This window comes from Euprymna scolopes, chromosome 19 (assembly GCF_053919585.1).
Source record: "Euprymna scolopes isolate OS-2025 chromosome 19, ASM5391958v1, whole genome shotgun sequence".
Taxonomy (NCBI): Eukaryota; Metazoa; Mollusca; class Cephalopoda; order Sepiida; family Sepiolidae; genus Euprymna; species Euprymna scolopes.
This window is the reverse complement of record NC_136500.1, coordinates 15,828,213-15,933,097: the sequence shown is the minus strand read 5'-3', so window position 1 is coordinate 15,933,097 and position 104,885 is coordinate 15,828,213. Positions and strand designations below refer to the sequence as shown.

Sequence of the window (104,885 nt, the reverse complement as noted above, 5' to 3'; positions counted from 1 at the left end):
GATTAAATGAGGGTGGTAGTCAGTCCTGGAAATGACTGAAACTGTTTTCAATCTCAAAATTACTTTATTTCCTGTATATTTTTAATTGTGTTTTTTTGTAGTGGCAGGATATGAAGTCAGTTCTGAAAATGGCTAGAACAGTTTATGATCACAAAATTACTTTATATATATTGTTGGTATTCTTTGAAGGTGAACTAGGCCAGTTTCTGTAGCGGATGATACATATTTTTTTGAATGTTCAATGTTATCCAGGAATGACGTCACGATTGTAGTGGTGTGTAGAAATAAGCATGATTATGTTGCTTTTAAATGGGCTCTGGAGTTCTCTATGGATTATCAAACTTTCTCTTTTGGGCTGCGGCTGGATGGAGTAATGTCCGATTTGGGGGTCACAAAGCAATCTCCCACAATGTCATATTTCAAAAATATAGAATACCTGTGGCAACATCTTCCGGAAATTACATCATTTCTCTTACTATTATGTTGTCCGTGGTCAGAAGAGAAGCACTATATTAATATTGAAATTCATGGTAAAGTAAAAGTTGCCTAATCACCATCCATGTCAATGCATTTATGTAATTATTTGGAAAACCTGCTGAGTTATGTTCAAGAAATGATATCATTTCACTAAAAATAATGGTGTCGGTAGTTGGGAAGAAAAGGACACAGTAATGTGGAATTTTATAGTGAAACAAAGGTTACCTAATCACCAAGCTTCTCAACATATTTATGCATTTATTTGTAAAACCTACTGAGCAATCTTCTGAAAATGACATCTTTTTTTCCAAAAAAATTTTGATGTTGGTAGAGGGGAAAGAAAATGAAAAACAGTAATGTGGAATTTTATAATGAATCAAGGGTTGTCTAATCACTTATTGTCAATGTATTTATGCATTAATTTGAAAATCCTGCTGAGACATCTTCAAAAAATGACATAATTTTTCTTAAAATTATAGTGCCGATAGTGCAGAAGGAAAGAAATCCAGTAATGTTGAAATTTAATGTCAAGCGAGCATTGCCTAATTATTAACCAAGACAATGTATTTATGTATTAATTTGGAAATCCTAATGATCCATCTTCTAAAAATGATTTCAATTTTTTGAAATTATTGTAACCTTGGTGGGAAGAGAAATTATTTCATATATGTTGTACAATACCTGCCGAGGATATGTTAAATTGTTTCATATGTGTATTTACATTAACCGGCTGAGGGTAGGTAAAATTAGTTTAAATAAGTGTTGTATATTACCCGTCCTAGCACAGGTAAAATTGCTTCATATATGTGCTGTAAATTACCTATCCTAGGGAAAGTGTAATTATTTCATACATGTGTAATACCCGTCCTAGGTTAGGTAAAGTATTCTTTTGCTTAAGATAGCAATTGATACATAGAATTCCTAAGAATAATAGGGGTGTTCAAAAGTAACTTGATTTTTCTCATTGTTTTATATGGTCCCGAGCGATGCTGAGTAGCCCTGCTATAAAAGGCAAAATGTGTGTGTGTGTTTGTATGTCTCGCAAAACTTTCCACAGAGGCGACGGATCCTGATGAAATCAGTATCGTTTTAAAGCTCTATCCTACGGACGACAAATATAAAAAAATTGGCCAAAAACATTAATTAACACAGCCGTTTTTTTTTACAATGTATAAACATTTTGACTCCTCCCTTTACTTAAAAATTTTGACTCCTCCCTTTACTTAAAAATTCACCAAAAATCAGGAAAATAACCAATTTTAATGAAAAAAAATCAGTATTTATCAAATAAGGATCACAGAATATAATGAACTCATTTTTATTTGAATCTTAGTGGAAATGTATTATTTTGTTTAAACAAAAAACACTTTTACTAAACTTATGGTTTTCAGTAGTAAAAAAGAAAATGAATAAATTTATTTTTGCTTATTTTTATGAAAATAGCGCATTATAAATTGTAACAATAAAAAAAAAAAATTTTTTCAGGAACATTACGAAAAAAGCCCCTAAAGTCTGTTTTAATGAATTCGACATAACTCTAAGAAAAATTAATTTCTCAAACTACTGATATTATCATTAAATTAAGCATTGTTTATTTAATACTGACGGGGGTGTTTGGAGGTGTGTGTTGAGAAAAAAAAGTGCTAATAGGCAGACAGGCTTGATATGAAGGTGGAAAAGAAAGTGAAAGGCGGAAAGAAAGTGAAATAAAATCTGACGTCTTACCGCTACGCTATGACGCCACAGGAATTGAAAAGCGTTCAAATTTAGCGATGTCAATCAAAAAGTTGTCAACTCAATGATAATTAAGTTGAGAATCATAGGAGTCGGCGCAGAAATAAAAGTGACTTTTAAACCTGGCCTGGGGCCAGTGAAGCTTTCCGCTTTCTCTTGTGGTATTTATTTGCTTCCCCTCGAGGTCATTCCCCTGAAAAAATGGGGAAGTCTGGCAGCATCGAAATGAATAGCAATTATCTGATATGAAGGGTTTCCCTGACATTGAGCAAAGCTAATTACTTTCAAGACATCCCGGCACGAAAGGCCAGGTGCTGTACCTTTGCTCCGATTAGGTTCGCTTTATTTATATGAAAAAGACAAACAAACATGCGAAAAGACGGAATAGAGGGAATTTTTTTTAAATAGATGTAAATAAATGTAGATACGACGTCTGTTCGCAAATTGTAGATATTATAATCTAGGGAGCATATAAAAAGTTCTAAAAAATAGTAACATGGTAAAGAGTCCCCCCCCCCGAAAAAAGCCTTTCTTGGACATACAAAAACGCGCGCACCACTTTTACCTTTTATATATATACTAGCGGGGGGGGGGGTACCCAGTATTGCCCGAGTGTTTGGAAGTGTGTGTGGTAGGGGGTGAGGGGGTGTTAATGAAACCTAACAATAAGCGAAGTAAAAAAAGGTGGGGGGGGCAATCAAAACAAAAAACACAAAAAAAAACTAACGTAAGGCAGACGAACGATGTTAAATGTAAAAATCTAAAAAACAAAAGCAGAAAAGAAAACAGAAAAACTTCTGAAAAATACCCCCCCCAAAAAAAAACACGTGAAAAATGGCTTAAATAAGCCTGTCTCAATATTAAAATTTAAAAAATCGGTGGGTACCCGGGTGTTTTTGGGTGTGTGTGGTCGTCGGGGGTGGGGGTTTAATGAAAACCTAAAAATAAGCTAAGTAAAAAAAAACCCCAGAAAAACAAAGATTACGTGAAAAATGGCCTAAATAACCCTGCTTCAATATTAAAATTTAAAAAATCGAAAAAAAAAGGACATCTTACACCACAATTCGAACCCAAAATGTTTAGATAATGACCCAACGCTCTAACCAACTGACCTAACACGACATACATGAAATTGTGTCAGTTCTTCAAATATTTAAACTAAATCAGGGTATGACGTCATCTAACGCATGCGTAGAACTGATCTCGTCATGAGAGGACGATTTTTGCTGACCCCCCCCTCCTGTAGAAAAGTGTTGATTTCACGGTGAAAAACTTAATGTTTTTGGCCAATTTTTCGATATTTGTTAGGCGAAGGATGGGGCTTTCATATGAGACCTAGTTTGTCAATTTTTATTCAGTCTGTCGAAAGTTTTTAGCAGACACACAAACATACACACATACATACATACATACATACACACATTTTCGCTTTTATATATATAGACTAGCGGGGGTACCCGGTGTTGCCCGGGTGTTTGTAGCTGTGTGTGTTGGGAGTAAAGCAGAACAAAAAGGAAACTTAACCCTGTTTAAATATTAAAAAAAACGATGTTAAAAAAACAGCAATTTTCAAAATGGAAAAAAAAATCTTTTGTAGGTGTAAAAGAAAAAAAAGGGGATGGTGGCAGGTAGGCTCGAACCCGGAGCCTTAAGGCCAATAGACTGACAACATTCAGCGACATAAGCAATATAAGACATTTAATTTGAGTATTAAAAAGTGAATGAGTTCAAATTGAGGTCAAACATCACACTATTCCGCAGTTAACAATTTCTACAAGACAGTTTTTAAATGCGCATTTAATGAGGTCAAATCCACACTTAATTTTATTGCAGGATCTTTTAAGTTTTGTTTTTTTTACCCAAATTTGTCTGGTTTTGTTGGGGAAAACCAGCTTCCCTGTTTATTAGGGGAGTGTCCAAATGAAAGCAATTGTCTGATATGACAGTAAAACCGACACTGACCAAACGTTCATTGCCTTCTGGACTTTCCCGGCCTATAGGCCGAGAACCGCACATCAGTTTCGCTTTTATATGAAAAAGCTCAAGCAACACGTGAGAAGCCGAAATAGCAAGAATTATGTAAAACTCAACATAAATAAATCTAGCCACAACTCGCATTTGCAATTCATACATATTATGATCTACAGGGTATATAAGAAGTTCTAAGCGATGATAACCTCCCCCGGGAACCCCGGCGAAAAAAGCCTTTCTTGGACATACAAAAACTTGTGCACCTGTTTTGCCTTTTATATATATAGATATACTAGCGGAGGTGCCCGGATGTTTGGAGGTGTAAAAGAAAAAAAAAGTTTTGGTAGGTAGGTAGGTAGGTAGGCTCAAACCCGAACCCTTGAGATTAATATGCTGATGACTTACCACCACGCTATGCTGGCAGAAAACTGAAAATATATGAAATGAAACAATTAAAAAGTCAAATAATTAAAAAGTGATGTGACAGGTGCATGAATTAAATGAGGCCAATCATCATGCCATGGGGAATGAAACGCAATTAACTTTGGTGCAAGCCAGTTTCTGCGTATGTTGTTTGTTTCCTGCAAGATGTTTTGGAAAATCAGCTCTCCATTTAAAGGGGAGAGTCGTAATGAATAGCAATTGTCTGATATGACGAATTTTGGCTGCATTGATCAAACTTTGTTGCTTTCTGGGCATCCTGAACATGAGTGCCAAGGAGGCTAATTTTGTTATGGTTCAGTTTCGCTTATATACGACAAAGCCAAACAAACACGCGGAGTAAAAAATATTGCGAAAATAGCGTGTAAAAGTCACCCAAATAAAAGATACACACCACTCCCTTTTATAAATCGTACATATTATAATCTAGGTAGCATATAAAAGCTTTTAAGAAAGAGTGACCACCTCGAGTGCCCCCCCCTCCAAAAGCCTTTGCTGGACATACACAAAAAATGCACACACACACACACACACACACACACACACACACTAACACACATTTTGCCTTTTATATATATAGATAAACTAAAGATAAAACTTTGGCCGAAGATGGATGCACTATAGATGCGATTACACATTGACTATGCAGCTCCGTTGAATAGACATTACTTCTTAGTCGTTGTTGACAGCTTTACAAAATGTCCAGAAGTGTTTAAGTGTAAACATCCGACATCGACTAGTACTATAGATGCATTAAGACATCTCTTCAGTGATTTTGGAGTACCTAAAACTATTGTCAGTGACAACGGCACCCAATTTACCAGCAAAGAGTTTTAAGAATTCTGCAAGGGCCTATCCATTGAACATTTAACAACTGCATTATACCATCCAAGGTCAAATGGCTTTGCAGAGAGATTTGTTGACACATTTAAAAGAGCTTTAAGGAAACACCAAGGTATGGACACTGATCTGTCACTCAGCTGTTGAAAGCCCAAGCCACCTAATGTCTGGATGCAAGATCCTTCTAGCCGATGGTCATTACACTGCTCGCCATAACAAAGTATGTAGATACTTACATTGGAAGATCTGTGGAGAGATGCAACTAGATAGGTCGTCGAACATCTGGGAACATGAACCACCACTGATAACATCAAATGGAAAAGTGACAGTGTTCTACGACATACAGGCGGGTAGATACATAAAAGAAAAGGCCATCAAGCCAGATATTGTTTTCTGGAACAAGCCCGAAACAACTGCACTCATTATCGACGTCAGTTCCGAACGACTTTGACCTTACTAGAGCAGAACGAGGAAAGATAACAAAATATCAGGACCTAAAAAATGATCTAAAAACATGGTCTCTGAAAGAAATAAACATACCAGTTGTGACGGGAACAACTGGCCTAATGAAAAAAAGAACCTTCAGAAATACTTAGAAGTAATCTATGGAAAACCAAGCTGTAAGGAAATACAGATAGCAGCCATAAAGGGAACAGTATCTATTCTTAAGAGCTCTCGAATATAAATTTAAATTATAATATAATCATGTTAGCCCCAGGAAGGAGCCCCTTGATCTCTTCAAACTAACTAAAGTAAAATAAAATAAAAAAATGAGAAGAGGCTTGAAATTTTTTGTCTGTATACAGGATCACTCCTAACTCAAACACGAATGCTGGTTTGTCACCAGCAATGAGAGAAAATCATTCGACAAGGTTTTATAAACCTGGTTACAAAATATTTTTCTTGAATTATAGGACTAGAAAAAGCTTTTGAGAGGAGGGGATGATTATGAAAAGAATTGGGCACATGCTATATTTGGTAAGAAGTAGTAAATTTGACTGTCGCAGGCATATGAATCAGTTAAGACCTCGACACACTGATGACTACAAACAGGCAGAAGATAATGAACTACTCTTAGAGGTATTGTATGACTCTTTATATATTCCTCTACCCATAGCGCAACCTACTCCGAGAGTAGTATCTTCTACTTCCGGTCAGAGAATACCAGTTTCACCACCAGCAAACGGTGTTGAGAAGAAAAAGCACAAGGGTGAAAAGAAAAGTTAACTGACTGAACCCCAGACCTAAAAACAAACGGTATTAAGAAAAATTTTCCAAGGAGAAATTGGCTTACGGGAAAGATGTTATGTGGAGATAGGTAACTAACTCGGAACATTCTACATAAGGAACCAAGTCACCGGATTCACTGGGCCTTTTGAACAGAGACTTCTCCCTGAACATTAATATGCTGTATTTGTCTCTATGTAAATACGTAAATAAACTTCTCTTTCAGTATTCAAACCACAGTGTATATTTATTTATTCCTTTCATGGAATACTTTATCTTTGACTGTCCGTATAATAGCCACCTTAGGACATATCAAATTTATAGATGATCAACAAATAAAGAAACAACATTCATTAACTTGCATAACTTACAAACCGTGTGAATTTATTACAGGCAACACATATACAAGACATGTATAAGAAAGTGGAAGAGTGTGGTCTTAACATGTCTGTTCAGGACAGCATTCCAGGTGCAACAGACAGCTTTGAAAAATACTGAAATTACGAGAAAATGCATTGAAATGCAGAAATTAGGAACTCGTGATTTCTGGAAAATCTACAACAGTGTAGTAAATAATGGGCAATCAATAATTCTCCCATTATCCAACAATCATGAAGTTGTTTGCACGGCAACCGAGAAAGCTAACATGCTTGCCCATCAGTTTGCCTCAAACTCCACTTTGGACACAGCAAACCACTCCCTTTGCGGACAGAAACCACACTGCATGATTTGAAAATCACCCCTTCTCAAGTACATGATATAATAAAAAACGTAGACACTTCCAAAGCATGTGGACTTGATTTCATCCTGGCTGTACTATTAAAAAAATTTCTGATTAGGTTGCTAGTTCTTTCCAAACTCTTCAATAAATGCCTTAATGAATCATGCTTTCTTGACTGCTGGAAAACTGCTTCTGTGGTACCAGTGTACAAGAATTCTGGCGAAAGAACTGTCCCATTAAATTATCACCCCATTAGCCTTCTCCCCCTTTTTGGCAAAATATCTAAGTCCATAATTAATCAAGCTCTAGTTCACCACCTTACAGTTGCTAAACTTCTATCCCACCATCAATATGGATTTAGGCAAGCCTGTTCTACTGCAGATATTCTAACATATATACTATGCACTGGATAAGCCAGGGGAGAGGAGGGCAGTAGCCTAGATATATCCAAGGCTTTTGACAGGGTATGCCACAATTGTCTTCTCAGGAAAATCAGATCCTATGGTATTACTGGACAAATACTTAACATAATAAAATCCTTTTTAAGTAAGAGAAGAATCCAAGTTGTCCTCGATGGTCGTACATCTAAACAATATGAAACAATGCGGGTGTAACTTTTATTATTCCTGATATTCATAAATGACCACCCTGATAAAATAATCTCTGAGACGGGTATATTTGCTGACGACACCACACTCTATTACAGGTACGAAGGGAAAACAAATGAACATGTATCCAAGGCAATGGCGGAAACCCTAGAGGAAGACCTCCAGTCTCTAGTGGAATGGGAACAAAAATGAATTATAACGTTCAATGCTACCAAGACTAAGATCTTTAATAATTACAAAAACCTTCTCAACCACGATAGCTATGACTAAAGATACATTAATTGAAAGTACTTCATTCAAACTCCTTGGCTTAACGTTCCCAGGGAACATGAGTTGGAACAGATACATTGAGAGCATTGCCAAGGCTGCTACCAAGAAGGTGGGCTCTCTACCATGCTAGAAAGTTAGTTATGCCTGAAAGTATCCTATACCTCTACAAGGCCACCATTTGCCCATGTATGGAGTATTGTCACATTTAGGCTGGTACACCTGCTACTAGTCTCACTCCTGGATAGGATTAAAAGGAGAGTCGCCAACCTGATAGGTCCTAAACTGTCATCTAAGCTTCAACCTCTGTCCCTCTGCCTGTTTTATAAGTATTTTAATGGTAGAAGCTCTGATGATCTAAAAGCCTTTGTACCCCCTTGACATAAATACCCTAGACAAACAGCAAAATCCCACCCCTACACAGTAGAGATCCCTAGATGTAAGAAAGCCTTCTACTTCAATAGTTTCTTTCCTGGAACTGCTAGACTTTGGAATTCCTTTCTGGTTTCCTGCTTCCCCAACTGTACTGATATGTAAAAATTCAAGTGTAATGTGAACAGATATCTTGCTGCTCAACTCCCTACATACTATCTCTTCAACTTATGTCCATGATAGTAGCTCTCTACATTAAAGTGGCACTGTTCCTTGTTTGGGGTGAAAATGTAATTTAAAAAAACAGAGAGAGAGAGAGAGAGAGAGAGAGAGAGAGAGAGAGAGAGGGGAAAAAAGGAAAAGGAAATCGATATCACCACAAAAAAAAAGTGTTTACAAAGTGCATGCGCACACTCATGCAGCCATTTTTCCATGTACTGAAATGAATTGAATTTTACGAGTTAAATGTTTTTCAATTTTTTCAATTTAAAAATCTATCAAAATTATTCTATTAGTTCAATTTTTACGATATTTGCAGGTTTAATGTGAAATTTTATGCTCTTTCCAATAAACTGAATATAATATAATCTAGACAAAGTTTTTTTTTTTTTAACCCCCCCCCCTATTTTAAAATATCTATTAAAATAAAAATAATTAATTTTCTCACCTAAGGTGTATACATCACAAATTGAAGATAAAAGATCAATAAATAAAATAATCTAATTTAAAACAAAAACAAAGGAATAGTTATGTGCAAATTTACCTGTAAAGTCAAAAGTTTTTTTAAAAAACCGCATTGATTTTTTTTTTTTTAAAGTGGAACCTCATATTTTGAAAATATTGTCCAGTAAATATTGGATACTTACTATAATTTTTTCTATTTCATTCAATGTTGTTTTATTTTAGATATTTAAAAAAAAATTTCATTCCATAAAGAAGAAATAAAATATTTGAAATCAAAAACTCATGTATTTCTTTAAGAGAATAAAAAAAAGATGGAAAATTTTTCGAGGGGTTTGTTCATAAAAGCAAACTTACTTATGAGTGAATGTGATCATTTTTCAAGTACAGTGACCCATATTGACTAAATTTTGTTGACAGCAAACACATGTCAGAAATAGAAAGGGGAGATTAATTATGGTGCTTTTAGGCCACCGTAGTTCTCAACTGGAAGAAAGAGAGACAAACTCGCTCTGTGATATCTGATATGACAATTTAAAATTGCGGTATTTTTGAATCCTTGCATAAAAAAATTCTTTTATTTAAAAAGTACATGGAATATAAAATATAAATATGGATAAATTCTTAACAATGAAGAATGGAAGTACCCATTGATTAGTATTTTTTATAGGTAAGTGATCTTTTGGAATTTATATATATTATTATATTCGAAGTAAGTTAAAATTCGTTGATTTTCTTGAAATCGTTTTTAAAGAAAACCGATTTAAAAAAACAAATATTGCATATTTTGCTATTAAACCTGTTATTATTTTTAAATTTGGTCTTTGCTCCTTTTATTGAAAAAAAAAATTAGAGTTTAAATTACATTTTTAAGCTTCGAAAGATAGTAAGTCTAATTATTCAAGTTTTTATCACGCATTTTTAATGGCAACTGTTAGCAGCACCTGTAAGGATAGTTTCTTTTATAATAAAAACTTATCTCCCCTTGATTGACTCGGCTTTGCAAATAGACGGCGCCACTTGTGTAAACTAATGTTTTCTCCACATCGACCTTAAAAGGCGCCATTACTTTTTACAGTTTTATTTAACGTAGAAAAAACGATATTGTTGAGTGTAAGTAAATCATTTTCTCCTTTTTGTGTTATTCGTTCGATTTATAGAAATTATTCTTGTTATTTGAACTACAACAAAACGACTCGTTGATTGACTTTGGTTATGGAAAGGCAGCGTTTATTCTTTTGCTGAAAATTGCTTCATAATCAAATCTCTTCATTTCTTCTTTGTGTCAATTTTTTTTTTTTTTTTTACATTTTCGATTAATTTTTCTTTCATTTTCTCGAATTCCGAATAATTTTGCGAATTAATTTTGAAATTCCGATTAAAAATTTATCTGTTAAAATCTATAATCTAGTAGTTTTCATGCTCCTCTAAAAACAAAAGAAAAAAAATGAGGCAGTGTGAAGAATTTCTATATAAGCCATGCGGTTGACAAACGAAACTTTGGGCGGAAAGTGAGGGATCAATCTAAGGTGGATCTTTCTTCAACAACGGGACCCCTATTTTATGATCATGATATAAAAAAAATAAATAAATAAATAAAAGGGCCAACTACGATTTCTCCCATTTTTATTTTGTACCCTAAGATTTAATTTAAGCGCTTGACATCTAAACTTACGAAAAGAAAAAAAAAAAAAAACAAATTAATATTCGTTTTAAAAACTCATTTTGTTTAGTTTTCTGACGATTTAAATTATATTTAATATCCTATTAATAAAATTGTCTACTTTCTCGCATCAACGGTACTTATGCGTTTTTACTATTAATATTATTTTTTTAATTGTTAAGTTACAGAAGTTTCCCCTTGTAAAAAAATGGCTGGTGAAACCTTACACCACAACAGAACACCGATCACTCTAATTTGGGTTTTTAGGGGTATTCGAGGTCGCTGACAACGAATCTGATAATCAAACCCGCCGTAAATTTACCGTTTGCATGGTATGAACCCCTTAGGACTATTTTGTGCCATTTCACCGCCTTCGGTAGTGTTTTTCTTACAATAATACGTTCGCGTGCGAACGGGCGTAGTGGGGTGTCGTATCACATCGCGTAGGAATCTTAAAAAAAGTTTAAAAAAAATGTGTTTTTTTTTTAATTTATCAAAAAATAAAGTTTTCACGAGCGGTTGGTACTTGTGCATTTAACGAACCAGACGTAACTCAGCATTTGCTCGGCTTTGTCCGACGCATGACGTCAACAGCCGGATAAAACCGAGAGTTGGCGATAAAATAAAAACAACGCTACAACAAAATAACTGTACAATGAAATTGTAAAATGTAGAAACAAAAAAAAATAAGTAAAAAGCAAAAACCTACCGTTCATTTGTTTTTTTTTATTATTATTGTTTGAAATTGTCTTCTGTTTTCAAAATGAATACATATAAAACAAGTTTTTTTGTTAAATAATAGGAAACTTTTTTGTCTGAACTGTTTTTTTTTTTTTTTTTTTCAATTTTTAACAAAAAAAACATTGTCTATGTCTTAAACACGTAAAAGTTAATATATATATATATTTTTTTTTGCAACTCTATGTCAAATAAATAAATTTTGTCGGCTTTGTCCGACGCATGACGTCAACAGCCGGATAAAACCGAGAGTTGCCGATTAAGCAGACGAGAATTTCGCTATCAATTGGAAGAGTGTCACAACTCAAGAAACGCTTATTTGAAGAGTTAAAAAAATTTTTGTTTTAAAAAGATCAGCTCCAGACCCCAGAGGCTGCACTAAACTTTTGCCAGCAACGGAAATTGTTGGCAGAAGAGAAAAGGTGTTTATTTTGGCCAGGATTGTGTACGTGCAAAGAGAACAAGCCTTTCCGACGGTTACGGTTGGAGGTGTGTAACATGTCGTCGATGGACCTCCATTAGGATTGGGACCTTCTTCTCAAAATCCTGACTAACCATCGCATGTATAATAAAAATAATGGTACTAGTGCATGAGCTGGCCTGGGCGTGGCTTATCACTCGCTCGGATTTCTCCGTAAAATGACGTCACATGCTGCCATCTGACGAAGAAAATGGACGAGGGGTGGGGAGCTTACAGAGAGAGAAAACGCGAAAAAATAAATGGCCGGGTGGGTGGGGGGCTAGCAGCGCCAAATACAAGTTTCCAGAATATTTCAACACGAAACTGCTTGAAAAATTAATTATAGCATTTTTTTTAATTACTATAAAATTAATATAGTGGTAAAATTATTTAAAAAAAAAAAAAAAGAAAACAGAAGCCAAACCATTTCAAAAAAGGTCAAATTCACGAAATTAGCCATTAAAAGAATAATAAATGGTAACATTATCAATAAAAGTTACTTTCCAACTTATCTGCATCATTCGCTGGTATTTTTAAGTAGTTTTAAGTGCTTTTTATTTCATATCGAATGTTAGAGCGGTTTCCGCTAACCTTGCCAAGTTCTAAAATGCCGTAAAACATACCGTTTTTTTTTTTTTAATAATTACTACTTTTTTAAATAGAAAAATGAATGATGCAGGTAAGTTGCAAAGTAATTTTTATTGTCAAATAATAACAGAAAAACTTACCGTAATTAATTTTTACATGCATGGGAGTCAAATAGAAGAAAACTTGTCGTAATGTTTTCAAGGAAAAAAGCGAAACAAAAAAAAAAATGGACGACTGGGGGGGGGGGGCTAGCAGCAGCAGCGCCAAATACAAGTTTCCAGAATATTTCAACATGCAACTGCTTGAAAAATTAATTAACGAATAACACCGACCACTCTAATTTTTTTTTTTTTTTTTTATAGGTAATTGAGGTTGCTGACAACGAATCTGATAGTCAAACTTGGGGCAAATTTACCGTTTGCATGGTATTTACCCCTGAACCCACGAACTACTTTTGACCATTTTGCAGCTTCCGTTTATGCTACGCGCATGCACGCTGTAGCATAAACGACGGCATCACCAAGCAAACTACGTTGGGGGGGGTCGTTTATGCTACAGCGTGCATGTGCGTAGCATAAACGGAAGCTGCAAAATGGTCAAAAGTAGTTCGTGGGTTCAGGGGTAAATACCATGCAAACGGTAAATTTGCCCCAAGTTTGACTATCAGATTCGTTGTCAGCAACCTCAATTACCTATAAAAAAAAAAAAAAAAAAAAAAAATTAGAGTGGTCGGTGTTATTCGTTAATTAATTTTTCAAGCAGTTGCATGTTGAAATATTCTGGAAACTTGTATTTGGCGCTGCTGCTGCTAGCCCCCCCCCCTCAGTCGTCCATTTTTTTTTTTTGTTTCGCTTTTTTCCTTGAAAACATTACGACAAGTTTTCTTCTATTTGACTCCCATGCATGTAAAAAATAATTACGGTAAGTTTTTCTGTTATTATTTGATAATAAAAATTACTTTGCAACTTACCTGCATCATTCATTTTTCTATTTAAAAAAGTAGTAATTATTAAAAAAAAAAAAAACGGTATGTTTTACGGCATTTTAGAACTTGGCAAGGTTAGCGGAAACCGCTCTAACATTCGATATGAAATAAAAAGCACTTAAAACTACTTAAAATACCAACGAATGATGCAGATAAGTTGGAAAGTAACTTTTATTGATAATGTTACCATTTATTATTCTTTTAATGGCTAATTTCGTGAATTTGACCTTTTTTGAAATGGTTTGGCTTCTGTTTTCTTTTTTTTTTTTTTTAAATAATTTTACCACTATATTAATTTTATAGTAATTAAAAAAAATGCTATAATTAATTTTTCAAGCAGTTTTGTGTTGAAATATTCTGGAAACTTGTATTTGGCGCTGCTAGCCCCCCACCCACCCGGCCATTTATTTTTTCGCGTTTTCTCTCTCTGTAAGCTCCCCACCCCCACCCCTCGTCCATTTTCTTCGTCAGATGGCAGCATGTGACGTCATTTTATGGAGAAATCCGAGCGAGTGATAAGCCACGCCCAGGCCAGCTCATGCACTAGTACCAAAATAATATACTTATGGGCGTTCGAGATAGCATCTACAAAAAATCTCCATCGCGAATGTGGGTTACGTTCTCGCCACACAATTGTGGATTGGAAAAATTTCCTGCGTGATATATGCAGGGACTATTTTCTTAGGACTCTTCGGCAGATTGGAGGCCCAGGCCATAGAAATCGACGAGTCCGTTTTTAACCGCAGAAAACACAACGTCGGCAGACTTCTGACACCGGTGTGGATAAGACCCCGCCGAAAAGGAGGGTTTCTTGGTCACTGTACCAAATAGGAACGCCGAAACCCTCCTTTCACTAATAAATAAAAAGAAATCCTTGTTTCTGGCGAAAAAAAAATGTACAAATAATCCTTGTTCCCCCCCCCCCATTGCTTTTTATTGCCCTTTTTTTTTAGACTTTTTCCATTTATTTGACATAGTTGCAAAAAAAAAAAAAAAATATTAACTTTTACGTGTTTAAGACATAGACCATGTTTTTTTATGTTAAAAATTGAAAAAAAAAAAAAAAAAACCAGTTCAGACAAAAAAGTTTCCTATTATTTAACAAAACTTGTTTTATATGTATTTATTTTGAAAACAGAAGACAATTTCAAACAATAATAATAAAAAAAAAACAAATGAACGGTAGGTTTTTGCTTTTTACTTATTTTTTTTTGTTTTTACATTTTACAATTTCATTGTACAGTTATTTTGTTGTAGCGTTGTTTTTATTTTATCGCCAACGCTCGGTTTTATATGGCTGTTGACGTCATGCGCCGGACAAAGCCGAGCAAATGCTGAATTACGTCTGGTTTGTTAAATGCACAAGTACCTGTCAAGTACAAGGTCGCTGACAACGAATCTGATAATCAAACCCGCCGCAAATTTACCGTTTGCATGGTATGAACCCCTAGACCTTTAGGACTATTTTGTGCCATTTCACCGCCTTCGGTAATGTTTTTCTTACATAATACGTTCGCGTGCGAACGGACGTAGTGGGGTGTTGTCACATCGCGTAGGAATCTTCCTTATTTGAAAGTTAAAAAAGTGTTTTTTTAATTTATCAAAAAAAGTTTTCACGGGCGGTTTGCCAAAACATAAACAGCAAACATATTTTCATGTTTTTCGTTCTTTTTAGGAGTGGAGGTATCCATTAACAGGTGCTTCAGCAGTTTAATTAACCGTTTTTCCGTAAGTAATGTGCCGACATTTACCATTTTACAAAAATTCTGTTTACATTGGAGAGGGGGTGGTGGTGGTGCTGGGCCGTGATTATCAGATTCGTTGTCAGCGAGCTCGAATACCCCTTAACAAACAAATTAGAGTGGTCAGTGTTCTGTTGTGGCGTCAGGTAACATTTACCAAAAGTTTTTTCATCGCACGAAAATAATGAAATTGCGAGACAAAAATCTTGTTTACATAATTGACGCTTTAAAATAACGTTCCCATGTAGTAGACATTCCGAACGTGAAAACAACCCGTGTTTAATAAATCGGTGCTAATGCACTAGGTGTGTCAGAAATTTCGTGAAAAATATTGAATAATTCCACCCCGTCTTTCTAAGCTTATAACTCCACGAAAAATGTAATTCAAGCCCTAATTTTTTTTTTTTCAATTAAAGGAGCAAGGACCAAGGTTTCATAAAAAAACAAAAAAAAACAAACAACGTGGTTTAAAAAAAAGGTTTTAAACTTCGAACTTTACAGGTAAATTTCTAAACACTACTTTTTTTTTTTTTTTTTTAAATTTGAATATACTATTTATTGACCTTTTCTCTTCAATTTGTGATATATAAAACTGGTGAGTAAATTATTTACTTTTTAATAGACATTTCAAAATGGAAGGCGTGAATTATTCGACCCCCCTGTCTTTTCAAGCTTATAACTACTCGAAAAATGTAATTCAAACCCTAATTTTTTTTTTTTTCAATTAAAGGAGCAAAGACCAAGGTTTCATTAAAAAAAAAACAAAAGAAAAAACAAAACGTGGTTTAAAAAAAAAAAAGGTTTTAAACTTCGAACTTTACAGGTAAATTTCTAAAAAGCACTACTTTTTTTTTGTTTTAAATTTGAATATATTTTTTATTGACCTTTTCTCTTTAATTTGTGATATATAAAACTTTGAGTAAATTAATTACTTACTTTTTAATAGACACTTGAAAATGGGGGGAGGCGTGAATTTAAAAAAAAAAAGAACGTTTGTCTAAAATATTATATTCTGTTTATTGGAAAGAGCATAAAATTTCACATTGACCCTGAAAATATCGTAAAAATAGAATCGATAGAAAAATTTTGATAGATTTTTAAAGTTTAAAAATTGAAAAATATTGTTCGTAAAATTCATTACTGTTTAAAAAAAAAAAAAAAATTTCTATTACTTTTAAAACAACTTTAATAGTTTATTTTGGAAGTATAATCCATAAAGAAAATAAACAACCCACTTTTAAAAGAGAAATTACGTGTTTTTTATATTTTATTCGCAGTTTCGTGTTAGGGGTGTCAAAAATTCAGTTATCCTGACGCTCCGCACTCCTTTGTTTACCTCGGAAGTGACGTCACACAAATCTTATAATACGGATGAGACTACAATTGTAAAAATAATGTTTTATTTTTCTTTCATTTTGAGCTCCTTTTTTCTCCCGTTTTTGTTTTCTACAATTAATAAACCAGTTTACAAGTAAAATTAACCGTTTTAACATAAGTAACGTGCTGACATTAATCAAGCAGAAGAACTGTTTATTATTTTACACCGCTTCCCACCAAATGTAAACAGGTAATTTTAAAGAATTTTCCGATGGTAGAAAGAAAGCCCCCCCCCCCCCAAATTATGGCCATAAAGTGAGTGATTATTTTACGTTAAATTATTATAGAAAAGTGATCCCCCACTTTTTAAAACTAACATTTCTTCATATCTTGGAAACTACTTGTTTGCCGTAATTTTAAACGTTATTTTCGTTTTCAGCGACCCCGAAAACCTTTAAGAGTGGTAATTTTAAAGTAATTTTCGAGGGTGTAGTAATTCTTCATATTTACCTTTTTTTTTTTAATTGAATTGTTAGGTGAAAGTACAGAATAGTTACAATACACCCTCCCTTCCCCATGTTAAATAATAGGTTTCTAAATAATAGCGTTAAAAAATAATAAGTAAAAATTGGTAAGATTAGGATTGATTAATTTCACTTAGCTTAATTTCTTTGGCCATCTACATTTGACGTGTCTGCCAGCGAGCGTAACCATGTTCTAGGTGAGAGGGTAGGTGGGGGCTTCACTTCCTTTCCCGGATTTTGTATCTATTTATAGAGAGCGCACATGTGTATGATAATTTTACTTTTTTTTTTTTTTTTTTTTTTTTTTTTTTAGGTTATAGTTCTGTCTTCTAAAGTAAAAAAAAAAAAGAAATCCTCGCTCTGTTCGGTATTCTTGCCTAGACTATTCGTTTTTCGAGTCGAGTTCTAACCACAAACGGCTCGCATAGAAGTAAAGAGTTAAAGACAATTTATACGCATATGTAATTAAAATGCACGAAATAAATAAATTTGAAGAGAAGGTATAAACAGTTGGTAAAAAGCTAAAAAAAAAAAATAAATAAATAAATGAGGCCACAATCCTAATTGGAGAAAGGTCAGCTGATGGTCTACTTGTGATGCATGTCTGATGCTCTGCATAACATCTTGTTTAGCTCCGCCTTACCTAAACCGAAACTCTTTAAAAAAAAAATATGACGACAGTACAATCTAAAAATAAGCTTAAACCAGGCTTAGGGACAAACAAATTCAACTTGCCTCCTCCCTTGAGGCTTGCATTCACAAATATCCGTGGGCTTAGAACTAATTTAGCTTATGTTGAAGCATTTCTGTTAACAAATACCCCGGATATCTTAGCACTAAGTGAGACTAACCTACACTCCTCCATCCCCTCTAACCACTTTAACATACCTGGATATTTCCCACTCTGCCGTAAGGACTCTGACAGACACATGCACGGACTTGGAGTTTACATTCGTAATACTCTTCCCCTGACTAGAGAAACAAACCTAGAAACAGATGATCAAGCCTTTATGTGCTTTAGACTAAACATGCAACACAACAAAGCTCTTTTTCCGATCCAGCGTTACCTTTTATAGGTACTCCTGCAATCCTGCACTTTACGACCCGAGCTTATTTTATTTTTTTACATCTTCACCCCAAACAAGGCAAATTGCCACTTTGGTGTAGGGGGCTACTATCAGGGGCAACAACTACTGGGGTACTATGTAGGGATTTGGGCAGCAAGATGTCGGTTCACGTTACACTTGAACTTCTGCACGTCAAAATAAAAAACAACAATGTCTTTCCGACATTACCCCCCCCCCCTCACTTGGAGTGCTTTTCTTCTTTTTCATATAATTTTAATTTTAAATGTTCCACAAAAAAAATTTGTACGCCATGTGAAAAGGCAGCCTTCTACGTGAAGGCACACTCAACTATCATTGTTTATGTTACCGCGCGTAGCGTAATTGGAAGCTGTAAAATGGCGGAAAATAGTCACTGGGTTCAGGGGTTAATACCATACAAACGGTAGATTTATGATAGGTTTGATTATCAGATTCGTTGTCAGCGACCTCGATTACCCCTAAAAAACCCCAATAAGGTAGAAAATTATTTATGAAAATAGTGGGTTTATATTACAATACACAGCCGTACGAAACAGTGGTAGAAAAATATAAGTGTTATCAAAGGCAAGATAAGTTACTCTTCTACCTATCTGGAAAAGATCTTTAGTGGTTTTACTCACTTTAAAATGTATAATCGGTTCGAGATTATACAGTGTGTGAAAAAAAAATTACTTTTTTCAAACAAAAGAACTGATGACTGCTTAGTCGAGAAAAGGAAGCAATGTGCACCTACCTTAGGTTGCGGAAGAATTGGTACTTCCGCGATGTGACAGTTTAACGTGTCCTGCCAGCTACAAAGTCATAGATAAAGAAGTAACTTCCTGATGTTGGAGAACACAGCTGGTATCCAAGGAGGGAGAAAAAGAAAAAAAATCTAAAGGAGTGAGATTACCTCCTCTTTATTATAAGTAAAAGATTGTGATTAACCATCACATGATCTAGAAAAAAAAAATTAAAACTGTTGACAAGGCTACAATATCTTCTGTTTGTAAGCAAGGTAAGTGCACACAGATCTCCCTCTCTTTTGAGCAGTCATTAACATATTTCTTCACACAATCCCCGAGAAAAAGAAAATGAAGGAAAACAAAATATAAAGGTATGCATTTAAGGCAGTTAACATGTTAGTATATATATTTTTTTATTTATTTATTTTTTGTATTGGGCCCATAACTATTCTGGAAGGAGGCTAGGCCTGCATCACCGCCATTTCTTTGGTGCACAATCCAGACAATACCACTTTTGTCTTTCAGGGGGCAGAGATTAAATTCCCACATGCCTGGGGTGACACCAGTTGTCACAATCAATTATGTCCTGGTCACTCTGTGGGGAGCCGCCATATGGGACAAAGCCAAATGACTTCTTCATTCAAAGTTAATTGAAGAGGGATAACACCAAGACCCTCAGCAGGCCCATCAACTGATGCAGGTACAGATTGAGCTTGATCTGTTCTCCTTAGAAATAACTCAAGAGAGATTAGGTTCTTTAATAAATAAATATGCACTGCATTCCCCCCTTGCTTGACCTGCCTACACCATCCTCTCTGCAAAACGTTTCTAAAGATGATCCTGAGAACCCAAAAGAGCCTAGACTTAAGGGAACTCCTGACCAATACCACATTTCCAACCTTCAGTCTGTTTCAGAATGGCACTCTAGAATGTCTCTAGAGTTTCTCTCCGAGGCTCAACAGGTATTCATTATACCATAGAGTTCGGAATTTCTTCAGTCATTGGTTTCTAAACTGCATGATCTTGTGAAGTGTATATTGGCTGGGAGGGAGGTGTGAGGAAAAATCCTCATTATTCAGATTCAAGAGCAGCCCGGGATTCTCATTAGGCCTCAAAAATGTGTTAAGAGTTACTGCCTCTAACTCCATCTCTGCCGATTCTCAATAAATTAGAGGGCAGTTGTTAATAGCTCGTTGTATATCAGATACAATGTTAAGTGAAATAATCCATCTCCTCTCTACTAACCACCTTGTAAAGTCAATTCTTGATTGTCTGGATACTTCTCTTCTAGACAACTCCAACCCAGGGTGAGAACAGAGCAATGGGGTAGAACTTGATTGAACAGGAGCCAAACTGGTTGTAATGCATGGCTCAACATTAACCTTTTTAAATAACCAATCATCTCTCAGAAATGTTTTTGCATTGTCACAAACACCGGTCAGAATGCCATTCAGGTTCGTAAACTGCATCAATGCCTGCAAAAAGGCCAACACACTCATATCCGGTACCACCTCAACATGTACAGTTTTGACACTAAGGCAAATGAAGATAAGCAGGTACATCTTCACCTCCTTACCATCTTCCCAATCTAGTAGGAAATCCAGTTCCTTAGCATACACTTAGCATTGCATTATCTTCATGAGTAGAATGGTTGCCAGCTTTTCATTGTCAACCTCCAACCGACGCAACTGATAGATGAATTTGAGGACCAAGCATGCCACTCTCAAGAGCTTTGTAAAGGACTAGAATCTTTTCAGGAAAGAGCAGTAGGAGATTCCTCGTCGTGGAGGATAGTAGCATTCCAAGAAGAATGGGCTATCCTTTAGCTGTGTTGGCTGAGGCAAGGCAACTTCTGTGTAGCTCATGGAGTGTTGCCACTACTCAACCAACCTGGACCATTGCACCAGAATGGGAAGCAGGTTTTGAACCTTTTCCAAAGTCATGCAAGGTTCTCGGCTGTTGGAACATACCGAAATGAGGGAGACAAGCCAAATGTGGATTTCAGCTCAACACTCATCTGCTGAATGTCCTTTAATCTATTCTGGGCAAACACGATGGTCCCAGAGATGGTGCCAAGAGAAGACTACCTGCGAATTGGTGGCCACATGAATCCTAGAAGGTGTAAAGCCTTCAAAGTTCCCTAAAATAGTGGGCAAGCACCTAAGTGCCAAGAACACTGCCATCAGTTCAAGAATAGGAAGCATTTTCCTTTTCAAGGGAGTCACAAACAAGATTTGCAATTTTGCAAACACATATGCAGCAAAACCATAGGCGTCTGGAGATGTGTAAAAAAAGTTGCGAGGGGGAGGAGCTTTTCTGCCTATGTATGCTCATATGTGTTTATGTATGTGGTCATGTCACCTCTAGGGTGTGCATATGTATTGCGATAAAACCATGCCTTTTTTTTTCTGTTTCTTGGTTTTTGGGGATGCATTTCTTGCCGTCACTGTTTGATGCTGAAAGGAACATTCGATGAAAAAACGTAGCACCAATGTTCTGGCATGGCTTCTTTATTTGTCTAATGAATGAACAGGAGGAAGCATCACATTGCCAATCACTGAAACTTTTTTACATTTCTTCTTTTTCCAAACCGTTCTGAGTTGTCCGAAGTTGGAAGGCAAACTCTCGCATCTGTCTTGCCCAAAATCAGAAAATGGACTCTTTCATGCAAACAAAAACATGTCTTTTCTCTCTCTTTTTCATGCATCGTTTTTCTTTCATACGAACTCAATCACCTTGGTTGTCATCACTAACTCAAGCTACCACGTTTGACATACATCAACCATAAGCACTTGAACTGTTTTTGCACTAATCAACTTGCCAGCATCACAATTTCCAATATGCCGGCGTAACCCAGATATATTATATATCACTCCTCCCTCTCTCAATTAAGAATGTCTCTTTGTAGAAGCACAAGGATTGCATTTAACAGGAGCCACATAAAGTGTCCGAGAGAGGACAGTATTGATACCCAAGCACCTTTACTGAATCGTGACCATGATTACTCAGTGTACCATGCTCTTTCATATTTTTTTTTTTTATTTTTTTTTTTTAATCTCTACATGATCCGAATAGAAAGACTGCAGTTCGAAGCCTCCCTGAAGTAATCATTCCTGGGAGCAAGTGTACAACCTGCACAGTTCATTTGGATTATCACTTGACATGACAAGATTTTCCATATAAAACAGATTCTCCATCATATATCTACAATTATCCATGGGATATTGAGCAGCATGGTACCGGATGACATAATTTAATATAAAGGGACTAGAAGCAAACCCTAAAATAATAGTGTTGTATCTAAAACAGTGTAGACAACCTCTATCCTTTAAGATTAAAACAAAATCCGCTCTCGTCAGATTCTAGTTTTAGGCGATCAACAAGAAGACCTTATTAATGTCTGCCAATATGACATGATTATTTTCATGAAAAATGAGCAGTAAATCGAAAAGGTCACTTGTGAGATTCACTCCTTGATATGTTGCTTTGTTAAGGGATGAAGAGTCCCCAATCTTGAAGCTACAGTTAAACGCTGACCAAATTTTAGTGGTAGCGGTAGGGTCAGATTTTAAGACGAGTCTGTGTGGAATCCAAGTGAATTCCTTAAATCATTGTGGAGGCACAAAAATTTCTTCTATGATACCCTCACATTCCTACTGCTGAAAAACTTTCAAGTATTCCTAGTAAAGGTGCTTCTTCTTTAATTTTTGTGCTATTTGCTCTAATATGCACAAGGCCACCACATGTTTGGAAGGTATCTGAGATAGTTTGTCATCTTCCCAGGGTAACTGCACATATTATTTGTTATTTTCGAATGAGATTGCTTGTTGAAAGAAAGCAATCTTGTTTGTCACAGTTGGTCTGTTTTTCTTCACTAATGCCCAAAGTCTCCATATTGAACATTTTCTCCAACCTCCTTTACATGTCACTGTCCAGGGTGGAAAAAATCACTTATAGGATCCTCATATGTACTCTGAGACTCTAGTACAAAACACAGGTGAGATAGGTTGACTTCAGCAGTTGACATAAAGACTGTATTGAAGGCAAGGCACTCTGGTCTCTTGGTCCAGAGAAAGCTCTAAGGAAAGGAACTGCTGCACCTCACCAAAGGGAACGAGTCCTATTGGAGTTGAAAAAGCTTGCCCGTGCAAACAAGGAACCAGTTGGAGGGTCCCTAAATGCTGGATAAAATCCAGGCCAACTATTCCATGTATCAGAATAAAACGTGCCTCAATCGAACCTACCAGTTAAGGGGCAGTTAAGCAATTGGAACTCCTCTAAAAGTAAATCCAGGTCCTCAATACGTACTGAAATATCGATGTTATCATTCACTAATACCGGAAGAGAAAGTGAATAATGAGATCCAATGCTAGTTTCCAACACTACCTCCCTAAAGTGGCTGTCACAATCTCCAAGGATGGTAGTTAGTTAAATCTTGCAATCCAGTCCTATAGACTCTAAAGGACCAAGAGGATCTAATACCTTACTTGCCAGTATCCAACGAACAGTTGGCAGAAACATGATTACCGCCCTTACCAAAACTAACACAAAACAGGAGGCAGACTAGAGAAATTTCCACAGTAAGTGCGACAGGCAGTTAACCTGAAGAGAAATATCCCAGGGCTTTGATCTAGACTAGATCCCCCAAGTAACCCTGACCAGTGTTAAGGGTTGAGCCAGTAACTTCATCCCCTTTGATAAGACATTTGATAGCCTCCTTTGTATTTTAATAGATGACAAGGTGGGGATTCTCTTATCAGAAATTTGAATTCTCCTCTCACCTCTCTGGGAAACTTGGAGAAGAGAATCTTAGCCATAAGGTGAGCCCCAGAAGAATAATCATTAGAAAAGGAACAGTTAAAGGAATCCTCCAACTCTGCCAGAAGTAAGGCCGCTTAAGGTAGCAAAGGATCTGTCCTATTTATTGGAGACTAGCCTGGGTCCCTGGCGTTGCCCAGGTGTTTGGAGGTGTGTTTTGAGCAACAAAAAAAATAGTGGTAATAGCCAGGTAGGCCCGAACCCGTACTACAAAAGAGGAAAAGAACATGTAAAAAACCTCCAAAAACGTGATGTCTTTGCTATTGCGTCCATCGCCAAACTGGAAATGGCAAAGTCAATCGAAAAGAGGGGATGACTTTTCGAAAATATCGTCGAAAAAATAAACAAAAAGTGATCCCTCCCTGTAGAAAAGTGCCCAGTTGAGGGTGAAGAATTTTTTGATATTTGTCATCTGAAGGGCCGAGCTTCAAAACGATACCGATCACTAATTCTTAGAACTTTTTATATACTCCCTAAATTATAATATCTATGATTTACGAAAGGAGGTTGTGTTACAAAATTCGCGCTGTGATTTCATTTCTCTATGACGTGATGTTTGACCTAGAAAAGCAGACGTTGACGTTCGTTTAAGCACCTGCTTTTTAAACCGTTTAATTTCAACCATTCTCACTTCTCTGCCCGCTTCGCGTTGCGGTAATGTGTCACACTTTCTTTTTTGCCTTCGCCTCAAGGCTTCAGATTCGAGCCTACCTGCCTACCAAAACTTTTTTTTTCTTTTCCACCTCCAAACACCCAAGCAACACCATGCACGCCCGCTAGTCTATAATATAAAAGACAAAATGTGTGTGTGCGTATTTGTATGTCTGCCAAAAACTTTCAACACACATGACGCATCCTGAAAGATCAGTATCGTTTTGAAGCTTTATGTCTCAGGCGACAAATATCGAAAAATTGGCCAAAAACATTAATTCCTTCACCCTCCACTGGACAGTTTTCTACAAGGAGGGTTTGTATTTTTTTTCGTCTATATTTTCACAAATCATCGTCTCCTTTTGATTGACTACCCTATTCTAACGTGCGTGACTTCTGGTTTCACGATGAACGCATCAACTAAGATGTTATGTATTTTTTTTCATCTTTTTTCCTCCTTTGCATTATGGGTCTGAGCCTGCCTCCTACCACTTTTTTTTTTTTTTTTTTTAATACTTCTCTCCACTGGAACTGTTTACTGCCACTACTGACTAGTCATCTCCAAAATCAGATTTTGGTCCATAGAAGAGAAATTCTCTTGCACAATTCTGCTGTGCTATTCTCCATGTTAAAGAGTTTCTTCTGCAAATACATGAAAAAAAAATCTTTCTCAAACAAAAGAATTGATGACTACTCGGTCAAGAAAAAGAAATAATGTACACCTACTTTAGGTTGTGGAAGAATTGCCCCTTCCAAGACGTGACAGTCTGTTAATGTGTCTCGCTAGGCAAGAAGTTGGAGAACACAACTGGTATTCAAGAAGAAAAAAATCTAAAGGAGTGAGATTACCTCCTCTATAAGTAAAAGGTCATGTGATTAACCGTCACATAATCTAGAAAAAAAAAATTTTAAACTGCTGATAAGGCAATAATTATTTTTTTGTTAGTAAGCAAGGTAAATGCACACAGATCTCCCTCTCTTTTGAGCAATAATTTCTTCACAAGAGTTTATCTGTACATGTGAAAAAGACGAATGCGGCTAGCTCTCTGTTAAATATGTTAAGTTTGGGAAAATGAGTTAAAACTGAAAAATTATACAAAATACTGTTAGAAACCCACCGAATATATGTCAGCCTATGTCACAGTAACATATATTGAGTGGGTTTCTAACAGTATTTTGTATAATTTTTTAGTTTTTAACTTATTTTCCCATACTTAATGTATTTAACAGAGAGCTAGCGGCCATTTGTCTTTTTCACATGTACCGATAAACATTGTATGATTTTAAAACCACTAAAACTTTTCCAGAAAGGTAGGAGAGTAATTTATCTTGCCTTTGATAACATTTATTTGTTATATATTTAAAATTTTTGACCATTTTGTTTGTATGTCTGTAGATTGTAATACAAACCCAAAATAGTATTCGAAGGTAATTAGAGAAAATTTAGTTTTGCAAAAAAAAAAAAAAATTCTAAAAAATAAAAGCGAGGTAAATATTTTCTGAAATTTAATTTAGCAAAACTTATTAATTTTCGCTGTCTTCAAAAACTTTTCATTAATAATTAATTTTCGTTTTTCATAATTTTTGGATATTTTAATTACTGCGACATGACAATTCAGTAGATACAGTTGATTTCAATTCAAATTTAATATTTCAAATTTCACTACAATCACGAAAAAAACAAACGTATTAATTAATGATTAAAGAATATAATGAACTCATTATTTTTTTTTTTAAATCTTAGCGAAAATATATGTGTAAACAAAAAACACCTTTGCTAAAGTTAGTTTTAAGTACTAGAAAAAACGCATGTATTTAATTTTGCTTTTTATGGAAAAGCATCGTAGATGTTAACTTAAAAATAATTTAATATTTCAGTAATAATTTAATATTTTAGTTTGTATTAACGAAATCAATATAACTTGAAGAAAAATTAATTTCTCAAACTAACCATATTATCATTGAATTAAGCATTATTTATTCAATATTTTTGTCAAAATATAATTGCATTATATATTACATATGATTTTAATAAGAATTCTCACAAAATTTCAAATGTAATATTTTCCGTATATGCATGGTGTAAATCTCAGCATAAAAATTTTTTACAATCTTGAAAAATAAAAATTTTTTAAAAATTGTGATTCAGGGTCACTAAGAAAAAAAAAATAATTAAAAAAATATTTTTAACAACCATTGATTTAGACAAATACAGATAGGCAACATTGTAAAAACTAAAACGGACAGGATTTGCATTCCACCCACCATATTCTATTTAATTATTAATAATTTTTTAGCTTAATTTTTCAATGAATAAATTGTCAGTGTAATCAGTGATTTTAATTGACTTTTTTTTCCACACTTAAAAACAATTAATTTATCATTACAACACATTTGAGAATAAATAGTCATCATGTAAAATAAATATTCTAATTAAACAACCGCTTCGGTTTTATCATTACAAAATAGGATTACTTAAATTGTTTATAATCTTCAAAAATACAAAAATGAAGCTATGTTTCAATTTCTCTTTCAGTTTAAAAAATAAAAATTGACATTTTGTGCAAGGCTACATCTATTACTAAGCTCACACTTTTGGGGCTATTTAAAAATTAAAAAAAAAAAGAAAAGTTTTTTAATTTATTTAATATCCTAAGACTTTACTAATTATCTTTCAATAGTCCCAGAAAACTAATATTTATCTTTCTAAGGACTTTTACAATGAATTTATTTAACTTTCAAATTTAGCTGAACTTTTGAGGTTTTTTGAAGTTGCCATAAAAAATTTTCATATTTAACTTTCTTTTCACACATAAAAAAAATTAAAAATTTAAATTTATTTATGAGATTAATCTTTCAAACACAAGAAGTAATCGGAAACTTATAAAAAAAAAAAAAAAAAATAAGCCTGCTTTCAAGACCAAAGGCCCCATCAATTTTCACCATTAAATTGCACATACCTATAAAATTCTTATAAAAGCTCTAAGGATGGATTGTTATACTTGTTTTTTTTTCCTCTGGTAATTCTAATGAACACCTAGAGGATTTTAGTTTTTTGGGGGGGTCCATCTCAAAAATTTTCCAAGCAGCTTATGATTTAAAAGCAATATTTTTGGCACATCTTCATTATTAGAGTGAAAATTGAAATATTGAATTTAATTAAAAATCAATGGTATCTACTTAATTGACATGTCGGAATTAGTAACATATCCCAAAATTATGAAAAACGATAAGTAGAAAATTAATTATTAATGAAAATAGTTTTTGAGAAAAATTTGTCATATAGCATGAAATCCGGGGGAAATAGTTGCAGTCTGTCTTGTAATATAGTGGATATCACTGAATCATGGAACTGTCAAAGTACATGCTTGATGTAATAATGCAGTAATATTCAATTAATTGGGACATAATTAAGTAGATAACATCGCTTTTAGTTGAAATTGACACAGGGCTTTACGTTGCAAGTGATTTTTTTTTTTTAACTTATGACTAGAAATAATAAAATGCTTATCTTTGGTGATTGTGTGTTTTTCTTTTTACCAACAATCTTCCAAAGCTTTTCAATCTTTCGTTTTTTTTTTTAAAAACGAGCAAAGTCAAATTATTTAAACAATAAAAGTTAAAAGTTTTTTTCTTAACAAAAGCTGTTTTTAAAAAAACATCTGAAGAAATTTAAATGTTTGTTTTCAAATCTCAACATAAAATTTGCTGCATATTTAGAATTACACTTATTTAAAAATGCAAAAACAATCTTTATGATGTACGTACTGGTCCCGAAATGAAGATGTCATAGTCCAAAAATCATGTCGATTTGGCTAGTAAACAAAAATATTTAGTTGTCAAAGGTCAATTAAAGATAAATTTGTCTCTAGACCTCTGGTATATACCATTGGATTTTAATGAAAATTCATTTTAAAAAATTATAGAAAATACTGTCAGAAACCGACCCAATATATGTAATGGTAACATATATTAGGTAGGTTTTTAACAGTATTTTCTATGTTTTGATTTTTAAGTCATTATCAAAACTTTAAATATTTAGGTTTCAATTTGCAGCAATTTTTGTCCTCACATAACGCTTGACACTACATTTTTTTTTTTTTTTTTAACCAAATACTCATTTTAAAATGAGTAAAATCATTGAAAACTTTTCCAGATATGTAGAAGAGTAACTTAATTTGCTTTGATAACATTTATTTATTTTAATTTTTGACCACTTTTGGAATCTGTGGATTGTAAAACAAACCCAAAATTTAATTTGATTTTATTTAACAATTTATCTTGTTTTACTACAGAAATAATAGTAAAACAATTATTAACAATATTAATTAGATAGTCAAAATCGAGCTGCCAAGTTGGCGACTCAGATGTAGTATATAGGCTGAGAGCTGCCAACAACTGATCTAGACCAAGGCTATGGTTTGTAGGATATATTTGAACTTTGTTTAGTCATTAAAAAGTGACTATTTGTTTATATGGTTGAATGAATTGTTTTTATTTTTCAGTTGGACATTTTGCCAATGTGTGACCCAAATGAGGCACGTCATCCACTGCCTCCTCAGCCGTCTTCATACCTAAACAGTGGAGCAACTGGTGGAGGTAATGGAGTCGGTGGTCCACCTCTTCCACTTCAAGAGGGAGGAGTAGGTGCTGGAGTTTATGATGACTATCGGGGAGGCGGTGGCAGCAACACTGGTTATCGCAGCGATTATGACGATGGTTATCGACCAGAATATGGTAGTCCGAATTGTCCATCTGGTCCACAGACTGGCGGCCCACAAAGTGGTGGACCACCAATAGGTGGTGGAAATGATGGTGGAGGTAGCCACAGTGGTGGTGGAAGCAATGCTCCCACTTCAGGTGGAGGTTCTGGTTACGACACGCCATACTATGATCATGACTATAATGATGAATATGGATATGAAGAAAGAGATGCCTACAGAAAAGATCCTGGTTACCGGGAAAGAGATCGTGACCGGTAAATATTTTTTATCCATTATATTAATAAACATTTTTGTGTGTGTTATTTTCACAATTGAAATGAATTGCAAATTATCGCTAATTGATTTTACTAAGGAATAACTAAGTATGTATATTTTTTTATTTTTTTATACCTGATGCTTATCAATACCCAAAAGCTACTTGAGGATATGGCTTAATGAGGTTGTCAGAAGTGAAACAATATGATGATTAGCAATAATGCTTGAGACTGTTTGCATCAGTCTCCGGTGATTATCTTGACCTCACTTTGACTCCAATCTCTATCACCAGGGAGTGGGGGGGGGGGTCTCCAAACTGTCAACCCTCGGCTATTCCTCTCAAACTAATTCAAAATTTCTAAATATATTTAGGATCGGAAATCTTATGTTTGGATATTTTGTCTTACTCTGCCACTCCAGCTGACGACTCATCACATTTCTAATATGCATGCTACTGCCTTTTTATATTTCTAATCATTCTCATGTTTTTTTATTTGCTACAACTTTTTCCTTTTGTATTTCTTTTTTTTCTTTTTTTTTTTTATTGAATCACTTAATTCTTGGGAAGAGGGAGGGTATCTATACTATTACAGTGTGGAGTCCCCTGTTAATTACCACTAAAGATTGTACTTGAGGCACCCTAAAATCAACAAAAGTACACATTTTGTCTTAACACCTGTTTTTAAAACTTTTGAGTATTGGTGCACCTTATGGACTGGATTTTTTTTTTTTTTTAATTAACAATGTATGTATAACAAAATTTGCTTGCAAATAATTGTATTATTAGTAAAACTTTTAATGAATAAAATTTTATTTTTAATAAAATAATATACAAATACAAGTGTTCATACTGTTTTATAATTCAGACAAAAGTGTGTGTGTGAGAGGGGGTAGAAAAAAGGTGTTCTTTTAATTTTTACTCATCTCTGGGATGCCTCAAGTGTAATTGATCCACCATTACTCACAGATTCACTTTGTATCAGAGTTAGTATACTTCATCTGTGGAGAGGAAGCTGACTCTACCCATACTAAGTTGAATGTTGTGACAAGTACAAATTAATATTTATTCAGAAAACTCATCTTTAACTTTTAATATTTTAGCTCTTGCACACTCCACCTTCTAGAATATTTTTGGTAATTGAACTAAACTTTTAATAAACCTGTTTTATGTGAGTTTCCTCTTTTTTTTTTTTTTTTTTTCTTAATTTAAAAAAAAAAAATTTTTTTTTCTTTTATAGATCCCATCGAGCAGATCGCAGAATTCATGAGAGGCGACGTGGACGACCTATGGACAGACCCCGAAGAGACCGTGATCGAGACAGAGACCGAGGCTTTAATCGAGATCGTGATCGGAGCCGAAGTAGAGATGGCAGGGATCGGAAAGATCGAAACCCTCGAGACAGGAATGATCGCAACGAAGAAGGATTTGACTGTGATGTGAGCAGCATTCTAGAAGTTTGTTTTTTTTATATATATATATATATATATATACTCCGTTCCTCCCATACTTCCACTTCATTGCAGTATTTTTATCTGTTTGTCAACTGTTTCATGACTGCGCAAATCATGAACGTTCATATGACAATTTTCTTATGTTAATAAGGTTTGAAAACACTTTTTTAAAGATCATGACAAGCTGGCCTAATGGTTATCATACTTGACTCACTGTTAGGTTTTGATTTCTCAGCTTGAGTATTTTTTTTTTTTTATTTTTTTACTTGCAAGTGAACAGTTTAGAAAAAACATAATACTCGCATGCACATGTCTCAGTTTCTTTCCAGATTTTTTTTTTGTTTAAAGGAATTTAACATTATGTTTAATACCTACGGTATTTCTATTTGTAATAAATAAGAATTCTGCATTAATTAAAATATAATATTTATGCATATTTTGCAACTAGGCAATGATGGGCGACCTGCCATTTAATAAAATTAGCAATTTATTTAAAAAAAAAAAAGGATAGCATTTTAAAAACTTTATTTCATTTTAAAGGGAGATAATTTACATAAAAAATTAAGATATTGGTAAAATATTTGAATACAGGTACACTTTGATTATGGCCAATAATTTTTGTAATTAGAGATACCTTTTAAATGAATTTAAAAAAAAACCTTTTAATTAAAATATCTTTTAAGGGGTTGTATATAAGACCATCTTATCAGGAATTACCTCTTCCTTGTGTAAAGGGGATGGAATCCTCCCAGGTATTATATCCTCCTCTGGAAAGGATGTAATATATTAACTTTTCTGTTGTTATGAGGCCATATTCCCAGATCCTACCTTTTTTCTCCAGTGAGTGAAGTAGTTAGTATCTGAGTAGTAGCTAACGTACTTCCTAACTTCCGGTGTGTCTGCTACCAGGAGCGGTGACAAGGCAAATCAGTTCCTTTTTTTTGTCTCACGCCTATCTTCCCTGTGCATGTATTTTTTTTTTTTTACGTTTTTCTGATTGTTCTGTTTTATTTAATAGTTTTGTCTTATTTTAATTAAAAATTATTGAAAAACACATTTAAAAATTTTAATTAAGAATTATTGAAAACACTTTCTGCGCTCTTTAATTTTTTATTTGTCTTTTTAAGAATTATTGAAAACATGTTTTAAAATTTTAATTGTTTAAAAACATTTTTATCGTATGTTTTTTCAATGTCCGTTTCTTAGTTTATTTCAATAAATCACTTCACAATAATAATACTGAAAAACAAACGTGAAGGAACTGATTTGCCTTGTCACTGCTTCTGGTAGCAGACACCCCGGAAATTAGGAAGTATGTTAGAACAGATACTGTTTATAGTTAGCTATCGTCATGATATACTTCTTCCAGACATTACCTCTTTTTTTGAGAGTTGGTAATGTGTTATTTATTATAACATCCTAACAGGCATTATCTCCTCTTTTGGGGTTAATTATATTTTCATTTGTCCTGATAAATTCTTTTTGGATGGGGGGCAGTTTAGTATATGTTCATTACTCCTGATGCTATCCTTCTATGATTACTCTCTCTTTTTGTAGTATATGTTCTATTTACATATTATCCTATTCTCAGGCATTAATTTCTCAGTTTTGGGAGGGGGATAGGTATATGTTCGTTTGTCTTTAAATTATCCTATCCTTCATTACTGCCTCCTTAGGGAATTTGTGCAGCTTATATTTGTTCATAATGATACTATACTATCCTCCCAGACTAAAAAAGATGTAAACAAATAAAGTGGTCACAAAATTATATTGTTTAATTTATTTTATATTAAACCTGTTTTTTTTTTTTTTTCCTTTTTAACCATAAAGAGTTCAAGCCGTGACAGTGGAGAGAGTTTTCGGGACCGAGATAGCCGAGACAATTGTGGTGACAGAGCTGGTGAAAGGTGGATGACAGACACCCCAACACATACGATTCTTCTGAGGGGTCTACGTTATCATATAGAGGAAAAAGATGTAAGTAGCTGGGAACGTTTCTTAATAGTCTCTCTTTTTTTTTTTTTTTTTTTTTTTTTTTTCTTACATGCTTCTAAAAAATACTGAGTACCATAGAAACATTTTCCAGCTAAATATTGCCTACTATGTAGATTTTGTATATGCAGATATGTATATGGGAGAGGGTGGATGTGAAAATTAAGGTGTGTTATTATCTAATATGTCACATCTACATTAATAAAGTTCTTGAACCTACCTTTTCTTCATGCAGAGTGAACGGCATCATCCTTTAAAATAGATGTGGCAATAATTGATGATGTCATCCATCTAACTTGAGACAAACTGTAGAGATGGTTGTGGTTAGGTCCTGTAAGATGTCAACAAGACTAATTGCCTAGACTTGGTAAAGGTGGGAACTGAGTATAGTAGTAGTTTTCTGCAAGTATGCCATTTTTTTTCTCTCTACATACTTTGGACAGTCCACCTGCTCCACTGTTTTCTACTTTTGGATGTGGCATCAAAGGTGAGAAAGGTGGAATAAGCGAGTACAATATAAAGCAAATGAGTCTGATTGAAATGCTAGTGTGTCGTGGCAAAGACAATGAATACCTTTTGTTAGTTAAACCTTATTCCTCTCCCATCATGTTTTGCTGGATTTCTACAATAATGTAAGCTTGTAAACTTTTTAAATCCTCAAAATAGTTTCTAAATCTAAAAGCTTTTCTGGAGGCAATAATTTTTTAATTTTTTCTTTTATTATCTTAAATCATGTATGGCAAAAAAAAAAAAAAAAAAAAAAAAAGAATTGAGGGTTTTAAGTCTTTATTTCCTTACTACTAACCTTAAGTCCGAGTGGCAATAATTTGTGGTTGCTTGTTGAGAGAAATGTTTTCTTCATTTAAATTTTCATACAGAAAGGGAGAAAGTGAGCACATTTATTAGTGATATCATAGCTACACATACTCTAATCAGATCTCATTATCATTTCCCGTTTTACAACGTTGCATTTACAAAAAAAATTTTTTTAACTAAAGTTTTTTTTTTTTTTTTTTTTTTTTTTTTTCTCAGATTTTAGCTGAACTAATGAGCATTGGATTGAGTGTGAAAGATGTTAGACTTATGAGAAAAAGTTCTGGTAAGTTTCTCCCCAATTTTACAAACCTTTGCAAAAATTTCATGCAATTCTGCTCACTGAGGGTCTTGAAAACTGAGAAACTTACAATGTCTCCCCCATCCCCCATGTTTTTGAGATCCACTTAAAATTGCAGAGGGAACAAACCTCAGATACATGTTTTGTTAGATTTTTGTCCTCGTCTTACCTTTTGTTGAGTCTTACCAACTTTAGAATCACTCCTCTTTTTTTTTTCTTTTCTTTTTTTGGGCTTTTTGAACAGATAGCTTAAAATTTCCTTTTCAAAATAATCGGTCAATAGATTTTTCTAGAATTTTTTAAATATCTTCAAGACTCAATTTCTAAAATGTGAATTGTTTTAAACTAAAAGTCTTAATGCTTTAAGAGTGAATTCTTCAACTCTGCACTATTCTTTATTTTATTAATTTTTTCTTAGATGTATTTGTGTATTGCTATAATAAATTCAGTTAGACAGCCTGTTGCACCTAAATTTGAATTAGTATTAAACTTTGTTTGAAACAATATTTTCATTGTTAAATGTGCACATTGAATGGATACGTCTTAAGAATGGATCTATATTTGTTTTTATTTATTTTTCTGGATTATTCCAAGCAAACGTTTTCTTTAAATAGAATAAGTCCGGTTTATAATAAGTCCTGTTATTTTGAAAAGTAATGCATTCTTAATTTCTAGTTATTTATTTTATTTTTTTTTTTTTTCGATTTTGGTTGGTTATACTTTTGACCTTTCTCATTATGCACTTATTTTTTTGAACTCTGACCTATTATGTGCATAAGGAAGAATGAAACGGAAAGTATGGTATATGTTACAACAGATACAATTTTCACACTTTTGTGTATTTGCTTTTTGTTCACTCATGGCTACTCGAAGGATACTGATCTGGTTGTGTTGCTGTGATAATTTTTAAGAATTGTTTTTTTATATATCTATTAGACGGTCGTTCTGTCTGTCACACGTTAGTTTGAAAATAAACTTTCATTGTTAAACATCTTCAAAGATGCTTTCTTATGGCTATTCATTCTTGTTTTTTATTACTGCTTGAAAATGAATTTTAATAAGTTTTTTTTTAATAAAATTGTTTTCCTATTGTTTTATTTCTCCAGAAGAATATAGTTATCCCCCTCCTCTTCAACTTAGGATCAAGGCGTGTATTTTTATAAGGGCTTTTAATGAAAGTTATCATTTTTGTGGATCCTAAAAATTAGTTTTAATTTACAGAATTTTGTTTTGCTAAATTTAAAAAACTTGAAATTTTGTTTATTTTTATTATTTGATGCTGAAAATGTGACTGATTTTTTAATCGGTTTTAAATTATGATTGCTTTTTTATTTTTTATTTCTTGTGCAGTTTCCCTGGTGACCAATGATGTTGTTTTTTTTTTTGTTGTTTTTTTTTATTTTTATTTTATGGAAATGTTTGGTATAAATGAATTTTAAACATTTGTCATTTCAAATTAAGTTGAAAGGTTTGAAAATTTAAAAATGAATTTTTTTATTTTTTTCACATAATTATCTATCTAATAATAAGGATTGATAATTTATGTTATTTGAATTATTCGAATGACTAAGTTTGACAGAAAAATTCCCAAATTCGACGAACACCTGAAGGTCAGGGATATATCAGTCAAAATGTGAAAATAACACTCAAGATAAAAACAGTATAATTTATTATATAAAGTGTAGTTGTATGTGTGTTTGTCTAGTTGAAACTACAAAGCTGGTATATTGATCATCATTGCCCTGAATAATATTCCTTAGTTAGAGGTCAACTGGGCCATATTTTGTTGGGGAAGCGGGGCAGGGGATTATATATTAATTTGAAAAATGAAAATGCTAATCTATTGTATAAAGGAGAGTTGTGTGTGTATCCAGCTAAAGAGGAATAGGTTGGGTGGAGGGGAAAAAAGGGGGTGGGGGAGAGAAAAATTGAGAGCGTAGAAAGTTTTGAGAGAAATAGATTACTTTTACTATAGGCAACTAAGTAACCCTACTAGTGTATAATATGATCAATACCTGCATGATTCTTTCTTTCTCTTTTCGTGTTCTAAGTTTATTGTTTTTTTTAAACATATTCCTTCATTGAATTACCATCTGTTTTGATATTACATTTCATCTTTTCTGTCCTCAGTCAGTGAAGGAGAAATTCTTCTAAACTTGGACAACTTAAATCCTTCTAGACTTGGACAACAGCATATTAATAATTAGTGGTGGAAATGGATTATTTAGGAGGGCAGGTCAACAAGAACTTGTTTACATTGGACTTGGAGACAACCATATTGTAATCAGATGGAAAGCAGACTTGCAGAACAGAGTTCCACAGGTGTGCAGTTCTAGGAAAGAAGCTTTGTTTATGGAATTTGTGTTTGGATTTAAGCAGTGAGTGGGGGAAACTGTTGATAGTTGTTGTACCTAGATGAGTGTTTTTTTGTGAAAGTTTGGTGGGGGGGGGGGGTCAAATGTTTTTAATGTAAGGAGGTCCAGAAAAGATGTAGCATCAGAGCAGATCCTATACTTGGCTTTTGACCAAATTGTCTTTCAAGAGACATTCTATTGTCAACTAAAATATTACTCCATGAAGATATTTTTGTGCTCTGTCACTTTTACTTGAGGATCAGTTTCTGTACACTTTTTTTACCCAAGTTAACTAACTGTCAGTAATCAAATGAGAAACTAAAAGAAATAGATATCTAAGTGCTTATTTTAGCTTCGTCTGTACTTTTTAACCTACGAGTAAGTAAAACATTGTAGAACAAAATTTTCTTTTCTCTCAATGGACCAATTATGTTCTGATTTGTTTTGTGATCTTTGCTTGGTTTTGCTGGATTCCAGGACCAGAGTTCATCTGTTCTGGTGGAGTTAAGAATCTGTTCATAAATTAAAGAGTAAGCGCAGTGATTTCTAATTAAGAATAGGATAGACCAACAACTTTTCCCATTTTTTATGGTTGTGTGCCAAATTTGTTAAAATGTATTTCGTCTTTTTGTATATAAATAATTTAAAATGTAGTCTTACTTAGACCAGACCAAGAAAAATCCTTGACTTCTGGAAAAAATATTTTTTTATTCAGAGTACCCCTCTTTGGGGAGCTAGATATCCTACATGTAAAAAAAGATTGGAAAATAAAATTCAAGTAAGGGAGATAACTACTGATTATTACCTCTCCTGTGTACTCGAAGTACATGAAACAAAAAAAAATAGAATTAAGATCTTCCCATTTGCAGAAACTCGGACATTTTTAATGTGCTTGAAAATGACTAGAGAAGAAAGACACTTTATAAAATTCTGTATATATTTTTCCATGAAACTTGTTTCTTCCCAATGGCAAAATATCAATTGGTAAATGTAAAAATTAAGTTAGGAAAATGCACGGAACTTATCAGATATATAAATTTTTTTTTATATGAAACTTGTCAACTATTTAAAAAAAAATTTCTTTTTTTATATACATATTTCCAATTTTAATAAACTTGTGTACAAAAAAAATCATCTACAACAAAAAAGGAAAAGCAGCAAAAATCTCAAATTTGAATGATACAAGTCGTACTTTATTCTTTCTTTGAGAGAGTCTATGTTATTGAAATCCAACTCTGTGCAACAACATTATGGTAAATGGTTATCTCTTTTAATTTATTTTTTATTTAAATTGTTAATATCCAAATCTTTAACCCACAGCATTTGATAGAAATCCAATTTTTGCTGGTAAGTAATTGAATCATTTGGTTTCTTTCTTACAATTTCTGTATTTTTTTGTAAACCTATTTTTTCCCTTTCAGCTTTGAAACTTTGGAATTTCCCATCTTAAGACTTAAATTCTACATTGATTTGTATTGGCAAGAGATGTATAAGTATTTAATGTTTGACGCAGGTTGCAAAAGTACCAGAATCGTTATTTGACTTTCTAATTTCTAATAATTAAAATACGAAACAGTGTTTTCAAAACACCAGCATTTTTCTTAATCCATACCACACAATCATAAGACATTTAAACCAACCGTGATTAACACCTCGACAGACTACTATTCACAAGGGATTTTATATCTTGGATGGGAAAGATGATTTACAAAAAAAAAAAATTTCAGAACCTGATGATTTTTTTTTTTAAAATTGAAAGCTTGTTTATTCTTTAAAATAATTTAATTTTGAGAAAAAACAAAAATATACATTGTTATTTGGCTTTTTAATTTATATAATGTCAGAATTTAGCTTTATCTTTTTCATATCTATACAGTCGGCATATCTGGTTGATTAGCATTTCTGCATTAAATGGACATAATGTTTCTTTGCTCTTAGGAAATGCTACGGTTATTTTCTATATCAATAAAAATGCAAGAACGAAATAGTGTAAAATTTTTTTACTCGATTTCATTCAAAGTATCAAAAGGTGTGCATGCAATCTAGTGAAATAAAAAATAATTTCCATTCAACTTAGGCATTATGCTGTTTGATTTTAAAGGATTTTGGTGGAGAAGGTCAAGTGTCATTCTTTTTGACAACAAAAACTTTGTGCTTACTCTTAGCTAGATTCTTTCACCAAAAATATTACATTCATTTCATGGCTCTAAACCTACTTAAAAGATCGCCAATGGTTTTGATGAAATTTTATTTAAAAATGAATATGTACATGAGTTATAATGGAGAGTGGGAACATCTACAAACACCCAAAAAGAATGAAAGATAAAGAACCAAACAAAATGCTAATGGAGCACGTTAGTTAGGTCCTCCCAAGTCTTTGTTTAGAGTCAAACCGCCCATCAAAAGCAGGTCAGTCTCTAAATGGGCGTAGGAGCTATGTAGAACAATCAAAAATGGGGATGGATGGTGTCCTCCAAGATAACATTTGGGGTTAGTCAAGAGTAAAATAAATATAGGGAGTGGGCATCTTTTGGAGGTTCTCTAGTAAAAAAATAAAATAAATACAACCAAACCAGGACTCATTTATTTCACTAGCTTAGTCTTTTAGCCAATAAAGTCTATTTCAAGAGATTTTGCACAAAGGTCTGTTAAACAATCTATAGAAAAAAAACATAATTTTGTTATGGGTTTTAATCATCATATATAATTCCATAATCACATTTAAGTCATTTAAAAAAATTTTTTTTTAATTTAAGCAATTACTGAAAATAAAGCAAATATATATTTGTTAATATATTTTTGTATTAAACATGAAACCTGAGACAATAAAAAGTCATTCTTTAATGTAAGAGTTTAATGTGTTCAAGTACATACAAATATATATTTTTGTTTTAGCTGATAGAAAATAACCAAGACGTTTTAGTAGTTTGAAAGAACTTTATTTGTGGTTGATTAAAAAAAAACAACAATCATTTTAATATTATCTTAATTTCTTTTTACAATATATGGAGGAAAATTCCATTGGAGGTGTCTCCTTGCCAGTTGCATGAAGGAGTTTTTGTGTTCATGTTTTTTTATTCTATTTTTTATTTTTGTATTCTATCTTGTAACATTGCAGCCATCTTTACTTAAATGATTTTTTAAAAAATTGTTATATTGTGCATTTCATGATGTATTATCTTTTCCAAGCAATTTGAGGAAGCCAATGTGCTCTGCTCATTTGAAGATGTTCTACAAAAGTTAAAATGTATTTATTTTTTTCTCTTTGTCATTTTAAATGTCATTCTTGAAAGTTTCTTGGTTGACCCTCAGTGAGTGTTTTTATTTTTTGCTTCCCTTGGGTTTCACGTGTTCTGGTTGGTTTCAGATCATAACCATCCAAATTTTTAGCAATTAGTTCCACTAATGCGGGACATTCTGAATACTTACGCAGGTGCATCCCGTGGGTTTGCTTTTGTGGAGTTTCAGAACGTAGCAGATGCCCAGCGCTGGATGGAACAGAATCAGGTCTTAAACAATTATCCTAAGACTTTTTGTACCGGTACAGTAGACACACACTACACAAACACCATATTATACACACAGACATGCTCACACATACATACATGACTTGCAGTAAATGTTCAAACAAATACACATGTGTCTTCAAGCAGTGGTGTCTTTTTTTTTTTATCACTGCTGCTGACAAATCTACAGAATGGGTTTTTTTTTAAATTTCTTTTTTATGCCATTCTCTTTTCTTGTTATTTGTTGTTTCTTTGTGTCTATATATCCCCCAAGAATTCTCTTGAATCTCCCCTTCCCTTCCCACTTTGTATTTAATAACTGTACTTGTTGACCTACAATAATAAGAGCCCTCAAATTTCTTATTGAAGAAAATGTTAAAAAAAAAATAAATAAATAAAGTGTACCAAATCACTGCCATTATGAGAGATTTGCCAGGGGTGGGGAAGTTAGAAATGCTTTCATAAAGATCTTGTCAGAAATAAATTAGTTTAGAAGTCAATTTCTAAAAAGCTGCCCAGCATATATCAGCATGTAAAACAATATAATGAACTAACTCTATGGAATAAACCATGATGCTAAAGTAAGAAAGATTGTCACTCATCTATCTAGAGAGGTGGAGATTGTGAACATGATACTGACTTGGTATTCTGTGTTCAGATTCAAACCATATTAAAATTTACTTTGTTTAAAATTCATATTTTTTTTTAATCTTGGTTTTGATATAAAGAAAAATTAAAAAGAATTTTTTTAATGTAACTAATATAGCCATAAACAATATATATTGATAAATATCCTAATCATCCAACTATTTTCAAATTCATACTTCAATAGACTGTAGAATACAAATTTTGCTTGCTATAGCTTTCATCTCTCTACAGAGAGGTTAAATAGTATTATTGCTTGTATTTCCTTTTTTATAATAATTCCAAAGAATTCTTTCTGTTTCCTGCTTCCTTGACTGTACTAACATGCAGAAGTTTAAATGTGATGTGAACAGACATCTCGCTGCTCAACTCCTCACAATTATCTGTTAGACATGATCCGAAATAGTAACCACTAGCATTGAAGTGGCAATATGCCTTGTTTGGAGTGAAAGAGTAAAAATAAACAAAAACACTTCTTGCAATTATGGAAGTAAGAAAAAGTTTTAATCCATAATGACTACATGCAATCCAAAGATAAATCCAATCAGCACATTTTGCGGAGACGAATTGATATGATGTATGATATGACTTTAAAAAAAAAAAAATTTTGCAATGAAAGTTTAAAAAATTCTAGAAATTTTAAATATAGAGAAAATCTGGCAGCCATTCTCAATTGCTTCCTATGGCGAGAATTAAAATGAAAGTGACCTGAGAACGCTAAAGAAATATATTAAGATACATTTGATGAGGTAGGACGAAAAAGTGAAATTAAAATTAAGTTTTTTTTTTTTTTTTTTTCTTTTTTTCGAGGTGCATTTCCTCTGAGGCATTAGTTTGCAGAGTGGTGCCAGAATTGAACCTCTAATAATAAATACGAAATCTGCAAAAATTAAAATATCATATTTAAGCGTATTTTACAACCGAGCAATATTGGGTTGCCAGCTTGTAGAACACGTGTACATAAATTATGAGTACAAAGCCTATCTAGGTCTAAAGGGAGGAGATTTAGGAAACTTGCATTGAAAAACTGGAATGTACTGGCAAATAGAATGTGCCTTTCAAAATGTTTCATTATAAATGAGTGATCTCTCCATTTGGATTGAGGGATTTCCATTATTTCCAACTAGACCAAAAATTTAAAATTATGCGTATTTTCTCATGATTCGTTTTTCTGCCCACCTCTTTGCCTTACATTTTCCCCACCCTCAACAAAGGCAACATGTTTGGTATTGATTTGGTACGACGTCATGTTTTTAAAAGAAGCATGTGTTCAGTTCTCCAATATCCATAACTCAATAAAGCATGCCTCCCCCTTATCCTCTTTAGATTTATATAATGTTTGCCATCTAACTTTGTTTTCAGTCTTTTCACTTTGTCCCCCTCCTCATTCTATTCCAATCGCTTGTTTGTTTGTGTGCGCGTGTTTAAATCTATCATTATACATGTGTTGTGTATGTGTGGCTTTCTTTCGTTTTATTTCTTTGCTACATAACTCTTAAGTGTGCTGCATATGGTTTCACGTGATATTGGATTTGTAGGGATAATGTCAATCTGATCACAAGGTCCACATATAGCAGGAATGTGAGTTCCTCACTAATTGTCACAAATAGTCTTTTGTTTTCTTAAACAATTTCTGCATATATATTATTTAAATATATATATTTTAAAGCACTTCCTAAAATCAATTAGTTCAGCTTTCATTTTGCTTAACACAGTTACTTACATTCCTCTCTCTCTCTCTCTCTCTATATATATATATATATATATATATATATATATATATATATATATATATATTAGTAGTAGTATGAAACTGACAATTAAACTACATATAAGTGTTTCTTTTATTTTTGGAAAATCATCATGCTAATTATGTATGTGTAGCTTACTTGCCATAAATATATTTACATACTACTACTAAGCTCTGCTCATGTAAATACTGAAAATATATATGCATGATGTATAATTTTATAAGGTGTATATATATATATATATATATATATATATATATAATTTAAAAAGCCTTATCTTAGGACTTGACTACTGTGAGGTATTAATATAAGTTCCTTTTTGATAATTTATATAAAGAATATAGACTTTTGTGCATGCTAGATCTATTTTGGATCTGTTCCCATTGAGATAGGCATGTAAATAGTATAAAATATACTTATGGCATGCGAGTATTGCATGGACAAAAATTTTAAATGTGTAAACTTTTAGACGATCTGTATAGGTTTTGAAAATTGTATAAAATTTACTAAATCATAGAAATAAAATAACCACAAAACTGAATAAACTTTATTTTACAATATGATAGTAAACCAGTTAAAAAAAAAATAAAGTACATCTAAAGTTTTAGTAAAATCTAAAAAGAAGAGACGTAATTAGCAATTAAAGTGACTTTACAATAAAGCTTAAAATAAGGATGGTTTTATACAATTTAAATGTATATTTTAGTGTATATATGTTGACAGAAATTAGATAATATTCCACAAAGAGGTCATGTGATTGCATTTACTAAGCCAACACTGTTAAACCAATTTTAGTTGCTATGAATGTCTTTTATCTATTTAAAAATAAGATATCTTAATTGAAATATTTACTCTATGAATGAATAAAAAGGGAGATGTGATTAGTTCTATAGGCAATAAAATGGATAGCTTTAATTGATAGAGAATTAATTTGCTTTTAGAATAAATCTTATTAATCTCATAGATAACCTGACAAACCTCTTGCATAGCTTGCTTGCCATAAGTATAGTCATACTTGGCCCTACTCTTGTATTGTGCATTAAAGTAAATATTGAAACTCGTACATATATATTTGTAATCATTACTATTACAATTATTTTAAAAGAAATACAGTTTGAGTAGTCAAAAACTGTTTCGTTCAGTTTATCTACTCATTTGTGGCATTAAAAAATATTAAATATAAGTTAAAACCCTTTTAAAGCTTGTGTGAATCCCAATTCTGAGCAAATTATCTTTGTTTAGTCACTTGTGTTAAACAAGATGGCTACTATTCTAAGAAGCCTAATGTGAACTTAAAGCCTATAACATTGTTTAAATTAATTGAACAAAAATGTTATATGCACGTTTTCGCTGATATAATCTATGACCTTCATCAGGTGTGAAAGTTGCCATGTTTTTTATTGACAAAGGTCAAAGGTTACATCGATCAAAACGTGCAGATAACCCTCGATGAGAACAATTGTCTGATTAATCTAAATACAAACATTCATACCTCATCTCAAATTCAGAACCCCTATAAGTTATATTATTTTTTGTACGCAAGTTAAAAATGACTAGATCATGCAAAATAAATGGTTTTTGATAAAATTCTCAACTGTATTTCCTTTTAAATTGTTAGTAATAGTAATGGTTAAAATATATATTAAATGCTTTTTTATTTAATAATTTTTATTTTTTATTTTTAAAGTTTTTTAAATCCTAATTCTAAAATAGTATGCTATAGTAAAGTTTGTTATTTTAAGATCTGAAAGTGTTTTAGTATTCTCAACTATCATGGTCCTGTATATGACCTTAAATTATATCCGATGATGAGGCCCCAGCTTGCGAGCTTTGGGGAGTGTGGAGCCACCCTTTAGTTGCCATTGCTCCCAGGTCCACTCTGACCCAGAGTGGTAGTAACTGTTAGGATCCCAACTATGGGTTAAATAGAAACCAACTTGGAAAAAACAAACAGATTCTATTAAAATATTCTTCAAAATCACTGGATTTAGCATTAAATAACCTGGAAAGGGTTGATATGCCATAAAACAAAACCAACCAACCAAATCAACTATCGTATATTGTCTATTTAAAATATTTGTAAGTACTTGCTATGAATAAATTGTTAATCCAATTAAAAAGAAGAAAAAAAATTTTTTCAATCTTCGACCCCAGTTTGTCATTTGCAGCATGGTTAGGTTTTTCTCTAGGGTGTATCTGGTGTTTCAAAACATTTATTACGTTTTTAAGGATAATAAAAATACAAACACCACATTAAATGTAATTAAGTAAAACAACATTTGTACATAAGTGACACTCTTATTTAATAATTTAATTCAATGAAATCTCCCTCTGCTTCAATGACAGCTTCTATTCAAGACCTAAACCTATGGCAGGCGCATATTACCATTCTTAAGTGGTTTAAGCCTTATGTGATGTTGCAGAGTCTTGATGACGAATATAGGGCCTTCCATTTCTTACTCTATCAATCCATGGCTTAACAGGACATCAATGTAAGGAGCAGTATTGACTCTCAGTCCTTGTGGAAAGAAATGTGGTGACCTAACTATGTCCTTCATAGTTAACAACCCCTAAAACGATAACAGTTGTAGGAAATTTTGTGTGCATGACTCTTGAAATTTCAGAGGGTGTCAGCACATAGCCATCTATCATTTCTTCTCTTTACCTTTTGGTCCTGATCAAAGTTCTTTTCATCTGGAAAAAAAACCCCAAAGCATGTCTTGTTGAGCAGGATGTTTCAGTTTGTTTAAAAGTCTCTTGGATCTTACTAAAATGGTTTCCTTTGGTGGGTTCAACATAAACTGGTCTCTCCATTACAGAGGACTTGTATCGAAGATTATTGTGGGCAGTTCTTCAAATTGTGGCTTTAGAGACATCAAGACCTTTTACAATTAAATTCATTGACTTCTGGGGGCTCTCGTCAATGATATTCTGAACTTGTGTGTTCTAATGCTGTCAGTGTTGCTGGCGCTTTTTACATTTAACAATAGGAGAAACTTGGCCATCATTATATTCTAAGTCTTTGCAAAATTTAAAAACAAAAGATCTGGTAACTTTAAGAAATTGTGCCACTTGCAAATTGCTATGTTCTGCCATTATTGCAACTATTACTTTTCATTTCATGTGTTAATTATCTCTCATGATTGATTTTCTGAAAAAAAAAAAAAAAAAAAAAAAAATCCAAAAGTTAATATACTGGAAAGGATTGGTAAAATAAATAATGTTCTCAAACACCAGACACACCCTGTATTTTGCTACCATTTTGAATGAATTCCAAACTTCTGCACAATTATGGGAACCTCCTCCTTGTTTACCCTATCACCCCACCAAAATAAAACTACTCTGCTTTTACACTTATATTAAACTGCTTTTTTGTTTTTCCTCCTCTTTTTTTTTACTAACTTTTCTTTCTTCCTTTTCCTGTCCCCTCTTTTCCCCTTCCCCCCCTTCGTTTTTTCCTTCTTTTTCCCCCTTTTTCTCTCCATATTTCCCCATTCCCCCTTTTCTTACCACTTCCTTTCTTTCCTCCTTATTGCTTAAAAAAGATCTCTACTGCTTGCTTTTTTTTTCTATGTATCTGAAAAGATACGACTACCATTGCCACCCTCTTTATGAAAGAAACTCAAAATGCCTTTTTAGCCCTTGTCTTACTTTGTCTCACATCTTAATAACTAATTACATGCATTTGTATTTGCCAAAAAAAAAAACTCTATAAAACCATGATTATTCAACTCAATCTGAATCTGTAACTTTTACAAGTGAATTTGTTGGATAAAAAATTTTTTTTTGTTTTTCTTAATGTTAGAAACAATTTTGGTTTTGTTATGGATTGAAACATTGCTCCTTCCCCTCCATTCTTTCAACTTGACACCATATTTGGTATTTTTTTTTATTTTATTTTATTTTTTTTCAGACTTTGGAATTGTTTTCTTGCCATTTCTTTCACCTTTTCTCAAAAAAAAAAAAAAAAAGCATGAAAACTAATTTTTGTCTCTTGTAGTCTTCTGGTGCATGGGTCTGTAATGTGTTCAATAGAGTTGTAGTGTGCCAAAACACATCTTTGCAGAGAGTTGTCCCCCTTGTTTATGTTAGGTTCTGCTTTTTATAGAGCTGTACTAATTTTCATATGATCAGACACCTGGAATGGAAGAGATTTTATGAATGCTGCCTTCTGCTAGCATTTTGGCAACTACTGTAAGTAGGAATGTAAATAAGCTTAAGCAGTTTGCGAGATTCAAAAGGAGCTGACTATTTATTTACTCTTTTTTGAACAAATATTTGCTTTGTATTGATAGTATTTGACCTTTTTTAAAAACATCTATCCACAGATGTCTCTTTTATCCCTATTTCATTATTATGATCAGAGTATGAAATTGACTTTGCAATCTGGTAAGAGATTTCAGCCTCGTTCACTCAGAAGCGATGTTGATGAATCTAATTGTTTTAGTTCGGGTTTGCCCATTCATTCATAACCTTGTTCCTCATATCAGATCAGTCAGATTGAGCTAGATTCTTTCCTGCCCTCTATCAATTCCCAAATCATGGCGTTCTTGAGCAAGATTGCATGAGATGGCTAACCAGTCGCGATTCCACCATGGAAGGTCGACCACCTCCTTCACAACTGTTCTCCACCGATATACTTGTGCCATATCAGCAGAGAGGTAGAGAGGATTACATCACAGATTAACTTTCCCTCTGGGTGAAAAACTATCAGTTCAATTTAACTGCGTCTTTGGCTTTTTTATTTGTTCGTATAGAATACAACTATTTTCTTGTGGGGAGTTTGTTTTCTACTTGTATTTTCTTATGTTTGCTAATGTATAGAAATCCTCTGTTCACAGCTTTAAAACTGCACAAAATCCTCTGTTTCGTTAATATTTTAATTTTTATCAAATAGCTGTTATGCTTCAGCACTGTAAAATTTATCAGTTCTTATTGCTGCTAAAATTCTACACTTTTAAGGTCATCATATTCTATGATTTTATGTTTGTAGCATCAGACAAATCTTCAATTAATCTCTGGATTAATTTGTCTTCACTGTATATTTCTTCAGAGTCTAGCTTTTCAATTTTCAATTTTTATATTTCTTTCAACTTGTGTAGATATTGCATTATAGTGTCATTGCGGTTTTGTTTGCATCTGAAAATTTTCTCCTTTCTCATGCAACTGACTTTTTTGACAGCGTATTTCTTTTTATTGTGTTCAAAATTTCAACAAAGCTTAAATCTTCTGATTCTTTAGAGTATGAATGTTTTTGTTTCATTTATTTTTTAAAATTTTATAGTGGCTTCATATCTTGCTTGGTGATGGAGGGGGGAGTCTTACTTGCTTCTGTTTCTAACTCTAGGCAGCATAGAAAAAAAAAAGCTTCTATATCTTCTGAAGTAATCCTTGTTTTTAGGCATCTTATTGACAATGTCATTATGTTCAGTTGAATTTTCTAGTTCCAATCAGGTCCTGGTTTGAAGATATGTAGCACATAATCTTCTGTTTTGTTGATATTTTAATTTTTATCACTTATGTTCTGCTCTTTTATAGAGTGTACACACATTAGTACAGAGACTTTCTTTGCATAACACTGAATTGCTATTCGTCTTATTTAAAAAAAAAAAAAAAAAAAAAAAATTATTCAGTTAGTTATAATGTCAAGGGGTTGAAATATTCCGATCTATTGGAAGGGGCTATTTCTTTCTTTTAAGATTCAGTCATGCATTAATTAAAAGTTTTGTCTCTTAAGTTTGAAATAGGATTCAAAATGATATCAACGAAACAATTTAAAAAAATTTTTTTCAAGTGTTTGTCCAGAATTCACTCTATATTAAAAAACAAAAATACAGAAAAATCTGTATGATCTACGTACCCATGATAGTAAGAAAATATATTCCAAAAATAACATAAATTGATAAAATAGTTTACTTTTTATAAAAATTATCATTTTTAAGCAAATTTTAGCTTTTCCACCCCCCCCCCTCCACGTTAAGAATTGCTTTCTAAAATCTAAAGTTGAAATTATTTGGAGTTATTTCCCTTTTCAAGATGTGGCTATATCATCAGTTTGGCCACAAGATTTTTTTTTTTTTTAATTAATTTATTTTTTATTGCATTTTCATCCCAAACAAGGCACATTGCCACTTTGTTGTAGGGGGCTACTATCAGGGACATAAGCATCAGGGGTACTGTGTAGGGAGTTGGGCAGCAAGATATCGGTTCAGGTTTCACTTGAACTTCTGCATGTCAGTACAGTTAGGGAAGCAGGGACTCGGAAGGGAATTCCAAAGTCTAGCAGTTCTGGGGAAGAAACTATTGGAGTAAAAGGCTCTCTTACACCTAGGGATCTCTACCATGAAGCGGTGTGATTTTGCTGCTTGTCGAGTTTGTCGGGGTATTTACGTTGTGGGGGCACAATTCGTCAGCGCATTCACCGTTAAAGTACTTGTAGTACAGGCAGAAGAGGGATGCAACATTTCGTCGATGGGACAGAAGCTGACGTTTAGATGACAGTTCAGGACCTATCAGATTGGTGACTCTATTTTGAACCTTTTCTAGGAGCGAGAGACTAGTAGCAGATGCACCAGCCCAAATATGACAACAATACTCCACACATGGGTGAATGGTGGCCTTATAGAGGTATAGGATACTTTCGGGTGTTAATAACTTTTTAGCACGGTAGAAAGAACTCACCTTCTTCGCAGCGGTCCTGGCAATGTTCTCAATGTAATTGTTCCAACTCCTGTTTCCTGTGAACGTTATGCCGAAGAGTTTAAAAGATGTACTCTCAGAAAAAATTTGACTTTCCTGTTTTAAAATAAAACTACTTGATATATATACATAATTTTTGGTATATGATATTTTCTTTCTGCCACATACAGATTTTTCTTATTTTTTCTTTTTTATTAAAGGTGGAATTCTGGATAAATATGCTTTTTTTTTTTTTTTTTTTTCCTAAAATCGAATAGAAAGTGTAATAAATGACCCCCCCCCCCCGAGATTATTCATACACATGTTTTATTTATTCTTAAATTTTTTTCTTCCCTTGCAATCAACTTTTGGAATCGCTATTGTCTGGCCAACTACGTAGATCTTCTACTTCCAATTATTAGAACCAACATAAGTGTGCAGTCATTGAGATGCATTGGCGAGAATGGGGAGAAAATGGCTCCTCAGATTTATTTAATTTTTAAAGTTTCGGGTAGTTTCTTTGCTTTGTTTCTCTGCTTGGCCATAAATTGTTGTACACTTATCATAAAAGACTAAAGTTGTCTCTTGATTAGAACATTCAGATTGCCGTCGCTTTTCATAGAAATGCATGCAAATGAAATTTTTATTTTGTTTGATAAAAAAAATTGAACGTATGAAATTAAATAGTAAAATGTTGACAATTAGTTCCGCAAGAAAATTTATTATATTTGCATTTCTTATAGACTGCGTAATTACAAACAGCATGTATGTCTCCCCACATAACATTCTTTATGAAATCTTGTCATGAACTCTGAACCATCCTTCTTACCTAGTAACACTCCCCATCCACCTTTTTTTTATTTTATTTTTTTTAATCTGAAAATTAGAGCCCTTTTCACTTTGCACCTCTTAACATCTTCATTTTCTACCTCCCTCTTGTTTGCTTTTTTCATTGTTTTTCTACCCTCCTCTTAAATTTTGACCACCCATCGTTGTTATATTAAATAAAACATGGTAGTCCATAAAGAATGTAGAGATGGAAAACAACAAAGATCTTTTATTAAAAAAAAAAAAAAAAAAAAAAAATCTTTCGTGTGTGTGTGTGTGTGTGTGTTTTTAAAAATTTTTTAAATTTTTTTTTTTTTTTTTTTTTTTTTATGGTATGGTTGGTTGGTTGGGGGAGGTTTTTATCTTATTTTTAAATTACTTTAAGAAATACAAAACATTTTGATTTACACCCCTATCCCTGCCCAAGTTCTTTATGATCACATTCTCATGAAGAAAGCGTCTTATATTTCTTAAATAATCCCATATTTTCTGTGAGTATGTATTCAGTAGGTATGAAACTCTTAGACTCTCAATACATTTAGATAAGAAATAGTTCTTATTTTAAATTAATGATAGCATTATTTGTGAATAAAAGAAAAAAAATGACCTATTTATAAATAAGCTGGTGGTTTTTAATTTCATAATCAAATTATTTTGTGAAATAGAAATTTTTAAAAAAGCTTGTTTTGGTAGTCGATACTAATTGATTAATAATACAAAAATTTTTTAAAAATGATGCATTCATTGTTTTTGCATATTGTTATCTCCTCATAGTTTTTGTTGTTTCATCATTTTTTGGCCAATTTCTCCTCTGGTAATCCTTCAGGGCCCATGGATAGAGGCGTTGAGTCTCTATGGTTCTAGGAGAGCATTGCCTGAAGATAGCGGTTTCATTTTTACCCAAGTAGACTAGACGATTAGTTGGCTAAAACATGGTGAGACAACAACTATGGAAGGCAGTAATTACTGGGGATGAATTACAAGATCCAGCATTCCTATCCTGTCGGGGTTAATCACCTGAAGAAGGCCAGAGGATGAGTTGGCCAAAATGTGGTGAAACAACTATGAAGATGAGGATAACAGTCCGCAAAAAAATTAAATATACAAATTATGAAGCTTCATCTCTTCATATTCCAAAATAATAAAAAAAATGATGTACAATTAAAGTGGAGGTGAGTAACAGACAAGCGAAGGTTCGTAGTTTAATGTGTTTATTTTTGAAAAACTAAAGAACTCTCTTACAATAACTTACTTTTAAGCTGTTTCATTAAGGAAACATTTTTTTTGCTTTAACAGTTTTCTTAGCCAGAATAAGTATTTTCAGAAAATAACTAAAGTGAAATAAAATACATTTGTGCGAATAACCAAGCAAAAGGGAGAAAAAAAAGGCTAATCTGAATCAAATGTCGAATTTAAACAGATTACTATTTGTATCTAACTTTCAAAATCTGAGATGAATTTATATGCTAGATTTTATTTGCTACTAGCGGGGGTACCCGGCGTTGCCCGAGTGTTTGTTTCCGGGGGGGGGGGGGGAGTTTTAAAAAATGTTATGGTAGGTAAGTAGGAAGGATCAAACCCGGAGTCATGAGTAAAAGTAGGAAAATAAAGTGTAAAAAAAAAAAACAAAAAAAAAAACATCTGCAACGTTAACAGTTCGGCCACCAAGAAAAGTCAATTCCAGTTGTTTAGGGGGAAAAAAAAAACAAAACAAAAAAAAACGACTACGGTAGGTCGGCGTGAACGTGAAAATATAATGTGAATTGTCCAGCACGCTAACCACTACGCCACAGAGCACTGCAGCTTAGTTTAGTGATTTTAAATAACTTCACATGAAAGAACTACGAAGCCAAACCGGTGTTCTCTTCTGAACTGTTCCTTGTGAACGATCCCCAAACGGTGTTAAGTGGTGGCAGGGAGAGGAGGAATTTATTAGAGAGAAAATATTTTACCACTTCCATTGATCTTAACCGATTTTGGCCGTGACTTCTCAGCAGAAAAAGTATAGAAATCTAAGATTATCGAGGAATTTGAGAAATAATAAGCCTATAACACACCTCAGATATTGTTCTGCCGTTTGTGCATATTATATTTGCATGAAATATCTTGATTTTTAATCCTATTAATGTCAAAATCAGACGGGGGGAAAAAATGAGTTCATTTTATTTATATAGAGATGAGGATATGATTATAGGTTTTCAACCATGTTGAGACTGCAGTGATACAAGAATCGATAAGTTTTTTTTTTTTTTATCAGGCAATAACAATTAGATTCATATTTAGTCATGGCTGTTGAAATGAGAAAAATCTACCTGTGTTTTGTTTGACAAGATGCACCTGAAGAAGGTTGGAGGTTATATTGGCTGAAATGTCATTAAAATAACATACAAAATGAGAACAGTAGTCCAGAATAATCCAAATTATTAATCTTCCTCCTTTAAAAAAAAAGAAAAAAAGTCAACTTTGAAACTTCAAAATCTCTTAGTAGTGACAGTTGGTTTATGTACATAGGTCAAGATCATGTAGTTAATAAAGATTTAAAAACAAACTTATTGAAATGCTTTCACATTCTAAGATTTTATGACAGTACATGAAAATAAAATTTTTTTTTCCTGGTAAAAGATTAAATAAAATTTGTATTACCTGTGGCCACACTAGACAATTTGGCATTTCAGAACCCAAATTAAAATGTATTTGTTTTGCTAAGTCTCGGAAAACTAATGTCCCTGGTATTACTTTTTCTTTTAAAAGTGGGAGGTAGGGTGGGGGGGGGTAGTTGGTTTACCGCCAGATATGTTCTTACCCAGAAATACTGCACCCATCCAGTGTCCTGTTTATGGGAGAGCTACAGTCTGACAACAAACTAACCTTGTGTCTAACTATGTCTCTGTAGGAAGCAGGTGAACAAATTTTGAGGCTTGTATTTAACTTTGGTTGTGATGATTTGGGTTCAATTCAATACTGCTGTAGCTGTTATAATTTTTTTTTCTTTTAGAGCAAGTCTAAATGTTTAGGCAGTAAAGTAAAAAAAAAAAATCAAAAACATGGGAAAGGGTCTCATGAATGACTCACTTTATAAAGTATTTATAATTTAATAATTTAATAATGTACAAATCGGTTAAATAGAATCATAGAATTAAATTTATTTGAATGACAACAATCTTCTCTAATCGTCAACCTCCCCCCTCCCACAAAGCCTGTGTATTTTATTTTTTTATTTTTGTTTAACTGAACCAAATCAGAAAGTTTTAATAGAAAAGAATCGCATTCATGCCCACTTGGTCAAGCCCAGGAAATAGTCTTATTTTTTTATTTTTTTTCATTTAAAAACTTTTTTTTAAAAAAAATCTAATTTCATCCAATTTTGCCACCCAAATTCTTTGTGAATGTTTTTTCTTCTTTTTTTAATTAAAAAAAAAAAAAAAAAAAAATTGCGTATGAATCTTTTTCTTCTCAATTCTGGTTTACATTCTTCTTTCATATGATTGCACACAAAACAAAATTTGCATTGTTTATTTTGCAATGCTTGGTTAGATTTTTTATCTTTTTAAATGAATTTTCTTCTGTAAATAAAGATATATAAATAAATTATTGTTTCATTAAAAAGCCAAAAAAATCTTTATAATTATACTAAATGGAGTTTTAGGAAAATTTTATTTCTCTGTATCTACTTTTGAATATGCCTTCCTCCTCTTCCTCCTTTCTCATGTATGTAGTCTCTTATTATTACTACTAGTAGTAGTAGTAGGCGTCAAGTTGACCTGATGCTCTTGCTGCAGACGCACGCACACACATGCTCATTGTTGTGTGTACTGAATCTAAACCATGGCATTGGCAAATGGATAAAATGTGTTTTCCCCCCTTTTCAAACGTTGGTCTTTATGCCTTCCTTGTCTCCTCTTTTTCAGGGTACACTTTATCTGCAGGATTTGTTTTCTGTAACAATGCACTACAGTCAGCCAAAAATTGGACCTGAAAAGGCCCAGAAAAGTGATTGGGTTTGTAGTAAGGTGAGCATGTCTCTCTTATTTATTTACTTATATTCTGTTGCTGTAAACTTGAATTCTTTTTTATTAGTTTTTGAAAATTTATTTTTTTGTTAAATTTTACTTTTTTTTTTTTTTTTTTTTGGTCATCATATTCACCAGTGTGGAGCTCACAATTTTAAGCGGAGAGATTTATGCTTCAAGTGCAGTGTTTCCAGAGAAGGTTGGTTACCCCCCTTCCCCAACTTTTCTTTTTTTCATTAACCCTGAAAGTAAAAATTTATACCCCTACCCCTAACAAAAGTGTCACATTTATTTTTAATTAGCTTATAATTTCTGAATTGTTTCTCACTCTTTTTTTTTTTTTTTCCTTTCAAAATCTTTGCTCGAAAGGATTTGTAATTCTATATCCATATATATATTGTCATTCTATATCCATTTTGAATTGTTTGACAATTTTACAATAGCAAATATAATTGAAAAAACACTCATTTAAAAATTTCATAATTTAAAATTTTTGACATAAAAATTTTAAAATTAATAAATTTTATGGCTTAAATTATTGAACTTTTTCTTTTTTTTTTTTTAAGCTAGAAATTATAAACTTTAGGTTAAATCTACTTTTTAGTTTGATCAAATAAATTTAAAAGAAAAATGATTAATGAAAATTATGTAATTTCTATCTTTTTTTATCCTTTATTCATCTGTAAAAGCTTGAATTAAGTTTTATAGGTGTTAAATAAAATTCTTATTGACTTTTTCGTTATTTTGGCAACAATGAATTATGTGAGACTAAAAGATAAAATTGTGCAACACGTTTTTGTAGTTTTAAGATTTTTGTATCTACTTGTAATTGCAATCTGGTCAATTGAAATCTTAACATGTTTTTAATCTCATTAAAGAGTTGTGAATGTTTTTTTACATTGAAATGTTTTACTAATAAACTTTGATATAACCAAACTGTAACTTTAAATAACAGATTCAAATTATTTTAACATGTTTTAAAATTTAATTCAATCGTTTCTAGTTTCATCTGCCTTGTTTCCAGAATCCGAACGTGCCAAAGCAGGAGACGGCTTTGATCAGGTTGGAACAAATCCTTGTAACAGTAAGTCATCTTTTTTCTCGCGCCATTTAATTTGTAATGTTTGTGTTTAATAGGAGAACATTGCATTTAAAGAGGAGACATTTTTCTATCAGACTATCTGTATATGTATAGAACTATGCAATATCATGCACACCAAATTCGAAAATATAACTTTTTTTTTTCTTTTTTTTTTTTACATAAAAATAAATCGCCTGTCACTGAAAGTAGTAACCTAAAAAAAATAAAGTGGTGGGAAGGGAAAGAATTGTATGCAAAGATAGGCTCACAACTTTCTGTAAGAAAGAGGTTGCAGGGAAGAGAAAAGGGCATCACATATTAGGTTTTGAAGCTGGTTGTGAACTCTGTCAGAGTGCTCCAAGCAGCTCCTGCCCAGTTGAACTGTATTTACTCGTAATGGGATGATTCCAATACAATTCCCAATTTCATACTTTCTGATTCCGATACAATTACAGATTCTGATTCTTTATAAATCTAAATATTTAACTATAAAGTTGCTATTTTTTTTTCCAATTATCATCAGAAACACAATAATGTACAGTTTGTCAGACGTAAAATACACTTGTAGAGATGATGTATACTGGGAGTTTAAAATCAATAAATATTTTATCATTATTACCAGCAGTGGAAGATTTTTCTTTTAAATAAAATCAAATAAAAAAGAATTAAAAGAATTGTTCTTGGCATTGGAAAATAAATACAAATATTTCTGATTCCAATACTCCTAAAAGTTCCAATTTTCCAGTTCCCAATTCTGATTAATCATCCCAACACAAATATTTACCCATGTTCACATTCTGAACTAGGCTAGTTTGTTATATCTATTTGAAATGAAGAATTGCAGTAATCTCTCTTCGGATCAGAAAGCTTAAATTTGTTTTATCAAAAATCTTTTCTTTGCTCGACACACTACATGTAAAGAGAGAATATATTTATCTCTTTGAAGCTATTAAAGAAAATTTATTATGTTGACACAAACAGTTGATAGAATTTTATTATTTTATCCTCTACATTTGCAGCTTTAATATTCCGTGGTCTTGATGCACTTACAACAGAAGAAACTCTATCGCAGGCTCTCAGCCAGCAGACGTCCGTCACAGCCAAAAACATAAAGATTATCCGTGATGAACTTACCAACACTTCCAGAGGTTATGGCTTTGCTGAAATGAGTACAATTTTAGAATCCACACAAGTCTTAGAGCATTTACAACAAACTAATCCACCTTTTGAGGTTGATGGTAAACTCATATTAGTTGCATTTGCAAAAAATACCTTCTCCACAGTGTAAGTCTTTTTCTCCATGCATTTCTTGATCTGTGTGTATGTGTTGTTTTTGTTTTTTTTTGTTTTTTTTTATACAAATCTAAACGTGATGGGTCAATAAAAATGCATATCATTACTAAGGTAGCTTTTTAACTTAATAATACCCAAGTTAAAAGTTTTCACCTAAGTCTAAAGGATTTTTAAGGAAATTTAAAGAAATAACGTAAAAACATAACATTTTTTTTTTTTAAATAAAGTGAAAATTATTTTAATCTTCAAAAACAAAAAATATATTCAACATGAGTTTAAAGCAAATATTTTTATTTCAAACCAATTTCTAAGTTAATAAAACAAAGTAAATTACATTCATTATAGTTACTCTTATTACTTGTGTAAGTGGCATATTTTTTTTTTCTAAATTTTACTAATATTTTTCTTGTACTAACTAAAAAGTGGTAAAAGCTTGGTAAAAATGGAAATTGGCACACCCAGGTATTGTACCAACATTGTTCAAGGAGTAGGTATAAACTAGTTTGAAATTATTGTAAACCCTATTTAGTTTTAAATGTTATTTATACTGAAAATTCTTTTTAATTTAAAATTTATTTTATTTTTTAATTTAAAACTTTTTCTAAATCCTTAATTTTTTTTCCCTTGCTTTGTTTCAGATTTGAAAATATGCCTTTGTGACAATTTTTATCCGTTTAGAAAAAACATTTAAATATTAAATTTTCTTAAAACTTTTTTCCTTTCAAAATTTGTAAAAAAATTGGAAGTTTAATACAATTGTTGATGTTTCATCTTGCAATTCTTTATAATTATAGAAAGTACCATTCTAATTTAGGTTGTGTAGTAGACTTATTGTGTAGAAAGGTAATATTTCAAGTGAACAAAAACTTTTTGATTAAAAAAAAACAAAAAAAAACTTTTCTTTTTTTTTAAATGTTTAACTGCTATTTTGAAAATAGTCTTGTTAGTTATCTTTTCTTTTCAGTTAATACTTACATTTTATATTGGTATATTTAAAAATTGTAGTCATTTACAAAATTTTTTCTCTTGAAGAATAACTTTAAAAATTTTTTATATTAGAAGTATTAAAAATTTAGAGCATTTTTACACTATAAAAAGCATAACATAAAAATGTTTAATTCTGTTTATTCCTATTACCAAGCATTGTTGTCTCAGGAAGCATTAAAACATCTTGGTTTCTTTTTGGTAGATATAATGAATGCAGAAATTGTTGAATTAGGATTTGTTTTAAATTATTTAAAATTGCAATATGAATTTTCCTTTTAGGATGACAACCCTTAGTAACCGACCAAATGCTTATGCGGGTAATCAAATGGTAAGTTTAGCTGTTTGTGTTTCCTTATGTCAGCTAAAGTGTTTGAGATTTCTCTATCGAATAAGGGTAAATTTTGTTTGGCATTTGTACGCAGTGTGACGATGTATAGAAGTAAAACCTGGTCAGTGAGGGTTGAGTGCATCTATACAAATAATATGAAATTGATATTATGAATGTATAATTAGTCTAAAAAGACTGGCTTTGTTTCATCTTGGAGGAAAATTCAATCCAGTCTAAGATGTGTACAGAACTGTAAATGTCCATATTATGGGCATGCTGAAAGAATGGAGTTCTGGTGATTAGACCTAGAACAGTTAAGCTTACATGGTCAGTTCATGGGTAAGGTCATGGAAAATACAAGAGGAAGTGATGGAAATGGATTTGAAGGATAAATGAAGACCTGGCCAGAGATGGGTTAGTTTGGAAATCCATTTCTTAAAGTTGTCCAATGCATGCTAACATATAAAACATGTTAGTTAAATCAAATGTAATGACAAAGGAATAAAAACTAAAACAACTTTAAAATTCTCAGATTCTCTTGAATGCATTTGGATAAATTTCAGGTATAAATTGGGTAGGAAACAAATATAGATAATAGTGGGAATATCTTCACCTCCCAAATTTATAGAGAAAGGTTTCATTTGAAAAAAAAATCCAAGATTTTGTTGTACATTTGAATTTATTGGTGATACTGAGGTGCTTTATTTAAATTTCACTGAGAAAATATAAAAATAGTCAATTTAAAGTAAATATTCCTATTGACAAAGTCTCTTTGCTGAGAGTCCCAAATGGACTTGATCTGATTGGAGAAGTTCAGCAGCCAAACTCTCTGGTAGCTCTTCCCAGAACCAACTAGTCCTTCTTCAATATTCAACTCCTTCTCTTCCTCCTTGTCTTCTGGGGATACTGGTTATAACAGTCTCTCTTTCTATTTACTTGGGATCTCTGCATCCTTAGCTAGTTTTGGTCTTTTGTTAGTAGTCACTATTGATTTGATCTGATGTTGTCTGCTGCAGACATCTACTGAAAGAAACATCTTAGAGTGTCTTCATTCCTGGCAAATAACTTTAAGAGATAAGTTAAAGGGAAAGATTGAAAAAATAAGGGTTAATTACCAGGTTTTGCACAGGCTTGAAAAGGCCTTGAATTTTGAACTTTGTTTTGAAAAGACCTTATTTCGATTATGTTGAAAAGATAAAAAATTTCTTATAAAGGCCTTGAAAATAGTATTTATGCCCAGTAAAACTTTGTATTGGAATATTAAAAATAAAATTGAAATAAATACATTTTTCTGAAATTGCATTATATTATTATTTACGATATTGTTTGTACAAGAGTTACGTCTTTTCCAGTGTGACTAGAAGTGTGTGGGCCCGACAGATCGCCGACTCCCAATGTTGTGGTGTGAATTTTTCGTTCAACTATTCTTCTTATGGCCTGATTGTCGTTTTTCTCGCTGGTGACTGTCACTGAGAACACACATGGGTCCACAAGAATAAATATTAAAACAAAATAAACATGAAAAACACAACACCAATGTCTCAATATTTAACAGTTGGACTTGGGAGTGTGTGTGTCTCCTTCCCGTTCTATCAATATTACATTCGTCTGTCAGTCGCAATTTGTCTCTATTTCTGTTTCACAGTCAACTCTAAAAACTGTTCAACCGTTGTCGTTATCAGCTCCCATCTGCCACAAACGGCATCTAGTTGTCAACTGGCTGTCTTCTCTGTGTCGGTCTCTGAAGCTTCCCCAGCCACCCGGAAGCTGTCATTCCCTTGTAGGCTTGTATTGTCATTGTCAAATCTAAAAGGGTCAATGTAAAAATACCTAAAGATTCATTGTTTGCTACTTCCCATCTCTTTGTTTATTGTCAGACACTTCCTATATTCCTTTGTCTATTGCCCCCCCCCATCTTTCAGCACTAAGTGACTGAAGTCCACTTAATAGTATCACACCAGAAAGTCAGCCTAAAAAAAAACTGAACTGGCTAAGCTCAAAGATAACCTTCAAACTGAACAAGAACTGAAAATGATTCAAAATCACTGAATGTCAAAGTAGACAGTAGTGTAGAGGTGAGCTTAAGCTGTAAATGATTGAATAGTTTTGTTGCATATTACGATAGAGAACTTCTTTGACCTTCAAAAATACTTGATAAAATAGAGATAAATGAGTGTCAATTACTAATGTTTTGATTTATTATATCTTAGTTTATCAAATCTTGTTTTGAAAACTTGAATTTTGTCTGGAGAAGGTCTTGGAAAATTCTTGAAAATTTGTATGAATTCTAATGAAAGAAAAATGAGAAATGATTTGAAACATTGAAAAATGTGTCTTAACGTTATCAGATTTAGGATAGCAATAGCATTGAACATTTTTAGATGGAACTAGCAGGCTGCCTAGCATTGCCCGGTCGTAAAATACGCTTAACTATGATATTTTGATTAATGCAGATCTTGTATTTATTATTATATTTTATTGGACCCAATATATTGTAATGATTTAAAAAAAAAAAAACTAAAAAAAAAAAACTTGTGTGCCATCAATTGAAACCAAAAGATTTAGCTTACGATTTACTTTTTCCTTTGACATGAATGCCTGAGCTATGAAGACATGTTTGCTGCAAGGTTACAAATTAAAACATGAACCAATAGCTATTATTTTACACATGCATATTTTTAATGTTGGTCAACCTTCACCTAGCAGATTCAATTTTTTTTTTTTTTTTTCAATTTTTACACTTTTGCACCAATTTTCCCCAGCTAAAACCAAATATAAAATTATGCATGGGTTCGATTTAAACAAATATATATACGCATACATAAATATATATAGAAAGAGGTTTGTGTTTACTATAACCTTTTACATAAATATTATGCAAGTATAAATTATGTAGAATATCTGCATGAATATAATAGTTAACTAAAAATGATCATCCCATAAGAAAACCAAAAAAAGTAATAGGGAATTAAAATGAATGTTTAACAGAATATGCCAATTAGCTAGATCTTTTTCAGATGAACGCAATTCCATGACCCATATATAACAAAGTTGTATTTTCTTTTTAAATAAATATAAAAAAGGGTTTTTAATATGATTATCAATACACACACACACACACACACAAAATTATTGGAGTATAGATAAGGTGAACTTGATGATAGTAAAACAAAAGATTGAAGTATTTTTGAGTAACTATCAGAAAATATAGTGTAAATCTTTTATGCTTAGTTTCTATTTTATCTTCATAGTTAGATTGAGAAGGACCCCCCCTCCATATATATATATATATATATATATATATATATATATATATATATGCCACTTTGCAATCCTTACTGCAATGTTGCACTTGTCCAAGTTTCAGTTATGAACACTGCAAGATTTTTGTGTTATCACCACTCAATGATGTGTGGAGCACTTTGGTGATAGTCTCATTGGTAGGAAGAAAATCTTGAATGGCTTTTCAATCACTGGGTCATAACTCCCAAGATTTTTTTTTTTATCTGTGGAGCTATCTCGAAGATAATATCTGTCATAAACAATCTCCAGACTATTTCCCTGAAAGTCTTAGTGCATAAAATGATATGTTTATAAAACTTTCAATTTTATTTTTTGGTTAAATGATTTTCTAAAAAAAATTTTTTTTTTTTTTTTTTTTAACTTATTTGTTTTTCTGCAGCAGCAGCAACAACAACAGCAGCAGCAGCAACAACAACGGTCATGGAATTATGACCAACAGACTGGCGATTATTATTATAATCAATCTGGGTATGAACATTCTACCTATTATGACCAGAATAGTCCATATTATGGACAAACGGCGTCAAATTATGACTCCAACTACTACAGCAATAACCAAAACTTTTCTCAACAAGGTGAGATTAAACAACCAAATCTTTCTGTGTTGGTTATTTTTTTTTATTATTTGACATCTCTACTGTTCAGCACTCCATGACATTTGTCTCTTGATATGAGGTCTCTAAAAGAATACAGTACAAAGCACCATATATAGGAAAACAAATTAATGCCGTATGATTCTGGAAGCTTCATATTTTCAATACTTTGCAAGTTTTAAGTTTCCTGATATTTAGAACTTTGATGTCTAGATTGTTACCATTATCTTTTATAAATAAATTTTTATGTTGGCTTAAAATTATCTAAGTTATTTACTTTAGTGTGCTATCAGTTATCGGTTCTTGTCCATAATTCCTGCTATATTAAAAATTAAACATAAATAATAATCTGTATAATGTATGAAATGATGAATGAAATTATTGTATATCACAAATCACGCAAATTTGTCAAGTAGTTTTATTTTTATAAAGAAAATCTTTTTTAAATGGATTTGAGTTTTCCCAATGCTATCCCACCTTTCTCATGTGAAAAATGGCTTTTTAAAATCTTCCAAGTTTGAATGATTTGGAGTTATCTCCCTTTCTTCAGCCCGTTTTCAAAATTGTGTCACAAGATCATCTTTTGTAGTTTACCAGAGAGTGTGACTTGGTTCGTCTGGAACGGTTGTTACGTTCTGGCACTACAACCAGCTCCTCGTTTGGTAAACATGATAAAACAATAGGCACATCCCCTTTAGATCAAGGGTTTTATATGTTTGCTTGACAGATCTTGTATGGCGTTTTCAGCATCATTACTGGCAGGAGTTTTCCATAGAATTAATTTTCTCTCGAAAATTATCTGGACTTGGAATTAAATACTTGTTTTTATAAAAATGTTCTTTTGTTTTAATATCGAAGTTCGAACTGATCAACAAGTCTTTTGTGGTGACAAAAACTAAATGAGAGAGACATGCATACATATTAAAAATAAAGAGACCAAGATATTGTTATTTCATGAGCTTCAGGTGACAAGTTTGCTGGGCTTGCTGCACTTAGATCATCTTTGCCTTCTAGTTTATAATATAGACATTTCTCGGTGCCAAGTAAATCTACTTTGACAGCATGTTTTTAGTAACACATTTTAAAATATACCATCCAAGTACAAGGAAGGTTGGGTATAGAGCTTTTAAATGTAAAAGAGCTCCAATTCCTCGACAAAAAGGGTTCTTAATCCCATTATATTTGTGCTCATGCTCTGGGCTTTCCTTTGGCACCCTGGTGCTACCAGATCAGGCTGCCTATTGGCTTTCTGAGACGAAATCCACCTACATCGATTTCTGTTTTTGTTTTCTATTCTCTTTTGTAAAACTTAATTATGTTCTATAAAAACAAAATCAACAGCCCCTCTCCCTTCTCCCCTCGTTTTTCCTTCCCTACTTCCCGGTCCTAGATATAACCTTAAACTATATCTGATGGTGAGGCCCCAGTTTGCGGGCTTTGGGGAGCGTGGAGCCACCCTTTAATTGCCATTGCTCTCAGGTCCACTCTGACCCGGAGTGGTAGTACCTGTTAGGGTCCCAACTATGGGTTAAATAAAAAAAATAAATAAAATAAATAAATAATAAATATATTCTATTAAAAAATTATTCTTCAAAATTTTATCAGATTCCACTGGACCCTGTCGGCGGGGCATCAGAATGTGCCGACTACCCCCCCCACCCCACCCCACCCCTCCTGCAGAGAGTAGAAGTCCCTCAATGGAGCTACCTGTTGGCCGTAGGTATCGACCCGTAATACGCTTAGGACGGGATCCTGGTGGTTGAGAGATTTGGAGGTCAGGATTTAGTACCCCCACTTCCCAACACACCACTTTGGCCCTCACTGGGCTAGACGGGCGGTCGGAGGTGCCCGATCTGACCAATCAGCTGGTCACGTCAAGCCCCACCATATATCGCCTACCCCATAAACCTATCAACACAATATGCCTATCCCTTCCCCACAAATAACATCTACTCCCTAATATATGATGGAAAGCGGTGGCTGAGGGTCAATCGACGAAGTGAAATATCTATGACATGGCTGCAAACCCTTTAAATTACTTTGTATCCCAAAGTAACATCAAAGGAAAACAGGTGCTCATAAATGATATCACATAAATCGAGTATATCACCTTTGTATCCTTGTTGAGCCTGGGCGAATGGGTTTCCTCCCAGGCACTTCCCATATAGGGCTCCGAGGTGGGTGGGGAGCAAAGATAATGAAAAAAAACAACCTTTTTGATTAGTTTTTTTTTTACCCCTAAAAAAAACTTCTCTGATGTTTCCGACATCTCAAGTTCAGAGGACGAACAGAGTTGCTTAATCAATGAAAACACAATATTTTTAGTAATGGAAACACTTGAAAAAAATGAAATAAATAAAATTTCACCTTTTACAATGGAAAAAATTTTCTCTCAAAAAATAAAACCCAAAATGATAAAAAGATTGCAAAATAACAACATACTTATCGAATTGAAACAAAAAACACAAGCTAAAGAAATTCTCAAATCGCAAACCTTTAACAATATCAAAATTAAAACTTATCCCCACCCATACCTAAACTCCTCAGAAGGAGTCATTAGATGCAGCGAACTATCAAATTGCTCGACTGAGGAAATTTTATCTAATCTAGCATCCCAAAGTGTTACAGATGTAAAAAGAATAAGAATAAAACGAAATGCAGAAACTATATTGACAAATACATATATACTCTCCTTTGACTCCACAAATCCCCCAAGTGAGATTAAAATCGGATACCTAAAAGTGAACGTTGAAAAATACATCCCAAACCCTCTAAGGTGCTACAATTATCAACAATTTGGACATCACCAATCCAAATGTACCAAATCACCAATATGTATAAGATGTGGTGAAAACTAAAACATAGTGACTGCAAAAAAGACCCCAAATGCTCAAACTGTAAGGAAAACCATTTAGCTGACTTCAAAGGATGCAAAACATGGCTAAAAGAAAAAGAAATAACAACAATAAAGTACACAAAAAATATAACCTTCTCAGAAGCCAGGAAAATTATGAACGCAAGATACTCAGAAGTAACCAAGAATGGTAAAATACACACAAATCAAAGTTGTCAAAGTTATACAAAAAATCCTCCAGAAATAAAAACTGAAGAAATATCTCAATTGATAAAAGAGATGAAAGACCTAATGAAAGAAATTAAAAGGGATTCAAATATTTATACCTGTTTCTCTGCATAAGTGACTACAAAGGTTGACATGCCATAAAATGAAATCACACAAATTGCTATTTATCTGAAATATGCCATTTTTAAGCATTTCTGTTAAAAATAGCAAGGTATAAAAACTTGGAACTTTTAGCAATAAATTTTTTTGTACATAAAATGTTTTGATAAAAGTTAATGTGTTACCATTTGAAAGGCCTTAATGATTGAATATGCTTTGGCGTTTTGTAATTATGGAAACAAAAAAAAAAAATTCTGTCTAATTTCAGGAGACTCTACTAATGCTGCTGCTGCAGTTGCTCAAGCAGCAATCCAACAAGCACAAGCGGCGAAACAATATCAAAAACACTATCAGAAACAAGTAAGTTTTTATTTTTGTCTCCTTTTCTTTTTCCTCTTTTTTCTCTCTTTCCTTCTTGCTTTCTCTTTTTTTTCTTTTTTTTTTTAACTTTATTAATTTTTTCCTCTTTTGCTCTTTTCTCCTTTTTCTCTCTCCAATTTTCTTCTTCTCTCTCCAGTTATCTTCTTCTCTCTCCAGTTATCTTCTTCTCTCTCCAGTTATCTTCTTCTGTCAAATTTTCCTCATCCATATTTTATCCTTTCTTCTCTCTGTAACTGGTTGCAGTTAATCATAACTGAAGATGCAGGAAACATGGCTATAATAAATGTAATAGCACAATTCATTTACAATTATACTTGAATTTTGAACTTATGGCAGCATTCGCCCTAGATTGATTGCACCTGCTTTTTCCACTGAATTCTCAGCATGTCGAGCATAGGCCAACAATTGAAAACATTGAAACGAGTGACAGCTGATCTGGATTGGCAAACACTATAATCAATTATCCACCTGTTTCACCATTTTTGCTTGGCCACCACACAGTTTCTTTTTGCAGTAGTGATCAATCTCTAGTCTTTGAAGGTCTGCATCTCTCATCAGCCAGGACTCTTACTAAAGAGGAAGATATGAACTCAGATTTTTGTAGCTAGCTTAATTTCTTAACTGGGCTTAACATATTAAAGATTGTAGATGACAGAAAGAAAGGTTGACATTTATATCCTTCTCCTCCTGTTGGCCTGTTGTAGTGATAATTAATCCAAGGTATTTGAAGTGGCTAACCTCAAGACAAGCCAAAACAAATACACCACTATAGAGTACAAGAGGCTTAGTTATATACTAAGTCAATTTTTCTTTGTATGTGCGTTATCACCCATTAACCTTATTTTTTGAAAAATAGAATCCCCCAATCGCTGAAGATTTATTTAAAGAATATTTAGCTGATAATTATTTTCATAGTAAAAAGAGAGTATTTATTTTGAAATGAGTTAAACTGTGATAAATATATGTATTGCAGTTTATGTCAAAGAAAACATTTGAAACAATGTTTTTATGGCAAGAGAATATTTTAAAGATATAAATTGTTGGAATTTTCAATATAAAAACAAACAACCATTCATTTTTTTATTTTTTTTTAAAGAATATTTAATGAACAATAATTATTTTTACGAAAGAGCAGACATTTTTCTGTTTAAACCTTACATAACATAATAATTATGATAGAGCAAAAAAAAAAATGGTCCTTTTTCGTATTTCAGCAATTGTGAATACAGTCAGTGATGCAAACAAATGTCCAGATACAAAAATGAAAGACATTTAAATGTAATGTGAACAGATAACCAACCTATCTCCTCACATCGGTACCCCTTTACATTCAATTAGCAACATTGTTGGATTGAACAACAAGAGTAAAATTAACTTGAATTATGTTGGGGAATTCCCTTTTTCTCACAAAAAAATGAATCCCATAATTTAGTTTGATATTACAATTGAAAGTTTTTAATCATTTATCCAAATGACCAAATTTTAAAGAGGCTAATTTTAACTTGAAAATGTTCACTTTTTGAGCGAGGGAGAGGGCAATGTTTACTTTTCTTCATGAAAAAGATGAGTCCTTAAAAAAAAAAGTTTGGCGATGTCTATGCCTAACAAGAATGTGTTTGAAATTTGGCTTTTGTCCCAGAGATTCTTGTATAAGTTATCCAAAATCACATTCAAAGAATATTTGCTTCTTTATCACAGAATACATCTCAACAAAACAGCCTACTTTTTCTTTCCAGACTCCGCAGTCTTCCACAGCAACTGTTAGTGCGTCAGCAGTTACAGTTGGTGCTCCTGCAACTATCGAGAGTCAAACTGATATCACAAGGACCGCATCGGCTACCTCATCGGCAACGTCGGCAACATCTACCACAGCAACAGATAGCAAAAAGGGTTCTTGTGTCTCTAAACAAACGATTATGCAACAACAAACATTTCAAACTCCAACTGGAATGCCTATTAATGATGAATATCCAAAATATCGTGAGTTTTTTATATCTCTTTTTATTGTCATTTATGTTACTTTTTTTTATAATCTTTTTCCTTTGTTCTTTTAAATACATGAATGTAGGAAGTTATCCCATCCACTTCCAGCTTCAGCCTATGTCTCTTTGTCAGAATTTAGTGTTTAGAAAAATAAATAACCAAAATTTTTATTGTTAGTCTTACTTTATGGCAAAGATCTGAAAAGAAGTTTAATTGGATTGAAAGTTGAACATTCATCTATGTAATGACAGGAATTTATGCAGGGAGCTAACTAGTGTTGTAAATGAAGATTTAAAACAAACCTCTTTCCAAGGCTTTATTGAACAAAATTCATAGGTACTAAAGCAAGAGAAAAAGAACTGTCTTTTAAAGAAAAAGGAACGCGTGCAAAATCATGTGGCGAGAAACTGAATTTGCATATCTTTTTTTTTTCTTTTTTTTTTTTTTAGTAAGAACAAAACAATTAAAATGAAAATATTTTAAACAGTAAGAACCAAATAATTTAAATGAAAATATAACCATCTCCCCCACTTGTAAAAGAGATTGTAAATAGTTTTTATGTTTTATAAATTCAGTCGCTGGCTGGTCTGCGAATTCTGTTAGATCGACGTGGAGGTAGTTCGCTATTTGAAGGACCAGTGGTCCTCTAGGAAGGTTGGTTCTCAGGGTTCTGACTATTATAGTCAAATTCATCTTCTGTATTAGGTGTAGTACTAACAGGACTTATTTCGGTCAACTGGGTCGGGCCTGCATTTGCAATGTTGGGTTAAACACTTTTAACAGGATTTTGAGGTCTATCAGAGCATGGAAAGCGAGCTAGATGTCTCAGCCCTACTGAATCTTCCCGGCCATTATTATGTCGTATTCTTGCATGTGTAGGTTAGCTTCGAGGAGTTCCACTACCTTGACAATCGGGTCATATTTGCTCCTGTTACCAAACCGTTTTAATAATACCTCCCCAGGGTCACAGAACCAAACAGGTAAAGCAGTACCAGTAGAAGAGCACCTTTCAAAGTTGAACATGCATTCGTGAAGAGTTGAATTTGTAGTAGTGCACAGCAGGGAGCGAATAGCATTTAAAACATCCTGTAGAACATTTTGATAAGCGCTAAGGGGTAATCGTCTAGATTCCAGAGCTAATAAGTGTTCCAAATAATGCCGTTGTAGCGTATGCATTGACTGTTGCCTATTGGGTTGTATGCAGTAGTGTTGCTGGATTCAATTCCAAGTCGCGTCAAAAAATTTAAAAAAATTTTCTAACATGAACGAAGTTCTTTGATTGGAATGGATAAATGAGGGGTGTCCGAATATGGAGAAAATATTTGTCAGGCACTGGATTGCAGTTCGCGATTTGCGAAGAACAATCGCGACAAGGGAAAGCAAAAGGAAATCGACTGTATTCATCGACGACAGTAAATATGCAACAATATCCCGTCGAAGATACTGGGACAGGTCCTTTGTAGTCTATGGAGAGACGCTGAAAGGGAGCAGTAGAACAGATCAGTGTATTATTAGTAGAATCGAAGAATTGAGGTTTTATTTTGACACAAGTCGTACATTCAGATGTCACCCGCCGGACTTCATCAATTGAATATGGCATATTTCATGATCTTACAAAATGCCAAAAGCGCTGTTCTCCAGGATGTATTAATGAATCGTGTAGTGACTTTAGTTCCTCCAAGGAAGAAGCAGCAGTACCACATACTCTCGATAATGCATCGGCAATAATGTTTTCACTTCCGGGACAGTGTTTTATGTCATATGACAACGGGAGAAGTTCCATTTTCCACTGTATAATTTTATCATTTTTAATTTTTCCTCGGTTAGCAGGTTTAAACATAAAAGATACGGCTTGCTGGTCTGTTACCATAGTAAAGTGCTTCCCAGCGAGGAGATCCCTCCATTTTCGGATGCACTCGACTATGGCATAAGCCTCTTTCTCGACTACGTAAAGTCGTATTTCAGATGAGTTTAGCGATCGAGAAAAGAACGCTACAGGCCTCTCAGCCTGTAGGAGAGTGCCTCCAATAGCCTTTTCTGAGGCATCAGTTTCAATAGTAAATGGTAATTCATCATCAATAACTTTTACAGACGATTCAGCAACGTCCTTAAGTTTTTCAAATGAATTGATAACTATAGGAGGCATGGGAAATTGTTTTCAACCAGTGGACGAATTTGGTAGGAATACTTAGGTATCCATTTAGCATAGTACAAAAACATTCCAAGACACCTCTTTAATGAATCTGAATTGGAAGTAGGAGGCATTTGTAAAAGAGGTTTCAAATGCTCAGGATCTGGTTGCATAGTCCCGTTACAAATTTGGTACCCAAGCTAATTGATGGAATGAAGTGAAAACTTTGATTTTTCTCAGTTTATTTCGAGGTTATATGTCGAGGCAGCCTTTAAAAAACATTCCAAATTAACATTATGTTCCTCCTGAGTTTTACCGCAAATAGTAATATCATCTATATATGAGCAAGTTCCAGATAATTTGTTGTCAGAAATGAAAAAAATTCATAAACCGCTGAAAAGCAGAAACCCCATTAGTGACACTCATGAGTATTCGTTTGAATTGGTACAAACAATTTCCAGCTTGAAAGGCCGTGTAGGGCTGATCTTCGGGACAAATTTCAATCTAGTAGTATGCTTTGGATAAGTCAATTGTACTAAATATACAATATTGGGCTATTTGGTTCACAAGATCCTCAATCCGAGGCTAAGGGTATGCATCAAGTAAAGTGAAACGGTTAATAATTTGGGAGAAATCAACTACTAATCGTTTCTTTTTATTAGGCAACGAAGTCACAACAATCTGAGCACGCCATGGTGAATAACTTGTTTCAATTACATCATCCTCAAGCAGTTGTAGAATTTCCTTTTCAATGAATCTAGCATCCTCTGCACAGTAATTTCGGGATTTAGTAGCAATAGGTTTGAAGTCAGGGGTTAAGTTTTGAAACAATTTCACAGGGCCACAACTGATCTTGGTTAGGGTGCAGATTTTTAGAATATCCTGAGATCCACCAAAAGAAATAGTGATATCCTGATGTAGTTTTAAAAAGGCACTCCGAGTATAATATCCACACAGGAATCAGGAAGAACTGTGAAGTCAATTTCTTTATACTCGCAACCATTGAAGGAAATGTTCTCCATGCAATATTCCGATAGTTTTAGGGAAACAGCGGATGATGCCATGGAAATTACGGAATTACGTTTTGAAGTAGACAGCTTCATTGTTTTAACAATACAAGCACTGATAAAGTTATCAGAACTGCCGGTGTCTATGAGGGCAGTTAATTCTTTTTCCTTTTAATTCAACAATTTTAATAATGGGAGGGCACCTATCACCTTTAGCATGGGATACCATAATAGCAGAAGTTGAACGTGAAGGTGTCTGTATAGTAGAATGGCAAACTTTGGAGAAATGACCGAGTTTACCACAGTTTCGATATACCTTATCCTGGGCAGGATAATGACGCCGATCATCCTTAAAGTGACGTCTCCCTCCACAGTTGTAACACTTGCCATGAGCATCAAGGGCAGCAGAAAATTGTACCAATCACGAGAACCAGTAGAATCAGCAATTTTAGTAATAGTGACCTCCTCGGCAGGATAAGTAGACACATTGTTACTTCTAATAGAAGTGGTAGTAGCAGTAGCAGTGGTTGCTCCAATCGGGGAAGCATATGATTCAGCACGAAAGTGAGCTTGTTCTAAAGCCCTACTACATTGAGTAGCCTCTTTGAGAGTATCAGTTTTAAGTAGTCTAGTACGTATTACTGAGGACCGGAGACCACGTATAAATGCATCACGGAGAGATTCGTCCCTGTAAGTAGTAGCAGTAACGTCAGTGGCAATTCGATTCAAGACCTGAAGATATTGGTCGACAGACTCGTTTTCTTGTTGTAGTAATACACACGGACGAAAAAACGCTTTGGATAATCACAGATTTCAAGGTAGTTCTACTAAAATAGCCATATTTTTTAAACCAAAGCACTTCAAGTCTTCAAATTACTACTGTTTTGTTCGGAAATGAATATACTTTCAAATGAATTAATAAATATGAATGTACATTATATATTTTAAGAGTTTTAAGCAAATAAAGTGATAAAACTGTAAACGTCATAAAATGGCGTTTTCGGTAAGGTTTTGTAATGACCCTCCCTGTTTTCTAAAGGTCCGTACCGTGATTGTGTGAAGAATTTCGTCATGAAATTTGGGAACCAATCAGTAGAGGTGTTAATCTTAATACTGTCAAGTGTCCGAAATATTTTTGACCATTTCTTTTTTTGTCGTGTTAAAAATAAGACTTTAATATGACGAGTATCGAACATTTTGAAAAAAAAATTCTTCGGACACCCAGTAGTAAGTAAATCAATCTTTTTACTATCTTTATCAATTAAAAATATTATTTTATGTTGAGTAGGACCGCGGTAATTGATAATTTAAAAGGACCTACCCGAAAAAAAAAAATTGTTTCTATTTCTCGAATTTGGTCAAATGAAGTTAGTATTACTAGAAGCAGCAGCAGCTCCAGCCTGTAGAATCAGCGATAGCACAGTGTAAACACGCGTTCTTTAATTTTTATTCAAGAACGAATTAAGAAAAACATGAAAATATGAATATAAATGTTCTTATGTTTAATTAGAGCTATTTTGTTATCAGAATAACATTAGTTTAGAACTATTCGGTTTTCAGAATGTATAATAACAACAATCCCAACCAATTCGGCATTATGAATCTGTTACAATTTCTCACATTTCTCGTCAAATTTAAAAACATGGTTAAAAAACAAAATAAACTTTTGTAGATATATAGCTTGCATGCACTTTTATTCTTTAAATTAGTTTTGAACAGCGAATTAAAACAATGTTTTACTGCGAACAGCCACAAATGTTTTTTTTTCAAAATCAAAATAAGTATCAAAATCTCGTTTATACATAGATTCGAAAAAGTTCTCAAAAAACAAATATATAACAAATAAATGTTATCAAAGGCAAGATAAGTTACTTTTCTACCTAACTGGATAATTTTCTAGTGTTTTTATTTAATGTAACATGTTTATTCAGCTCGAAAAACGTACAGTGTTTACCGATGTATTGGAAAATTAAAAATGGCGCCCGGCCCGACTCTCTTTGACACAGTAAGTTTGAGAAAAGGAGTTAAAAATAAAAAAAAAAAACTATACAAAATACTGTTAAAAACTCACCGAATATATGTCAGCCTATGTCACGGTAACATATATTGAGCGAGTTTCTAGCAGTATTTTGTCTACTTTTTTATTTTTAACTCTTTTCCCCAAACTTACCATTTCAAGAGTTGGGCGCCATTTTAAATTTTCCAAAACATCGGTAAACACTGTTTTCAAGCTGAATAAACATGTTACATTAAATAAAAACACTAAAAAATTATCCAGTTAGGTAGAAAAGTAACTTGCTTTTGATAACATTTATTTGTTATATATTTGTTTTTTTGACAACTTTTTCGAATCTATGTGTATAGTAATACAAACCCTCAAAATCTATATCAATATTCTTGAAATTTTAAAACAAAACACATCAAACTACAATTAGGAAGCTTTTTATTTCGCTATTTTTTTTTCTACTTATTAAGCGAAAGATATTTTTACAACCTGCTCCAGCGTAGTATAAACGACCTATGGAATTAACACCTTCAACCTCGAAAATAGAAATCAACAAATTTATGCAATTTTCTTTGAAATTTCGCAACGCAGTTTCTTATTAAATTAAAACTAAATATAACATTTGCTGACTTATTTACCTGTCGAATACACACACACACATATATATATATATATAACTTTCTGTAAAATATTTATTTGAAATGGAAACGGCATTTTGCAGTTAGGACAACAAAACAAAAATGAAGTAACGGTTCGTATTCCTAAAACACTCTTTAACCCTAACAATAACACTAAGTTCGAGTGGCAAGCCCCCCCCCCCCAACAAAATACCTCTGTAAGCCACATACAAGCATCTAAAACAAACAAACAAAAAATAGATCCTTCCTTAAAGAAAAATACACATAAAAATAAATTGGTTAACTGTCCTAAAATGCTAGAATGGCCAGGAAATGGTGAATTATTTTACATTAAATTTTTGTGAAACTAACCGCTCCCCCCCCTCTAATATTGTTTTTGTTAGCTTTGTCTCTGTCAAGTTTTCAGTATGTTCACACATAATTTTCCTTAGCCCCTACAATTAATTCAAAGTCCGAATGGCAACCCTCCCCATATTCTCATTGCATAGAAACCCTCTTAAAACTACACATAATCATCTTAAAAAAAAAAAAAAAAAGCATGCATATTTTCCCATAGAAAAAAACCAGTTAACTGCCCTAAAATGCTAGAATGACCTATATTTGGAAATTATTTTACATTCAATTCTAAAATAATTTTATCTTTCATTGAAGTTTTTCATGGCATTTTATACATAATTTCCTAAAAAGGTAGAATCACATTTTTGAGGGGTGGTCAGAAGGAGTTGAGTGGGGTTAAACAGAAGGTGTTAATCTACAATAATAACAAAGAAATATTGCAATATATTCATTTTTAAATGGTCTTATGTTTAGATTTAAGTTTTTTGTACATAAAGCACATTACAATTCAACTTCTTTTCTGTTTATGGATACATGGCATTTTTAAGGAATTGCTGCATATTTATGCACATTTACTGCAGATTATTTGGAAACCATAAACTTTGGGAGATTTTCAGTTGCATATTCTGATTCCTTGTACAAAAATACACTTATATGGTAAATTTCATTTCTTAGTCTTGTGTTTTAACAAAGATATGACTTTTTACTGAAAAAGTAGTGTAAAAAATGTGACGAAACACATATGGTCTTAAAGAGGGAAAAATATCCAAACGTGTGAGGCACAAAAATAGCCATAACTTCCTTAATTTTAATCAGATTTTAAAAATTTAAAAAGATTCTTTCTTAGCTCATCAAGCTCTTTCTATGCATGATAATATTGAAATATTTCAAGCTATTTTAATTTTTTCATGTGTATTGCTACTTGTTGCAGACGCGTGGAAAGCAAATGTCTAGCATGAGTAACACTTGGAGACTTGTCGTAAACACCTTTCAGTAATTCGACAGCGTGTTCAAATCCTGAACAACCCTCGATAACGTCAGTAACGGTGGGACTGATGTTTAAATAAAGAACTTTAAGTTTATCAGGGTTGAACGAAGCAATAGTTGATAAATAGTAATTTAAGGTACGGCACCACAATTTCCAAAGTTTGCTAGCCTGAGGGTCTGCCGAGGATACGTCAAATTTGTCTGGACAAATGATCTTCTCCATGAGGGAAATAAATTTTTGTTCAATAAACTGTAGTGTTGTAAATGAATGAAGATGTAAAACAAAACCTCTTTCCAAGGCTTTATTGAACAAAATTCATAGCTATTAAAGCAAGAGAGAAAGGACTCGGTCTTTTAATGAACAGTACACATCTCAGTATGAGTGTCAGTTGAAGATGAATGGGCATCCAGAAGTGTTATATTAATCACGTCTAGCGATGGAAAAAAAAAAGCAACCGGGTAGTAACTTTGGTTAATTCTCGTGCACCATCCAACTGTCAATGACTCACTTGCTCAACTCATTTGCTACACGTGGACGATAAAGATATACCATTAGATTTTTATATATTAGTGTTTATCGTCATTCTCTTGAGCACTGCATCAATGTTAAACTTGGAAATGAAAGAAAAGATAAAAATACGATCGGTTTTAAATCTTAACTTAAAAGGGTCATATGGGGTAGATTTTGTATCTACCTGAAGCTAAAATTACTCTTACCATATTGTAGTGCTCAGTTCAGTTTACTATACTATTCCAAACGTGTGTCTGGTGCTACCAGATCAGGCTCTCTATTGGCTTCCTGAGATGAAATGCACCTACATCGATTTTCTGTTTTTGTATTCTATTCTCTTTTGTAAAACTTAATTATGTTCTACAAAAACAACCACCCCCTTCCCCTCTCCTTTCCTTTTCCTTCCCTACTTACCCCCCCCCCCCCCATTATTTATTTATTTTTTTTTTGCCCTGTTGGTAGGCCACTAGAATAAACCGACTGCCCCCCATGCAGAGGGTAAAAATCCCTCAATGGGGCAACCAGTTAGCCGTGGGTTGCTACCCATAATGCCTTAGGACGTGATCCTGGTGATTGAGCTAACCTAGACCTGGATGCATAAAAGTCTAGGCATTGCAACACATTACTTCGGCTAGACGGGCGGTCGGAGAAGCCCGATCCGACCAATCGGCCAGTCACACCAAGCCCTAGCACTTACACTCAAAGTACCAACTACCACAACAAAGAACAAAACTTAAAGGTACTCCTATCTTTTTTTTTAAATTTTTTTTTAATTATTTTTCTTCCCCCACGACAAAAAATAGGCAAACCAAGTAAGTGCTAGAAGGCGGTGGCAAGGGTCAATCAATTGGAAAGACCAGAACTCAACACTCCATCTGAGCAAATGTATTTTTGAGGATATATTGAACAGAAAATATAGTGCTTGAGAACTCCTTACCAAAAGAGTATATCCTCCACGTAGCCCCGACATGGTCAAGGCGGATGGGTTTCCCCCTTACTATGCCCCAATTTTGGACTCCGAGGTGGGTAGGGAGCGTGGTTGATGAAAAATAAATCCCAAAATCCATGGCTGATAAAAACAAATGCATCCCCCTCAAAACCCTTAAAAGAAACCATTCCTCTGACTCTGACCTCTCAAGCTCAGATGAAGAACAAAAATTAAAAACTAGAAAAACCGCTCCAACTATAGACGAAGGAAACTTCCCACGATTCTTGGTTATTGAATTAATAGAAAATAAAAAAATTGGAAATTTATCACCTTTCCTAATAGTTTTTTCTATTAGGAAAGGTGATAAATTTCCAATTTTTTTATTATTATTATTTTATTATTATCCACAAAAAGTAAACCAAAAATGATCAAAAGAACAAAAGATGGAAATCTACTAGTTGAGATAACCAATCTTAGAGATGTTCAATCTCTACTCAAAATGAAGAACTTCCATGAGTACAAGTGCAAAGTCTTTCCCCATAAAACACTAAACACTCCGAAAGGAGTAATTCAAAGTTATGAACTATCGCTAGCAACTGAAGAAATAAAAACCGAATTAGAAAAACAAGGAGTAATCAACCACATCCGCATAAACATAAAAAAAAACAATAAAATAACCACCAACAACACATACATACTAACGTTTAACAAATAAAAATTGGCTACTTAAATATAAAAGTGGACCAATATATCCCAGCCCCATTAAGATGTTTCCATTGCCAAAAATATGGACATCATAAAGAAACCTGTAAAGGAATAAAAATATTTGGAAAATGTGGCAACAAAGAGCCTGACCACACGAAGAAAAATGCATAAATGAGGTGAAATGCGCTAACTGCAAAGAAGATCACCCGGTCTTCTCTAAAATATGCAAAGCATATAAAAAAGAAAGAGAAATTATAGAAGTAAAGTACAAAAAAAAACACAACCTTTCCAGAAGCCAGAAAAATAATTGAGACGTACATGAAAGATAACACATATGCTGAGACAACAAAAAAGACAACTAAACCATACCAACATAATGAAATACATGATCAATATAGGGAACTGATAAACAAACTGATTACATTAAACATTAAAGAATGGCCAGAATTTCAAAATAGCCTAAAAGAAAAATACTCAAATCTGGGAAACAAAATAGAAATAACAAATCCAAACAAAGAAAATAATATTCCATCCACAACAGAACCATTAAAAAAATTATCACAGAAACCAAGAAAACAATCACCAGAAATTAATAAAAACATAAGCAATGATAAAACAGCAAATAAAGAATGTTCCAGAAAAGAAGAAAACCAAACAATAGACACTCAAAATTGATTCCAAATTCTAGTAAAAATGGAAACCGAAAACACCCTAGATAAAAAAAAAAAAACTAAACACAAGTAATCAAGAGGGGAAAAAATGAACAAGAAGCCAAAACAGCAACATCTCAAGCAAGATCCAGATCAACGTCCAGATCGAAACAAAAAAAAGAAAAAACCCAGCAAAACACTTCACCAAAGACACAAACTCCAACAAAAGATAAACCTTCTACTTCTAAAGAGATGGAAATAGAGGAAAACTAAACATCCTCATGGATAGAAATAAAACACAACAAATTATCCAGTGGAATTGTGGAATAAGATCTAACTATAATGAACTTATCTCAATCTTCAACCCAGCCATTGTTTGCTTACAAGAAACCTTCCTACAAAACAATAACCATCTCAAAACACCAAACTATGAACAATACAACTATTTCCATAACACAGGCCTTTGTGCTAATGGAGGCACCTCAATTCTTGTAAGGAATAACATACCTCAAAGCAATTTTTCTGTCAAAACAAATCTCCAAGCAATTACAACTCAAGTCACATTACACAAAACAATCACAATCTGCTCAATATACTTCCCTCCTCATGAACCAATAAATGAAAATGAACTAGAAAATTTAATAAAACAACCACCTCCACCATTCATTCTTCTAGGAGACTTTAACTGCCACAGTATGTTATGGGATGTGAAGTCACAAACTCAAAATGAAACAAAATTGAACAATTAGTTAACAAAAATAACTTGTGTCTTCTCAATCAAAAAAATCCCACATACTTAAATCCAACAAACGGATCAACTAGTGCCAGTGATCCATCCAGCTTCTTGGATTATACATGGAGCACTTACGAAGAACCCTGTGGAAGTGATCACTTCCCTTTTATAATCAATTACAGTAACTCCATCCAAAACCACATACCCAGGTGGAACCGAAACAAAGCCAACTGGGCCGAATTTAAAGAACTTTGTTCACTAAAACTAACAGAACATCAAATCCAAACAATAGAAAAATTTACGGAAGTACTCATAACAATAGCCAAAAAATGCATACCCAGGAATTCTCCTCCTGGCCCCCCCCCCCCAAAAAAAAACATGGTTCAATCCAGAATGTAAAACGGCCATTAGACAGAGAAAGGCAGCCTTAAGAAAATTTAAAAAACAACCCACAACGAACAACTTAATAAAATACAAACACCAAAGAGCTAAAACTCAAAAAATAATTAAAGAATGCAAAAGATCCTGCTGGCAACAATTTGTTAACAAAATCAACATCACCACTAAACCCAAAACCGTCTGGGAAATGATTAGGAAAATAACTGGAAAATATAATCCAAATCCAATCAAACACCTTCTCACAAATAAACAGAAAATAACTGATAAAAAAGATATTGCTAACACACTAGCTATAACCTTTGCCGAAAACTCATCATCAAAACATTACAATAGACAATTCCAAATACTTAAGAAACATGAAGAAAAGTACAAAATAAACTTTAACTCCAAAAACCAAGAGCCTTACAATGAAATCTTCTCACTCAATGGACTAGAAACCGCCATAGAAAAATCCCATAACTCAGCTGTAGGACCAGATGAAGTGCACTACAGCTTCCTTAAAGAAATTCCACCAGAATCATTTAAAACTCCTTCTCAAAATTTATAATAAAATATGGGAAACAAAAGATTTCCCAACTTCATGGAAAAATGCAACAATAATACCAATACCCAAACTGGGAAAAGATACATCAAACCCAGAAAACTACAGGCCAATAGCTCTCACAGGCTGCCTATGCAAAATGTTCGAAAGAATGATTAACTACTGTCTTCTATGGTATCTAGATGACAACAAAATAATTTCTGAAGTCCAGTGTGGATACCAAAAAAATCGAGGATGTATAGACCACATCACTAACCTCGAAAATTATATCAGAGAAGCTTTTATCAAGGAACACGTAACATCTGTTTTTTTTTTGATCTTGAGAAAGCATATGAAACTACCTGGAAACACGGTATCATAAAAGATCTCCACAACATCGGACTAAGAGGCAGATTACCTGAATTCATAAAAAAACTTCCTAACAGACAGATCTTTCCAAGTTCGCATAGACTCCACTTTATCAGACCCACAAAATCAAGGAGTGCCCCAAGGCAGCATATTATCAACAACTATCTTTAACATGAAACTCAATAACATTATAAAAGAGCTCTCTCCTGATATACATAGCTCCTTATATGTAGATGACTGCTCAATGTTACAGATCTAAATACATTCACACTATTGAAAGAAAACTACAACATAACATAAATAAAATTAATAAATGGGCAACTAAAAATGGTTTCAAATTCTCCAAAACTAAAACAAAATGCATCCATTTCTGTAATCAACGCAAACTCCACTCTGACCCAACCTTACAGATTGAAGGTGAAAAAATTCCATTCGTAAATGAACACAAGCACCTGGGAATCATTTTTGACAAAAAACTAAATTTCATTCCATACATCAATCACATCAAAACCAAATGTAATAAAGCATTACAACTCCTACGAGTCATCGCCCATACAGATTGGGGAGCTGACAAGAACACACTACTCAAACTATATATAGAGCATTAATTAGATCAAAAATAGATTATGGTAGCTTCATATATTAATCGACCAGAAAGTCGTATCTAAAAACCCTCAACACAATATGCCACTTCAGACTAAGTCTAGCACTAGGAGCATTTCCAACCTCCCCTGTAGAAAGCCTGTATGCAGAAGCACATGAAACTCCTCCAATGCTGAAAAATCAAAATCTTGGTCTAAAATAATACACAAAACTTACAGCCAACCCCACAAACCCAGCACACTTTAATAGCACTTTAAATCCAAACCGTAAACACCTTTTCGACCAAAGAGAAAATGCAATCAAAACCTTTGGATTTAGAATAAAATCGATTTCCAAAGAAGCAAGTCTACCCATAACTAAAATTCACAAAACTGTCCTACTCAAAACCCCTCCCTAGAAAATCGTATCCCCCTAACATTGACCTAAGTTAAAGTAAATATGAAAAGAAACATACTCATCCAATAACTTATGATGATCTCGATAAAATCGAAGAAAAGTATCCAGACCACACACACATCTATACAGATGGGTCTAAACAAAATAACGCAACAGCCAGTGCAGCAATACTCAATAAATCAATCAAAAAAACAATCAAACCTCCCAAAAGAAACCTCAATCTTCAGTGCTGAAATACATGCTCTAATCCTAGCTCTCAAACTCGCCTCCAATAACAAAAAAAAACAAATTTATAATCCTTTCAGACTCCCAATTTACTCTAAAAGCGCTTAAAAATAAAAAGATGGACAACCCCCTAATCGCAATAATTACTCCAAAAATTAACTGAACTAAACAGTAAAAAAAGAAATCATTTTCTGCTGGATACCGAGCCATTCCGGTATTAAAGGTAATGAATTAGCAGATTCAGCAGCAAGAAACGCCTTAAATCTCCCAATCAATGCAAATTTTCAAATTCCATACAGAGATCTAAAAAGATGTATCAGCACATATACAACGGAGAAATGGCAAACCTACTGGAATGAACACCCTAACAATAAACTTCACGAAATCATGCCAAAAATCAAAAAACAAGAACAAAATACGAAACTAAACACAAAAGAAGTCAAACTAACAAGAATAAAAATAGGCCATACTCACTTAACCCACTCATATCTCCTAAAGAAAAAGAAAGCCAACCCATCTGTATACCTTGTCAAACACCAATCACAATCAAACACATATTAATTGAATGAACTGATTTTGTAACAGTAAGAAATCTATTCTACAAAGAAAACATTAAAGAAAATATTAAAGAGTTATTTGATAAATACAATCCCTATACCATACTCTCATATCTTAAAAAAATTGGCCTTTATAAAAAAATTTAAAAAGAACCCTTTATACAAAGGTCCTGGATATTACCTAAAACTATATCTGATGGTGAGGCCCCACCTTGCGGGCCTTGGGGAGTGTGGAGCCACCCTTTAATTGCCATTGCTCCCAGGTCCACTCTGACCAAATCGTTCCTTAAAATAACTAGATTCGACATTAAATAACCTGAAAAAGGTTGATATGCCGTAAAACAAAAACAACCAACCAAACAAGTGTACCATCTTTCGATGCTCAACATAGTGGGTAGAGAGTAGTGTAGTATCACTTCTTTTGTTATGATACCATCTTCCCAGGTATGTAATTATCTCCCCCGTATTTTTTTGTAATGTTGTATCTGTTTTCTCCCAGTCAGTGACTTCTCTTTTAAGAGGATAGAGTAGTATCTATTTTGTTGCCATGGTACCCCCTCCTCCAGCAGGCATTACTTCCTCCTCTCCTATTTCAATATGGTGTGTTAGTTTAGTATGTTTGTCTACTGTATATATTAGCAAAAATTTGCAATCGGAAAGAGTATAATTTTTGCTTGTTGTAATTTATTTTATTTTAAACAGTAATGTAAGTTCTGTTTAATTTATAACTTTTATTCTAAGTATTCTTGTATTATTTTTCAGCTTCTCCTGATGTCTGCACATATCAATACGATGAGAGTTCTGGTTACTATTATGATCCGTCTACAGGTCTTTATTATGATGCCACCTCCCAGGTAGGTTGTAGAACACTTTCTTACTTGGCTTTTTATTTCCTATTATAATGTCAATTTCTTACAATAGAATGTTGAACTTGTGGTTTTATCATATTTTTTTTCTAGAGTTTTCATAAATCATTGAATCTTTATTTACTTTTATTTTTTCTGCAAAGCAAACTATTTTTTCCTTTTCCTGCCATTATCATAATACTTTTACTCCCTTTTCTTCTCTGTGTAGTATTATTACAATGCAACATCTTGCAAATTCTTGTATTGGGATGCTGAGAAGTCTACATATCTGCTTGCACCTACCCATGCGCAGGGTCAGACAGACGATCTGAAAGATAACGGAGATCAGAAAGGAAAACGGAAAGAAGACAAAAAGGAAAAAGTTAAAATTGCTAAGAAGATTGCAAAGGTAATTGAAATAAGTTTGTTTAATAGATGAAATACTTGGTAAAATTCAGTTGTAAGTGATCTTCTGAGAGTTGATGGTTCAATTTTCAGTATGGGCGATACTCAGAATACAAATTGTTAATTGAAACTTCTACCGGCTCTTAGCTGATGGAATGAGAGTATGCTACCTCAGTCGATTAAACAATGGTTTCTGTTCGAAATTCTATGCAGATTCTGAGTTTGACAGAAAGATTCTTGACTTTGACAATATACACCTAAAGAAGGTCTGAGGTTACATTGGCTGAAGCATTGTGTTTATCACACTCAAGATGAGAACAATAGTCTGATTAATACAAGTCATACTAGACCTGACAGTATATACTAAATCCAATATACTCACCCCTCAGACTAAAGAGAAAAACTAAACAACATTCTGGATTCTTACCCAAATTGGATACACATTTACACGGATGGTTCCAAAGATCAAAACAAAGTGGGATGTGTCACTATTTCAGAAAACACTATTCAGCAGAAAATGATTACCAAATAACTTCTCAGTCTATAATGCAGAAATTACAGCCATAAACTTGGCTCTAGATATTATCACAAACCAAAATTCTAAGAAATTTGTAATATTTGTAGATTCATTATCAGTACTTGAATCATTAAAAAAATCAAAAATTAAACAATCCCTTACTAATCAAACTGCTACAAAGAACCCATTCTATCATACAACACAAAACTTTCTTCTGTTGGATTTCTAGTCACTATGGTTTCCGTGGAAATGTAAAAGCTGATATGGCGGCCAAAAATTCCCTAAAACTCTAAATAAGTGACACAAAGGTCCCATACACGGACTACAAATTTTCAATAAACAATTTTCTTATTAATGGAAAGAAATGGCAAGGAAACTGGAACAATTGCCAAAACAACAAATTTTTCCAAATTCGCCTATATTTAAAAACAAACAAACTTACTAGATCTCAGAAAATCACATAAAGAAGTAGTCTTATCACGTATCCGGAGAGGACCCACATACGTAACGCGCTCCTTTATACTAAAAAGTGAAGAACCATGTCACAAACCTTATACAGTGAAATACTTTTTATTTGACTGCTATGACCTTACATTAATTCGTCAACACTACTACAAGACCATAAACTTAAAAGAACTCTTTGGTAAAAGAAACCCTAAAACTATTCTAAGCTTCTTAAAAAAAAGAGCAAATCTTTACCATAAAATATAAATATCAGCAAATAAACTATACCAAAACATTATTTGAATATATCCAGCAAAAATCAACTCTGAAAGCATCTAAAAATTTAAATTTTATATACAGCATAAAATGACCCAAAGAAGGTTGATTTGCTGGTTAAACAAACAAAAAAGTCTTAGAAGAACCTGCTTTCATTTTTTAATGTCTTGATTAAACTACCCAAAATATTATATTTAAGCAGTTTATGATGGAGCAACATTGGGTGGCCTGCTAGTATAATATTATAATTCTGAGGACCTTGTATGTTTATGAAAATACCTTATTCAAGAGTTAATCTCAATATCCAGAAAAATAATCTCCCATTTATCTATAGTTCGTTGCTTGAATTGAATGAATGTTGATTTTTAATTATTTATTTTCAAATTAAAAAAAAATTATAAAATTTTCATATAAAAAATTGACTTTTCAATACTCCATTGATAATTTTGAAAAATGTAATGTCTGTCCTTCACTATTGGCAGAAGGGTACTGTTTTATTTATAAATTGAAAATTATCGAAATTAAAAAAAAAATAAAGAAATCCAATCCTCATTCTCAGGTAGGTTTTCTAGTTGCTTCTCATGAGTTTTAAATGCAAAAGTTGACCAAGAATAACTTGAAATTTTATAATCGTCAAGTGAATGCAGATGTACTGTTTAGAATCAAAAAGGCTGCATCAGTATGTCATGTGCTCCACTATTGTGACATGCATTCTTTAACGAATTCAAAATTTCATGCAAACATTTAATGAAAGAACTTGTTTCATAGACTCAACACTGTTTACAAAAGTATAATGGTGCTTCTATTAAACATAAATGAATTGCTGAAAAACATTGCTGTTGTGTAAAGGACTGGTGTGCTAATACATGTTAATTCAATTAAGGTAATTACAAACTTGGGTGTATGTTCAGAATGAGAATGAAAAAAAGAAACTCGCACATTGAATTTTCATTAAAGCCTACTGTTATCTAATTATGTCAATTGCAATTAAAAGTTATGTTATCTGCTGAATTGTCATGTTGCAATTAGTAACGTATTACTACATTATTATATAAAACCTGTACTTTCATGATTTTGCGATCTATTAATCAGCCATTATTATTTTTGAAATGTAACTTAAACAAGGGAATTAAGTTTAGAATCTGTTTAAGTGTAACTTGCAATTTACTTTGAAAACTGCTTTTATTAATAATTAATCATTTTTCGTAATTTCTGGATATCTTACTAAATTCTATATGAAAAGTACATATTGGTTTCAATAGAAATTCAATACTTTGATTTTCATTCTTATTCTTAACTAGTGGCAACATTTTTTTGCCCACTAAAAATCGTTTCCTCTTTAAAAGATGTTTGAGTTATTTGAAGTTAGTTTTCAAGTGGAAATAATGTTAAAAATAACTTTTTTTTTTTTTAAATTTCTAGAAAACAAAATTGTTAAATTTAAAAAAATAATAAAAAAAACAAAAACAATTCTGCCATATTTGTCTTTTCTACTTGATTGATTTTAAGACCTGTTTTTGAGATTGATTTATTTTTTCATTTGTGGATGACTGGTATATTTTTTGTATGTTCTCTTGAAGGACATGGAGAAATGGGCAAAAACATTAAATGCTCAAAAGGAGGCAATTAAAGAAGGTTATAAGAAGGTGGTGGTCACTGTGGGTGGTGTGATGACCCCTGTCAAAAGAACTGGAGAGGAACGAGAATCTGCTACAGCTGATGCAGGATATGCAATCTTAGAAAAAACAGTAAGTAAAGTTTGTTTAATTCTTTTTTTTTTTTTTTGTTTCCTTTCCTACCTCTCCTCTTTCTTTCTCCTCTAAAAACCTGTTTTTATTCTTTTAGAGAGTTGGAAATAATAGATATTTATCTTTTTTTACAGTCAAGTGGCCGAGGCTTAGAAGACAAAAGATTGATGCCACCACCATCGCCAATGGTAAAGAATCTTGACATATTTTTTTTTTTTTTTTTTAATTCTTCAAACATTTCAATGCTTACTTTTTTTTTTTTTTTTTTTTTAACATAGTGTTGGCATGTATAATCAGTAAAACAGTTTTTTTTTTTTTTAAATTTTTTTAACCCAATCCAGTAGAAAATGAAAAAAATAAAAGAATTGCCAGGGCTGATAGTTCTTAAAGTTAAATGTGTATCCATTGTTTTTAAAGAAAACAGCTGATACATAATGATATTCAGATGTTGTTTAACTGCGGAAAACAAAGAAACATCTGAAGATGTCTTTCTAGATAGACAAAACCTGCTGTGAAACTGAAGTAATCTAATTTTAAATGTAATGTAGTCAAGGAATAAATGTCCTTTATATGCAAGTCTTTTATCATCACCTTTTTATGTGACTTTCGCATTTCATTTATTGTTTTCCAACTCATATTTTTTTAATCGTCAGTGACAAACTTATTGTTATAGATCTAATGTATGAATTACTTTGCTTTCATTGTTACTGTTGTTGTTTCGTCTAGTGATTGCTTTTTCCTCTTTTTGCTTGGCCATGATCTGTCTTCAGCAGTGCTAGACAATTAAAACTTCTCTTCATACAGAAAGGAGGGTGCTTATTAAGATTTAGTATATCATTTTAAACAAAAACAAATTTATGCACTTAATTGTGATATCAAAAATAGTAATATATCCAGAAATTATGAAAATTTGAGTAGAATAACTGCTATTGTATTTTTAGTTAAAAAACAGTCTATCTGTATAAACAACAAATATTGAAACCCTGAAGAAGTAATCCAAAATATTCATTTTGGAGTTAGGTCCCCTGTGTGTAGACTCCCACTATCTACTTTATAACAATTAAGAAAAATGCGATTTTACCCAATTTTTCATGAAAATTTTAATTATAAATAACTTTTTACTCAATGATTATTTTCATATTATTTAGATATATTACTATTTTCAACGTGACAATTAAGTACATAATATTGTTTTTGCTTAAAACAATATATTTAAAAAAAGTCAATCTGTAAACTCTATCTTAACAAGTACCAAAAGAAGATAAATGGTTACTGAGAGTTTATAAATGTTTGATTTCTGGAGAGAATTGACTCGAATTAGGGAGAAATTAACGTTTGCTAATTAATTAACTTAATAAGTGGAGGTCTGAGAGGAGACATTCTGTTGGCGATTTCAAAGTTTCAGTATAGCATTAGGAGAAATGTCTCCTATGCAGATTCTCTCAACTCGACAAACGTGACGTCATGCTTTGCATTAACTGACATCTCCCCTATCTGAACTGGCCTATCTGATTCCCTCATAGAAACTATCCCATCACTTAAGCCCCATGTCAGCTTGATCTGCACCCAATGCAACCCTTGTCAAAATCCACACTGTTTATATAGGGCCAGCCTATAGTGTAATGCAAGATTTGTTTGAATCCTCAAAGGTGGACAGACACACTTGCGCGCGCACACATACAGAGTTAGAAACTGTCCTGTTACAACCCCCTCCCCTTTCTTTGTATGTAAAATTTTTTTTGAGTATTCTAATGGTGGTGGTGGTATTTGTGTTTTTCACAATAATATTATGCCTGTATTTACGCCAAGCATCCATAACTAGAATATTTTATTTACAACTTGAAAAATTGAAGGAAAAAAAGGGTAACATTGGGTAGCAATATTCTTTCCCACGTAATGCTGTGTGTGTGTGTGTGTGTGAAAACCTTGTCAGTTTTTCTGAAGAAATGAGATAAAATTATAATCGTGATGAAAGTGTTCTGGGTTTTCAGATTTTTGCGTATGGGAAATATAAATCAAAGGCTTTGAATCGTAAGCGAAAGGCAGAAGAAAACAGCACACTTAAAGATCAAGGAAATCGCCACAAAGTCAACTAAAATTCACCAACAAGTCCAAAGATTTTTTTTTTTTAATGAAGAAGCAAAAACGAAAACTGTAGTATACTTAACTGTAGAAGTTTAAAAATTAAATGTGTATAGAGTGAACTAAGTTTGCCAAAAATAAAGTTAAAATTTTTTTTTTAATATTTTATTTTTGATCTTTTTGAAATTATAATTTCTGTCTAGATCATATTATAATGATTTTCATTTTTTACTTATATATATAATAATTTCCAAAAATATGTTTATTACTAAACAAAATTGTTTTTCCAGTTAAAATTCATGTGAAATTTGATGCTCAAATATCACCAGAATCTACCACAGCCTTTTAGAGAATTTTACTATAAAGACAAAATATTTTTAGGGTATTTTGAAAGTTGTTATATTCTATGTATAATTGATTTTTGTAATATTTTGTATTTAAACGTTTTTATTTTTCTTTGCAATTTTTTTTTTTTTTTTTTGTAAGACTGTTGAGAAATCTGGAACTCTTGCAAGTTCAACAGCCATAACTACAACAACAACAACAACAGCTGCTGCTGCTGCAGCAGCAGCAGCTGCTGCTGCCTCCAACACTGCTCTTGTGGCATCTTATGGAGGTGACAGTGACTCTGATGATGAACAATTTGAACAATCTCCCCAACCTGGAGTCTCACAACGAACTGGCATGTTAGATGAAGCAAAACTGACAGACTGGTCCAAATTGGCCTGTTTGCTTTGTAAGCGCCAATTCCCCAGCAAAGAAGCCCTCACTCGGCATACCCAGCTTTCAGACCTCCACAAGGTATGATAATTCTTGTAATTCTTATTATCGTTAATTTTATTCCTCTTTTTTTATCGGATTAGAACTTCTCGCTTCATGTTTGGATCAACTGAAAGTTAACTTTTATTGATAGTACACACATGAAATTCTCGTCCCCCTTCGAAGTAATCTCTGGCTGCAATGCACTTGTTGTATTGTTACAACTTCTGGAAGGTCCCATAGAAGTCCTCTTGTGTGAGTGTATCAATGACCTCTGTTATGGCCTCTTTCATCTCCTCAGTTGTCTAATAATGACAATCTCTTTCCTTGAATTTAGGGAATAACCAAAAGTTACGGAGCAAGGTCTGAACTATAGGGAGGGTGAGGAACTGTCTTGATACCCATCCTGGTCAAATAGTCTATGATAAGGATGGAGCACCCTTGGGACAAACTTTGCGCAAATCTTCCGCATCTTAAGTTCCTTGCAAATAATTGTATGTACAGTTCTCAGACTGACATCAAACTGGATACTTATTGTCTCTATAGACACAAATCCTTATCCATGAACTTCTTTATTTGGCCAATCAACTCTGGTATTCTGACTTCCTTACTCTGCCAACACCTCTCCATCATCTGTCTTCCTTGAATCTCTTATGCCACTCAAAAACTGATGCTCAATTCATGCAAGATGGTCCAAAAGGAGTCTGAAGCATTCCATATGTTTCTGTAGCATGTTTTCCAAGTTTTAAACAGAATTTTATTGCATATCGTTTTTCTAAAGTGTCCTCATGTCCAGATTGTATTTTTGAAATTCACCATCTGTGACAATCAGGCTTTAGTAGGGTGTATTCCAATTCCTTCTGTAGCTGTTTATTTGAATCATAAGTCATCTCAATATGTATAGCAATAACATATTGAATTTTCAAGAGTCTACGACAATTTTAGATTCCCGGAAACTTATTAAAGGTACCTCATACATTATCGCACTATCATCTCTGGTTGACGTCTTTTTCTGCACCCTTCCCCAATTCATTCTAGATATACTTTAATCACAAATTTTTATGTCTGTACAGTCCAAGAACCTCCCATTAACTACAGATTTGGATAAGTTTCACCTTTACTAAAAGCTTAGTTATTCTAACATTATCGATTAATTTCATGTTACTCTCATATCCTTTTGAAAAGCAATTCTTCCATCATTCTGCAAAACCATAAAGCACTACTTGTAGTAATGTTAACAATGTGACTTTCATCAGGTATGATATGCACTTGAACATTAGCAGTATTATTAGAATTAAAGGCACTCACCCATACCGACATGAAAAGCCAAAGAAAAATTTTTACGATGTATGTAACTGTAACAAAGAAAATATGTGGACCAAAAATTATATCAGTTGATCAAATGGTTTTCTTTTCATAAAGAAAATCATTTTTAAGTGATTTCGTTTTTTTGCAATAACTCCACTTTCTCGTGAAGAATAGCTTTCTAAAAATCTTGCAAAAATTGGAATGATTTGTTATTATCTCCCTTGTCCTACAAAAATGTTTAGATTTTTAATCATTTAGCCATGAAATTTAATTCTTTTATAAAAAAATTTTTAAAAATAAAACTACTTGATCAATTTATGTGATTTTTTTTTTTTTTTTGGTGTATATTTTTTGTCATCGGTATGTACACAATAGGATTTTTTTTTTCATCATGGGGGTGTGGGGTGTTATGAACTTGTACCAAATTAAATACACAACTAATAGACAGCCTTTGGATCGTTCAGGCATAAAATATGTATGCAGGTTTTAAGTTAAGATAGTGCTATCCTCTTCAAAAAAAAAAAAACAAGAAAAGATTTCATCTTCATCAAAAAAAGAAAGTCATTAGCATTCACCACTTCTAAAAAAAAAAAAAAATAGAAATGTCTTTGCAGTTCATTCTAGAAGGTTGCACCAGAGTCCGATGTGTCTCCATACAGTGCACTAGATACCTGTTGTAAAAGAATGGACTTGGATGGATGTTAGGTACTTAACACCTAACCATCTGTGTTAACTGAGGACTGTTGTCCTTTATTAGTAACTCTTTTAACTGTCATATCTCGATAAGATGCACACTCCTGACATTATGCAGGACATCCATCTGTAAAATCCTGCTTAAATTCTGACTATGACTATGCCGAATTTCTCTTTGATAACGGTTGAATGTATTATTCCCAGTAGAGCTAAACCTGGACAAGTCAGATTGTCATCATGTGAATCCGCTTAGTGTTTCCGAATACATTAACTACATGATTGAACTCTTAAAATTCATAAAAAAATACTTGTTACTATTTTTAGTCACAATCATAATTATCCAGTGGTGACTGGAAGTCTTTTATTTTACCACATTTTTTTAATAGGATTTTCAAAGTTAAATTAAAGTATTACACAGTAATCATGAAATTGTTATAAATGTTTACTAATTATTATAGTAGTTGTTTTACTTTATAAAATTATTGATTGCAATAACTTCCAAATTTCTCAATACATGAAAATTTCTAAGAATTTTGAAGCCAGAAAAGATTTTATATTTGACAGTTGAAAATTTCCTCTACAAGGAATGAAAGTGTCACAAAGTAATTTATTTTTACATGTCCATCATTAACAAAAAATTAAAACGATTAATTTGTTTCTGGAGAAACTGAAATGCATTATTTTGTAATAAAGTTATTTTTAATAGAATGCCTTGCACTTTTGATTTTCAATAAATATTTTATTAAATTAAAATCTAAATTGTGTACAGATAAGAAATAAAATAAATGGGCAAACAATTGTGTGCTTATTTAGAACAGGCCTGAGTGCCTGGGTGTTTGGAGGTGTGTGTTGAGCAAAAAAAAAATAAATAAGTGGTAGTAGGCAGGCAGGCTTTAACCCGTACTGCGAAGGAGGAAAAGAATGTAGAAAAAAAAACGTGACGTGTTTGCTGTTGCGCCCATTGCCAAACCGGAAATGACATAGGTTTAAATTAAGGCTAGACAATCGAAAAGAGGCGATGGCTTTCGAAAATATCAACGAAAAATGTGACCCCCCCCCTCCCTGTAGAAAAACGCCCAGTTGAGGGTGAAGGAATTAGTTTTTGACCAATTTTTTTATATTTGTCATCTGAAAGGTTGAGCTTCAAAATGATACCAATCTTGTGAAAATCTGTTGCCTCTGTCGAAAGCTTTAAGCGGACATAGATTTAAACAGATGAGTGAGATTTATATTATAGACTAGTGGGGGTGCCCGGCGTTGCCAGGTGTTTGGAGCAGAAAAAAAAGTGTTAGTAGACAGGTAGGTGGAAACAGAAAGTGAAAGAAGAGGGCGGCAGTACTAGGGTCTATCTTCAAAAACCATTTGCACCTAGCTTAATCTCTTCATTAGGATGATAATAGATAGAGAAAAAAAGAATTTTTGAAAAAAAGTCATTTTTGGCATGTGGGGGGCTTTTTTTTACGATATTGCCCCCCCCCCCCCCCCCCCCCCGGGGGGGCCAAAATCACCATTTGCAGCAAAAAATTTACATTATGCAAAATTGCATGCACCTAAACGTCCTAAATGGATACAAATTGGTATAGATAGTTGAGACTGATGATTTCTAGCCATTTTTGAGGCATTTTTGGGTTTATAGGATGAAAAGAAGGGCCAAAATGAGCCGAAATTTGCCCAAAATTACCCGAAACTTAAAAAATCGGCTGATAGACTTGGTTGTCAGAGCGAAGCAATGGGTTGTAATACCGTTCATCAATTTCATTAGAGATGACACCAATTCGATTTGACTTCTGGTTCTGGTAGAAGATTCGCTCGTCTTCATCGAAGTCCGCAGGGATTACGCTGGTTTTAAGGAGGTCAAACAGAACCATATGATTTTCAGCCCATGCTGTGAACAGTTGTCGCTTACTCTTCCCCAAAAGTTCGGTTTTACGTTTCTTGCCTCCGGTAGACAGCACGTAGTAATCGTTGTAGTGATTGTTCAACAACTTTCTGATCTTCTGCTGTACAATAATATCATCGTAAAAAAAAGCCCCCCACATGCCAAAAATGACTTTTTTTCAAAAATTCTTTTTTTCTCTATCTATTATCATCCTAATGAAGAGATTAAGCTAGGTGCAAATGGTTTTTGAAGATAGACCCCTAGTACTGCCGCCCTCTAATCTTACTGCTACGCTACGACACGGGAGGAAGTGAAAAGTGTTCCAATTTAGCAATGTCAATCCAAAAGTTGACTTGCTAAGCGAATGAGTTAACGCAGGCGCAAAACTGAATGTCTGGCTGTAAGCCAGTTAAGCTTCTCGCCCCGTACTTGTTTCCCCACAATGTTTGGAAAAAACAGCTCCCCACAAAGCAGCATCCAAATGAATAGCAATTGTTTAATATGAAGGGTTTCCCCCACATTGATCAAAGCTAATTGCTTTCTGGACGTCCTTGGCAGGAAAGTCAGGCAGCCTACTTCTCTTCGATTAGCTTCGCTTTATTTATACAAAAAAGACGAACAAACACATGAAAGGACAGAATAGAGGTAATTTTTTAAAAGTTAAGCAAAATAAATGTGGAGATGACGTCCGTTAATGTAACCTCGTCGAGAACCCCGGTGAAAAAAACCTTTCTTGGTGCGTGTCCATTTTGCCTTTTATATATTACACTTAACTAAAAAAAGAAATCTACAAAAAATAGATAAATCTTTGATGTACGTACCCATCACTGGACGAAAATGCCATATTCCAAAAATCACATAAATTGATATAGTATTTTTTTTTAACTAAGGAAATCAGATTTTATTACTAAGCGAAGTGCTATTTTTTGAATGGCTATCCTTTATAAATAAGAGGGAGACCACTCAATCTGACCTACAGAGATTTTTTTAAAAAAAATCAGTCTTCTATTGAATACTTTTCTTGAAATCATGAAAAATCGTAAAAAAAAAAAAAATTTTGTACAAAAAAATAACTTGATCAATTTACATAATTTCTGTGAGTATTTTACTATATGTATATATGTATATGATTTTTAAAAAATGTAATTCTAAATAAGCAGCAGCAATTTTATTATCCATAAACAAAAAAAAAAGTTAAAAAAAAAATCTCAACTGTGACTAGTTTTAACATTGTGATTGAACATGAAATTGTTCTTGAATTTTTCAGCAAAATCTGGATGTTTTGAGAAAGAAATTTGGATCAGGTGGTGCAGATGGAGACAAAAAAGGGCCTGTAAGTAATAGCCATATGGCTTCTTTTTTTTTTTTTTTTTTTTTTTTTTTTAATACAGGACAGTGTATAAATCTGAAAGGGCATGCATTTTTAGTGAAAGCTATCTTTTAAATTATAATTTTAAAGTCCCTTTAGACCAACATCTTGTCTTGCATAATTGTTGGTATACAGAATATATAATTAATGAAAAAAAGCAAAAATTGGAAACTTAAATGTTAATGAGATGAGAGAATTAGAATTTTAAAATGAATTTAATAAAATGTCTAAGAGGAAAGTTAGCTTTAAAGTCCTACCCCCTCAAAAAAAAATAAAAACAAACATCTTTTCAAATCAGAAAGAATCTGCAGGGAAAACAATAATTTACCTCTAAATCCTTGATCTTCAACACTAGGATAAAAATTTTATATCGTTTTCTTTTTTGTTCTTGGTCAGTGATTGAGAAATCTTTCTAGACTTAGACAATTTTAATTTTTCTCCCAATCCAGTGTACCCCTTTTTGGGAGCTGAATTCTCTCCCATGTTAAAAACTGACCCTGTGTTTAACTTTATCCCTATGAGGTAAACAAATAAATAGGCTCCTGTGATTGCTAAGATTTTATTTTTTCATATTCTCCCCTTTTTTTTTTTCTTCTGCTTTAGTACCGTGACCGGGCAAAGGAAAGACGAGAGAAATATGGAGCCCCATCTCCACCAGAACCGCGCCGTAAATTTGAAGCTCCTGTCAAGTGAGTGACTTTTTCAACTGCTTTGATACTTTTAAATCTTTATTTTGAAAAAGACGTACTTTTTATCAATATTTTAGAATTAGTTTTAACTAGCAGTTCAGCCCAGCTGTGCTTGGGTCCTATGTACTGTTCATAATTTCATGTGCATATATTACATGTCAGTCCAAAGCTCTCAAAGTGCATTCTAACCGATTGCGCTGACATGAGGCTCTCATTGACGAATATATCATCGATATATGAGGATGTTGCCTGTTGCACTGCCTCATCTTGTTGCCGGATAGCATGCATGATTGCTGTCATAATGCCTGATGCCACATTTAGACCGAACCCTAGCCTGGTTAGACAATATCGGGTTCCTCCAATTTCCACAGTCTGAAATGGCCACAATTTCTTCTCAATGCGTATTTGCAGATAGGCCCTGCGTAGGTCCAGAGTTGCCACGTTCGATTCCTGCTGTCGCCACTCCCTTAATTTGAGTGCACACACATCAGCCCTTGCCGTATATGGGTCGACATGCTCATTGAGCTCACGGTAGTCTAGGACGGGGCGGACCTTTTGTTTGGTCTCTTGTACGACGGCCATCAAGGGAATCCGCCCTCGCGGCGGGGGGAGCTCATCCTCTGGGTATGGAAGAAGCCAGCCATTGTCGATCCACATTTGCAGTTCTTCTTCATACTGTTCCCTTAGCCACATGGGTGGGGGATATTCCGATAACCGGTTCCGCAAGGATATTGGTGGCTGATTGTTTGACCACTTCCAATTGCCGTCCATGCATTGGTGTTTCTATCATACTCTGCATGAAAGTCAGGCTCGTCAAGAGTTATGGCAGCACAAACATGTTCCTCACATCGGGAGAACTGTACCTTGCCGGTTTTGTCCACAGTAATTCCACCCAGTTGTGTAATCGAGTCCATCCCCAGGAGTAGGTCGTACCCCGAGAAACTCTCCCTCCACAACCAGGGCTCGCACGGCTACTGCAGGCCCGTTGTTGATGCTTGCGCGGATAATGCTCACCCCACAAGAGGCTAGTGAACCTCCGCCTACAGTTAGTACCGGAATTCTCTCTGCTTTCCAAGTGGCACAGCATATCTTGCTTACGAGAGTCTGGGTGCACCCAGTATCCACAAGCGTGAGGCGCTCGCTTCCATTAATGTGTATGCTTACAGTGGGTAGCGCCCTGCTCAATGACGAATCTGGGGAGAAGACTGGCGCTGTAGCTTCTTCCCCTTGCCCGTTTCCTGGACAGGTGCAGGCCAGGTGTCCGCGTTTTTTGCACTTGTAGCACTGCGGCCCGTCAAGTTTCCGAGTTGATTGACGTGACGAAAGACAATCACAGGCCAAATGGTTGGGTCCTCCACACTTATAGCAGGTTGTAACTGAGCCCAGGTCCTGCAATCCAACCTGTGATGGTTGTACAGCTGCCGCTTGGTCTATAGTGTTAGGGCTTTTCTTTAGTATTGCTCGTGCCCACGCCAATACTTCCGATATGTCCATCTTGTCCACTTGGGATGAGGCACGGAGCAGATCTTCCACACTCTTAGGTAATCCTGCAACAAAGGCGCACACCAAGCCTTTGTCTGACATCCCTCCAAAAAGGACCGATAGCTTTTTTAGCTCAGCCAGATACACATCCACCGTTTCCCCGGGATGTAATTTTCGGGTTATGAATTCCTTCCATGCAGTAACTGGATCTAACGCAAATGCTTTAAAAAGGGGCGCGCTTGATGCAGGCAAAATCTGTTTTCTTCTCATCAGCCAACTGCTGGTATACGGCATATGCTCCCCCAGTGAGGCGCATTGGGACCACGCATTCCATACGCTTCACCCCACTGAGCTGACATATTAATTCTGCTTTTTCCACCCATTCCTGCACTGAGTGATCAGTGCTACTGCCATCAAACAGGGGAATTAGCTTGGAGTCAAATCCTGACGTCATGCCGAAATAGCTTGTGTTCGTTACAACTCTACTTTCAACTGAGTCGTTTGTTTCGTTCACCACACTCTTTTCTTCTACCTCTTCTTTTACACACGTCCATTCGCTTTAGTGACTAAAAATCGTCTGTCCTCCCGCTTTCCTTTTCTCGTTATTTATGGAATCAGGGTACGAGATTCCACGAGACTTTTTTCCACATAAACGCATGCGGGCGCCATCTTGATTCTCAATTTGTGCTTTGCATGCACAAACGCGCAGCCGCTTTAACGGTAAGCCACTTCTTTCTCCACCTCTCCATTTTTACTGCATTGATTAAACAAAAATTGTAAAAAAAAGGCTAATTAGCAACTAAGTCTTAAATTTCACGATTCAAAAAAGATATGTGAGGATGTATTACACAACATAGATGTATTACACACAATATAACAACTTGATACAAGTTACAGAACCATATAGTTTCATTTTTTTATTAAACGCAATAATAAAAACTGTTACTAGAACTAAATTGTTCTGTGTAATTTCCTTTCGAGAAAAATGAAGGTCTAATTTGCTGGTGCAATGACTTTGTAATAATGTGTCTTTCTTCCTGCCCATGTAAAACTTATGAAACTTCTGTTAAGTTCACAGCCTTTTCCACTCCTTGTAAGTGGGCAGGTAATTTAGGAAGTTTTAGTTTAGTTCTTTTTTTTGAGAAAAATCAATCAAATTTGATCAGTGTGTAGCTGCAGAATTGATAGCAGTAATCTTTTTCAATATTTTTTCTTGGTTGTTCTTTCTCAGTTTTTTTTTTTTTTTTTTTTCAGTCTTTTGTGTTGTGTTGTTTTTCTGAAAAAGAAAACAACACACAAAAAACAATTATTTGAAAACACTTATTTTTTTTTTTTTATATATATATTTTTGTGATGTAATATAAATAAAACTGACTATTGTTTGGGTAAATTCAGAAAACTAATAAAATTTAATGGATAAATATTTATTTACCTAATGGACATAATCGTTTGAATGCCTTCTCTCACATCCAATTCATCTGGGTTTATCATTGATATATTTTCTGGAAGTAGTGCAAAAGTACTATATTTTAAACTGTTTAAAACAGTAATTTAGATTTCAGTTAACTGTTTTGTTCTCTGAATCATTAAAAACATACTGTTGTTGGTTAAAAAAAATTGTCGGTTTCGATCTCAAACCAACTAACTGCATACACTTGGATGATAAATTTGACCAGAATGTTTGATTTATCGTGTTTGAGGATAGACACCTCGTCCATAGACCTTGTGGCTAATCTTGCTTGATTCAAGTGTCCAATTTTCTAAGCTACATATCTTAAGTTAACTTTTCCTTAAGAAATGCCAACAGCATACTCAAAAAGTAGCCGCTGGTCTTCACTTAAATTATTTGTTTCTTCTGCTTTTAGATAATGATGATTGAGAGGGCCACTAATTTTTTTAGAATTCTATTTGAGACAAATCCTGATAATTATTGATACAAAGTTTCCCCAAAGGACCAGTAAATGTTGTTAGGATTCTTGTTGTTCCATCAATTAATTTAAAAATTTCTCTAAATGATAGTTCTTCTAGTGTAACCTGAAAATTACAAAATTTGCATGTTTAATAATAGAATCAGAATATATAATAAATACCAATATATTTTATTTTCCACAAAAAAAAGAACATAATTGCAGGTGAATCTATAGAATTAATTTTACCTCTTTGTTAGGTTTGTTTGGTTGTTTTTGTTTTACGGCATATCAACCCTTTTCAGGTTAATGCTGAATCCAGTTATTTTGAAGAAAAATTTTTTAATAGAATATTAATTTTTTTTTTTCTTTTTTTGCAATGGCAATTAAAGGGTAGCCCCACACTCCTCAAGCTGGGGCCTCACCATCGGATATAGTTTAAGGTCATATCCAGGACCGCCTCCGTGTTAGAACAAGTGCAGACTATGTGCCTTGTTTGACAATTTTCTGTCTTGTACTTTACTGCAAAGTCATCACATCTCAAGACAGGAAGTTTACAGCTACAATAAGATATATCAGTCTGTCTAGCTGTTCCTTCATTCTTTTCACTTTGTTTGCTGCAAGATATTTCCTGTCAATCTGTTTGGCCTTCTTATAGCAAAATATATTGATCTTCTGTCCTATATAACATTCCCTTAACAAGGGCAATTGTGGATTGACTACTTGCCAAATACTAATGATTTCCTTGGCAATTAATTTAGAAATCTCACTATTTTTTAAGTGGGGATAACTGTTTGAGGAAATAACTAAACTGGATGACTTGTCATGAAGTTAAGGATGCTGTTTCATCCAAACGAGAAGGTGAACCAGCAAATATTTGTGAACCATGGGTTAAAACTGAACATCGTATTTTTACTGACATTTACTGACTGAACGTTTATACCAAGCACTGGATAAGCAGGGGAGGGCAGTAGCTCTAGATATACCTTTTGGCAGGGTATGGCACGATGATCTTATGAAAATAAAATCCTATGTTATTACTGGACGAATGCTTAGCATAATTAGATCCTTCTTAAATGAGAGAAGAATCCAGGTTGTCCTCGATGGGTGTATGTTCAAAAAATTTTATATAAATGCGGGTGTACCTCGGGGATCAATCTTTGGACTTTTATTATTTCTAGTATTCATAAATGACTTACCTGATAAAGTTGTCTCTGAGATGGGTATATTTGCCGACGACACCACGCTCTATAGCAGGCACGTGGGGAAAACTAATGAGCACATATCTAAGGTAATGGCCAAAACCCTAGAGGAAGACCTTCAGTCTGTAGTGGAATGGGGTCATAAATGGATGGTAACGTTCAACGCTGCCAAGACAAAGCTAGTTTCCTTTAATAATTACATGAAACCTTACCAACCACCAATAGCTATGGCTAGAGATATTTTACCTGAGAGCACTTCGTTCAAGCTCCTTGGCTTAACGATCTCGGGAAACATGAGTTGGAATAAATACATTGAAATCATTGCTAAGGCTTCTACAAAGAAGGTGGGCTCTCTTTATCGTGCTAGAAAGTTATTTACGCCTGAAAGTATCCTGTACCTCTACAAAGCCACCATTCGCCCATGTATGGAGTACTGCTGTCACATTTGGGCTGGTGCATCTGCTACTAGTCTCTCACTTCTGGACAGGGTCCAAAAGAGAGCCACCAACCTAATAGGTCCTGAACTGTTATCTAAACTTCAGCCCCTGTCCCACCGACGAAATGTTGCATCCCTCTGCCTGTTTTAGAAGTATTTTAATGGTGAATGCTCTGACGAACTACAAGCTCTTGTACCTCCTCGACGAAAATACCCGCAACAAACCCGACAAGCAGCAGAGTCCCACTCCTACACAGTTGAGATCCCTAGATGTAATAAAGCCTTTTCTCTAATAGCTTCTTCCCCAGAACTGCAGGACTTTGGAATTCTCTTTCGGTTTCCTGCTTCCCCAACTGTACGGGCATGCAAAAGTTCAAGTGTAATGTGAACAGACATCTTGCTGCTAAACTCCCTACATAGTACCCCTGGTACTTAGGTCCCTGATAGTAGCCCCCTACATCAAAGTGGCAGTAAGCCTTGTTTGGGGTGAAAATGTAAAAAAATAAATAAATAAAAAATTTTAAACTGAAAAGTAAAATAAATAAATGGATGATAACTGAAGGAAACTATTTTAGGCTATCTTCCAGTTTCACATATAAAAGAATAAGTGCTAGTTATAAGAAATAATGAAAAACTTTGTAGAGTTGAATTAAATGTATTGAAGAGAGAGGACCAGACCAAATCAGAGGCATAATTGTGTTTAGTTTAAACATTATTTTTTTTAGTAAACTTTAGCTCCTCCTTTGATAACAAGACTTTATCCATAAAGAGAAGAGGTTCATTCTTGCTGTAGCTGTGCCATTTTAAACGAGTGTTTAGTATTTAGAGTTTGAAAAACCAGTGCTTGTCGATCTGTTATTATGCTATTTTTAATAGTATTTTTAAGTTAAGTTTAATTTTTACGCTATTATCTTTTTTTATTAATTTGTTAGGTGAAAGTACAGAATAGTTACAACACGTCCTCCCATCTTCCCCATATTAAGAATGACTTTCTAAATAATAAAGTTATTTTACCACAATGCACAGTGCACCGAAAAACCTTTTAAAGCAGTTTCCTTATTTACCTTTGTGGGTTTTCTGATTTTAAAACTATAATTTTAAAGAAAAATACTGCTTAAAAACAATTATTCCCTAAAAATAAAAGAAATAAAAATTTTCCACTAATTTTCTGCAAAGTATATTTATTAAATAGAAAAACTTGAAAATTTATGTGGTTATGTTTCGTAAAGAATGTGTAGAATAAAATTGTATGGGCTATTATTATTATTATTATTATTTTTTTTTTTTTTTTAATATAAAACTGGAGTATTACCATATTTTAATAAAAAAAAAAATTTTTTTCAAATAGAATTTGATGTGAATATTAGGTTGGTGTAAAAATAATGTGTTTTGGCGTTCGTTTGAATGTCAAAAAATGACATTGTGTTTGCTCTAACCTAATAGAAAAACAAATTAAGAAAGAAAACAAATGTTTAAATTCACTGCAGACACTTGAAATATAATAATATATATTTTAAACAAGTCTTTTTCGTTTCTCCTTTCGAAAAAATCAAGCCTAAAATTATATTTTTAAATTAAATAATAAACAAACGTTAATTTCCAATATCAATAACGAACGTATGTTTACAATGGTGAAATCTAAAATGTTCCCACCTCCAAAAAAGTTCCTGAAATGAAAAAGCAAACATTGGTCATTATTATTAAAAAAAAAAAAAAACAATTTTGCTTTTACACTTAATATTTATTTTATTAATTCATTATCCTCACTTGTTTTATTTAAAAATGTAGTTTAAAACATATTCTAAATAATGATTCCATTTTCTTAACAGTACGGATTGTTTTGACGACGGGACATTCTTGACAACCGAAAAACTTTTAATGGCTGCAATTTTTCAACTTTTAAAGTCATTTCCTCAAGCAAATATAACGATTTTGAAAAAAATATTTTGTGTAGGTCTTTTCTATGTCAAACCCCAACTATCATCATCATTGCATCACTGGGGTTCCAAAATCGACCTGGTATTGCTTGGTCACTTTTCTAATAGAGATAGATTTGTTTGAAAATTCTATCAAAAACTTTTTTTTTTGTTTTTATATACACTTTATATTTTCACATTCCAGACAGCTTTTTAGCTGTATGATGGCTCTTCAATGGTATTAGCAACAGGAATTGCTTCACATTTTTTATTGGCAATCATGTGCCATTACCTCTGCTGTGTGTAAGAGAAATTTATAAATGCTTATATATGCGTAATTATTGGCTTCCTGTTCTATTCTTTTATGAAGAGCTATACATAGTGGGAGCTTGTGATCTTTTATCAGAGAGCTCTATCATCGATAAGGAGCAATTTTATTTTTCTAAAAATCTGTCTACTTATCTAATATGGCCTTGTGTGTTTAGAACATTCTCTACCAAACTACTGTCAATTTTTGGCCAGACTTGAAACTTGATATATAGGGATTTGAGCCTGTGGAACAAATTCAATTTGGTTTTTAGCTAGTAAAAATAGCTGCTAAAGGGTCAAAATTGGAACTTGGCAGGCATGTTGACTTAAAGAGCTTCTGTAGGCATGTGCAAATGTACATTTAAACATTAAAATCAGTTCATTGTTACAGTTTTGATATCCATCTGTTGTTAGCTCAGATGGTAACGAATAATGCTGGAGTGCTAAATGTTTTGGTTTCAATTGTAGCTGACGTCATCCAAGTCATATTTTTAAACATATTTTGAAATCACTATATATTGAGTACAATAATCAATAGAGAATTGACTTTATAATAATAAATACAAAATCTGCATTAATTAAAATATATTTTAGCTTTTTTTTTTGACCAGACAACGCATGCATATAATGAGACCTACATCAGCCATTTTTAGCAAGAAAATTAGAAAGAATCAAAACCAAAGTATTTAGACAGGAAGTGTCCGTATTATTTAATGTAGCATGTTTCAAGGAAAGAATGAAAATATATTAACGGTAATTAATCTACACAAAGGCACCTACATTTCATCTACACAGGAAATGAATCTATTGATACTCTATGAAGATGAAATGCAGATGCTTTTATGTAGCTTAATTGCCATATATTTTCATACTTTACTACTAAGCTCTACTTTCGTATTGAGCACTGGAAGTGAATACTTAAAATCTATATTAATATATTTTATTACCTTATAATATATGTACATACATGAGATGTATCAAAAGATTGTTAGCAAATTTTTTTAGGAGTTGGAGGATGAAGAGATGCACATTTCTCATTTCTGATCACCTAGCTTTGACAACTTCATTTCTCTGTTGATAGTCTTGTTAATTTATCTACGACTGGAAGAGGAAGAACAATGCTTTCATTAAAAAAAAAACGGGGGGGACAGATACAGAAGAATTCTGTAAGTGTTCAGTATTTATGGAAGTGTGATTTTTCTTCATTTAAATAAGAAAAAAATTAACTCAATTTGGAGCAGTGCTTAAAATCTGAAATCATGTGCATTTTCTGTTGCTTTGCTCCCTTCCCTGGCCTGTGTCCTCCCCCTCCTTTATCATTATCTCCTAGTCTCAGCCTTCATTATTGTCTTCGCTGTCTTTCTATCTCCTCTCTCTCCAGCACTTTTTTCTCTCACTTCTAATGAACTCCAAATATGTGTATGTGTGTTGTCTTTCAGTTATGAAGAACCAACGAAGCAGGGAATCGGTAACGATAATATTGGCAACAAACTTTTACAGAAAATGGGTTGGAGTGAGGGCCAAGGGCTTGGCAAACAAGGCCAGGGCATTGTTGCACCCATTCAGGTGAGAGAATAATAAGTATTACGTTACCCCCCCCCCCCCCAATAATTCACATTTGTACAATTGCTAACCCCTCACCCTGTTTCAGTCCCAAACTGTCACTACACAAAATTGAACCTAAAAGAACAAGAATTGCTGTCTATTAAAATCATTAAAGATAAAATCCTCTTCAAAGATTTCGTTTTCATCTCTCTCACTTTCTCCTTTTGTTTGACCAACTATCATGCTTTCTCAACTATAATGAAAGGTCAATTTTGCTTATGTGCATGTGTATTTATCTGAGTTTTTTAAAAAAGTTTTCTCTTTTGTTAAATTAACTTTGCTTTTTATTTTCTTTTTCTTTCAAGGCTCAGCGAAGGTCAGTAAGTGCAGGACTTGGAGTTCGTGGCGCTACCATTGTTTCTGATGCTGGAGATTCATACAAGACCGCTGTCAAAAAGACAATGTTTGCTCGCTATCATGAGTTAGAATGAGACAACAATGCCAATGGCTATTCTTCAAACAAAAAAAGCGCCCATCCCCTACTTCTGTGTGTGTAATATATATATATATATATTGCTGTAACAGTCCCTTTTTTTTTTTTTTTTTTTTTAATTTTTTTGATTATATATTTTATTTTGTTGTTTTATAAAAGTAAACTCCCCTCACCACCATCTTTGACTATAAAATATTTCAACATAAATAATGGGTGTAAAGAGGGATTGGATTTTGGCTCCCAAGTGGGAGCAGTGGTTAGGGAGTTCAACTTACTAAAACACCTGACACATCTCAGCCCTTCTCTCTATTTCATAAAATTCACATTTTTTTTAAATTTTTTTTTTTTTGACTTTATTTATTAAAGTATTTCTGCTTTTTTTTTTTTCTATCTTTTCTCCTTTTCATTCATTTTTCACATTCCAGTCTTCCAAATACGAAATCATTTTTTTTTTTTTTTTTTTTTTTTGTCATGCTTCATCTATTCTTGACAAGCATCATTTTTCCACCACAAAAGCACTGCTCCTCCCACCCTTTCCTTGGCTATGTAAAATTTTTCTATTAAAGACTTTGATATTGATGGGTTAGCCACCCACCTCGCCCTCGGACACGTTAATTCCGATTGCTCAATTTTCTACCCCCCCCCCCCCCACACACACACTCATTTCTGGTGATCATTGGAACTGGAATCCTTTGTTTATTTACCTTCACCCCAACCTTCTCGGCTTAAGGCTGATTGATAGATGGATGTCTGGTTCTTTCTAAGGGAAGCTGAAAGATCAAATCTGAGATTTTCCAAATTCTACAAAAAAAAGAAAGGAAAAAAAAATAAAAAATCCATAATATTTTTTTGCTTGTTTTTTATTTTTCATTGTGCATGCTTTTTAAGGAATTTCTCTCTTTCAGTTAACAGCTGAACTACTTGAGAAAGCTACTTGCAGGTATCAAGGATTGGATAAATCATATATGCTAGACATGGTTTATGCAATCGTTGATAGGGTTATGCAAATGGATTTTGTGAAGGATTATCAGTTTTCTCACATTTGCCAGATTGTCGATGAAGGTTGTCATCGTTCATGGATTTAACCAAAGCTACATCAATTATGATAGAAATATATGGCCAATGGAGATTCTCCTGATGTGAGATACAAAAGCACTTCTGCAGTAGTTGTCATACTCGATGGAGAGACAGATACATTAGAAATTGGTGTTCTTTAGTGAGATCCTCTTGCATTATTTCTCTTCATAATTGTGCTTTATTATACATGTTATATGTCAATCTTCAGTAATGGTTTTACACTCAAATGTTGCTGTAGTAGACACTCTGCACGGGCCCTGATTAATCTATTATACTGATGACATTGTTTAAAGATTCTATTAATTCTGTACCAGATCTCCACACCCACATGTGAAAAATTATTTTAAGTAGATGTCTAACTAACCTCAGTCTGTTATTCTCCCAGATAGACGGATACCATTTGTAAACTAAAAAATGATAAATACTTATTTGTTTATGAACTGGACTTCTGGTTTTGCTTGGTGTGAGGGTACCTTCATTGCACTGTTGATAGATTGTCATTGATGAATTGATAGATTGCTTTAGCCCAGAACGTGTAGGAGACTATCACAGCTAGTGAGGGCACATTGTGCAGTGAGCACATCAAATGCATGTTCACATATGAGGAAAAATTGTCAAAATGGGACTTTACAAATGTACTGAAAACAAAATATATGCCTTTTAATCTACAGGCTCTGAAATTGAATGCATTGATAACTCTAAGATACTC

General features: G+C 33.4%; 1 protein-coding gene across 5 annotated transcripts; it reads left to right on the top strand.

Moving 5' to 3' along the window:
- The first annotated feature begins 10,326 nt into the window (after positions 1 to 10,326).
- On the top strand, positions 10,327 to 103,947 carry LOC145303445 (RNA-binding protein 5-A-like). Of its 5 annotated transcripts, none has more exons than XM_080144778.1 (23): positions 10,327 to 10,452; positions 29,162 to 29,634; positions 30,874 to 31,072; positions 32,918 to 33,064; positions 34,112 to 34,178; positions 39,981 to 40,054; positions 53,864 to 53,965; positions 54,104 to 54,164; positions 54,990 to 55,049; positions 56,066 to 56,330; positions 57,606 to 57,654; positions 61,340 to 61,532; positions 65,000 to 65,091; positions 66,849 to 67,092; positions 81,558 to 81,649; positions 81,870 to 82,049; positions 84,863 to 85,030; positions 85,165 to 85,218; positions 87,599 to 87,913; positions 93,019 to 93,084; positions 93,724 to 93,809; positions 102,501 to 102,627; positions 102,972 to 103,262. In XM_080144778.1, exons 2-23 carry the CDS (start codon positions 29,177 to 29,179, stop codon positions 103,095 to 103,097), a joined length of 3,225 nt encoding a protein of 1,074 aa, XP_080000904.1. In that variant the 5' UTR covers positions 10,327 to 10,452; positions 29,162 to 29,176; the 3' UTR covers positions 103,098 to 103,262. The 5 variants fall into 5 exon arrangements, with proteins under 5 accessions (XP_080000904.1, XP_080000903.1, XP_080000902.1 ...); XM_080144777.1 differs by having other exon boundaries at positions 61,337 to 61,532; XM_080144776.1 differs by having other exon boundaries at positions 54,969 to 55,049.
- Positions 103,948 to 104,885: the final 938 nt, after the last annotated feature.

Bases quoted from the DNA above. Each gene is read 5' to 3' on its own strand.
- LOC145303445 (XM_080144775.1), top strand. From the start codon at position 29,177: ATGTGTGACCCAAATGAGGCACGTCATCCACTGCCTCCTCAGCCGTCT. The intron at 87,914-93,018 runs GTATGATAATTC...TGAATTTTTCAG, and splicing joins AGCTTTCAGACCTCCACAAG to CAAAATCTGGATGTTTTGAG. The intron at 102,628-102,971 runs GTGAGAGAATAA...TTTTCTTTCAAG, and splicing joins GCATTGTTGCACCCATTCAG to GCTCAGCGAAGGTCAGTAAG.